General features: G+C 42.6%; 6 protein-coding genes, 1 long non-coding RNA gene and 9 other non-coding genes across 20 annotated transcripts; 4 read left to right on the forward strand and 12 right to left on the reverse strand.

Annotated features, from left to right (window-relative positions):
- Nucleotides 1–17989: 17989 nt before the first annotated feature.
- On the forward strand, nt 17990–60151 carry CEP295 (centrosomal protein 295). 2 transcript variants are annotated; one of them, XM_086481721.1, is made up of 28 exons: nt 17990–18097; nt 19243–19443; nt 20676–20800; nt 21671–21764; nt 26304–26417; nt 27818–27958; nt 29064–29247; nt 31061–31252; nt 32178–32402; nt 34391–34497; nt 36078–36287; nt 37058–37158; nt 37285–38371; nt 39362–39533; nt 39689–39841; nt 41391–41615; nt 48218–48324; nt 49814–49952; nt 51451–51684; nt 53032–53186; nt 53424–53586; nt 53893–54533; nt 55275–55448; nt 56511–56628; nt 57417–57620; nt 58173–58281; nt 58810–58909; nt 59786–60151. In XM_086481721.1, the coding sequence occupies exons 1-28, from the start codon at nt 17990–17992 to the stop codon at nt 59831–59833; spliced, it is 5631 nt and encodes a 1876-aa protein (XP_086337847.1). In that variant the 3' UTR covers nt 59834–60151. The 2 variants fall into 2 exon arrangements, with proteins under 2 accessions (XP_086337847.1, XP_086337848.1); XM_086481722.1 differs by lacking the exon at nt 41391–41615.
- Nucleotides 49479–49562, forward strand: LOC147416175 (small nucleolar RNA U2-19). The gene has a single exon (XR_015184256.1). It is a non-coding gene; the product is annotated as a small nucleolar RNA U2-19 (small nucleolar RNA).
- A 1623-nt stretch (nt 60152–61774) lies between the features above and the next one.
- On the reverse strand, nt 61775–61904 carry LOC147416176 (small nucleolar RNA SNORA25). Its single transcript, XR_015184253.1, has one exon. It is a non-coding gene; the product is annotated as a small nucleolar RNA SNORA25 (small nucleolar RNA).
- A 66-nt stretch (nt 61905–61970) lies between these two features.
- Nucleotides 61971–64738, reverse strand: LOC147416177 (uncharacterized). Its single transcript, XR_015184225.1, has 4 exons — nt 64686–64738; nt 63917–63973; nt 63146–63214; nt 61971–62019 (listed from the first exon to the last, which is right to left on the reverse strand). It is a non-coding gene; the product is annotated as an uncharacterized LOC147416177 (long non-coding RNA).
- Nucleotides 63299–63437, reverse strand: LOC147416178 (small nucleolar RNA SNORA8). Its single transcript, XR_015184251.1, has one exon. It is a non-coding gene; the product is annotated as a small nucleolar RNA SNORA8 (small nucleolar RNA).
- On the reverse strand, nt 64024–64155 carry LOC147416179 (small nucleolar RNA SNORA18). The gene has a single exon (XR_015184249.1). It is a non-coding gene; the product is annotated as a small nucleolar RNA SNORA18 (small nucleolar RNA).
- A 322-nt stretch (nt 64739–65060) lies between the features above and the next one.
- LOC147416180 (small nucleolar RNA Z40) lies at nt 65061–65133 on the reverse strand. The gene has a single exon (XR_015184246.1). It is a non-coding gene; the product is annotated as a small nucleolar RNA Z40 (small nucleolar RNA).
- Nucleotides 65134–65814: 681 nt separating this feature from the next.
- On the reverse strand, nt 65815–65946 carry LOC147416181 (small nucleolar RNA SNORA1). Its single transcript, XR_015184248.1, has one exon. It is a non-coding gene; the product is annotated as a small nucleolar RNA SNORA1 (small nucleolar RNA).
- Nucleotides 65947–66346: 400 nt separating this feature from the next.
- Nucleotides 66347–66485, reverse strand: LOC147416182 (small nucleolar RNA SNORA8). The gene has a single exon (XR_015184250.1). It is a non-coding gene; the product is annotated as a small nucleolar RNA SNORA8 (small nucleolar RNA).
- Nucleotides 66486–66834: 349 nt separating this feature from the next.
- LOC147416183 (small nucleolar RNA SNORA40) lies at nt 66835–66961 on the reverse strand. The gene has a single exon (XR_015184259.1). It is a non-coding gene; the product is annotated as a small nucleolar RNA SNORA40 (small nucleolar RNA).
- Nucleotides 66962–68164: 1203 nt separating this feature from the next.
- LOC147416184 (small nucleolar RNA SNORD5) lies at nt 68165–68236 on the reverse strand. The gene has a single exon (XR_015184257.1). It is a non-coding gene; the product is annotated as a small nucleolar RNA SNORD5 (small nucleolar RNA).
- A 1487-nt stretch (nt 68237–69723) lies between these two features.
- On the reverse strand, nt 69724–72991 carry TAF1D (TATA-box binding protein associated factor, RNA polymerase I subunit D). Its single transcript, XM_009958894.2, is given in 6 exon segments — nt 69724–69922; nt 69925–69970; nt 70226–70283; nt 71845–72020; nt 72292–72760; nt 72867–72991. Coding segments are annotated over 6 exon segments (978 nt in total). The 3' UTR covers nt 69724–69818.
- BKGD (beta-keto-L-gulonate decarboxylase) lies at nt 69929–86957 on the forward strand. Of its 3 annotated transcripts, none has more exons than XM_086481724.1 (10): nt 69929–70025; nt 76240–76331; nt 77771–77894; nt 79965–80063; nt 80993–81066; nt 81840–81941; nt 82929–83105; nt 83824–83973; nt 84527–84643; nt 86670–86957. In XM_086481724.1, the coding sequence occupies exons 3-10, from the start codon at nt 77837–77839 to the stop codon at nt 86841–86843; spliced, it is 951 nt and encodes a 316-aa protein (XP_086337850.1). In that variant the 5' UTR covers nt 69929–70025; nt 76240–76331; nt 77771–77836; the 3' UTR covers nt 86844–86957. The 3 variants fall into 3 exon arrangements, with proteins under 3 accessions (XP_086337850.1, XP_086337851.1, XP_086337849.1); XM_086481725.1 differs by lacking the exon at nt 69929–70025 and adding an exon at nt 75197–75235; XM_086481723.1 differs by lacking the exons at nt 69929–70025; nt 76240–76331; nt 77771–77894 and adding an exon at nt 80172–80258 and having other exon boundaries at nt 80039–80063.
- A 575-nt stretch (nt 86958–87532) lies between these two features.
- On the forward strand, nt 87533–99633 carry MED17 (mediator complex subunit 17). Its single transcript, XM_086481726.1, has 12 exons — nt 87533–87764; nt 88088–88254; nt 88610–88829; nt 90233–90369; nt 90470–90554; nt 91671–91823; nt 92658–92788; nt 93838–94022; nt 94584–94721; nt 95675–95792; nt 97099–97258; nt 99117–99633. Exons 1-12 carry the CDS (start codon nt 87533–87535, stop codon nt 99320–99322), a joined length of 1932 nt encoding a protein of 643 aa, XP_086337852.1. The 3' UTR covers nt 99323–99633.
- A 4549-nt stretch (nt 99634–104182) lies between these two features.
- On the reverse strand, nt 104183–109794 carry VSTM5 (V-set and transmembrane domain containing 5). 2 transcript variants are annotated; one of them, XM_086475972.1, is made up of 4 exons: nt 109457–109794; nt 106008–106337; nt 105776–105916; nt 104183–104226 (listed from the first exon to the last, which is right to left on the reverse strand). In XM_086475972.1, exons 1-4 carry the CDS (start codon nt 109554–109556, stop codon nt 104183–104185), a joined length of 615 nt encoding a protein of 204 aa, XP_086332098.1. In that variant the 5' UTR covers nt 109557–109794. The 2 variants fall into 2 exon arrangements, with proteins under 2 accessions (XP_086332098.1, XP_086332091.1); XM_086475965.1 differs by lacking the exon at nt 104183–104226 and adding an exon at nt 104710–104771 and having other exon boundaries at nt 109457–109541.
- A 21264-nt stretch (nt 109795–131058) lies between these two features.
- Nucleotides 131059–138890, reverse strand: LOC104354047 (high affinity choline transporter 1). The gene is made up of 8 exons (XM_009960834.2): nt 138713–138890; nt 137581–137694; nt 135862–136017; nt 135222–135370; nt 134565–134708; nt 133431–133584; nt 131985–132202; nt 131059–131538 (listed from the first exon to the last, which is right to left on the reverse strand). The coding sequence occupies exons 1-8, from the start codon at nt 138888–138890 to the stop codon at nt 131059–131061; spliced, it is 1593 nt and encodes a 530-aa protein (XP_009959136.1).
- Nucleotides 138891–139907: the final 1017 nt, after the last annotated feature.

A 139907-nucleotide genomic window follows, 5' to 3' on the forward strand; every position in this document is an offset into this window, starting at 1 on the left:
CTGTGTGGTGTCGGTGATATCACTGAGCTGATTCATGAAATTTGACCTCCTTAATTGGTGGTTTCTGATCCAGAAAGTGATTTTTCAGTCTGCAGATCTGGTATTATTTCATCTGGAATACTCCACATTTATTTACAGTTACCTTCTGACCTGATTTCAAGAAGGAATTTGACTTCTTAGGGTACTGCTCAGCCATTGTAAAGGGGACACTGGCCAGTGCATAAGGGCCACTCAGAGCAAGGAGATGAGTGAGTGGGACTTTAACCTGCTTTTGGGTAGGGCTAACACATGGAGCTTGGTACTGATCCTCTGTGTAGGACTGAATTTCAGCTCCAGTTCCCAGACTTGCAGTGAGTATATTATAACTGACAGCTAAGCATTTTTATAATGGATGCATTAGAAATAATTTAACTAGGGGACATGATAGTTGTATTTGTGTTTTCAAGTCATACTGCTTCAGAAATAACTGAAGCTGTTGCCACCACTTACTTGGGAATGAACACGTCTTGCAAAAAGATTTTCTATTTTTGCAGAAATAGTGTAGACCCCTAATTTCTGCAGCGCACTCTTGTCTAGAGAAGTCAGCAGACTCCCACTTTACTCCAGACCGCAAATGCTGACAGGTACCACCAGGAGTCTGGAATAACTCTAAGTGGAAAGTAAATTCTGGGTATTCATATGTAAATTGAAATAACTGATGTCCCATTGTGCTTTTCCATTCAAAAAAATGAGATTTTTTTTTTTAAAAAAAGAAACCCCCCAAACATAATGAAGTATTTGCATATAAAAAGGCTTTTAACTTATATTCTTTGCTCAGTGGCAATCTTTGGAAGCCCATTATTCTTTTCTGCTATTAAATTTACCCAGAAAAAACATTCACATTTCTGGGCAAGTAGAAGTTCATAAAAAATAATTTATTCTTGTTCATTTATTTCTGTAGGATGTAGACCTTTCTAGACACAGCAATGATTTCAAGACACAAGTGCGAGAACAATGTAAGATTCTGTGGTGGTGTGGGTTTTTTAAAATTACCCTAGCTAAAGGTTTATAGATGTTATTTCAGTAGAAAGTCTTATTATAACAGCAAAGGAAACGTGGATGTCTTCAGTTTCTAATCCTGAGCGTGCATAAACTATCTTTGCGACTAGATAACCATGAGCAAATAGCTTATTGTTTTGAGGACTAATGTTAGTCTTATTTCTACTGGTGTAAATCTGGAATAACTCCACAGAAGTTAATGGAGTTACAATGCTAATCCAATGTTGTTTCCTCATCTGTAAAAGAGGTTAACGACATTCTCCTCTCTCAGGGGATATGGCAAGGATATTTAATTAAAGTTGACTCTTCACTGTGTGAGATGCTAAAACACTGTCATTGTTAGTGCGGAATTTGTACTGCACAGGTGAAAGAAACAGTTAACACGCAAGGTACTCGTGCTTAACCCACACTGCTAGGGACACATCATAATATATTTGCTTTCATTAAAACATCTCAAACAATTCTCCCATTACTACTTTCATTAGGGAAGGAAAACTGGTCTATTCTATCAGGAAAGCAACCAGATGCATGTAAATTAATTAACACCAAAAGATTACTAAGTGTAAAATGTGCGTATGTCCTCCACTATGTTGCTTGTTTGTGTGCAGGTCAAAAGAAAGCATTGTAAGTTTAAATTAAGCAGCTTTGATCCAGCTACGTAATTGAGCGAGAAGAAAATACACACAAACAAAATAGTGGACAGATAAATAATTATTGCCAGAAGTGATCTGCGGGTTTCAGGCAATCCTTTTAACATTTTTCTGTCTCGTTATTTCTGTATATAAATGAGAAATGTCTTTGTAAGAAGTAGCAAGGACACCAGGCATGAAAGCCTTAGTGTATGTCTACCCAACGCAAAGAGGAACGTAACTGTTTAATTCTTAGTAACTCAGAACTAGCAATTTATGAAGCAATCATGGCCTGCGACACTGTCACAAAGCAAACAGAGGCAAGTAAAACTGCAATAACAATAATTTCCACTCCTGTTCTGAGGTTCATGATGGTAGTTCTCAACACATTTTTCAAAAATGGGTGTATTATTCTCATTCTGCACCTTTGGAAAGTGATCCCACTAGGATAAGTGCCCTGCCTAAACAAACCAGCCAGGGAATGGGGTGGGAGGAAGCCACGCAGCCGAGCGCAGGGAAGAGAAGGGTGGGAGTGGGGCTGCCATTTCCAGCAGCAGCCCTCCGACGGGCCTGCTCTCATCCCTGCCCTCGCAATTGGAAAGAGAACCTTGGCCTACCAGCTCCCATCACCTATCCACTGACATTAGATGAAAGGCAGAAGACAGAAGAGAACACATAGAATGGCATCACTTGTTAAAGAACCCTTCCTTGTGAAGGACTGCCTCAAGTGTTTGGATCTCCTTTTTTTTTTTTTTCTAAATACCACTTTTCTCAACTGTCTGTTAACACGGGCGTTTTGCACTGCGTCTTCAACTAACAACTTACCAGTCTGCTGTGTTATCCCCTCTGCTAGTGCTGCAGTGATGAGGACGCCGAACAAACTCCTTGCTCTGTGTTGATTTCCATACTCTAATCTTTCCAGGGGTTCAACTGTGATCTCTTGAACTAGGTCTGAGGTACACAGCTTTCCAGTGTGGACCAGCTCAGGTTTGTGTAGCTTGCAATGGCTAGCGAATTCAGACAGTAATGGTTAAAGCTTCCTTCTGTCCTAGCCTGCGTGAATGTGTCCAGTGACATAATTTTTCCAGAGAAAAACATTGTTAAAACAGTTCTGTATTAACCAAGAGTGTTTCTACACTGAACTCTTGAGCTGGCAGCATAGCTAGAGTAGCTTGGGCACCAGCTGCCAAGTCTTTACATGGGATTTCAAGCTGGCTTGTTCAGTTCATGCTGTGATAGCTACATTGCTGCTGGTTCCTCAGTCATCCAGCTACTTAGCCTGGGTATCTTAACATGATATAAGAATATGCTAGACTTACCTTTGTTGCCAAAACGTTTGCAAGAAAAACCAAAGATATTATAACAATTATTGAAAATTACACACTGGGAAAACATTTTATTTCCAAAATTAGGCTTTTGTATATTCACATGCTAAAAGGAAAAGAAGCAACAATATTTCCTAGAAAGTTTTAATTTAGGACAGAAATTAATCAAATAACTTTCTCTGTAGCCTCTATAAATTAGCAATAGCATTGGTTTGGCCAACTTGTCCTGAAAATGAGCTCATTAAATCTAATTGGACACACTGTATAGCAAAGGATCATATGATAAAACTATGAATTTTATGTCCAATTAGAAAAATACTCTGCAGTGTTCAGCACTGATTCCAGTGCTGGATGTCTGCCAAGATACATTTAACTAAAGCGTACATGTGGGTTAGATTAATACTTTTTGAGATAGAATCAGCCCTGACAACAGGGAAGTCATCTATTAGAGGCAATAACTCAAAGATCACAGCAAAATTGCTTGTTAAAAGAAATCATAAACTCAGGAAAACATCCATGTTTATTAAAATTTATTATTTCTGATTTAAATAGATTGCTTAGTAGAAGAGATGAGGATTTTCTGAAGGTCTTGACTTTGTCAATTGTAACTTGACAATAGTGAATCAAAATGAATGAACACATGCCTCACGAGTAGAAAATACGGCTCATATCCTCCCCTACAGTCAAAAGTAGAAGAAAAATGCACACTTAAATGATGCGAGGATGAGATCCAGTGCCTATTTATGCACTTCTTAGAGGCATCACAAAGTCTGGCCTCACCAGGGTGAATCAAAGAACTGAAATTATGCATGTAAGGTCCATATCCTCAAAGAAAAGAATCAGACACATCCCAGGGTAGCCCAGAATGCCACACAAGGGCTTGGTGGCCAGCCAGTATGAAATCCTGAGGATAACACGTGTCTGAGCACTTCTCTTTTCCTGGACTTTGGAGCTTCTGCCTGCTCAGGATATGCAGCAGAGAGCCTTCTGCCCCACTGTAGTGGCCTAACCGAGCATGGCTGGCTCCTTCTAGAGGAACAAGCCTAACCTGGGGTCTGAACTCCTTCATTAGCTTTGAATGTTCATTTCATGATTACTTAATGTAAAATGCATTGATAGTTCAGAGCACAGCAGAGAAAAATTCAATCTTTCCCCAGCTTCCAGGTCCTCTCACCATCTCTCCATGCCTCTAGATCCTGGCACTACCTGTCTGTTTTCTTTCCAGTGCCGTTACTGGATGCACAGCAGCCCAGTTGGCACTGGGAATGACCCAAAGAGACCTTCCTAGCCTGAGACAGGGCTGTTGCAGTCCAAGGATCAACAACAAATCTCCACTGCCCTGGGGAACTGCTTTGACCACTAAACAACAGAACTGAAGAAGCAACAGTAGTATCACTTTTAAATACAGTAATTTGGCTGTCATGCTTTATACTGAAAAAAATACAGTCCTTGTGTGATACATATATAAGTTTATAGCTTGCCTAGTCATTCCTGGCTGCATCACGGTGGACTTGTTTTCACAGAGTAGGCACCTACTTTCACAGAAAAGAGCAATAACCAGAAATTTGGTTTGAAGCATTGAGAGAGCTTCCAAGTCAAGTAGTAGAGAGACTAGCACAGAGGAAAGGGACCTGGGGGTCCTGGTGGACAGCAGGATGCCCATGAGCCAGCCATGTGCCCTCGTGGCCAAGAAGGCCAATGGCATCCTGGGGTGGATTAGAAGGGGGGTGGTCAGGAGGTCGAGAGAGGTTCTCCTCCCCCTCTCCTCTGCCCTGGTGAGACCCCATCTGGAATAGTGTGTGCAGTTCGGGGCCCCTCAGTTCCAGAAGCACAGGGAACCGCTGGAAAGAGTCCAGCGCAGAGATACAAAGGTGATGAAGGGGGTGGAACATCTCCCTTATGATGGAAGGCTGCGGGAGCTGGGTCTCTTTAGCTTGGAGAAGAGGAGACTGAGGGGTGACCTCATTAATGTTCATAAATATGGAAAGGGCGAGTGTCAGGAGGATGGAGCCAGGCTCTTCTCGGTGATGGCCAACGACAGGACAAGGGGCAACGGGTGCAAGCTGGAGCACAGGAGGTTCCACATTAACATAAGGAAAAACTTTTTCACTGTGAGGGTGACAGAGCCCTGGAACAGGCTGCCCAGAGAGGTTGTGGAGTCTCCTTCTCTGGAGGCATTCAAAACCCGCCTGGATGCGTTCCTGTGTGATCTACTCTAGGTGGTCCTGCTCTGGCAGGGGGGTTAGACTAGATGATCTTTCGAGGTCCTTTCCAACCCCTAACATTCTGTGATTCTGTGATTCTAAGGAACATAGGATTTTGAAGATTAATTTCTTAAGTTCTTCCCAACTCCTTGTCTCTAGGCACTGAAGCAATGTCCCTAGAACTCCTCATGGCTGCAAGGCATGCCATGTCCTAACAGCCCGGGATTTGTTTTGCACAGACACTCAGAGTGTTGGCTAAAAAGAGATAGCTTATTGAGATCTTGACACAGGGTAATGCTCACATAGTGAATGAGATCTCTCAAACAGGATGGTTGGTTGTTGTTGAGATGGCAATGGGAGTCACCATTGCAAGGGGTCCTTGCAATGGCATCTTAACTGGATCATGTGATCCAGCTTCTTAAACCACTGCTTTGCTCAATTCTTAGGTAATCTAACTGGCCTATGGTGCTACATGACCACTCCAGCATGTATATGATCCATACAGATTGTCTTACTTAAATTTAAACAAAACATCTCCTAACTGTTGTAAGTATGTACAAAGGTCCTACATGACTGGTTTTGCATATGTAGGAACAGTTTCTACTGCCTATGTCCAAATGTCTATGTAAAGTCTGGTCAACTCTGCAGCAAGAAACACAAGGGAGTCTCTCAACCAGATTCTCCACGCTGAATGTTAATCAACACACTTAAACATATGAATTGATATAGGGACAGCAGGAGCTGTCTGGGGAAATCTCTAGAATTGTCTGAAAGTCCTACCTGGAGACTTTCTGTGAAAGTCAGATTTTTAACTATGAAAGTGGCTGGAAGTCCGTTCAGTCGCCTTGCCTCAAGACAGTCCATTGTTTCAAATCAATCTAAATCACTGACGCAGGTGACCACTGGGGAGCTCCTAGACCACCTAGGGAATTCATGACTTAAGGGCTTTGGGTGTGCATGCAGGCACAGCCCCGATGATACCCAGCTATTGCACAGTGGCAACTAAAGGACAAACTTGAGTTTCATACTTACAACTTCCGCTCCATAACTCTTGCCATATTTTGTTAGCTCAGTGCCCAGTCCGTGTGGTCAGAAACTCTTCAGTATCCTCCAGTATGTTTCTCAAATGCCTTCCTTCTCTGGATCAGGAATTTTCAGAACAAAACCTTGTATTAAATCTTTAATAAGGGAACAGAGTATTTTAGAATGGAGATTAAAATACTATATCCAGTATGGAAGCTAGCGAACAAACAAGAAACTTATGTTTTCAGTAAATCTAGGTGTGTGTGCATCTCCCATCACTACAGTATCTGAATGAGTCATTGCCTTTATATATGATTTGTATTAACTTCATTTATGCTTGGGTAACTGAGGCTCTGTTTTTTCCAGTCCCAGACTGGTGTCTTCCACTAGCTCAGGCATTCTGTTCTTACTAGATTATTGTTTATTCTACTAATGTTGCTTTTATAGGTGAGAAAAGAGAAAAAGAAAATCAACAACATAAATATTGCCTAATTCTATCTCCTTCATACTTAAAACCACTTTTCATTTACATGGAATAAAATTTAACTTTCAGCAGAGGACTGAGCAACAGACCTAAGCACACTGACAAGCGCTGATAGGTCTTGTGTGCATAGAATTTAACCTTGGTCAATCTTTTTCATCCAAACAATATCACTGTCTGGCAGATTCGTGCCGAGCTGTTCTTTGCCACCTGCAGTGGAATGAGATGCCTGACCAGCCAACCCAGCCTGCGTGAGAGGAAGCTAACAGAAAATGTACAATACAGCTTTGTTTTTTTCCCAGTATGTGTTTACTCTGCAAGACAGAAAATCCATTTGTCAAATATTAATTGAATTCTCCAACATTTGGCATATTTGCATAACTATTATGAAATGGAGCATTATCTCCCTTGGTATTATACCCATTTCCCTTAGATGGTGTCTCTTTGATCCATTAATCATGTTTCCTGTATCCTCCCACAGAAACTTAATTGCTCACATCCTACAGAACCCACTCACAAAGAAAGAAATTAGCTCTATGTAAATCTAAGGTTATTACCTTGCCTCTATAAATGTAAAACAATTAAATTATCCTCTAAAAAGGACAGTGATAAAATTCCAGATGAGCCTTGATCACCCAAGAAAGCAATTTTATTGGGCCAGTGGGAAAAAAATGTTATTGCTTTACCAAGGACGTTACTGGGGCAAATGATACTGCTGTCCACATCTTTCTCCACTACCGCTGCTGTCCCCTTTACTGACTTCAGTATTACTTTAATGTCTGAAACAAAGGGCCAGATTCAATAAGCGCCTCTGGTTTTAGGCCTAGTGTAGGCTCATACTGGTGGGTACATCACCTGGGCATTACCGGGACCTTGAGGTATGATCTAAGGATGTGAGCACACCATTAGGGAACCGCTTAAAGTCAAAGGTACAGCTCTCACACCAGCTTACAGGGAATACTGAGAAAACGAATATATCTTGAGTTCCACCTTTCAGACCTGTAGGGATATGCTTTTCAGAAAATGTGTCTTTAGCCTCTACTAAATAGAGGAACCCACATTTTCAAAAAAAAAAAAAAAAAAAAAGCTGTGGAAAGCTTTTTTTTCCCCCCCCAACAGGAGCAGGTGGTAAGAATTGCATTGACTTAACAGCAGTTTGTGGAGGAAGTGGTAAAGATTCAAGGTTTTTTCATTCAAGTCAGAGTCAACTCCCACAGAGATGTTCTAACCACCAGGCATAGCTCGCTCTAGGAAGATGGGAATCATCTGCCTCTTCCTGTGAAGCCATGCCGCTGTGCAAAACGTAATTCACTATTAATTTGGCCATAGAGAGAGTGAGCGGATTACTCTAATCAGGCTGTTCAGAGAAAAACATGGAAAACAGGAGGCCTGGTCTCCAATTGCCTCTTCTCTCCAATCACAAAAGAAAATAGCATTGTGTTTTGTGCAGAACACTGTGCAGTCGTTGTGTTGCATGTACTTTGAGTACACTAGATGTTGACCTACATAATAAAATAATAACTCCTGAATCTTCTTCAGATTTAGATTCTGAGCTGTTCAGTCCTGTCAACATTAGAACAGCTTGAGCATGTAAAGGTCAGCAACTCTAGAAGCTCAGAGATCCTTAGGATTTAAAAAATGCTAACTTCTTCTAGACTTTAGTAGCTTAGCAAGGCTTTTCAGAATCAGGATTCTGGAACTTAGTTCCATTTATCAGATCAATCCCCAAAAGACTAAGCCAATATCACACGCATAAAAATCTATGGTCTGGCAGAAAACTGAAGCTCAGACTCCAGTTTACCAAACTAGCATCTAAATCATTCCACTTTTTCTTCTCTCAGACTTGACTCTAAATTTGCCTCTCCAATCACTAAAGTCCCTTTGTTCTTTCATCCCTCCTTGGATTCTACAATATTTAGCAAAATCATGACAGAAAATGTCTCCATGTCTGGGGAGAAATTGGTTTCCGTTAAAAAGAGTAAAAATGGAGCAATAAGAACCAGTATATTCCTGCTCCACTTTCAGTGCTTTCTTTTAAACATGGGTGTGTTCACTCTGCAGCTTTTTCCAAGTTCCTCCTCTTGGTGCAAATTCATTCTCCTTGTAAATTTTCCTTCACCATCCGCTCCTTTTGTAAGGTTCTCTTTGAAACATATTTCCTCCATAAAGTCTTTTAATGACTCCATCTATATAATCAGTTTCTTTCTACTAAGGAAAACATCAAAGCTAATTTGTGGTAGAAGTATAATCTGGTATATCACAGGTCTGTCTGATCACATAGTCTGTTTGATTTAGACTGTAAAGGTTTTGATCAAACCAGGATCCACTCTTTTACACTGTGAACATTTTGCTGGTATTTCATAAACAATATTAAGATATTATAGCAGATATCCAAAGATAATGACATGTACTTTCCTAAGAGGAGATCTTCACTCTGTGTGTCACTCACTGTAGAAGCTGTCAGAGAGATGTCAGAAGCCAGCAGTAAGGAAAGGGAGTACCTAGTACACATTTTTGATTGCTTTATGTATAAATGTCTATTAAGACATCAAAAGGGATACTGATTGAATCAGTCATTAAGTTGGCAGGACCTGCCCATTTACTTCTTCTTTATGATTTCAGAACCTTTAACGTCTTCTTTGACAATCTGTAGACTTAAGAATCATGGAACAGTTTCGTTTGGAAGAGACCTTCAAGATCATGGAGTCCAACCTTTGTCCTAACTCTGTCAACACCATGTCCCTGAGTACATCTACCTGTCTCTTAAACACCTCCAAGGATGGTGACTCCACCACCTCCCTGGGCAGGCTGTTCCAACGTCTGACAACCCTTTCAGTAAATTCTTCCTAATATCCACCCTGAACCTCCCCTGGTGCAGCTTAAGGCCATTTCCCCTTGTTCTATCACTCGTTGCTAGGGAGACCAGACCGACCCCTGCCTCGCTACAACCTCCTTTCAGGTAGTTGTAGAGAGCCATAAGGTCTCCCCTCAGCCTCCTCTTCTCCAGGCTAAACAGCCCCAGATCCCTCAGCCGTTCCTCATATGAGACATGCTCCAAATCCTTTACTAGCTTGGTAGCCCGCCTCTGTACCCTCTCCAGCACCTCAACGTCCTTCTTGTAGAGAGGGGCCCAAAACTGCACACAGGATTCAAGGTGTGGCCTCACCAGTACCAAGTACAGGCGAATGATCACCTCCCTGCTCCTGCTGACAACACTGTTCCTGATCCAGGCCAGGATGCCATTGGCCTTCTTGGCCACCTGAGCACACTGCTGGCTCACGTTCAGCTGGCTATCCATCAAGACCCCCAGGTCCCTCTCTGCCTGGCCGCTCTCCAGCCGCTCCTCCCCAGGCCTGTAGCGCGGCTGGGGGTTGTTGTGGCCGAAGTGCAGGACCCGACACTTGGCCTTATTGAAACTCATGGAACTGGCCTTGGCCTGGGGATCCAGCCTATCTAGATCCCTCTGCAGAGCTTCCCTACCCTCAAGCAGATCAGCACTTCCACCCACCTTGGTGTCATCTGCAAACTTACTAAGGGTGCACTCCATCCCCGTGTCCAAAGTATTGATAAAGATGTTAAACAGGAGTGGCCCCAGCACTGAGCCCTGGGGGAAAGAGTTAAAAAACTTAAAGCCTTCTTCAAGATGTTCTTACATTAATTTATTGCTTTACAGCACAGCATTTGGATGCACACCTGAGGGAAACTGAAGCTTGTGAAAATTCCAACACTTCCCATATACAATGTAGAAAATAAAAGCAATCAAAAGGAGGAGGCAAACAATACAATACAAGCCAATTTAGGTTGGAGAAAAAGTAATCATTTTAAAATTAGAAAAAAAAATCAGTTTTCTCCCAGTTTCATCTGTACTAATGTTGAAAATATGACACTTACTACTAATGTAGGAGTAAACTAAAAAAAGTGGTTTTAATCACATGAAGAGGTATTTTTCTACAAGGTGAAATTTTAAGCCATTTAAGAGATCTTGCTGGAGTAGAATCTGGTATTTAAATGAAATTCCAGAAAATCCAGCACCATTCTATTTTCTGCTTGAAACCACCTGCAGTAAAGCAAGTAATGTTCAGTATAGGTTCTGAAATGAAAATGAAAGTAGATATTACAAGAAGAAACACTGGAAGGTTGGCCAAGCAAGTCACAGTATAGCAGTTGAGGAAATCTGGCAAAGACGAGCTGTAAGCTTACCGGACTGAGCATAACTGGCTGGTTTGTGCACACGGTTACTATGCACGTTCTAACAACTGGAGAAAATCCTACGTATGGTTTCAATGTATCTTAGAAGGCTGAACACAGATTACAAGAATTTTAGTAAATGAATGCGCACACACCACATTTCTGTTATAGAATCCTGCATACGCCGGCATCACTAATTAAGTTCTGGGGATACGCAGCAGTGTAGCTACACAAGGCTCCTTTTTGCCTGTGAAAACCTGAATCCAGCTCAGTTCTGTTGGCTTTGAGATTTGGGATAGTTAATTTGTTTGAGTTTGAGAGCCCATTTTAAAGTGACCTTATGCAGCACCATGGTTCATGCATGATTAACAAGTTCTTAAGCACTTGGTGCTGCTCTTACCATCCCAAGGCTGGTCGTTTCCCAGAGACCCAAACCATTAAGCTGGGCTAAGGATGCCAAGTGAAGTCCCAGGGGCATTCATGACAGAGAACGGGCATTGCTTAAGGTTGCTGTTGGTTCCCTAACAAGAGCTTCTGGACCAATCTCAGAAGAAAGCATGCTTTTATTTTCCTGTAAGTCAACACCATTTATATCTAAAACCAGATCTGAATTTACAGCCATTCTTTGTCTTTCCATGACAATAATTTTGGGCTTCACATTGTATTTAATTTAATTACATGTAATTATCCTTTTACCAGGTACTTAGCTTTTCATGTTTCCTATTTTGCTTCTTTTTTTTTTTTTTTTAACTGTAGCATCTTTTTCATTAACAGAATCTGCACGCTGAATATTTATACAGGCACAGCTCTGGATACAGCTGCTTTGGTACAGGAAAGCGTAGCTTTGCAGCCTTCTGTTACATGACATGGACTATAATAACAAAAGCTACCCTTCCACATCTGTCAAGAAAATTTGTCTCCAAATCAGTCTCAGGCAGAGACTATTACAAGTTGTGCTTGCATGGGCTGACCATAGCAGATTAGTCACTCTCAAAAATACAGACTGGCCCTTTTTCCTTGTTAGGAAACTCCATCTATGTTCGAGAAGCTTACACGTTAAAAACGCACTTAATGCAAGCTATTTAACAAAGGCACTTTGCAGTTCTGAGACTGTACGAACTGGAGGATTACAAACCTTTGTAAAACCACATCCTGTTAGTTCCTGGCGGTCATGATAATTAGACATCCGGAGTCAGGTGCTGAAAGAGATAAAACAGCATGGCAGAAGTAATCACAGATCAAAACAAAGTGAGCCACAGGGAAACATTTAAGACCATATGATAAAGTGAGGAACACTGAATGCAGAGAAAGGCCAATTCAAACTGAGGGAAGTTCTCATTTCATTCTGATACTTCAGTAATCAGTAAGGAGGAGACAACAGAAAACTGCATTACTGCCTAATGAGGTGTTAGAAGACTCAGGGCAGGTTGGGGGGGGAGGTTAGTGTCTGAATATGACACTTTCTTTAAAGCTCTCCCTTCAGAGGTTTTCAAGGAGAATACTTAATTCTTGCAGGGTGCCAAGTCTCGCACAAGGGTGAGCTGTCAAGTGGTTGTACTGTTCCATTACTGGATCTCAGAAAACCTATAAAACCAGTGCTTCTCTGCTGAAGATGCAGAAAAGCCTGCAGGGTCATCCTTCCCTTGTGCGAGTGAGACACACGAGTGGCCAGTTAAGAATTTCTAATGAAGAAAGGAGCAAGTGCTCCTGCGCGGCAGTAGGAGATACAGGTTGCAGGTGCTGGTCAAGCAGACCAGACCTTGCCTATGAGACAGGGAATCTCTTCTCTCAGGGTTGAAGAAGGCAACTCCAGTCTCACTAATCTTGCATCCAGACGAAACAGTCGCACAGAGCACACCAAGGCAGCATGCCTGTGCCAAGTCTCTTGCAGCGGCTGTTGCAGTGTGCTGCCCCCAACATTTCCTGCAACTCCGCTCAGGTGATAACCACCAGTGGCGGCTGTAATGGATGGTCTGGTCATGATGGCTGCATCCAGCTCAGGGTGGGTTCAGGGGAGACAGATAACACAATAGCCAAGGGCTGTTGCAAATAACGTGCCCACCTGACCATGGCACTGGCCAAGGTCCAACTCAAGCCAAATTTGGAAGAAACTAACTTCTGTAGCCAGTATGCAAATATGACTATGAGTCAATCATCTTACTCCATAAATAGTGACTGCCCAGGGCCCATTGAGCTCTCCTGCATGGCAGTGGCCTGCACGCCACGATCTCCCCTTGAGGGGGGAGACCTCTCAAGGTTACTTCTTGAGAGTGAGAGATTCCTTATCGCATCAGATACTCAGTAAGTGAATTGGGAATAAGTGTGCTGAAACTTTGAAATCTTAGCTAAGTGATATAAAGGATTGATTGTCCTCATATATAATCCTTTAGACATAAACTGTGACCAAGTCTGGGACTAGGACTGGATCCAGCCACCCCTGGACTCCTCCCTGAGAAGGAGTTTAGAAAGCAAGGGGGTCCTTTCTGAACCTCATGACTCAACAGGAGGGTCTCCCTGGCAGTTTTGTCTGAGCTTATCCTCTATGCAGTAAACCAAGTGTACCTCACCGTTGGATCTTCTTAAACCACTGTCACGTTTATTATCAAACTTGGTTAAATTACTGTTTAATATCAATAAACTTACTGCTACTTCTCTCTTACAAGGGAAGTGCATCATTCCATCTATGACAGTGCTTCAGCCACTGATGGAATAAACATCCTCTGACAGAGAACTACAGACAGTCCCACTTTCAAAAGCCGTTTTCTGGGAGAACAGAAGGCCTACACTGTGATTTGAGCTCCTGACCACGCACTGCAGGCCACCTCAGCAGCAGACTTCAGTCATACAACCCCTCTTCAACTTCAAACACATGAAATAAAAATGATTTCTTTTAAATCTGTGTTTTCACGTAGCTTCACACTGCAAGACATTTTTAATGTACAGAAAGCATTCTGTTCTTGAAAAAAATTCAGATTTTCTCCCAGCTATCTTGGGAGTTTGTAGATAACTCCTCCAAGTGTCATTCTTTACCCCCAGGAGAAATGTTACCAGTAATTGAAGCACAGGGGAGTCGTCATCTCCAGATTTATATAGGCCTGGCTAGATGCACCAATACTGCTGCATGACTATTCACCTTTTGTAAAAGCAACACCACCTACTTCACAAGGGGAAAGAATTAACACAGGCCTGTAATACTGTAATTCAAACCGGTATAGTAGAAAGTAGGAAACATTACAGTATTGAAATGACTATTTGCTAAATTCCTGTTTTCCAGTATATTTATGTAAATTAAGTGGTAGCAGAAATAATTCTGCAATACATTGACTAGGAAACACCCTTGAAACAAAATTCTTACCCAGCACATGTAGGTTTCATAATATCCCTTTTTTCCAACAGTGTAATTGAGGAGCATGTATTTGACCTCTTTCACATTTTACAACTATAGGATTCTAAAATCTATAATCTCAATTACTCTCTTAATTGACCGTCTTCAATTTTTTTTACCTGTTGACCTGCAGGATAAAGCTATTTAGAAGAGATGTTATTGTGGAGAGCACTGCCATAATGAAAATACTGAAGGACAAAAAAAATCCAATAAGGAGACTGGAAAACACATTTGTAAGCACACTACTCACATTTAATTTATTCAATATGCATACTGTGAAACATCTGGGTGTCTTTAATGTACAATCAGGTATTAACTTGGTACCAGCTATTACAGTCAGCAGTTTGCAGCAAGTTACAAGCACTTGACAGGAAGCAAATTATCTCCCTAACTGATCCCATAGCACAGAAGCCTGTGAATAAGCAGGCAGTTTAGCAGTAAAATGCAAAAGTCAGGGAAGAAAGCACGTTCAGCTGCTATGTCACCTCTTTTTCCTAGGCTCATGTCTTTTGTTGTGCAATCCTGTATTTAAGTGTATTTCCTGTGCAGCCATGCATCCACATCCACTAAACCACTAAGTCTCACCAAGCAATCTCAGCGCTCCTCGTTTCAGTCCTGTAGGGCACAACATGGTGGGTTACCGTGACAGTTAGCTCCTAGCACAAAATTGGTTTTTGTTTTTTCCAGAAGAAGCTGCCTTAGAAAGTAATTATATATTGCCACTTACATTTCGGCATGGGACAACCAATTATCTCCTTTGTGCCTAATCGGTTATAAGTCACAAGCATTTCCTCCATTTTTGCAGCAGCAGCTCAGACCCTGCAAACATACTCAGTGCAAAGGATCAGTCTAGTCCAGCCTCTCTTGCTTCATCTGTATGTGCAGCAGAATTGTTTTGCTCAACATGAATAACAAGTTTTTGCTCATTTTTATGTTCCTCATAAATCAAGGGCATCGGATGACTCCACTTTCAAGTCCCAAATGCTGCAAGTCTCTCACATGTGATAAATGGTCCCTTTTAGAAAGAAAACTAAAACAGGAAGATGAAAGCAAAGAAGCAAACAAGTATTGCATCAGACTTACAAGGAGCAGCCATTAGTTAAAAAAAGAGATTTATAAAAGAAAGAGCAGCACAGAGCCACTCATTATAGAAGCGACTCAGCCAGCCGTAGGCAATCCCTGAGCACAGGCAGAGCAGCACTACCTACATGTCCGGGGTACCGTCATGGTCCCCAGGCACTGCTCCTACTCACACAGGACATCCCAAAAGGCTGTTGGACAAGAAAGGTACGCAGGGGCAGAACTAGTGAGGTAAAACCAGCAGTGCTGAGCTTTATCCTGCTCCCCCACCACCTCCAGGTCAGCCAAGGCTGCTCCCACACCCACCCGGGGGCTGCTCCCGGGGCGCCCTGAGGGAGCCGCAGCAGTGAGCCCCTGCAGGCAGGCACCGAGCTGCCTGACCGAGGAGGCAAAAAAACAGAACTAGTGCATAAATGACCCTTTCCAGTCAGCCCTCGGAAGGGAGCGGCGGGCGAACTGACAGAGAGGGAAACAGCAGGACAGCCACACGCGTGCTTCGCCCTCAGCGGCCATTTTATATTCGCCGCGTTCGGCCAGTCACGCCTTTCCTCCCTTCCCATTGGTCACCGCGAAGGCAGGGGCGGGGCCCAGGCATACTGGCAGGCGGGGAAGGGTGTCTCAGTGGCGCACGCGCCTTGCTGTGAGCCCTCAGCGCTGGGCGGTGTGGGGGCAAGGGGCGAGGGGAGCACAGCGCATGCGCAGACGGCGAGGCCCGCCGTGGCGCTTGGTTTCCCGCTGCGCCCGCAGCCATTGGCCGCTCGGGGTGAGCGTTGGAGGTGACGCGGCAGGAGGGGGCAGCCGTTGGCGGCGGGGACGGCGGCCGGGACGGCGGCCGGGAGGGCCCAGCTGGCGGCGGGAGAAGCGGCGGGCACAGCGGCGGGTACGGGTGGGCAGCCCCGCCGTGGGGTCGCTCCCTTCTTTCCTTTCCCTGTTCCCGCGCCTGGGGCTGGGTGAGGGCGAGCTTCTCTTCCCTTCCTCTTCCCTCCCTCTTCCCTCCGCGTTGTGCCCCCTCAGCGCGGGCTGGTCGGGCTGCAGAGGCCGCGGCCCCGGTGGCGGCTCCTCGTGGCTGATTGGGAGCGGCCCGAGTGGGCCCGGGGCCACCCGGGCAGGCCTCGCTGGCGGTGGGGCTTTCCCTGGGGGCCTGCGTGTGCTCCGTCCTCCTCAGTGTCCCCGAGGCAGCCGAGCCACCGCCTCAGGCGCTTGGCGTTAACCTTTTCGTTCTGCTGCTTCGCTTCCCGGCTCTGGAGAAGTGCTTGTCCCTGGCTGTGCTGGGCAGGGCGGTCCGAGGTGCTAACATTGCTTACAGGAAGCTCTGTAGTGGGGGGTTCCCGGGAAAGGCTGGCTTAGCTTTAGCTGTCGTGTATTGACTGACTGCTTTGTGCTGCAGCCGAGTCTGTGCAGACGCTCTTTGCTTTACTGTGGCGTTTGCGTGATCTGCTTTTGCTCTTCTCGTTGAAGTGTTAGATCTAGACTTTGTATAGTTTGGGTTGGTTTTTTTTTCTGGGGGAGGAGAAGGTCATTTGCTCCTTAATCCTGTATGTCGATAAACTTCTGGTTTTGTACCTCATCAGAGGAATAAGGGAACGCTAGCAAGAACCATGATATTCCGTCCATGTTTATCCTGTAATGAACTCGGGATTCATTGGCTTAATAACCCTGTACCAAAATTATCTTACGGATAATTATTTCGTTTTTACACCTCACCTGATTTCTTTAGAGTTTTGTTGGTTTTTTAATTTACAATAGTGAAATCTTTCCAGTGCTACATAGATTTTTTCACTAGTAATAAGATTTTGATTTTTACAACTAAACAGCGACTTTTGAAAATCTTTGTTGCTTTGTTCTGGGAGAGTATCTTCAGGGATATAAATAAATAAAGATGGGGGGCAGATTTGGACTAGGCTGCATATCAGGCTGAAAAAGTCTTTTTTTTTTTTTTTTTTTTTTTTCCTGTGCAGATGAAAATTCTAATTGTGAGAAAAACAGGAAGCAATCTGCAGAACCAGCAAATCCTGGTTCCACAGTAAAATCTAGAGGGAAACATCATTTGAAATGGCTGCTTAAGAAAACTTGAATAAAAAATTGTTAGTGAGCAATTTTAGCATTCTAGTGAAATGCTTGGTATGCATATGGTTGTCGGAGTTTCACAGTCTTCAAGGCAGAAAACCTTGGACCACAGTCAAAAATGTTAGCAAACTCTGTATCTTATAACTGTTATGAGAATATTTCACTACAAATCACCTCAGTGACCAGCTTGCTTTACTGTGTTGAGTGGTTTTCAGTAGGGTTTTTTTTTCTCGTCCCAGGAGTGGAGTGGTGTTTGCTCTTCACTTTGCAGATGTGCCTCTGGTCAACAGTGTAGAACGTGAACATAATGCGGTTGCACAGTGTGCTACATAGCATAATAGTTCAAAAGCAGCATGTTTTGTAACTGACAAAAATAATGCCAATGTTGTTGAATACAGTTGGAACAGTCGTGAAGAGTTGTAGAAGCTCACACTCCTAGATACCGTGATAGATTTGTAAGATTGTAGCAATATCTGTTTTTTATAGCTGGTTTACCTATGCACAATTTATGCACTAATTCTGTTTTTTGTGTTTTTCTCACAGAAGTTGATTATTCAGCGTTCCCAAAGATGACAAGGAAAGTTGCAAAAGCTGGGAAATTGAGGCTTAGCCCTAATGAAGAAACCATGCTTCTGAAAGAAGAATATGAAAGAAGAAGAAAGCTGAGGCTACAGCAAGTATGCCTGTGTTTTTTCACGTTGTGTTTCATTTAATTATGTAACAAATAAGCTAGGAAAATTAACTGAAAAAAATTATTTAATGTAAACTAAATTTAAAAGTCATAATATTGTATATTAGGTTTCTGGTTAGTTTCTGAATTATTTTACTTTTTGCATGTTTGTTTACTTCTGAGTGCCTATTTTGGTTGTGATACCTGCTCTGTTTGCTAGGCTCCCTTTGGCATCTGTTCCAGAATCTTTTCTTCCCTGCCAGCTTTCTGGTATCTACCCTTTTTATTTGGCCGTGGACATGCAGTTGTCTCTCTTCTGTGACATGTCACTTGTATAAGGATTCATACCTCTTAGTGTTCCAGGTGTGTTCACACCAATTGCGTGGAAGAAGACAGACAACTACTGCTAATCCAGAACGTCACAGCTTTCTGCTGGATGGACTGAATTGCTGCACTGTGTCATAGCTCTGAGTGCTTGAAGGACTTTAGAACGGCTGAGCAGAGTACCTTTGTGTTCTGCAGGACGTGTCTGCTGATCATCGCATTTTTCTTCCATTTCTGTTCTGCTGTCCTGCTGTTAGACCACAGTGCTGTTTCTCCATTTCTCTCTTTCCTGTCCTTCTGCTTTGTCCCACACAAACTGCTCAGGTCTTTCACATCTTCAAAAAATACAGATCTTGAAGACATTTACTATGTATTAATCTTTCACCTGTCTTGGGCTTTTTTTCTCTGTATGTTTTTCTCTTTTAAAGAGAATTTTACTGACAAAGGGGAAAACAAAAACTTAGTAAAGAGACTTTATCAGTATAGTCACTGATTTTCTTTAAACCATGTTGCATCGTAATAGAAGTCTTTAGTAAATTATTGTTTTGGAGGGAAAGATATTCCGAGCAGTTTTTGCATTTTGTTTATCAGTTTTATGTTGCTCTTTGGACTTTAACTGAAACATTTAACTAAGATTAAATCTATTCTTTAATATATTCATTTTGGAAAAAGGTAATAGCAACTTTAATGTATTTTCTGGACAGATTGTTAATGGAATAGCAGATGAGATGGAAAGCTGAAAGGAGGGTAGATTATGTTGTGTAAAGACTTGCTGCAAAAAATACTGTGCTTTAAGTTGCTGATAAAACATAAATGCTGTTTCTACAGGTTAGAGAGCAACAAAAGTATATAGCCTTGCAGATAAGACAGAAAGTAAAGCAGAGAAGAGAAGAACAACTACATCAGCTAGAGGAGGCACTGAGAGCTGAATGGCAGAAAGCACAGGATGAAAAGATGAAAGCCTTAGAAGAACTGTACTTATCAAGCTTAAAAGCGATTGGTGAGGGTCACCGACAAGCCAAGGAGAACGTAAGTGAAATGGTTCAATATTATTGTCAGAGAAATTCTTGATGTTCTGGAAATACCAAGATTTAGTTTTGTTTTTTTTTTTTTCATATTCTTGATCTTGCTGTCCTAATACCTAAATGACAGTTTTTTAAGAATGTAAACTTCTTAGAAATGTTTATGTACTTTTTTGCAGATAACTTGCTACAAGACCGGCGTTAAATGGTTTAGCTGGCCCATCTGCTAAGGCTTTTGCTGTGCAGACTCCTAAAGTTATTTTGTTCATGTTAGATTGTACACATATATGATAGCGTGCGTTTGTACTTGACTATTGCACATGGTGAATCGTTCTCAAATATGCCAGTAATATAGTAACTTCTTTTTCTCTACCATGTAACTATCTTTTGTATGGTTAGGAAAATACACTTAGCTTTTTTTTTTTTCTTCAGTGCTTAAGTGACATGGAAAGCCTTGGTAGGGGCCTCAGAGGCCTTTGCCTGGCGTGCAAACTGGTTTCTTAATTCTGTGCCTAAAAACTATTTTCACTTTCTTTAAAATCCTGTACCTTGTGTAGGCTCTCTTTGAGAGATTGAGGTTGTTGGGTAGAAATTTTCCATAGATTAGACTCTGAACCAGGTTTATAGAAATCAGCGGTGCCACAGATTTCTTGCGTGAATTTTGCAGGCCAGCTTACTTCCTGAATTGCTCAGGCTTTTTAACCCAAGTGGAATAGCATCATACTCTTCTATATCTCAGTGTCTCTAAATGAACTTCTTTGTAAAGTCCTTCCTGATGCTAGGATGGTGAGTTTGTGGACAACCGTGGTACCGATGCCATAGGAACACAGAACTAATCGTAAAGAAGTGTTTCTGTTGATGCACAATTGTTGTAATTAATGGCTAAAAGGTAGTAGTGCTTTCTCTGAACAGTTTAGTCAGCATTTGCTAAGATGTGTGCGCATATTTGTATTACCCTCTTTATCAAAGGGATGCAGAGAGAAGCTAAGGTTTCCACATCAGTATTTGGTTACAGTTGCTGAGGAATGTGGCAAATTTGCTGCTGTTAGTGGTAGAAAATAAGAGAATAAAGATGACAGAGAAAGAAAAGTTATTATTTAGAGTATTTTTACTCTTAATACTGTAGACAGTAATTTTGAGCTTGTGATTCTTACCAGCAGTACTTAATTTGAAATATCACACTGGTAGTATAAGAAGTGAGTAAAATCCTGTATTCAGTGCTTGCAATATTTTGTTAAGGAACCTGACCTAGAAGCTCTGGCAAAGCAAGCAGAGGAAAGGAAACAAAGAGCAGAGAAGAGACATAGGAAAGCCCTGAAAGAGCAGAAGTACCAAAAAGAAAAATTACTTCGCGAGCAAGCCCGGTATGCAATAGTTACCTAGTTTTATTAAGCATAGAATGTATTTTACAGTGTCACAAGGAGGTGAAAGGCAAAAATCTTGATGCTTCTTGCTCAGAGCTTTTTTCGCCTTGAAGTGTTATGGGTTGGAGAATTACTGCTCATGGACAAAGCTTGTGGATGTTGATAAAAACTGTGGGTTTAAAACCAAGAAAAAAATGTGAAGTGTGTGAGCTGGCCTTAGAGCCTCTCCGTGAGTGGGGGGCCTTTCATCTATGTCACCATGTTCAGTCTGGGTTGTTGGCTGACAGGTATTTGGTGACACATGAAATTAAGTGTTCTCGGACCAGTTCCTGATGGAGAGTTACCCACTTGAAAAAATGACCTGTTGCATTTGTCGTGGTCTTCCTTCCTAGTGTGTTTTGTTTTTTTAAGCAGGTTGGACCACACTTCAGCTGGCCCAAAAAATGAACTGTGTAGTCTTGGGGATAGTCATGCCTCAGTAGAGCTGAGAAGTATTGATTAAATACTTAGTTTTGTCCACGCTTGAGCAATTAAAATGTGTTGAAGTGATGCAGTGCTTTCTGAAAACTTAAGTGAAAAGCAGGGATTTTGCTTTGTTCTTTAAAAGCTTGTGTGTATTAAAGTTTTTGCATTACTTTAATAAATGAATTTTCCAGTGCTGCCATAAGCTCTGACTTTTCAGTGTGCTTGCCCATCCCTATCTCCCAAACATTCCATTCAGGTACATCTGAATCTGTTTACTTTTATGTTTACCTTTTATTTTGCATAGTGCTGTCATTGTTGCTTGAATAATTTACTTCTCTCTTCTCTTTTGTGTTTTGTTTTGGTTGGGGGGGGTGTTGTTTGTTTGGTTGTTTTTCCCCCCCCAAGACGAACAAATGCACGTAAACATGCTCTGGAAGTGGAAAGACAAAGAGCAGCCAAAGTTGCAAGCCTGCCACCTCCTCCACCACGTCCTCTTGAGGTATGTATCCATAATGCGACAGTGATCACAATTTCAGGGTACCATATAATGTAGTGATTTATTTATTGGTCTGACTCCTCACAACAGGATATCCAAAATTACTATTTACATGCTATAAGGAGAGTGATTCAGCAAAACCCAAGAAAATTAATGAATTATGTATTAGCAGCCTCCTTACTACTAAGCTTTGGTATTTGTTTATTTCTGATCTCTTGTTGTGTGTGGACTTTACTGCTTGTCATCCGAGATCTTATTTTTGTGGTTAATGTGTCTTTTAAACTTCATCATGATCTCATTATCATTTAATAGCCAAAGTGATATTGAGCTCTACAATGATCTTTCTCAGCACGTACACACCACCTCAGCCTTCTGTCACAATGATGCAGTAGTAGCAGTTTGTTTAGTTCTGTAATAAAGATAGTGCTGCCTTTTTAGCAGCATGATCTCCCCTCCAATTTCTTTGTTTCTTATAGGGAATACTAAATGTAGGGTAAGCTGTTTAACTTTGATAGGAAACCAGTACCTAAGGCTATTGGGGAGGAAAGTAGATAAAATCCATATTTTTAATTGTATGCTGTACCGTTTTTAGTGGTCAACTTCATGCTCTTTTGGTTTCAGAGAGATTCTGCATAGGTATAGAAGTTACTATAGGATTGCAGATTTGAACTGCAGGAGAAGAACATCATGTGCATTTTCACTTTGGAGTTAACTTGTAGGAAACTTTAATTTAATGGAACTTCATTAATGTGGAGTTTAAGTTGCCTTATGTGTTGCTGTGCCCCTTCAGACCATCAGGTTCAGGGATATTCAGACCACTGACAAGAAAAGAAAGGAATAAGGGTATACTAGTCCCTCTCTGAGCCAGTGAAGCTGTCAAAGCTTTTCACAGCTACATCCAGCACCTTATGTATAGGGTAGTGTGTTGGGTGATAGGGGTTTTGGTACTGATGTATCTGGAAAAACCGAGTAAGGTTTGACCCTCATGGGTTTCAGAATGCTTGGAAGGAGGAGTGCCTCTACTTTCATTTGTATCCCTTAGTACGTGCTTCTCTGTAGGTCTCCTCGCTGCTGCCCAAGGGTTTTCTTATTGTGGGAGCTGGATATGAGTGAGGGTTAAAGCAAGTGTTGTGAGGGAGTGGTAGAGTTTAGGGTTATTTCTGGTGAAGTATATGCAATGTTGGAATTCAGAACAGATGGAATAAGGTCCTGTACGGTACAGTTCAGCTAAGTTCAAACACTCTTTCATGCTGCTGTTCTCCTCTCTGTTGTTCCATGTGACGTGTTCCCAGGGTACCTGCTGTAGAGCTGATGAAGGCTGTATCAGTTAAAACTTCGAGTCTTTGTTTCCTGGTTTTCAGGTGCTTGTGTTGCTCAGTTTGGTGGTGTTGTAAAAGCATGAGACACTGCAGCGTTGCTTTCTAGTAACTTTTGCAGTTTAGGATGTATTTTATGTTATTTTCTATTAAAAAAAAATTTCTAATTGGTGACTGAAAATCAGCTGCAGTTAACATGTATTTGTAGATGATATAACAGCTAGAAAGACAGCACTATGTGATACTTTTCATCTAACAACCTCAATGCAGCTGTCTTTCCATGTCACAAATTTCCTTCTTATTCTTTAGTCTTTTTTGACCAGGACAAGCAAGAAGAATTAGTTCAGGTTTCCCCAGGTTCTGGTGCAATTGCATATGTGATTGTGTTGGACGACAGGTCTGGGTCAGTATACTGTTTCAGTATTGCAGAATCCTAACTACTTTTCCTGAAATTCTACAATTTAATGCATTTCCATCCATGAACAAATGTCCTTTACTCACCTTTTCAGCAAACATGATTTTAGCTGTTTTTAGCAGAGTTTGCAAACAGCTGGATCTTCTACAATATGAGGGTTTTGTTTCTTTTAAGAAGTTCACACTCTGATAGTGGCAAACTCAATCAACAGTTCTGCAGACATGTCGGATTTTTGTTGAGGAAAGAGGTAGCATTGCATTGTTTAAATATAGGACAGCATGTCAATTTGATCCTACATGGATCTTTACGTAAGACTATCTGACTTGGAGCATTTTTCCTAATTTTCATATCTGTATGGATTTTAGTCCTTTTGTCATAGGCCTGTGTTGCTGGGAGGGCACAGGGTGAAGAATAAAGTTGTTTACTTGGAAGAGTAATGGGGTACCATGTACTGCATGGGGTAAATACTAAGTAATTGAAAGATCAGAGGCGATTAGAGCCGTGGTTTATTCCTACTTCTGTATAGAGGGAGAAAACAAAAGACGTTAACTGTCAGTTTCAGAGGGGGGAAAATCTGGGACTTTGTCTTGCAAATGCATTACTCCAAAGGCACTGAATTTAAATTGCTTAACTTTACTTTAAATCCTGTGAATTACAGCAAATTACAAGGTCATCTGCATAAGCATGCTTGTTTTCTTGAATCAATTTACATAAAGAGCTTGTTAGACATAACTATAATCATAATCTGATACTCTGTTGCAATAACATTTGAATAAAATTTCATAAAATGGAGCTAGGGCGGTGTTGTTCATTGCAGGATTACTTAGAATATAAGAAACATTTTCTGAAGATACTCTTGTTATTGTTAGTTACAGAAGGAGTGTTTTTATTCTAGATATATTGTCATAGTCAAGTTCTCAGAAGGATGGCTTTTAGGAATTGAGGCCTTAGTGAGACCGACTGTTAAGTTACTTAATAGAAGTTAGACTGTAAACACCATTTTATTGACAAGTGTCACAGAGTTCTTGTGAACTTAATTTTTTTATGTGATCTATAAGATTTTTATGTAGTAGAAATACAACCCAAAAATGTTACTATACTCTTTGAGTATTCATAACATTTGCAGAGTTGGGTTTTGTGGGGGGTTTTTGTTTGTTTCATCATACACTGCTGATCCAGTTTTACCAGATTTTAGTACAGAATTATTTACTTTTGAGGGGGGAGGGGGGAGTTACAAACCTCATGATGGAAGTATGGACGGATTCTTAACTGCAATGGTTCCACTGTGAGGTGTAGTAATATTACAAGTATTATTGTTTTCAACGTAAATTACTTTTGACATTAATTGGAAAATTGCAACCTCCAACATAATTCTCACATCTTCACAGCTTTTGAATAAAATCCTGGTGATCTGATTGATTAAATGTAATTATTAATTACTGATTTGTTAGTTTCACTTTTTAAAAATAATTTAGAAGACTGAGGTTTAATTATACATTCTGAAAGTAGCCCAGTATAGGTCAAGCAGTCAGTGATCTGGCTAATGAAGTTTAGGTGTAGGACTTGTCTGTTTTCAGAGCTGTAATTAGTACCTGCAAGTGTTTTGGTCAATGTTGATCTGTTGCAATTACTATGGTTTATTGATTAAATTGAAACAGCGTCATGTGCAAACAGAAGGGAAATTCTTGATGGCGTGCTTTTATTTGTATGTTATTTTTCTTCCTACTCAAATAAAATGTATTTGCTTAAGGACCATGAAATAAGTTACTGAAGTTCTGTTAAGGCTAAAACTAGTCACATATCATAAGATTTTAATTTAAAGACTTCACTTTCTACAGTCTTTATAAAATAGCAAGAGATAATTGATATGTGAGACAAGGCACACAAAATTTCACTAAGATAGTGATAAGTTTAAGATATTCCTGTGACTTAATGCTGTTCTTTGTGTACGTGCATTTGTTTATGGTCCTGTTAGTTTTAAACTGCTCCCGCTATGAAACTTGCTGTTTTAGTTAACGTAGATAAGAATCCTTTCTTAGGAGAAAGTCTAGAGAAGAGGAAACAGAGGAAATCAGTGGAGAAGATGTTGAAAGTACGAAGGCAGGTTCTACGGAATTCAGAGTTACCTCACCTGGCTACCTCCCTGCTGAGAACATCAGGCTGAGCAAAAGAGGAGGGAGGGTCGCTCAGTGTTCCAACTCTTTCAGACAAGAGTTGAAATGTGGTAGTATACCCCAAACTTAAAAAAAACCAACCACCAAACCCAACAACTTTGTATTCTATGAATAGACACTTTTCAGTGAAGTTATGGAAACTGCTCTTTTCTCTGGTCATCTAATAAATTGAGCATAATGGTTCTGAGTTTCGTATAGAAAGTCTGTACTTGAGAAGTGTTATTTTGCTGTTAGGTATAATTATACTATGGATCTGTGATTGCCCTGCTTTAAGGGGAGTGTGACAGCTGTTCTAAGTGGGATTTGTATTAGTGCATTAAACTCAAGTGCTTTTAAATTAAGGTAATGCTTTTGAAACATGAAGGTAGAGCTTTCTGATGAACGTCAGTTTGTGTGGAGGAGTTTGCCTTAGGCTGTTAGATGCTGTCAGTTGTTAAGCCCTCTAGATCTGCCTTGTGCTGATGTGATTTATTAATTATTAAATGTATGTAAAGTTTTAAACAACAATATTTTCAGGAGAGAATTTTTGAGGGTGGCTTTCTTTTAATACCAATTTAAGTGTACAGATCACTTCTGTTTAGTTGCTTTGCTAGAGATACTGTTCTGTGATACAGCTGTGCTGTGCTTTTCTTCCTAGAATTTTGAAGTGAAAAAGACTCCTGCAGTGAAGCCCTATAGTGCTGACAGCTTTTCTGTTACACGTTATCATATTTCTGAGCCTTATGTGGACAGAGAAATGGATGGAGAGCAGGTGATTAACTCCAAGTGTTTGTGACATGTGCTTCCATGTATCTTTATATTGCATACAGTGTCTGAATATCAGCAATTCTGTTTTCTAGAACTTGTTTAAAAATACAAACTTGTGTAAAGCAGCCATTACACAACTTACTAATCAGAATCATAGATGGGGAAATTTGTAAGGCCTGTTATATGCTCAGTCAGTTGGGAAATCACATCTGACAGTCCTCTGTGAACTGATCTCTGTAAGGAGGTGAGTTCACAAGACTGGCATAATATTTGGGACACCCAAATCTTCTGCTTTGTGGCTTATGCCAAATTAATAGTTGCAGTTTCCCTGCTTCTTTCTCTTCCCCCTTTTTTTTTAGCTATGTATTCCCAGTCTTTACCTTGTACTTGTGTTCATCTGTTCATGCAGTCAAAGTTTCATCTTGCCAAAATGGCAGGAGTCTTAATTTGGGAAAAAGAACGATTAATAGATTTTTGCAAAATGGAGAAGTTTACTCAAGTTTGCAGTATACTCAGACAAAGGCCAAAGTCAGATCAGAAGAAGGGGAGGACCTGGAAAAGTGGGAGATGGAACAGAAGTTTGTCTCTTAGAGATGATTTTTGAATTGAGGTAATGCTATTGAAAAGTGAACCAAACAACAGTTTGGTTTATTGGTGGTGTGAGGCCACAATCTTAAGTTCCTGTTCTGGATCAGCCTCTTTTAGACCAGTGAAACACTCAATAAATTTGTTTTTGTGAATATTTTCTTCAGTGCATTCATGAAGTTCTAGGTTTCCTTAACATTGCAAGGACTAGGCCTAAACAGTAAGAGAAGATATTGTAGCTTGTCAGCTTTGTCATGGAAAATTCCAGAATGTTAATCTTTGTAACTTTGCTTATGTGACTTTTTTTTTTACTGAAGTGTTTTTGAATTGTCATTTGTTAGTAAGTTTTTTTTCTTACTTAAAAATAGCAGGTTGTTTCTGGTTTCCCAGATGAGAATGAAAATGCTTCTGGATTTCGGCCCCCCTTGCCTTGTTTAAAACAAAACCATGAGGATAGAAGCAGTCAATCTGTAATACTGACTGTTATTAATCATTTTACCTTATATTGTAGAAAAAATAACCACTCTGCTATAACAGATAAGTCATGCAAATGATTGTCCCTAGCACAGCTTGAAATGAGAACACTTTGACATTTGCATTTATGGAATATGTTAATACACGTGGGGTTTTTTTTTGAGGTAAAAAACTAGTTTGGTTCTGTTTGCAACTGAGAATTATAAACTTTCAAGGGTGTTAATATGGCATTGTATGTCTTTTTTAAAAGTGCTTTTTCTGCAGAATTATTCATTTATTTATTGTTACATATGCTTTAAACTACCACAAAGAACTTAATGGACTAAATTATTGATTGACTGCCAGCCAGATGCTCGGTTAGCTGCTGAAGAAGAAGTGAAACGTTTGGAGGAACTACACAGAGAGGCAGAGAGGGAGAGAAGAGAGCAGCTTGAAAAGGCGCGTCTCAGAGGAAGTCATGCCTTGAAGAAGGTCCATTTGGCTCAGGTAGGCAAAGTAGTTGTGCCTGGTTTTAAAGTCAAAATGACCAGTGTTAACTAAGTTGTAGGTAGGTGATTGGTAAACGAATTATAGTTACAGGAGGAAAACTGATGGACTACATGGAGTTTTCATAATGTGTTTAAAAACCATCAAACTTTGTTTGCTTATTTTGTCTGTCTGGAAGGAGGGAGAATGAAAGAACATCCTTTAATTTTTTGTTATCTGAATGTTTGACCAGCTGTTAACTGCTTGGTAATAATCAAGCTGAACATTTTTAAGAAGTGATGAGTTCTGCTTTTCCGCATCAGCTTTAGTTGGAGTTGATTATTCTGTGCTTCAGGGGAAAAAGATAGTTTATTATTAAGAAGGCAACAGGTTATTTTTATTTTTGGAAAACTTCAAAGTTTTTACTCAAACTGTTCTGTTAGTGTATAAATCTGGAAATACTGAAATTGTTTCCTTTAAGAAGTAAAAACTGAACTATTGAGAAAGGTCTTTGTACCTAGAGGTATGCTCTGAAATTTGTTTTGTTGTCTGTTACCTTCACAAGTATTTTTGGAGGTTAGAAATAGCCAATGCTTCCTGTTTTTTACTTGAGAGATGATTGACCCTGAATGAGTAACCTATCTAAAACGGAAAACTGTGGAAGTCCTTAAGTTAACAGGAAATACCCCAACCAAACTTCCTATAAGCCTTTTTAAAATAGCTTTCATATAGAATTGTAGTGTGCCAGGAGTATTTAGTTCATGCCTTAAAAAGTAGCAATTGTTGAAATACATACTAACAAAAGTAACTTGCCAAAGGAAGTACTTGTTTACCTTATAAAACAGAAGATTTCATTCTGTTGAAGAAAGTTGGCCTACAGGTGTGCAGTCTGATCCTTTATTTGACGTTAGATCCACCTAGAACTTCTACGTAGCATTGGTGACTGTTGTGTTTAACAGTCAGATACAGCCTTCTCCTGAGGAAGCACCTTCTCCCTAGAATAAGATTGACTTTAAGGATTAGACAAACTTCATGGTAACCAAATGGAAGTGTTTTATAGTCCTGACATACGGCTGTATGAATGTGAACACTAAATGTTTGTGGTATCCCTTCTTTATACTTGAAGGACAGGGAAAAGCTACTGAAAGAACTTGAGCAAATGCAGAATTTGGATCGGATGCGCAGAAGACAGGTTGTAGCGCAGATGCCACCTCAACTTTTTGTGCCTGCATACAAACGCCAGGAAATAAAAGAAGAATGGCAAAGGGAATTGGAGCTTGCCTTTGAAGATATGTACAGTGAAGACAGGAGTAAGTGACCTGTTGGGGGCTGCTGACTCTTGTAGCCCAGCAGAGGAGAAACTGGTGCAGCTGCCTGTTCCCAGGCCCACCGGTAGCGAGGCTGTGTGTGTATTCACAGCAGGCTCACGCATGAACAGGCTTTCAGTGCGCATGCACGCAGCTGGCCATGCAGGTCAGCGCAGAAAAGGCAGCGCTTGCGTTAGACACAAACAGCCTCATCTTGCTCACTGATGGTGGTGCCACTGGTCAGGATGAAGGCCTGTTAGTGGGATATACGTCTGTATACAGAGCATGGATCCCTCCAGCAGCTGATCTTAGACACTCAGTCTACTCAATAGTTGTCCCCTGAATCCCAGATCTCTACCCATCACGCTATGGATCCCCCAGAAACAGGTCTGAGACATCCAGTGTACCCAGTAATTCATCCTAGACCCTGTAGCCTTCCAGATACCTTGCACATCTGTGTGTGCACCAGTATGCTCAAGTATGCACTGTGGATCACTCGGTAAGTGGCTTCAGACACTCACTCTCCCCAGCAGCTGGCCCTCGATCCTTAGGCTCCCCAGTTGCTGGCTCCTGGGCATGCGAACCCCCAAGGCCTGTGGCTCCACCCCAGCTGTTGCTACACAGACCCAGCTGGGTATGTGAAGGTGTGCAGAGATATGCACATGCTATGGATCCCTGTGGGAACTGACCTTAAATACTTTGTCTATCCAGTAGCTGACCCTGGATCCTCTTGTCTCCAGTTGTCTCTGAGATGCACAGGCGTGTGCCAGCACGTTTCTTAGTTGAACTTAAGACCCCATGGTCTCCCCTGAAGCTGGCTTGGATGCTTGGATCTCCTGATCCCTCCACTATCCAACTCACAGATCCCCTGGCCTCTCCAGTATCCAGCCCAGTCTTATGGCCACTTGATACCTCGCTCCTAAGCCGCCTCTTGTTCTTGCTTGCTAGCCTGGCATGCAATTTGCTAGCCGCTGCATGCTGATACCCACCTAACATGCACTCATTCTGCTCTCTGCAGTTGGCAACACTCTGGACACAGGTGCCCCTGTGACTTTTGGTCCCCATTCCAGTTGCTCTCTATTTTGTATCTATACAAGATAGAGGGGTCCTCACCCGGAAAAACAGCTAGAAGTGGAATTTAGTGAGAGGACAGGACAGACTATCAGGCACAGTGCATGGCCAGACAAAGTGTACTGACTGACCCCTTTTATCGCCTTATTCTTATATTTTTCTTTACTCTTGTTCTTCCCCAGACTAACTTGATCTGTTCCTTTCCCTGCCTTTGGTTCCTTCCCTAAATAACTATAATAAGTGTAGAATCCCAAAATGATCTTCCTGTGTGTCCCCACACCCCTTGTAGGCAGTAACCCCCTCTGTCAGTAAGGTGATCGTGGGAGGACTCCTGTTGAATAGTCTTCCAGAATTTCACACCTGGATCATGTGCTCAGTCACTCTCCTGTGACCACCCTGTGAGCAGCCAGGCCAGGATGTGTCTCTTCTCTGATGAGGTTATTGAGATCCTCCTGCCTGTAATTGTTTCTGTATACTGCTTTTTGTATAAAGATGAGCCTTTTATCACATAAACTTTTTATGAGATATCATATTCTAGTGGAAAACCCTGTAGAATTTCTGAATTAATAGATCTAAACAATTCTGAATCCTCTATTTTGGAAAAAACATAGTTGGATTAAATCTGTTGTGAAAAAAGCTATTGATATTTGAACTTCTTTGGGATTTGTATGATGAGGGAAGTCTTGCAATGTTGTTTGCTTTTTATCCCAATTGGTCATTTTATATGGTTGTGTTCTTTATTTAGAAATGAAAGGAGACCTGGTTTTGCAGTTTGAGCCACAACCTTTGCCAGCCCCTTCTGACAGATCTCGAGATAATGATCTTGATATCTCCTTGGAGCAAGAATCTGCTTGTGACACTCAACCAGAAACTGCTTCTGATACTCAACAAGCATCGGGACAGATGATAGAAGAGGAAGTCCCCAGAGAATCAGAAAGTAAAGCTCTTAAAGTTTACATTTAACTTAAACTTTTTGGTTTTATAACAGAAGAGAATACGTTTAGTTTAATATATCAAATAAATTAACTTTAGTATTAACTAAAGTATCTAAAGTACTAAAATTCCTTAATGCCTGTGAAGTATTTCAGTATCAAGTGGTTTATGATGTTTATCTTGGATTATAATACTGTAATGATTATAAATTTAAAAGTTAAACTGACTTTTTTAATGTACTTCAGTTTATATGAATCCTGAGAATAATTTTTGTAAGAACTACACTGTTAGTCGCCATAATTATTCCTATATAATTAGTGTAAATTATGGGATGATGCTTCTATGTGAACTTAAGTATTTTTCATTTTGTATTTTGAAATATTTCAAAGTTAAAGCTTGACTTCATATGAGAGTCTACTTATTGTATGTCCTTTATGCTCAGGTTGGTCATTGAGTTGCTCCATATTGTCAGTAGGCTGCCCCAGGTGCATGTGTGTCTGTACTCTTTGTTTGTGGTGGGTACGGAATAATGTGACGTGAACTTCGCTGCTTGGCCAAGCATTTCTGCCCCATCTGTTTGCTTTCACACTCTGTTTTTTTGGTCTGTGATGCATTGTGTTGCCAGTGCTAACACAGAGGGGAGGGCGGGTGGGGGGACAGTACTGTTTATTTTTGCAACAGTACAGTCCAGGAATAGTCTGACTGTGAAACACTACAACTAGCTTAGCTCTCCTTTTATAGCATGCAGAGACAAATTACTGCTTCTGTCTTGCAGGTAAGAGAAAAATATTCTTAAGCTTTTAAAACTTTGTAATGTACCTGAGCTGTTTGTCCAACTGTGTAAGCAATTAAAAAAAAAAAGTTTTTTTGTTTTTCTTATGTGAAGATATGAATTACCCTAAACTCTTAACAGTGTGTATTCTTTATAGATCATGAAGAAGCAAAAACTCACCAACTTCAGTCAAAACTTGCCTTAAAGAAATTGCTGAACAAGATTAGAAGCCAGAGAGAGGAGTGGACATCAAAAAGTGAGAAAGAGATTCAAAGTGAAATTGAGACTATTGAATCAGGCACAATTGCTAGTGAAGAGAGACCATTATGTGATTTAGAACTTAACTATGAGCAACAGAAAAATACAGTACATGAAGCCAAAGGTACGTAACACATACTTCATAGAATCATAGAATCATTAGGTTGGAATAGACCTCTAAGCTCATCAAGTCCAACCGTTGACCTAATACCACAGTGCCTACTAAACCATGTCTACAAGTGCTACATCATGTTTTTGAACACCTCCAGGGATGGTGACTCAACCACTTCCCTGGGCAGCCTGTTGCAATGTTTGACTACTCTTTTGGTAAAGAATTATTTCCTAATATCCAATCTAAACCTCCCCTGGCGCAGCTTGAGGCCATTTCCTCTTGTCCTTCATTAGTTACTTGGGAGAAGAGCCTGACCCCCACCTCGCTACAACCTCCTTTCAGGTACTTGAAGAGAGCGATCAGGTCTCCCCTCAGCCTCCTCTTCTCCAGACTGAACAACCCCAGTTCCCTCAGCCGCTCCTCATCAGACCTGTTCTCCAGACCCTTCACCAGCTTCGTTGCCCTTCCCTGGACACGCTTCAGCACCTCAATGTCCTTCTTGTAGTGAGGGGCCCAAAACTGCACACAGGGTTCAAGGTGTGACCTCACCAGTGCCGAGTACAGGGGCACGATCCCTTCCCTGGTCCTGCTGGACATGCTGTTTCCGATACAGGCCAGGATACTGTTGGCCTTCTTGGCCACCTGGGTACACTGCTGGCTCACGTTCAGCCGGCTGTCGACCAGCACCCCCAGGTCCTTTTCTGCCGGGCAGCTTTCCAGCCACTCACCCCCAAGCCTGTAGCACTCCATGGGGTTGTTGTGACCCAAGTGCAGGACCCAGCACTTGGCGTCGTTGAACTGAAACAAATCAAAGTTTGTTTTGTAGGAGCAAAAAGACTTGTAAGGGTGAACTGTAACAAAACTGTTTAATGGATTTTCAGTGATGGTGTTTTGTCATGTTGCTGGAAAGTACAATTCTTTGTCTTTGCCCACAGTGCGTTGTGGGTTTGGTGAAACCACAAATAGGATGTCCAAAAATACCTTTGTATCTTTTGAATCTCTCCCAAATTTGTCATACTCGGTGTTGCCATGCTTTAATTGGTGTCTTCCTCCAGGAGTAGAATTCTCAGTGCAAAATTTGGCACTGAAGTTCTGTACCTATTGAACTGGTAAAGCCGGGAGCTTCAGAGATTCACAGCTAGAAATGCACGAGACAAGCATGAGCTGATGTGTCTGAACTCATGGTGGTTGTTTTCTGCTTCTAGGCGCCATTCTGAAAAGCCTCTTTGTAAAACTGGAATTTATAGCAATTAGGTCTTTCAGTTTGTTGGGTAGCCGAATCAATTCTGGGTCGACTTCCACTTTCTGCCCTTTGTGCTCTTTTGGATTACACTAGTGCTGAAGTTGGTGAACTTGTACACTGAGAGAGATTTCTGAAGTACTAAAGCGATCAAGTTGTGATGGGTTTGGTTGGGTTTGGTTTTTTGCTTTCATAGGGTGCTTGCTTTTTTTTTTTTTTTTAAAGGAGATTAGGTGATTTAGTTCAGTCGTGTACATGGATACACCAGCATAATGCCTGGGGGTTGAAGAGTGCAGCATGAGTGAAAACATGCCTCTGGGGAAAGTGTGCTGCTAGTTGAAGCTGATAGTACTGGATGAAGACTTGCTTTTTGTGCAGTAGCCAAATGTTAGATCATTTGCCCAGAGTGTGCCGGTTTTAAACCCTCATTGTTCCAAGAGGTTTATGTGTGGCTGCTTATTCCTCAGGATGATCTTGCTATTAGACTACCCAGTAATCTGGGTAGAAGCAATCTTCAGTGCCGTTGGAGCTGGGCCATTACAGTATATTCCAAGAAACACATGATAAAATGCCATTAAAGGCTTAAATAATACAAAAAACTGATTTTCCAGTTTATGATGGCAGGCAGAGTAGTGGGATGGAGATGGTAATCTTTTCAAGAGCAGCTTATGCATTTTGTTTAGAGAGGCTGGGAAACTGTAAAGCAAGATCCAAGGCTCTTTCTGACTGCAATTACAGTTAAATAACATGTATATTTTAGACTCTGTGAAAATGTTGGAAAGTACAGTTGCAGCTGAAAATTCAGTTCTAATTCATCATCAAGAACAAGCAGCTAAAATTAGAATGGAAGAGGAGAGAAGAAAGTGGGTAAGTGTGTGTACTTACTCCTATCTCGGTTATGGTGGAGAAAAAAAAAAAACCAACAAAAATAAAAACCCCAAAAAACGATTTACAGAAGATTTTAAAATGCTTTAGGCTATACAGCAGCTGTAGACCCTTTTAACATGCTTGTAACAAGTAAACTTTTACTGTAACATTTTCTATACTTAGTATCTATGGATTAACTTTTTTAAAAATGGCTAAGCTCTAGCTGGAATTTAGAATAGAGCAGAAAAACCCGGTTTCTTAAAATCTAACGAGTGCTATAGGGAAGGGATGCCACCCTACGATTAAATGAGAATCCCAATTGTAGATTAATACCTTGCTTTAGGGAGGATGTAGTCAACAATACCGAACTCTGAAAACTTTATTAACCCTGTGTGGTAACATAGGAAGGTCTATGGGATTGGGATTAGAGTGACAGGAAAAGCTTACAAACCTTGAATATTTTGTGGTGCTTTTTTTTGTTTTTTAAATTAACTAGGAAGCAAATGCAGAAAGTCTTTTGTGTCTGTGGGAATGCTACACTTATTACGTTTAGAAAATAATAACTTTATGACTTATTTCATTATATGTATTGTCTATATGTTTCATTCTATTTTCATTTTTGTTGTATCCTCAAAGACCTACCAGCTATTATGTGGTGGTTTATCAATTTTTAAAAAAAGGGAAGTTGAAATTCGAGTTTTAGTGCAGCCTTAAATTGTAAAGTTTAGAAATTCAGGAAACAAATTTGACAAAATAGTATTGTTTTAGTTAAAAAAAAAAAAAAGAAAAGAAAAAGAAAACAGCAGATCCTGTGTGAAAGTGTGGTTACTTTCTTTAATGTTCATTTTCTCCTGTTTTGCACCTGCCCAGGTGTATATATTGCTGTGTCCACATTAACTGTTCTCAGGTTTAGCTTTTTCTCGTGTTGCTCGTCCTGATGTCCCCATTCAGACTGTCTCATTCAAGGCAGTTGTCCACTTCATCTTTGCCAGTGCTTTGAAATTTTTCTTCACTTCCATTCTAAAAGTATATATGCTGTTACTACACGTGGATCGAAGTGATTTGTAGCTGATAGGTACATGGGAAGAGAATAAAAGTAAACAAACCACTTTATGGAGTGCTCTCAAAGTGGTTATATATAGCTATTTCAGAAGTTTTGTAAGGCTTGAATTAACATTTAAAGGTGTTGAACTCTTGATAAAAAGCTCTATAAAATGCAAAGTAGATTTCTGAGTTCAGCTTAAGAAAAGGACTTCTCTTGCAGTCTCTGGGAAATGATAATGTATCTTGAATGGTTAGATTCTGATTTTATCCGTTCCATTAATTTGAGAACAGATAATAGTGCAATAGTTAATGGATTTAGGGACTCCTACAAATATCTAGCCAGTAAAACAAAATTATTCTTGTAAACTTTGGAACTATTTTTAAAGGCCTCTTATGATTCAGAAATGCCTGTCACAGGCAATAAAATTTCTGCTGTAAGTTGGAACAAAGTTTTATGTGTGGTGGTGTGTGTGAGGGGTCTTTGATTTCTTGGTCATTCAGTTGTGGAGGTTAACCACCATTTTTTTTTTCAATAGAACGAGCAAATAGAGCAACAGAAACAGGAACAGCTGGCCCTGCTTAAACACATTGAAGAAGAGAGAGCACGTTTGGAGGCTGAATTTCTGAAGATCCAAACTCAAACCTGTTTGGAGGAGGCTAAGAAAAAAAAAGAGGAGGAAGAGCAAGGTCAGCTGGTACAAAGCCACAGTCCTTCTACAGATGAGCAGAACAAAGTGGAACATGAGGTGAAGAATTGTAGAAAACTGTGTGCAGCTTTTTGGTGATCCTTATTATAAAAATCAAGAGCACTTTGCCAATTTTAAATTATATCAATCAAGACAATAAATTTTTATTTCTTAGGCTATGAATCAGAAGTTCGTACATATAAAAGCTTACTTTTGTCTAATGTAGAAGCTTGTATTTCACATGACATACACTGGACTTTGAATGTTGGATTGTCTTTGCATAGTCCCAGGGACAGCATGTCTGTTAGTAAAATCTGATTAAAGTCGTGTAATGATGATGTGTGTGTACATATCATCTTTTCAAGAAGAAAAAAATATCTTGGGGAGGGGAAAAAGAAAAGGCTACTTAAAGGAGAGGAAATTATTGAGGATGTTGAAGGAAAGCAATCTTTTTTTCAAAATCTTTGAATCATTTGCACAACCTGTACTCTTCTGAGAATCTGATTGCCTTGAAAATGCAGCTCTGTTGGATCATTGCTCCCTGAGTTTGCTACTGGGTACATTTACCTCTTTGAGCTAAGCTGCTGTAAGCACCATTGACTTTGAAAGTGTATGCTTGACTTGGCAAGAGAGACTGTAGCTGTAGGCCATCTGTTCCAGAAACTGCTTTAGCTTCATTGCCTCAGGCTGAAATCTGACAGACTTCAAACGGTGGTGCAGAGCGGCTTCTGTAAACGTAGGGGAAAGAAGATACAGCTTAAGGTTGTTGCTTTAATAGGCTTCTGTGAGTTATTTATATGTGCACTTTAAAATTATTTTATTTTGATTAGACTGGAAATACTACTACTGTGTCAGAAACCAGGAGTCCTAGAGAAGACAGCCATTTACAGATGATTCGTAATTATCAACAACGCCTTCTACAGCAAAATAGGTAAATTCCTTTATGAAATGGAAGTCTGAGTTGCCTGTTTCAAAATAATTTGAATTGCTTTGATTATTGAAATTAATGTTTATCTCTGCACCACTCTGGAAAGATTCCTGTTTTCATTCTATTCAGGCTGCACAAACAGACCGTTGAAGAAGCTAAAAAGCATCTACAGGAGTATCAGAATAAACTGAAGCAAAGATACTTATCTGCTTCTGCAATACCTCTGAGCTCTGTGGAAACAAAATCAATTAATTTAAAGCCTGTCTCAGAACCACTTCTACAGAGGCAAGGGGTGCAACCAACACCATACCAATCATCTGAACAAGTTCACACACAAGAGTATGCGCAGTTGCTACCTGTGTTTTCAGGAGCATTGCCTATGTTGGAAAAACCGTCTTCACAGAAACGTGAAGAGCAAATGCGTAACGTTTGTCCTGGCAGAGCTGTGCAGTTTTTAGAAGCATCAAAATTGAAGCATGGAGAGTTTCTCTTGCCATGTGGCTGTCTTTCACAGGAACAAGTGGGAATGTTGGAAACCTCCAATCATCACATCAGAGAGCCATCTCAGTTCCAGTTACCGTCAGAATTGGTCATGAAAGATGTTGCTGCAGTCAGAATGCAACCAGAAGCATGTGTACAACACGTTAGGTTTGGTTTGGCTGCAGAAGATTCATCTGAGCCTTTGGAAACAGTGTACTTTAAAGAGTCATCTCAGAAGTTGCCTAACCATCAAACAGAGACAGAAGAAGCTGGAGAAGAACCTCCACTTAAGACACCCCTCTTGCCAGCAACAAAGGGACCTCCTATAGTTCAGGCAGCCTCAGCTGATTCTTTGGCATATCGGCAGGGATCTGCAGAGAGCACCATCAAAACAAGCCTTGAACAGCCGCTCAATCTTTCTGAACCCATGACTTTGTCTCATGAAGAACCTAAAGCCCAGGGTGTTAAGGAATTCTTGATATCAAAAACGGGAGACGCATCTTTGTTAAATTATTCTGGTATACAGAATTTAAGGGACAGGGTGTTGGCCTCATCGGAAAGCATCCAAGCTCAGCAGAAGTATTTGAAAGAATTGCAAGAGCAGCTAGATGCACAAAGAGAAGCTCTTCTTTTTAGACAGAAAATACAAGAACAACTACTTTTACAGAAGCAAGAGAAATTGAAGGAACAGATGCAGAGACAGCAAGAGGCTTTGAAAGAATTTCTGAACAAGCAGGTAAGCTTTGTAAATGCTTTTCATGGTGAGTCATCTCGTAGGTGATCAAACTTAAGAGTGAATGCTACCAATTAGCAAGTACCCCATGGATAGTTGTAGGTGATTTATCATAATGAAAGTTTTAATTAGGAGTTGTGATTTGTAATCAGTAGGTCTTTTCTACAAGCCCCAAGAGCGCCGTTTTGTTCAGCCTAACAGAAATAGTATGAACTTTTGTACTTGGTCTCTGAACAGTAACGCCTGTGGAAGTAGTTATGTTGTCTGAAGTATCTGCAGGTATAGTTTTCTTCAGCTCTAGAAATGCAGCTCTGTCTGTAAAACAGCTCTTGTATTAAAAATACTTAAGCAGCACCTCAAAGGAGATAGCATAACCATTTTGAATAGATTAATTTTTAAAGTTTATCTCTTTATGTGTACCTGTTGGGAAACTGGTTTGGCAGCTGCGCTCTTGACCTGTAATTTTTTTGCTTGTTTGTGGGTAACAGAAGAGAAATCCAAGTTTATTGAGTTTCTAAAGAAGCTCCTTTTGCTTAATTTGCTTAGGTTTTTTGTGGTGGGGTGTGTGTGTGTGTTTGTTTGTTTTAAAGAGAAGCCATAACTGTTGCCTGGAGTCCCTGTCTCTTGCTTTTGCAGTGTCCAAGCAGCTAAAATTCCTGAATTCAGGAGCTGAAAAACTAAAAGCAGCCTCTTCAGGAATTGTTGCTGTTAAAAATGCTGAGTATTCTGATCTAATACAACAAAGGCCTTGAAAATGTAAATGATTATCTTTTAGCACATTAGGTTTGTAGAGCTAAATAAAATACCTATACGTCCAAATGTTTTTGTAAACTAAGCAAGTCTTTCCAGTATCTTGCATCTTGAAGTATTTTTTCAGTCCTCAATATTGTCCTGCATGGAATATACACATGAGAAAATGCTGGTTTGGTAAATGAGTATAAATACAATCTTATATACAGTTGTTTTCCCCTCCCTCTCCTCCCACCTCCTAAGGTGAGACATACCTGTACAAATGAAGAAACGACAGAGGCACAAAAGCCTGACTGGAGTGATAGGACTGACTTTTTCCAAGTCTCAGTAAACTGCCAGCAAGAGAATTGCGGCAGGAATACATTTCAGAGAAGTGAAATGATTTCGCAGTGTATCGGTCCAGCTGAGCAAACTGGTAAGGCCATACAGTATTTTTCATTATAATTTTTCTCATTTTGCAGCTGAGATGGAGTTCTCTTCCATCTTCCCAAGTTAATTTGATATATACAGATACAGAGATAGATATATAGATATATATAAAATTGCGACATGCAAAACTTTGTTTTACAGAAGAATCTGAGAAAGTTCTATGTAGAGGACAGAAATGGACATCTTCCAAACCACCTGTGGCAAAAGTGAAATTAGGGCTTGATTTGGAGCAACATGAACTTAGTGTTATACCAGAGGTAGACACACCAAAGAGTTGCAACATTTCTTTTGCAGGTAAAATATATCTATATGGATATATAATATGTAATAAATGCTGCTGTAACTAAGAAATACAGATTGGAGGAAATTAATCTTTTCTGAAGAGTCTTTGAGGTGAATGGTTATAAAATAATAGCTTATATCGTTGCCCGTTTTTAAGGTATAATTTATATACTACTCACTAGCAAAGTGAGTCATAGTTGAGAAAAGCTTATCCTGTCTAGAAAAACATAATCAAAACAAAATTTCACCAAGAGAAGAAAATTCACTGTAATTCCATGACTTAAGTTCCCTGTTGATTTTTCTGTTGGGCAGGGTGTGTGTTAGCAGACAATCCTACGATAATTGTAAGGAGAACAATTGGAGTTGATGGATGGTATTTAAAGGTTTAGCTTTTGAGCATACCAAGAAAGTCAGTGAAATCTTTTAAATAAGGCATTAGTATCAAGTTTCTACAGAAATTTTTAGACCATCTTTATAGGTTTGTTTGGCTTTTTTCAATCACAGAACACTTTGTAAAAAAATTTTGGAGAGCAACTACACAGAGTAATTACCATTTTCTAAGTATGCTACAGTCTGCATGCAATGCTTTGTAATTCTCTGTAAGGAACATTAATTAACAGGTACAACAAACTAATGTTTTCTAAATATAAACTTTTTTTATCAAGTCTCTTCGTAGCTAAAATTCAATGTGTATTTTACAAAAGTTTTAATTTTGTGCCAGTGTTTTTTAAAAGGGCTAAGCAGAAGAATCTGAGTAATTATAGGCCTGTCAGGCTGGCATTCATCTTGAGCAAAACAATGAAAGAGCTGATATGGGACACTTTTTAATTAAAGAAAAATAATTAATGCTAGATGCAGAATAATACTTGTTGGACCAATTTGGTATCTTGATTAGACAACAAGTTTTGTTGGTGAAGGTTTTGATGGAAGAATATGTTTATATTCTCAAAAGCACTTGGCTTGGTGTTACACATCTTAATTAAAAAAAAAAGATACATACCAAAAAATTTTTCTGAAATATTATCCAGTGGAATTCTAGAGTAGGGAATACTCATTTGCTCTGTAATCCCATTATGTTCCACAGGTGATTTATTCCTATATTATCTGACCATTGGTCATGGTAGGTAGTAAAAGGTCGAGGGTTTTTTAATTGGATTGGGTGGCCAAAAAGGGCTGTTGTGTGGGGTGGGATGAGGAGAAAACTTTAAGCCAGAGCAGAGAAGTTCTATTGCATCTGGATTTGGAAAAATGACTGAAGGTTTTGGTGGATTTGCAATGTGGAAAAACTCGTTTGAATTTTTTTAGAAGAATTACTTTAGTTGAGTTAGGACTTGTTTTTTGAGAAGTCTATGACCTGTGCAGTCTTTCAACCTGTATAATCCATAGACTGTGTAATGCAAAGGTTTGTGCTGACCCGATATGGCTAACTTTAGTAAAATGGAGCAGTGTACAAATTAAGGGGGTTATTTCTGTAGAATTGAATGAGCATTTTAATGTTTTTCATGAAGTGCAAAACACTGCATTTCTATACCCAAACTGATTACAAAGGTTTTAAATTCAGATAAAACAGCTTCTGTTGGTGGAGAATCTTCCCCCATTTCAACTGCTGGGGAATTTGCATGTGTGAAACGTTACAGTCATGCTCTTTGGGAGGAAGGCAAGTTACCTTCGAGCATAACAGGCCGCAAGGAACAAATCTCTAATGGATGTCCAAGGCAAAGTAAACAGTCAAATAGATTGTTACAAGAGGTGCTCATGATGACTGCTGAAAATTCGTATGATTCAGGTGACAAAATCTTTTTCTTTCAAGTAATTATGTGAATACCATTCAGCACTGCTAATTTTACTGCTATTTATTTGTAGCGCGTGACTTGACTTGTTAAGGAACGTTCAGTGTTATTTTAAAAACTATTTAATTTTAAATGTAAAAAGGGCATTTCAATAAGCATGTGCCTCAGAATGACAGGTTTTTGTTTGGGGCTTTTTTGTGATCCATAACCATTCCAGTAACTAAAGTCCATGCTGCAGAAGACTTCATTGCTAGTCAACAGTTTATAGTCCAAGGTATGTGCTTTGTATCTGTACCTTGTAGAATTGTCTGTAAAGACTTCTTTTGTCCTGTCCTGTTGCCCTGCCCTTACCAGCAGAATCCCATGCATGCCTGGGGAGCAAACTGCTGTAGAAGCCTCAGGTGTGTCTTCCTCCTGAGAGAGGTGCCTTCTGCCTAGACTGGGGTGTTCAGGTTTGCAGCTTTACCAGGTGGGAACCTGGTTTGAGCAGACCAGTGGTGTGCCTGATGCAGTACCCAGTGATTCCTTGAACTGACACAAAGGAATTTAGTGTTTAAAAAGAACTCAGGAGTGTTAACGTGCTAATGTAGATGTCCACTGAAAGATCAGTGTGTATGATAAATTACTTAAAAATATAGTAGAGACAAAAAAAAAAGAAGGTTGGGTGTTATCCTTAGCTCAAAGAATCAGCTGTTATGACAGAAATAAAAACAGTGCAATAATGTAAGGATTACTTTAATTCTGATCTTTTCAGTTCATCTGTGAAGAGCTTTTATTAGAGATCACACTTTTGAGGATAGACTATGTCCGTATGTGACAAAGTTAGTCTGATTCCATAAATTAAACCAAGTTGTTTTTTGTTATGAAGTGGTTTGTGAATGTTCAAAAAAATTTTGTTACAAGCATGTTCTGGGTAGCTTGGCTGGCTTATAAAAGGGCAAAGGTGCCTAGGCTTAGGTAAACAAAGAAAGCGGGCTACCAAGAAGTTGTTCGAGAGATTGGACTAACAAGTGGATATCAAGGTGTTTAAATCAGACTGGTTTCCCTGCCTATACAAATTTAGCTTGTCTCTCCAGTCTTGGAATAATGTTAACTCAAAGGCTCCAGTACTTTCCATTACAATGCACTTGTGTCTCTTTGAATTTCCTGCGAGTTGAAACGCATTCTATCGTCGCTATAATTGAGAAATGCTATGCCGGACTTGCTGCTGTTGCAAATCTTCAGTGGTAAGAAAGACTTCTCTACACAAAGTTAGATAAGTGGAAATGTCCTTTATTAACGATGTGCACTGGGGACATGGGATCCTTCCCAAAGATGTCCGCCTGCCCATTGCAATCAACAAATATTTATATATTACATTCATACATATTCAGTCTATACAATGCATATTCATTATCATCCTCTCCACGATTGGTGGTTCTTTCCTCGCTTCTGATGTAAATTAGCGCGCAGCCTCTGTCAAAGTCTTCTGTTGTTCTCTTCTGAGTAGGTGGTATTATGTGGGTAGGTGGTCCGTGAGTTGGAGGTCTCGACCACTCCTTGAATTGACCATGTTTGGCCAAGGAACATGTCCTTGGCTCGCAGGCTCTTGGCTTGTACCTGTTTCGGTCATGATTCAAAGATCATACACAATGAGTACCGTAATAAATCCTGTCGTGCAGACATCTTGGACGACAACATATTGTCCTTGTTTCTAACCACTAACAGATTATTGGTTAATGAATGCCTTAGGTCTGGAATTTTACAGGAGTATGCTAGCAGCATTGGCAATACAGATTTTGTTTTATATTTGATCATTTATTCCATTTGAGACTTATTTTCCCAAAATAATCATTAGTGTCTCCTATTAATATTCAGTAATTAGAATTCTTGATATTTAAATCAAGATGGGAAAAGTAAGGGAATTTCCAAGCAGTATCCTAAAATCTTAAATCTGGTGTTTTCTGCAACACTGAGAACTGTTACAAAAAGTTTGCCGCACATTGACTAAAGGAATTGGAAGCTTATTGCGGGACGACAGCATCTCATGGTCTAGTACAGTTTTCAGTACCCATCTAAAATAAATATGTTACTAGAGCTGCAGAGGAGTTTTCAACAACTTTGCTACCTTATGTGTACATCTCTATGAGCAATACAGCTATGTAATATGTACCTCCTGGCTTTGCTAGAAATTTCACTGCCGCCCCAAATCTTAAGATAACTTTTCATCAAGTTAGTGTTTAGACATCCTTTTTAATTCAGTCGGGGTTTACTAGGAATTGAAGTTGTTTTGAGTAAATACATAATAAGCTCATTTTCTTTCAACTTCTTCCTTTAATTCTTAGAGTACTCTTTTTGAAATATTCCTATATGCAAACTTAAATTATCACTGAGGAATTTTGTCTTTGTTAACAATATTTGAATAAAAGGCTTGTATTTTTCTAAGTTGTAGAAGCATTGCTAGATCAGCCATTACCAAATTATTATGAAATATCTTGGTGTAGTGTCTTCTTATGTTAGTATTATATATGAACAGTGCAATGGTTTGTGTAAGAGGATTAGAAAACTTCATGTGAACATCTATATTTAAAAAAAAAAAGGCAAAGCTTTCTGTGATTATGTATTTAAGAGGATTGTCCTCTTGAGCTGTTCAACTACTGAAGCTGTCGCTGTCAGCAGTATCTTTGTAGTTTGGAGGCTGTGGAGCACTGTAGTACTTTTGGTAACTAGTGCAGTATCTTCAGCAAGAAAAGCTGCAGTCTGTGTTAAACTTTCTGAAGGGGAAATTTAAGGGGCATTTGAAGTTGTTACTTCTGATTGTAGCCTTGATTATTTTTTTATTTAACTGGGTTTTTAAAATTTTTTTTGCTACTTGATTCTAACTAGAACTTGTTGGCAGTTTTCCCATGTTTTCCAGATGTAATTGTATCTCTAAAGGTGAGAGCAAATGAGTGCTTTGCACATGTGATCTTTGACCTTATTCTTTGAGGTTATGTTCTTGGTAGTTTCTTCCTTCGATCGAATATGTAAAGCTTTACAACTTTAGAGTCGTACTGCTTTCGTGATGACAGAACCACTAGATGTGCACAAATCCCATTAATCCCTGCTCATGTGCTTTTTCCAAATAAAGCATTAAAGATAAAAAGATAAAAGTTATACAGGTTCTTAAAAAGATAAACTTGGTAGATCTGCTTGGGTACTTTATCAACAAAGATGAGTTTCCATTGATATGAGACTTGTCCTTGGGTGACAGGCTTTTGTATTTATTTCTATAATTAGCTGTATTTCTTTGCCGCAGTTATTACAAGAAGAGAAACAAGTTTAACCCTCTCAAATTTAGAGGCAGACATGTCTGAGTGTAAAACGGACTGCTTCTGATCAGGGGAGGATGGATGCCCGTGCTCACCACCGAGTGGTTACAAGTGCTACAGCAACTGATCCGCTGGTTGGCAGCCAGAGATGACACGTGACTGTTAAAGCGATGTTGCAGTAGGTGCCACCAGTGAGGCTAAGATTCGCGTTGTGCTCTCTTACCATGCCACAGATGTATGACAAGATGAGTTAGGAACTTTGGACACTTAATATTTATTCTTCTTAATTCAGTTAAAATGGCCTAATAGAATGCAAATTGTTAATACGGAATTGCAGAGTAACCCTGCAGATGAGGTGGGCAGATTGATGACATCAACCTAATTTCCTTAGGAAGTCAGCCTGAAAATAGTGACCAGATCTGATACGTACATCCCCTTCACTGTTCTCCTTCATTACATATCAACAGGCTTGTCTCTCTTTGTACATCTTCATCTTTAACAGTCCCCTGAAGCAGTGTTCCAGATGTCATTATCTTCGTGTATTGCTGCCCTATGCAGAGATGTCACTCCAAGCATGATTATTTTTTGTGTGGTCCAAGTTAACCGAAGATTTCAATTTATTTTTAGTAATCCCAAATATTGCTTCATAATTCATTAGGGTGACAGATTGTCTTATCCATCACCAATTTAGCAAACTAGCGTGGAGTACAATTTTTTTTTTGTATGTCTACATGGTTGGACTTGGACTAATCCCTGTTTTTATATTGTCTTAACTGAGTGGTTTGTTGTCAAGTCTTTTGTCTTTCAAATTGCACTCTAAAATAATTGCTGCTATTTTACTGCAATTTCTGTTAAAAAAAAAAAAGAAAAAAGCAAGCAGTCTGGATATTACAGACTAAATTTTTAAATACAAATTCTTTGTCACAGTGTGGTGGCCAGAAGGCTGGAACATGAAAGTCCCATGTTGATGTCAGAAAGCTGTGAGGAGCAAGAACCTTGCGCTATTATTTTGGAGGGAGGAGGGAAGAACAAAAAACTCCTTTATGAGTCACCAAATACGTTTTTATATATATTTTTTAAGGATATTAATGTAATAAAGTCATGAGATGTGAGCATGTTGTATTTTTAATTAAATAACTTAGTTTATAGCATGAAATTGCTACTGTTCATCCCTTGCATTAAAACCACAAGAACAATGCAGGTTATTACAGTACAGTAATGAAACATTTGTAGCATAGCTCTCCATAGAATTTATATACAAGAGGATATTAAATGCTTGAATCTCATCTCATATGTATCCTAAATTACTACCTGTCATGCTGATATCCTTTAGAAAATAAAATCATTTCTTTCAGAAAAATAGGTAATCGTGATGTAAAGGTATCGGGAAATGGAGAATTCTTTGGTAGCTTGTTCCAGCATTTAATTTTTTTGTCAAATTATAAAATAAATGGTCTGTTTCCAGTTTCTGAATGTCCACCAGCCATTTCTAGCCACTGCTTTTTGTATTACTTTGAGTTTAGAAATCTTTTGTACTGTGGGGTTGTTTTTCCTATGGAGCTGTTTAAATATCAAGAGATGATATAATTGCAGTTTTCATGCTGTTTCAAGGAATTTTTTTCAAAGCCTTGCTCGTTTTCTGGATCCTCTGTCGCTTATATTCTGCTCCAAAGAAGAGCAGACATCTGCAGTGTATATAGACTCAGTCACACTACTGCCACATCCAGCCAAGGAGCTTGTTGCCACCTTGTTCTACTCAAACCTTAAAAGTTTTCTTTCCTGTGAACCTGAAGGCCTTTGTCATGTACTTGTAGTAAAGGGATCAGAAACCAGTGTTCTGTGTTCTTAGATTTATAATTTTGTCTATATTGGGACAGTGTTGTTTGCAGACCCAGCTTTGCAGGAGGTTGAGGTAGTTTTTACCAGTGCAGTGCTACTGTGTTTCTTTACTGTTCTTCCACACTTTGTGTTATTTGCAGACTCTATTGCCGACAGCCTTGTTCAGTTACTGGTCAAAAAGTCATAAATGATCAGGATCATGCCTGCTAGAAGTTTCTGGAGAATTTGTGAGTGTGCAGGGAAAAGAAGCCACTTGAGAATTTATTTACCCTTTATTTTGAGAACATTCAGTTAGCATTTAATGTAATAACATAGTGAATGAATTAAATGGTTAACTTCTCTTTTAATCCAAATAAATATATTTTAGATATATTTCCTTTCATATCTTGTACTTTCTCTTGGAAGAGTACTGGATGATAGTGACTGTAGGAAACCTTGGATTTATTTTTATTTCCCCCTCCCTGAAATGAATTTCAATGTTTCACGCTTATGGAGACACAAGTATCACATCATAGAGATACTTCACTGCTGATGGCTCACAAAGGAAACTTCTCCCACTTTTTTTGTATAGTAGGAAAAATAGAACAACTGGACTCCACATCCAGTAAGAAATTGAGTTTCACTTTACACAAGGTACAAACTAGTGTTAGGATTCACAGTGTGTTACGAGATCTGCCTAAGTGTAGAGCCTTAAAAATGCTAGGGATTTAAAATGTCCGTGTCACTTGCAGCCCTTGTAGAATTGGGAGGAAACATAAGTACTTCACTTCTAATGTTTAATTTCAGTTTGATATTCAGCACTTCTTTCTTGAAAATTATTACTGGAAATAAGAATACTTATTTTAGAGTTGTTTGGCAATTAATTTACAGTCTTAGAATTGCCAGACTTTGAAGGTGCTTGTCATTGTAATTTTCTGGTGCTGCTACAGTACTACTTCTGCACAGATACTGATCTTATTTTTAAGTGTAAGAGCATTATGGGAAAGGTGATTCAGTTCTGTGGTAGTAGTCATGCTATAGTTAAGTAATTCAGCGCTTCGGATTTCTTTGATCTACTTAGAATGTCTATCTGTCTTTGTAATCATTGTAATGGTAGAGGGCAAAAGATGACTCCCACCCCGATTAAATGATTGTAGTAACGCTAGCAAAGCCATATTTCATTCTGGAAAGCCAAAGCAGGAATTTCTGGCTCTTCCTTCATGCTCTGCAGAGAGCAGTCACGATAGTTCGAAATTTTAGGAAGGCTGTTCAAGGAGAACCTCTGGTTGCCAATTAAATTGGTGGTACAGTGGAGCAGGAAGTATGTTGTAGGTGAGAAGAAAGTGGTAAGGATGGGTAAAATCGGTGCCCTACTAGTGGGACAGCAGCAGTAGGGCACTACTGCCATCTGGTGTTCCAAAAAAAATTGCTAACTATGAACTAGAAAGTTGCTTTCTATTCCTTATTGTTTCTACTGCATTTGTGTTCAGGCCAGTCCCAGGATTCTCAAGTGGTTCAAGATTCAGCAGTTCTTGCTACTGAAATTGGAGAGAGAGTTACAACGTGTTCTGGACCATCATTCAGACTTGATAATACGGTTAGTCATACAGTGTAACTTACTCTGTCTTTTCTGACGAAAACTTTGTCTCACGGTGGGGGGCTCAGACTGGGTGCAGTGCTCTGGATGCAGCAGTATAACAAGGTCCAAGGAAAGCGAGGCAGTCCCTGCCCTGGCTCTGTTCAAACAGCTGTTGTTCCTCTTGGCTGCCAGGGCACAGCGTGGGCTTATGCTCAGCTCTGCCTGAGAGACTCCTGGGCCTTTTTCACAGGGCTGCTCCCCAGGCAGGCTCCACCTCGGACTGGTGCTGGGCTTTGCGTTTGCTCCTGCTGAGCTTTGTCCTGTTCCTGTAGGGCCCTCATCACGAGGTCCTCCTAGATGTCAGCCCTGCCACTGAGTGTATCGGGTGGTCCTCCCCGCTTAGCGTTTCCTCTGTGACCTTGATAAAAGTATGGTGTCACCTCCTCTGGGTCATTGCCAAAGGTGTTGCCTGGGCAGGTCCTAGGACAGAGCCCTGTGGTATTCCGCTTGTTGCCCGCCTCTAGGTAGAGCGTAACCCTTTAATCGCTGTCCTCTGAGCCTGATCATCCAGCTAGTTTTTTACCCATCTGGCCGTCCATTCATCCAGGTTGTGATGTCCAAACTGGGATACAAGAATGTTGTGAGACACTGTCAAAAGCTGTGCCAAAATCAACACCAATTATATCCCCTGCTTTTTCCCTCACCCGTCGTTTTGTCAGGAGTTAAAAGCAGTATTTAAAAAAATGCTATGTGTAATGTGTATAGAAAATTACTCTTAAATGTACGTGTTTTATATGGGTACGTAAATATATTTATATAAGGTAGTATATAATGAAAAATGTAGGCGAAGGTGTCTTAGATTTTTGCTTTTATTTTCTTAATGCACGTTTTAATTCAGAGTTTCAGAAGAAAGGGTCACAGCTAATTCTTCAAAATTTGGAAGTACAAGAACCCTCATTCTCTGTTTTGTGACTTTGTAGGGCTTACCTCAAAATTAAGGAAGATAATATTTTAGGATATTTTGTGTATTTTTACTTTAATTTCATAGAATTAAATATTTATGTCAGCTTCCTGTATACAAAAGGCTCAGTATTGCAAGTACTTGTAAAGTTCCTGAGTTTTTCTATGTATTGTATATGTGTTCCTCTGAGATCTACAATTGTACTGAAGTGGGTCTGTGATGAGAAATAGCCAAATCTGACCACCAGAAGATAAAATAATCTTCCAGGTGTCATGATTTGTATGCAGTTCTGAGAGGCTTTATAAGTGAGTGTGTGTGTGTGTGTGTGTGGAGGGGAGGGGAGGGGAGGTGGCTGTTGGGGAGCGATGTGTCTGGGACATGGGGTGTGAATGTTTTGTACTGAGCAGTGATGAATCTGTACTTGCCTGACTGTGCGAAGCATGAAGGCTTCTACACTTGAACTGAGCTCAGAATAAAATGTGTGGTTTTAAAGCTTTAGTTACAGATACCCAAATACACGGTAATAGGGGTGTTGTTTCGTCCTAGGAAGCACTTTGTAAAGTCGTATCCACCAACTTGGGTTCAGAGGCTTTCATGCGAGGAATATCCTGTGATTTATCTTCAACAGTTTCCACTGGAAGCTTTTTGACTAGTGAAACGTTGGATGTAAGCCCTGTTGACACTGGTAAGCGTTTGGTTTTTGTTGTTGTTCACAAAGGAAAATTGTGTGTTCTCTTTGTTTTACAGCAGAATGGGTCTAACTTACTGAAAGAGGCTAATGTGGAACGTCACTTAGGAATGAATAATATGTCTAACAGTTGAGTGTGACTAGAGTTTTATTATGCGCTCATTTTTTTTTTTTTACTTTTATAATTAACCTTATAACACATCTGCTTTGGTAAAGGGTATTTTGAGTTTTATTAAGCAACTAACACTAGCAGTTTTGAAGTGGCAAAATTTTTTTAAAAAGCCTGATCCCCAAATGATATACTATAAAAATTTTCTGATCAATATGTATCATAGATCGTTACAGAGCTGTGATTGTTGTCTTGCTGTTAAAGAGAATTGTTCCAATATCTGCTTGTCACCATAGTAATTCTTAATAACTTATTTGTGAAAATGTCATTTGAATGCTGTATTGACTTTTAGTAGTTTTCTGGGAAATAGGTGTTCATATCCTTTTTTGCTTGCAGTCTACCTCTTGATCTTGTTAGCTTTTCATAAAAATAATTCATTTATAATAAATACATAGTTGTTCCTCTATACTGATATTATCACTTGTGAATTTGAAAGTGGTTAGATAGCGACCTGTGGATTTATTTACTTTAAGGCTTAATATTGTGTTGGCCTGGCACATATCTGATCTCGTAAACAACGATATGTGTATGTAAGTTATTCCACGTTTATAGAGACTACAGTTTTTACAGCCTGAGATTTCAGTGGCTCGTTTTAACTCTGATGTTCTAACCTGGTGTTATTTTGAGTAATAATCTCCATAACTCATGTGACAAATCTGTGTTTTATTGAGGGAAGAAAGCTAAAGCAAATTCTAAGATCATTTGTTTGTAGCTTTTCTTTTCTGTTGTTTTTTAGTTGAAGAAAAATACCAAAGGTTTTGGTTACTCTACATGAATAAATTTTTCAAGTCTAGCTGTGTTTTCACTGTACACTCGGTGCTTAATAATGACCTGTTCTGGTAGCTTTGAGCAGTTCTGTAAGTGTGTGGACAGAGGGGTTGGTGTGCTAACTAGGAACGCGATTTTTGTTTCCTCGATTCCCTCAGATTTCTTGTGTTGGTGTTGGACAATTTCTGTTTAAGCATGAATAAAACTACTGCCTGATGTCATAAAGATACTCAGGATCACGTTAAAGGATTCACACATTTATGTGCGATAGGAAGTAAAAATATGCTAGCTAGCATAAAACAACAGTTGGGGTTTTTTTTCTGATTTTGTTTCAGTATTTCATAAGTCTACATACTAGAAAAGTGCTAAGCTGTACTGACTACTACCTAATTAGATATTATCAACTTGAATTTGTGGGAGCATTGACAGGAGACAATTAAAGAAACAAATCCCCAGAGCTCTTGGTGAATGTTTCAGGATATTAAGGAGTGTCTCTTCAGATGACTTCAAGTGAGTGGTTTCTATGCAAAACTGTGAACATCTAGCTTACTATTTCAGGGTTGTCTTCTGATAGTACGGAAAACCAGATTTTGAGAGAAACAGCAAGCTGCCCTTGGAACTCCTCGCTGCCTTTTACCTTGCCACAGAGGCAAGAGAATTTGTCTGGAGCATCTGAAACTCAGTTGCCTGAAGGAAAGGTGTGCCTTTATAAAGGAAGCCAGATACAGCAGGTCTTGGGGAAATGTGCTGGAGACTTGAACTCTTACTCAGAGGACAATATGCGCTTCCAAGGTATTTGCCATTTTAAAGCATTTTTGTGCTGTGTTCTTATCGTACAGAATGAGGAGGGAGGAGTTTACTCAATGTTATGTGTTAGTCTATATTTATATTCAGCTGACACTTTAAAGTCAGTAAGGATTCTACATGCGAGAACTTTAACGTTCTTCATGCTTTGCTTTATGTACATGTCCACATAGTGTAGTGCAAAAAAAGACAGCCTGCTCAGGTATCTGTCTGATTGTAGTTAGTTCTGCGCAGCTTCCTGCTACTGTGGCTGGACTGTTTGTTATCTGTGCCAATTTTATCACTTGTTCACGCACAACTTTCCCTTCAAGAAGATAGAGACAATAATATATAGTATTTTATTATTCACGAACGGTCACATAGTTGATGCAACACTGATTAACAGCCTGGTGGGAGTTCTGTGCTCTCTAGAAAAATGAAACTATTCATGAAAATAAGAACATCTTTATTAGCTATCATGAAAATAATCCCAGTATTTTAATTTGAACCACTTCCTTCTGGGATGCTTGAAATCTACAATTATAAAATTACAGATTAATCTAGACTGGGAAGGACTTCTGATTATATGATCCAAATTCTCCTCCCTGCTCACAGCAGAGCCAGCTTAGACCAGGTTGCTTAAGGCCTTGTTCTGGCAAGTTCTGAGTGTCTCCAAGCAGAGATATCACACACCCCTGGGCAACATTTTAACAACTTCCTTCTTTTCTTCTCTTTTTTTTTTTAATTGTATCCAACCAGAATTTCCTGTGTTCCATCTTCTGTCCATTATCTCCTTTTCTTTCACTGAGCAATGCTGAAGAAGCCTGACTGCATCTTCTCTAGGCTGTCTTACAGTGTAGTAGACAGCAGAGATTTCTGTGCCCCTTCCCTCATGCCCCCAAGTCTTTTCTTAGTACTGAACCAACTTGGGTTTTTTGCTTCTCTCTGGACAGCAAGTGCTTCATCCTTCCTTTATCATCCTTGTGGCTCTTCATTGGACTTGCTCCACTGGGTCACTGTGTGTTTTGTACTGGGACGCCCATGCTACTTCTGGTGGAGTCTTGCAAGTGCTGAACAGAGAGTTTATGGACTTCAGCTTTGCATTAGAGAAAAAAAAATTGCATCAGAGTAGCACTTCCTTGCTGCTTTTTGTACCTGCATTGTATCAGAGTGACAGAATTGGACGTCGTAAAGATTTTTTTTTTCTTTACAAGCGAATATTTTACGTGCAGATTTCTGTAGGCTTTATTTACTGCATATAGAAGTACGGTGTGATATGTCTGTTGTTTTTATGAGGGGGGGGGTTGGTTTGGGGTTTTGTTTGTTTGTTTTTAAAATCTTTTTTTTTTTAAATAGCTCTAGCAGCTGAACTTGATTTTCCTGAAATGGAGAGACCTTTTCCGAACTTCCATTACCAGGTCTTTCAGCCTTTGGAACCAAGTCTTGACTCTGATACTTCATCATCCTGTTCTCAATACAGAATTCCACAAGACAGCAGAGAATTTAGCAAGGTACTACAGAAAAACTGATGGAGCGAAATACTTTGGCTTAAGATTTTTGTAAGATGTAAATCCCTATACTGTCTATTTAGAAGAAACACAATAATAGTTTTTGACATACTTAGAACTGGAAGTGTTTTTGCTGGTTGTAGCAAAAATGTGATCTAAAATACTGCCTTTAATTTTTTATCCTTCGTATTTCTGAGAAAATTAATCTTAAATTAAGATTATTATTTTTTCTGACACTAGACTTCAAAACTTTCAACAAAAAATCAAGACATGTCTACGTTTCTAGAAGTGGGAAACTCCAGTTTGAATGTCCAAAGCAGCAGTCTGCCTTCTAGCCTTGAAACAAAAGGGCCAAGCAACATTAGATCAGAAAAAGAGTCTATTAAAGAAAATGTTACTCCAGGTACGTACAGTATAGTCAGATAAATGCTTTCAACATCAACCTATTGCCAGTATGTGAATACCAGCCCTTAAGGTGGGTTTGCTGGTTTGAAACTGGGAACTCACTCCTCACTTACTCTATCAGCCTTACTTTGAAATGTCTTAAGTCTGCTGCTGCTCTCACACACTGTCTTCACCACCACCTTTCTTCCTATTTACTAGACTTCTCATTATACCTTACTGAAAAGTCTCATTGTGGAGGGACTTTTTAAAGTTGCAATGCTGTTGTGCTAGCTAGAATTTTGACTTTGGATAATTTTTGAAACAGGCTCTGAAGAATCTTTTCACCCACTGCAATTAGAATCTACCCTGAGCGATCACTGTCAGAGTGCTGACCGGCTAGTGGACCTTAACGCTATGTTACAGAGATCTTTTGAACAAACCCCTGGAACTAACAAATGGGGCGATGAGAACTGTATTTCATCTCCCAGAGAATACGAAGAACTGGCAAGAAAGACAGAATGTATTAATCTCCAGTGTTCAATGGAAGATCTGCGAAACAAAAGTCTGAATCCACTGGAAGAGCAAAAATTGTTTTGTCAGCTAAATACCACACCAGTCACAGTGGGCGAAACTTTCCCTCAAGGCTTATTAAAAGAGACTGTGTCTTCTGAAAAATTACCTGTGGAGGCATTTGATAAGGAGTATGTGAAGCTTCCTGAAAAATCATTTCATGTACATGAAGCAAATAAAGCTGTGGAGCTGGATTCTCACTGCGATACAAATGTGAAGGAGCCAGATGAAGGCTTTCCAGAAGGACAAAAATCTTTGAGGGTTGCCAGAGAAGCCAACTTGGAAGACTCAGGCATCTGTTCACAGGCTGTGGTACAACAGAATGGTTCTTTCCTGGAAAGACATGAAAAACATTCTACTTCTGTGCCCAGAAGCTCGTGTCTTATTCCAGTCTGGGTGAGTAAAACAGATTCCAAAAGCAGTAATTTGTGCAGGCTTTTCTGTTGTTGCACCAAGTTATTTTAGACCTTTAATACCTGAAAGCTTGGCAGATGTTGATTTTTAGGATTTGAATTCAAGACTTGCATGTTTCCTGGAATTCTGCCCTACTCCTTTCAGATCATAGCACTGAAATAATTAGCAGTAGCTAAAATGAGCTGGAGTTGCAATGACTGCGGAGGAACTATAGCATCTCTGTTGCATCTTCTTCTCTAGCATCAGTTGGTGCAGCGTATGCATCTGCGCTGCATGGCACGGTTAGTTAGCTGAACAGCCCCTAGCCCCCTTTAGAAACGTGAAGGAAGTAAATAATTTTAAGTATAAGCAAACTTAAGGAAATAGCTTTGATGTAGCTTTTTTTTTTTAAAAAAAAAGTCTGCCTTAGAATGAAGTAATGTAAACTTGAGGGGAGTGGATGAGAGGTGGAGTCTTTGTTGTCGTTTCGTTGCTTTGGGTTATTTGGGGGATTTTTAGCACTGTATAAAATACTTTGTATTGGACTGAACTTCCAGGGTTTCCATACATCAATACCCCAGGCAAAGTGCCCTTTCTGTATTTCATTTATTGCTTGGGGGCAGATTTTCTTTCTTCCACATGAATGAGCCTCCTCTTTCTGATAACAGCTGTTATAATTCCTGGAAGCACTGATTTTATTATTATTATTACTACTACTGATGTCCTGTGTAATTTATTTTCTAGGAGACTGAGTCAGGGCGTGGTATTATGGAAGAACCTGAACTCACTCTGATAAGCTCAAACGACATCAGTATTGCAGAATCAGACATTGAATGTACTAACCAAGAGAAAAATAAGGAGAATAAAATCAATAACCCAGCACGTGTGGATCAGTCTGAATTCAGTGTTTTTACTGAGGTGAGTCTTTGTTATCTGATGTAATTCTGATTTTAATTTGGTCTTAATCATAATAAGGAGAGGCCCCACTGTAGCAGTTAATCCACTGTGGCAAAACAGGAGAACGTTAGGGTTGTCTGAGCTTAGCAAGTGCTTGGATCATCTTGTTTTGATGTGACGTTTAAGGGACAGATATAACAACTTAAATTTGGGCTATTCCTTAATGTCACTACCTTGTCTTACCGGTGTAGGCAGAGTTTGGAAGGACTTCTGCTGCTGAAAAGCAGAACCATCTTGCTGGTGCCTGCAAAACTAAATTGTATCCTGTTAGTTGAAGAGTTGAATGAGAGGAGGGGGTGGGACAAAACAAAACCTACAAACTGAACAGGAAGAAAAGGAAAAATCCCCCTACCTAGTGGGTGGAGCTGCACTGGCCCACACAGCAGTGTGAGGTTTATGGAGAAAATATGATCAGCTCGTCATACTGCCATGCTTGACTTGCCTGAGGTATGCTTTCTGCTGTTTGCTTACAGGCAGCAAAGGCCATAAACTGTAGAGGGACTGGTTTGTAGTGAGAAAACAGGTTGGGTGCTCCAGCAGTAATGTAGAACCAAGTTCTGTGTGTCAGATGAACAGGTGAAATCATGCTTCAATTGCAGGAGGAATCTAGAGAAGATCCTAAAAGTGCTGAAGGATGGGTCTTTATAAAGTAATGGAGATGTGGGTGGGGTGGCTGAAGGCTGCGCTTCTGTGGGTGTTGCCTTCCAGCTGGGGATGGGGGAAGGAGACAGCAGTGAGGGTGATGGGGGAGAACTAGCGAGAACAGGAGGAAAGAAACGCATCTGTTGGTGTGAAATGATGCAGCCCTGTATTAAGGACAAGCAAATGAAATTTGTTGGGCAAAGGGTCTTTAATACATTGCTTTACAGTTTTAAAATGTTTTTAGAAAGTAGCTTTTTAATACTCGCTAAGGCAAAAGAGTATGTCTTGTCTTTGCATCAGGTCTATGGTACAGTACGACCACTTCACTCAAATTTGTGGTCTATTTTAAGCATTCCAAATCACTGATTCCTTTTGAAACAGGAGCAAGCATTTTTCCCACTAGTTCCAGATGCGGATTATTCAGTGTTGGTGAGGCCTGACAGTTCTTCCAAAGCCCAGAGCCCCAATGACAGTCACTTTCCATCACATCAAACTGCAGGTAATTCACATAACTTCAACGTACTGAAGTTGAGAAAGTCTTAACTTATAGCGTTAAAATCATCAATAACATACACCTCTCCTTGGGAAAAAATAGAGCTTTTTACTTAGGCAAGTGTGTCTTGCTCTTCAGGCTTGGTTTGTAGTGCATTTGACTCAGGTTTAATATGCGTCTTACTGGCAAGGAAGTATTGACTTGTCTCCTGCCATGCCAGCCTGCTTTTCATGAAATTCATGGTATCTACAATACACTTTTTTTACTCGGTAACTATTTAATTTTTAAGAATTCTGTGGTGGTTTGTGGTTTGTTGCCATATAGTTTATGCACCTTTGCTTGTGTTTTTTATTTCCTGTTAGTCCCCAAGCTCCATAGCCAAAAAATGTCTTTTTTTTTTCTGATGATAGTGTAGAACATCAGTAAAATATTGACATGTTTTTTTGTCCAAGATGAACAGCAGTAACATGAAAGACAGGAATTGACAGAACTTAACCGTGTTAGGGACTTCCTAGGTCTTTGATATGTTTTGAGGCATCAAGGTGCTTTTGATGCAGTATTTATGACAGAATTTGTTGTGGCAGACCTGCTTACAGTTATTGGATTCCGTAGGTCTGAACTGCTGCTGGTTTTGTGAAATTACTCCACATTCACATCGTCATTCTCCTGGTGTGATTCATAAAAGTAGAGCTCAGCATTTGAGGAGAAACACACTGAAATGCATGGCTTGCTAGAGGTGATACTGCTCGTTACTGAAAGTGAGAAATGTTCAGACTTTTCATGTTCTTTCACAGTGATGCTGCTGGAGTTTGCAGCTACACCTGGAAGTTTGCAAGAATCTTTTTTAAAAAGAAAGAAGAACTTCATCCAGAAATCTCTGAAAAGAGTAGAAGAAATAAAAAATAGAGAGAAAGAAAGTGAAAAGCCAGAAGCCAGACAGTTTCAAAGAGGAAAGTCTGAGAAGTTAGGCAGGCAAAAGGAGTCTTGCCTTATCTCTGGTAGGTTTATGTGGGGACAAGACATAGCATTAGGTACCCTTTTGGTTGCTGTTTTATATCAAAGAATAGATTTCACATTTGTTGCATCTTTGCTCTTGCAGACTGGGATGTTCTTTCATTTGGTTTCTCAGGGATGCAGGGAGCTTCCCCCCCCGCCACTGTCTGGCTGTCTCTGGTGCTGTAAAGGCCCTTGTGGGTCCTCTTTGTATTTTCACGCTCTGCCCACACATTTTCAGTCGTAAAGTCTCTCTGCAAGTAATAGTTGTTTATCAAAGAACAACCCTATTGAGCGAACTGATGCATCGAATGGCTGTTGGTGGGGAGCTGGGAGCCGGCTGCGGAGAAGCACGGCTGCTTCGAGTGCAGGGAGCTGCCTGATGAGTGAGACTGTGAAGATTCACTTTTAACACAAGATGTCATCTCCATCGTGTCCATTCTGCTAGCTGATTTCTTTTTTAAAACTGTTTGAAAACCTCTCATGCTCTCGAGTTAGCAGGACTAGAGATTTAAATTTATGTTTGTCTTTTTTTTTTTTCCTTTCTTTTTTTTTAGGAAAAAAAGGTGCAGTTGCCAATCAGTTGAAGAAAGTAGGAGAAGTGAAAGTGTCTTCTCCAGAGGACAGGAAGTCTGGAGAAATTGAAATGCACCAGCGTACTTCAAGGTATTGCAGGAACACAAGTGGGAGAAGTTTGGGTTAAAAAACAAAACGGGAGTAGCTCATCTGTGTCTCTTGAAAGCTACTGGTCAGAGCAGTCTGTGATCTTCCAGTTGGACCCAATGCTGCTTACCAGGAAACAGCTGGGAGAGAGGAGCCAAGTGTGTGTGATACAGGTACCTGTGGGGAATTCCCTTGGACAGCTGGCGGTAGGAAACAGGACGGGCAGCCTGCTCCTGTCCTGTGGAGGCAGCTGTGCCAGTCAGTGCATGGCACTAGACTGAATTTGAAGCAAAGTTCACAGCCACACTTGGGCACTTGGTAATGGTGACATGCAGCAAGTACAGCTCCTGAACGGGGTGTTGGTTTGATGCAGCTGAAGAGGAATTTGAAGATTAGTGGAAAGCTGAGTCAACATTTCCTTTCTTAATTTCTAAGCAGTTGAGACCTGTAAACCCTTAATCTTGTTAATTTATTCCAGCTTTGCCACTTTCATCTTGACGACACAATTTTTTTTTCCTACTGTTTTGACAGACTTTATAATCAACTTGCAGAAGTAAAAATGAGAAAGGAAGAAAAAACAAGGCAAGAAACTTACACTAAAAACAGAGAAAAGGCCAAAGAGTTTCAAAAGGTAATAGCCTGCTAAGATGTTGTCCTGCCTGGTCGGTTCTCATGATTTCACTGAGCTTCGAAGCAGACTAATTAAGACACAGTTCTGTGGTGTGAGTGCAATTGAAACAGACCATCAAACCAGCCTGGATTCTAATGCTGCTGGTGTATCCCACTTCAGAATTTCCTTGTCAACACTATGAGTTGAAATCTTCTCTAAAAAGCGTGTCTGTCTGCCTCAGGCTGAAGTTTTCTGGTGACTTGAGGTTGAGCAAAAAGGCCGTTGGGGACTCCAGCTGCTAGAAAGCCCACTTGGCAGAGGAGTGGCCGGGTTTGTCAGTCGTCCAAACTTGGCTGACTTGCCATAAGGCAGTTTGGGGTTTGGCTGCTTTGGCTACTCCAGGTGGCTTAAGATTCTGCCTAGGTGAGTGCCCCTGAACGTCAGGTTGCAAGAATCTTGTCTGGGTTTGCCCGCTGTTGCTCTGGAAGAGGGGGCTGAACCCAAGGGCTCTAGCTGTCAGTTCTCCCTGGCCCTGGCTGGGCCTTGGACAACGGGAAGGGAATGCTTGGTAATCCTGACAGGCTGGGGCTCCAGGCTCACCTCCTGTCTTTAGCACTGACCACCTCAGTGCTGTTGTGGTGGAATAAAGTGCTGCTGCTCTTGTATTGTTTTACAGATGCCATAATTAATAGATGGTTAAGAGACATGAGCACACCTTCGCCCTGACATCTGCAGGCTTTTTGGAGCAGTAGCAGTAACTGAACCCATTGCCCTGACTTACTGTCCGTTACCGATGCCCAGGTTACACTGTGTCCCAGTTGTGCCCACCTAACTACACTGGTTTTAGTACAGTCACTTTTAAGCTACAGAACTGTAGTCTCTTTGTTTTATTTGCAGAAAATGCTGGAAAAACTACGAGCCAAGAAGACTTGGAAAGCACCGTGATGGGCAGAAGACTTCAAGGAGCAAGGAACACTGCTGTCTGTACTGATACAATCCAAGAGACCACTGAGTAATGCAGGCTTCGTTAAGTTAATTGTGGAGACATTGAAACCCACAGCTTTAAGCTGTAGGAAAACTGTAAGTAAACAAACCTCATTTTTTACTGAGCAGATTAACCACTGCTTTAAAAGGGTTTGCCTCCTGACATTGTGAAAAGCCTTTCTTCACATGTGCTACAGGGACCTCACACTAACTTCTGTAATATGTGTATAAAACATTTTCAAATAAAGCTTCTTTTTAAGACTACTTGAATTCTCAGGATGCAAGGCATTTTATTCTGTCAAGATGAAATTATCTGATCTATGCACAGTGTGATGTAACATCAGGAAGTGGGGATTCCTGCAGTTAAAAGGTACAGCTTAAAGCATCTAAAGGGAGGAAGAGCATGAAACCCTTAACCTTACATTCCAACTGTAGTTTTTCTATCCAGAGTAATTACAGCATCAGGACAGATTCAAAACCCAGCTTTTGCTGGAACACTGAGTGTGGTCAGCAGCAGGGGGAATGTCAGGGCCATGTCATTAGATCTGGTCCTGTTTAAAATGCAGCAAAGTCTTAGAAAGCTTATTTTTTTGAGTAATTAACTACAGTTCAGGCTTGTTTTCACTGTTTTTTTTTGTTTATTCCATGGTGCAGTTAGATGGACTGAAGTAGTATGTTACTCTCCCCCCACCCCCAGTAAAGAGCCTAAGACAAACCCAGCTTGTCATTCTAGAGAGTTGAGTGAGGTGGAGGCTTTTTGCAATGCAAAGCTGAGGTATTGAAGGCATAATCTCCCTCATCTTCACCCCAGTGGCTCTGCAAGGGCTGTCCAGGCTCTTGTGCATGAAGATGCTTGTTCTCTTCCCTGGGGACCATAAAGAATGAGCCCACACTTTGCTACCAGCAAGCTGCAGGTGATCTTGGCCATGATTTATTCACACCCCCTGCCATTTGCTTACAGAACAGCAACAGGAAGACAAGGCTGCAGCTTTCAGACATCAGTTGTATTTAAATGCTGTGACATTCTGTACAGAATAAATGCCTCTCCTGAGCTTTAGTACAGTGGAGTTCAGCAACAGGGAAGTAAGAGAAAACAGCTGATAAAGCCTTTTCCAGTCAAATTACAACTCCATACACTCCACTTCAGTAGCCCTTCTGCAACACCAAGCAGGCACTTAGGATGGGCACTTGAGCTGAGGACATAATAGGCAAGTTACAAGTGGAAGGATAAGGGCAACAATTTAGTGAGCAACAACTGGTTTACAAACACATTGCACTAATTTACAAAGCAGTAACAGAAGTTAGAATGAATGTTTAATTCCAAATTCCTGCAATAAACACTCTAGGTAAAGTTCTTTCTCTGTTTGGAAGAGCAGTGCAGTTCTTAGCAGCATCATCACCAAGACCTGAGAGAGTAAAAACATCTCTTAGCACACTTTTTCAAAAGAAAAGCCACTTATCTTCCTCACACTTAGCATAACATGGCTTCCCCTGGTCTGAGGCAGTGTAGTTTCAGGATGTGGTGCAGGTATAAAAGTAGTAACACAGGGAACACCCTCCTTAAGTATTAAGGGGCAAAGCATGATTCCCAATGCCAGCTCCCCAAGTGGAAGTGCCCATCGCATTCCCACCCTCTACTTCCTCCCTCACCTGGCTACTCCAGAATTACCCCCCTCAAAGCCTTCCACCCAGCTCTAGGACTGTATCATATGGCCAAGGGAAAAGGGAGCAACAATTAAGTTACAGGACTGCTCGTGCCACAACTCTATCAACATGCTGTTCTCCAGCTTCACTTGCTGCAAAAGCCAACTGGTTTCAGAAGGAAACTGAGCAGCCTCAGCAGCCTCCTCCCTACATCTCAAAAACACTCTTATTCACTCCCGGAGGCCTTGCTCCCTAAGGTGTGTCTCCTCATAAATAGACCATAGCACACATCAAGTGTCCACGGCATCCTGCAGAGGATTTCTCTATGTGGTCACCGCGTTAAGAGCTGCTGGTTTTTCAGCCATGCAAACCCTCTTTGAAGTGACCTTGAATTTCTTTGTAGTACCAGTAGTTTTGCTGAGCACCCTTACCTTCAGCCTCACTTTGGTGGCACTCAGGTGTTTCTCAGCCCTCTGACATGCAGCAACAAGGTAGCAGACACTCTGCATGACAGACAGATTTGGTCAGCGTGAGTTCACAACATAAAGTTGGATGCAAACTGCACAGCACAGCCTTTTGTCACCCCTTTTTGTTCTGGTGTGCACAACCACACCAGCCTCTCAGCAGCAGCTCCTGGAGCCCAAGTTACAAAGGTTCTAACTAGAACTTTTCTCCCTGTGTAGCTCAAGTGCTGGAGGTGCCCCAGGCTACAGCCACACAGCTACAGCTCAGCAGGAGCTTGCTGTCATCGCAGCAGAAGAGAGCACTGTGTCTCTGACCTACGTAAGAGCTTTGTTCCCAGCAGACACACGGCCACATCACATGGCAATTCAAGAGTCTGATGGACTTGATTTATGGTCATGTCCACAACTCACCAGGAACAACATCCTAGCAGCCTTGGTAATGACCAGGTACTCTCCTCTCACTGCTGTTACCACCAACTCAAACCTGGGACTTCAATCAGCATTTGAGTTGTCCCTTCTTGTTAAGGAAGGACCAATGAATCCTGCCAAGAGGTAGCCAAGCTGTGTACACCAACAAGCCTAAGATCTGTTAAAAGCTCCAAGCACAGAAGGATTCCTCACAACCAGTAGCAGCCCAGTGCACAAAGCAGTACTACACATTGCTGCACAGCTGTGACAGCCATTTACAGCACTGACACACACAAGAATGACTCATAGATAGGCAACCAGCTCAGATCCTGCCAAAATCTGGGGTGATCACTGCCCAGAAATCTCTGCACCTGGGCAACAATTTCTACACTTTCCTAGAACAGTTCACAGAAGCTTCAATGTTGGTCCTAGAGACACACCATCACCAAGGTCCTAGAGACACACCATCACATTCCACATTAACATAAGGAAAAGCTTTTTCCCTGTGAGGGTGACAGAGCCCTGGAACAGGCTGCCCAGAGAGGTTGTGGAGTCTCCTTCTCTGGAGACTTTCAAAACCCGCCTGGACACGTTCCTGTGTGCTCTGCTCTAGGTGGCCCTGCTCTGGCAGGGGGGTTGGACTAGATGATCTTTCAAGGTCCCTTCCAACCCCTAACTTTCTGTGATACCAAGCTAACACACAGCTACTGTGAAGCTGCATGAAACCTTCTGAACTGAAAAGTAGCTCAGTGCTTACCTGGCAAACAGGTTATCATCTTCCACAGCTTATCCTTTTAACACAGCAAAGTTCACTTCATTTTGTGTCCTAAAATTAGACAAAAAAACAACCACCTGAAGATACTTGCCAGTATCTAGTCCTCATGCTGTAACATGAAAATAGAAATACAAAGACTGTATCAGCAAAAATACCAGGTTTAACGGACACAGCAGAACGAAAACCAACGATGCCGAACGCTGAACTGCTCTAGCACTGTTTTTTGAACATCCCATCAGGAGAATGCTGCTGGGTGCAGATACCACACAGTGCGATGGCTGCGGTAGTTCTTCATCCACCGCAGCTCATTTTACATCCAAGCTTTGTGTATGCACCAGTCAGTGCCTAGGGCTAAGCTGCACCAAGGCTCTTCATTTCACACAAGCTGCCATGCAACTAAGAGGGAAAAGAGAGCCCGTGGTGTCACCTAATAGGAACAGCAGCTTCAGAATTCTTAAAGAATTCTCTTACAAGAACAAAAATGCTGCATGTTAATGAAGTTACTTCAAGTTCAGACAGACACCGTAGTGCTGTCTCTTCTTACCAATAGCCACCCAAATAACAATAATCACTCCTTTGTGATCAAATGTGGAATAGGCTGCTTCAAGCCATCCAGAAAACTCAAACTGCAAGAAATAGTGTTAGAAATCCAGTACCTACACAAAAATCTGGCTGAAGACTAAGTTCAGCCCATGTGATTCAACATGTTAGTTACACCTGAAGTCCCAGAACACACCATCTTTTTGCTCTTACCAAGCTTTTCCACTGGAATCATCTTTTTCATTTGTATCAAAGGCATTAAGTCAGTACCTAAAGGAGAACATAATGCATTATTACAGTTCCCAGGATGCTACGTTAAGACTTGTCTTGCAGTTTTATCCCACAGAGCTAACAGGTAGTTCAATGGGTAAAGCAAAACCACAAGTTTATTCTGTGAGGCGTTTCCAACGACACGAACCTACAGAAGAGATCCTATCGGGATAGACCTCAACGTTTCCGGGACTGTAAATTAACACAATAGATAAAACCCAAGGAGACTGGAAAGGTATCTCTTCTAGATCCTACTAAGTGTCTTTTAAACTTGTTTCAAGACATCTGGGAGAAGTAGAATAAATGATATGCTAACATTTGGGGAAGATGAAGTAACTCCTTCACACTAGCAACAGTTTTAACATTAAAAGACAGTATTACCTGAAAAGCAAACAAAGGGCATTAACTACAAAATTGTACTCAAACAGAACTCTCCCTATAACCTTCCTGCTAAGTGTAACTTGTAGAAGCAAAACTATCAGTTTAAGCAGTTAAAGCTCCTCTTTGACAAAGTTGTATGAATGCTCTTTGGACAAATGAAAGTTAAAATAAATTCTTCACATAACAGACTGAATGCTACATTAAAACACAGTAGGATTGAAACAAGTCCCCGAAACCCTCCACAAATCAGTAAGCTCGATCTGATCGAGACTTCCAGCCACTGAAAGCCAGAGCCCTTCAACCATTAAGGAACCTCAGGTATCATACTAACCCTACTAGGGGCTTCAGACTTCTGCAAAATGGCATCCTGCATTTCTTACTTCCCGAAATGACACACCACCTGAAAAAGCAAGGCAAGGTCAGAAACTGGCACGTACGTGCATACCAACCAGCAGAACCTAGAGCAGTACTTAGTACTTCAGTGGCTCCTACCACCACAAGCCTTCCTGATAGCCTCTATTTGGATCATAGTTAAAGCTACTATAATGTCTGAATATTATCCTATTTCATGTGACAGCTCTTCTTAATTTCCCGTTTATTAAAAAAAAAGTCACACAGTCATGATTTTTGCCCACTGACACAAAACACTGCATGTTAAATACTCAGATGCCCAGACTGAAGTGACAGGGAAGGACACTCATAGTGGGTTTGTTCAGAAAGGCCATTCTCACTCACTCTCTTCAGAGCAGTTGAACATTTTGCCGATCATCACAACAATTTTCAAGCATTCTCAAGTCTGATGGAAGACAAGCTATTATGTTTTTCTGAAGCAGCACTGCACCTTCTCAGCAAGGAAAACCAGCAATATAACCAGCTCACCACATTAGAGACAGACAGCTGATTAAAAAACAATGTCACACTAACTTACCAAGATGCTAGTTCAGACTGGACTATCCTGTGGACTTCCTAAAAAGAAGTAAATCGTTGCATCTGAGTAACAGTTCCAAATTTCTTCAGTATTACTTTTATACTCAATATGAAGCAGGCAGACTGTAGTCCGGTCATGCTGTCTGAATGCTAATGCCAAACCAAAGCATTTCTCTTTAAATCGGAGCCATGGCCGAGTCCATCACACAACAAAAATCTATCTGCAATTTAAGAAATTGGAGGACTATAGCACAGAAGGTACGACTAAGGGAGGTACCCAATAGCCAGTTGGTACTGTGATGTAAAGAAAAATGGGTATGAGACACCATTTTACAACAGCTTACAAATACACCCTCATAAGCAATCTACAAGAACGCAGCACTGCCAGTACTTTCTTCCTCTACCTGCTAATTCTATTCCTTTAGTTGACAGGATGCAGAATTCAAAAAACAATGGACCAAGCTACAACTTATCTTTGTGTTTTGCAGTAGCTGCATTTTGAGCTATGCTTGCATAGCTGTCCCACGAAGTAAACCTGTTACAGGTCTCATTGTCACCACTGCAATTAACTTTACAGTGAGGAAAGCACAACCTGTTACTCTTCTAGCCACGTTTTTCAATTCAGACACACAGTGAGTTGTGTCTACTTGCTGAACAACGAGGCGTAACGATTAACTCTTCACAATGTCTGCAGAACAGATTCTGGTTTTGAAACCTGGACAGTTAACTTTAAAGGAAACATGTCACTAGCTGCCATCTGGTAACTGGATTTGTGTTTCAAAATAAAATATTCCTTATTTGTAAAAAGTCAACCAGAAAGCTAACACTTGAGCTTTCACAATCCTCATCCAACTACCTCCACCTAGGAAAACACAATTATTTCCTCAATACTTACCCTTAAGTAGAGGCCACCTTCCACTATGTCCAGACATCAGGAATGCCCCTTTAAGAAGAAATATTTTGGAACAAGGTGATTGATTTCACTATACTTCTATCCTGTAACAGTTCATCATCAGTTCTTCCATTTTGTATTTAACAAGCTTCCCAACAAGAAACTTTCAATCTACTTGTTTCAACAGGAATACCAAGTTTAACCAGCACATCTGCACGAAAACCAACGATGCCAGCTGCTGAAATACTGTAGCACTGCTTTTTGAACAGCCCATCAGGAAGACACTGCTGGGTGCAGATACCACACAGTGCACAAATTAGTCTGGTTACTTGCTGTGGAAATAGTACTTGTCTGGAGAAATCTAACAGTCTTGTGCTCAAGTTCAGAAGAAACACAAAGCTCACCTCTTTCGCTAACGTGTCCCACAGAAGCCCAGTGAAGTAGTAGATTTGTAAGTCAGAAAGCCAGCAAACAGCCGTAAGAATCGAAGCACTCCAAAAAAGGTACAACTGCTCACTGCTGCAGAGCTGGCGTGCTCATCTGCGAAGTCTAGAAAGAAACAGCTAGAACTGAACTACACACTTCTGCAAATGGGGAACATGAAATTCACGCCTTAGATCCATCAGTATTTGGATAAATTGCTGTTTCAATACCTGCAAACGTTGTCCCTTCATATAAGTAACACAACTAATATGTACATCAGCTGTGGGTTGCAAAAGAAGGGGTTTTTCTAAGCACTAGGTTCCAGGTTTTTGTCTACAGCAACAGACAAAAACTGAACACGTGCTGGAGCAGATGGAATGCGTCAGCTTTCATTTTTCCACTATTTTTGAAACAGCATTTGAAGCCATTTCTCAGTTTACTCTACACTTACCATTAATAAGTGTCACCTTCCACTACTATTTTCTGTATTTTTAGAGACACATACAGTTTGGACTAAGGTAACCACGGTGAGGAGTTCAGTATCAGATATGCCATTTTAAGAACAATTTACACTGGGTCAAACTGATATGTTACCTAGGCCAGTACCCTTACTAACAGCAATAGCCAGAGAAGATGCTCTGTTCCTATCATCTTACTTAAGTATGGTTCTGGTAAGGTTTCATTACTTGCCCAGCTTTAGCTCAGGGCTTCCCACATTGAAGAGGTTTTCCTGTTCAGTAATCCTGCGTGGAGTTTTCTTCCGTGGCATTTCCTAGACTGTCCTGAAGCCACGCAAACAAGGCAACATCCAACAGTAACAAGTTTCACAGCTTTAGCAATACATACGTGCAAGACCACCAGCTTTTCTGCTGACCCTCCTGTTCTTGCATTAAGATGAAATTTTACCACAGGGAAGCGCTCAGAAGCTGCGGCTGTATGAGACACCCCAGTACAGAAAGTGTGGGTGGGGCACCACCAGGAGACTACAGCAGCTCTCCAACATCCCCAGCAGAGAAGATCCCAGGTAGTGTCCAAACCAAATCAGGTAGATTAAGTTGCCCTGCAGCATTCAGTATCAGGTAAAAACAAAGTATTTCTATATATAACTTCTAACAGAAGCTGCATTTAATGTACAGATATTCAAGAACTCAAAGTTTTAGTTCTTACTGAAGCAGAGGCAACAGGCTCTAAGTTTGGTCAGACTGACAAAAGAGCTGTTCCACTGAACTCAATACCTTGGAAACTTCACAGAGAAAAGATGCACAGCTGTGAAACACTAACACACTCACTTGAACTATGGAATACTATTTTTTCCAAAACATTTTGTGAAGTAAAGCAAAAAAGCTACCCGAGGAAAACTAACTGAAAACCAAGTAACCCCTTACCTTGCACATCAAGAAAACCAAGTGGTATTTCATCTTCCAAAAGCAACATAAACTAGAAGGAAAAGAAAGCAAAGGAGTAAGAACTATCAGATATCAAATAACTAAAGATTCCTGAAGCCAGAAGCTAGGTTTCAGCAATCAACTGAACAGCTGTAATGAGCTTTTCACGTGTATTTATCCAGTTCTAATCAGAATTGAAATTTAGTTCATTTCTGAGTCACTCAGCAGTTGAACAGAAAAATTCATCACACGAACTGCAGAATGAGCAGGACCCCACACACCACCTCGCTATGCCTTACCGAGCAAGAACCCCACTCCAGCATCCAGGATGAGTCTTTCAAGCCTTAGAGTACTGATCAGGTAGATGCCTGAAAGAGTTACATTTAGCCATTAATTCTGTACCAGTGTTAAATGTAATCTTACTACTGAAGAGTAACTTTTACAGTCTTACTCCCTCCAAAGTAGCAACTGGGAAACCCCAAACTTCCTTTGCAAAGATCTGGGACCATAATTCAAGCACATAAGGAGTGCAACTTGACATGCTCTCATTATACTGAGCACGTACTGTAAATCGCCCTAGACTGTCAGCTGCACTTTGACGGAAGTTAAACCAGGATATTGAGTTTTGTTTTTTTTTTTTTTTTTCCAAACATCCCTGTTCGGCACAGACCGTTTCTACCTGCTGAACAGCTGTTTGTTTGTTGCTGACAGCAATTTGGTTAAGAGAATCTGAGTGAGGCGGATCACCCTTTGTTTTTTAAATCTTGTTGATTCACAAGTAAAGTTTTTAAACAATTTTTTATTTCCACTGCTACCAAGACAGCCTTGTCATCTAGGAGTTAGCTGCATTCAGACCATTTCTAAACGTTCACTAGTCGTGTTTCCAACTGCCTAAAATACCTCTGGGAAAGATATTTGCAATTCGGGCAGTGTTTTTTAAGTACTGTCATTATAAACGTTCATCTTCTGCTTAGTCATGTTTACATCAGATGCCATTCTGGACAGGAGGGGAAAAAGAATCTTTTAATCCCAGACTCACTATGCTGCTACAGTTGTTTTTAAGATAACTTGTAAATACAGATTACTGTATTGGATACAGGAGCAGAGAATGAGTTTTCTGAAAAGTTATTCCACATGGAACAAACCACCTCCCTCATACAAGCTGATTCTACCGTCATTTGAACGTGTTAACTGTATTTCACGATAGACTTATCCAAGTTGAGGAATGAATCACTTTTGCATTTTTACTGTTAGCACGAAGATTTGCATTAAGCTTCAATTCTGTCTTCAACCCTTACTCAGCTCTCGGAAGTATTTCAAAGCATAACCTGCATTTCCTTAAGATACAGAGAAACAATCCCTCAAGTACCACTCGCAAGTCAGCTATGGAAGAGAAAGGCATCCAAATCGCCCTTTGTAACTTGAGCGTATATGTGTGTGTATCCACAAATGCACACTGCTACACTGTACTGCTGCTATGTTACAATGTTTGGAACTTGTTTTCCTGTTTTTAATTACATAAATTGTGCGATCCATTGGTTAACAGAACACAAGCTGCACAAGTCTGCATTTCAAGCAAGATTATCAGCCACTGAATCGAGGATATGATGCACTTGACATGAGACAGCACAGAAGACATCTAAAAGCTTAGCAAAAACACAGATTATACTTGTTTTGCAACCACCAGACAAGCCCAATATACTCACCTTAAACCAAACCTGACTTGGTTGCTTGGCTGGCAGCTCAAGACTGACTTCAGGCCCACGTTTCAAACCAAGCAGGCCATGAAGAAGGTGTCTGAGAGTGACCACTGCCACCTCTTTTGTTAGTTCTCTGTTCACTGAAGGGAGCCTTGCAGAAGCCCAGAGTTCTGAGCAGCAGCATCATCTTCCTCCTCTACTTTGATCTACCTGATTTTGCACATTTCGTTCCTGGCTTTGATTTTTTCTTACTGGGAATTTTGCTGCTTATAATGAAAGAGCTGTTCTCCTACGGAAATGGAAGACAGAAGTATTCACAAGTCTAGTTTTGAGATACTTAAAAGGTAAGATTTTGGTAGAACTCCACAATTCCCATACATTCCAGCATTATTTCAAAGAGGAGACTGTGGGCTCTCCAACTTCCTTCTGCCTCAGTTAACTCTGGATCCAAGCTCAAGAATTAAGTACTCAAACATTATCTGCTAATTCTTTAACCTCAGAAGAGAAAGGTTAGAGTTTCTGAAGTTACGGAATATTTACTCACCACTACTCTGGCATCAAAGTCATCTTCATTACCAGAATTCAAGCTGTCATCATCATCACTGAAATACAAAAATTCAAATCAAGGTCTGTACTTTTATAGTAGCCCAAAACGTGTAAAAACTGTTTTCCTACCAGAAGCCCTGTTTTTTTCTTAACATGTATGGAAGTGCTACAGCTTGTAGGTGCAAGATAATACTACTTCTCCGTAAGGCTGTATGCAAATCAGTGTCTGACAGCAGAATTACACCCCAGCCAGCAGCACTGGCAGGACAGCAGCAGTGCTTCGCAGCGGAACAAACATTTAGCAGCAGACATCAACAGCAGTATTGAGGTATTTAGGATTACACCGGCCAACAGGCTAGAAAAACTAGCAAGTTAGAAAACAATCAGAATACAATCAAGAACATAAGAGGACAGGCCTCACTTAGCAAGAATATGCAGCTTTCTTCCTGGTATTACAACTGAGAACCATTATGTTCATACTGCAATGAAACACTAGTACGAAACTCAATTCCACCATCATCCACAGGTTTCTCTGAAGGTAGAAAGACTCCCGAGAAGGAGATGAAACCATTTTAGTACTAGGGTTTGAACAGGTGGCACAGGGAGGACTGTAAATCCTGTAAAGTCTTCTTGTACTCACTTCATGTAAAGAACTGAGTGTCTGGATGAACTGACTTGCACTTATTCTACAGAACTTTGTTTCTTCTGCTCTTTTGTACGAGAGCAAACTCACTGTGGTTACTTATTTTACAGGCTTACCCTGTACTTCAACTCCCATAAATCACTAAGTGATTACTAAAGTGAAGAGTAGCTGAAGGACAGCTTTATACCTTTACACTGTCTTTTAGGCTTTCTAGTTTTAAGGTGCTGAGTACATTTACAACAGTAAGTATTCTTGCTCACTTACTGAGCCCTTTATTGCATGTCAGTTAAGTGACCATAAAGACAGACCTAAGATGATACTTCAATGTTTAATAAAGTGAAAAAGGAAATTAAAAAATATCCTTTAGCTTTTGTCATAACATACTCCACTACTTTATTTGGGATAACTACAGAGAAACTAATTTCAGGAAACACCTTTTTTAAAAAAAAATTCTACCACGTCATTTTAATGAAACTGTACAAATCACCACTTGAAACAATGATCAGTCTTGGGATTCAACATGTCTCATTCTATGAGAAGTTCCAAGTCACAGGATTCCAGGTGGCTGAGCGTTTTGTTCCCCAATTAAACTTTGCTTTCATAAGCAGATATTCAGATTTAGATTGCACAATGCTGATAAAGGTTAAAAGGACAGGATAGGAACTGAACTCGATATACCCACAACTCTGTCACAAAATGACATGCTGCCACAAGCAACTGCACTACCTCCCAAATTCTTCCACTGCAAGTGGAGCAGAGGGTACCAGTCTGGCTGGGATGCAGTTAGCTTTCTTCACAGCAGCCTGAATGGTGCTGGTTTGCATTTGCCACTAAAGCAGTGTTGATGCTGTCCCCACACCAGCAGAGGGGCTGGGGGTGTCACACATCCACCTTTATACATACAAATTCATATTTTAGTGAAGAATAAAAAAAAGCAAGTTTTATACCACCTAAAAATATTAAGATGAACTTACTTCATCTCCTGAATAGGTGAAATGGGGCCTTCATCATCTAAATATTTGTGTTTCCGTACTGCCAGACATTCTCTTTCTAAGTCTTCACTCGCCTGAAGGGCTTTTAAAGCTTTTTTAAGATGTTCTTCATATTTAAGCACTTCAATGTACTGCAAATAGCCCTTTGCAGCTGCTTGCTAAAGAAAAAAATACAGCAGGTGAGATCTTAAAAATACCATTATTAAGGATTTCTATTACGAGCTGAACTGTAGTATTATATCCACACCCCTATTTTAGCTGTTTGTCTTAAAGGTATTGTACAGACAACATCAACTGTCCTGTTTAACAGAAGTAAAAACAGTTTCACTGTAGTACCTCAGGCAGAAGCACAACACAGCCAATTTAAATTCACTATTTTTAGACTAAATAAAAAAGTAATACATTTATCCCACAAAACAGAGGACCCACCTCATAGCCAAGAACCATCTTTAAGGGAATATGTTTCTTCCCATAATGTTCTTCAACAAAAGGAAATTGTAAACCTCTGTCTAGAAGCCTTCTCTTTTGCTCTTGAGGTGAGGCTGTCAGTGGTCGCCTCCCCATAGGCATCTGTCTGCTCTCATTGTTGTTATTCTTCTTCTTCTTCTTCTTCCTCCTCCAGACACATTTGTATTTTCGGTGTGCAGCAGCCTTAAACTTCTTTCCCCTGAAGTGATAGGCAAAAATGGCTTTCAAATTGAGTTTTGACTTCTGCTTCTTGGAAGTTTCTGGTGATTCCACTGTTTTTTGAGGGGACAGAGAAGAATCTGAAGAGCTTTCATTGTCAGGCACTCCTGCAACAGGTTCAGCTTGACTTGAAGACTGAGATCTTTTTTGCTTTGAAGGTGCAATGGAGCACTTAGACTGGTATTCACTGCCACAAGCAGCAGAGAGATCACTGAAGGGGAAGAAGAAAGTACTTACTTTCAAAAGAATGTATAATTTTATGATATACGACACAGGTTCTTCACATGAAAAATGCTCAACTAGAGATAAAAACTCACATGTCTGAATCACTGCTGTCCAGTAAAACCTCAGCTGAAGCAGCGGATGACTGACATATACCGTTAAGCCCATGTGAAGACTGCTCAGGAGCAGCATTCTTCTGTCTTGAACGTGCACACTTCATTCGTGTTATTTTTCACACACATGTACCTTATGTGGTTCTGTCTGCCGACTGCATGTTAGCTCTTGGGCATCAGGGCAATCAGAGCCAGAAGCCTGGGATCCAACTGTAATCAGTTGTGTTTCAGTTTTCCCTGGAAATCAATGCGAATACAAGAAATTAAATAAAATCCTATGTTAATCAGGTAACAAGCCCTCCACCACTCCACCTAATAGGGTAAACTTTCAGGAACCATCTTGAGCAAACTTCAAGATAGATTCTCCTATGAACCACGAGCAAATGCATTAATCTTCAGAGTAATGGTTAAGTTGCAGCCACTTACCTCAAATTATTCGTAACAACATTTAGGTCAGAAGGGATTTTTACAGCTCTTTTGGTTCAACTCCTGCTCAAAGCAAGGCTAACTTCAGGGTTGCATCAGACTGTTCAGAAACTTGCAGAGATGAGTTCTGAATGTCTTAACCCTCTCCCTACTAGGAGGGCATTTCCCCTTAAATAAGCACACATAGGTGTGGCCAACAGCTTCTTATACTTGTAAGGATAATTGCAGTTTTAAGTCCTACACAAATACATTGCTGTGGTTTACAACCTTTTTAAACTAATCTAAGGCAGCGTTGCCCTCAGAAGCAATGCCATCTTCCCCTCTGTTCTTTTCCCACCTACATGATTCCTAAAGCCTCCTGGCTCCAACAATCTACCGACCCTTTGTTCACTGGTTATCAATCAACAGCGAAACTAGCCCCACGAACAAAATGTTCCTTTTTAGTTGAATCTGCCAAACAACCAAATCCACCCCTTCTGCTGCCCAAGTCTATACAAAAGGGGCTGAAACACACAGCAGAAGAACTTGTCCTTCCTACCTAATAGCCTGGAGTTATTTTACCTGCTTTAGCCATTTGCTAGCCCTGTAGATCTGTATCTTTGCAATTTTACTGTGCTTTTTACAGTTTCACAATCCCATCATCATACCGATTAGTATTTCAAGTGTAGTTACAACTCAGCATCTGAAGATGCTATAGCAGAGCTCATCCAGTGTCCTTGGATAACCTGCTATTGTTTGGATAACGGTTTTACATTTCAGAGTACAGATTACTGCCCAGATTCATGAAGAAGGCTTCCCAAAACACGGGAAGACAAAGGTATACAGCAGCAAATTGAGAAATCTGAAAATAAAGAAGATGTATATAGACTAACAGTAACTTCATTCCAAAACTGCTTAAATGCAGGCTTCTTAGAAGTACACTAGACCTTAAACTCACCCTAATACCTTAAAATAGCAGCACAGGGGCCCAATCTGCCCTTTGCTGTGTGGAAAAGGGATTTTTGACAGCAACCTGCACCTATGCCCTGGGCGAACTGCGGGCACCCGGCTAACAGCGGTCCAGCCAAGGCCTGGCAAACCCAACGCCCAGAGCCGCCACAGCCCCACACCAGAGCAGCCCCACGCTCAGCAAGGGCGCCCTCAACCCCAGGGCCTGCGGCCGGTACTTACAGCCGGCAGCTGAGCAGCACCCACCGCCCCCACTGCAGCTCTGCCCTTCGCAGCTGGCACGCCACACGGACCCCGTAGGGAACAAAACCAACCAACTGGCTGATTATTCCACGCAAACCTCTCTCCTCCCAAAAGAGCCATCGATTACTTCGCCAACATCTACCTCAGCCTGAAAAGCGCTGGACACGCCGCTCGCCTCCCCGCCCCTCGCCGAGCTCGGCTGCCAGGAGGGCGCTGGGGCCGGCGCCATGGCGGACATTTTGTACGCGGGCACCCACTGAGGTACCACAGGTCGGGGACACCCCACCAGCCCCGCTCCCGAGGGGCCCCTAACCGACGGCCGCCGCACCACCCGCTCCCAAGGACAATCCCCGCTGGGGCAGGCCCGCCAGCCACGGCACGACTCGATACCGCCGCGGCTCCTCCCCCCGCACCCGGGTCCCTCGCTCCCGCCGCCCCAGCGCGGCGGATGGCGGCGGATGCCGAGCAGGGCCTCACCCCCAAAACTACTCACCTCGCTCAGCGCCGCCTCAAAGAGCGCGAAATGGCCGCCCCAGAGCTTAAATAGAGCCGGGCGCTCGCGAGAGGCGCGCGGGCCGACGGGAGGGAGGGAGGGGGGGCGGGGAGAGAGGCCGGCGGCGCGGGCCGCCATGTTGGGGGTGGCGGGGCGGGCGGGCGGGCGGTCCCCGGGGCCGGCCCCGGGCCGCAGCGGGGGCGGGTGGTGCCGCCTCCGCGCAGCCCGGGCGGCGGGGCAGGTACGTGCGGTCAGGCGCTAGCGGCGGCCGAGTGCGGGGCAGGGGACCGGCCGCCAGCGGTTTTGCCAGCTCGGGCGGCGCGGGACAGCTCCCGGCTGTCTCCCCCTTCGGCGGCTCCCCGTCTCGCCCGGGGGGTTCCGGGCTCCCCTTCAGGGCGCAGTTCCCGCGCTTCCCGCTCGCGGTGGGACTCCGAGGAGCTGCTCGTCGCATCGGTCGGCCTCTCGTTACCGCTGTCCTGCCTCCTTCCCTCTGCCGCGCAGGCTGCCCCGCGCTGGCGGCTCCAGCCTCGGTGCTCCCTCTGTCCTCTCGCAGCCGTGCCAAGTGCAGTGTGGGCTTCGGTGTTTCTTCGCTCCAGCGCTCTTTGCTGCCTTTGTCTGTCTGGATGCTCTCTGTAGGGGCCCCAGTCTCCTGGTTTTGCCTCGCCATGACCCTTCCCCAAATCCCAGCCGCTCGAGCAGGTGCCGCTTCTGTCCTGCAGCCTTTCCCTGCCACGTATGGGATCTCCTTACATTGCCCCGGTTGAGGAATACAGCCTCTGCCGATGCATCTGTAGATGTTTTGCTGCTCTTGATGTCATCGCTAAGTTTCTTTTCTCTCACTGACTGCTGTCTTCAGTTTTTTCTCTGATATTCCCCCCCATGCCCTCCCCTTGACTCATCTGTAGCCTGTCTATAACCTCTCCATTCTGGTTCCTACTCTCCAAACTAGTTTTAATTCAGGTTTTGATACTAGGCAAACACACCCCCCACCCCCCCATTATTATCATGGTTCCATTCTCCTGGCACTTGACTACTCTCTGTAATGTTTTCCTTCTGCTTCAAAAAGGTAGACTTTTAAAAGTCTTTTCAGATGTTTGTTCTCTCCATTCTTGTTGCACTATCCCAGATCTAATAATCTTATTGTCCCTTTAGCATTTGCGTTCTTTCTTTGAAAGTCTTTGGTAGTAATTCAATGTCACTCCATCCCTCTGTGATCGATCTTAATTGGCTGTTGTCTCTTTTCAGGTTCTCCCTCTCGCACGCCACACAGACTCCCCTGTGAATGCTCTCCTTGTGGTGGTGACTCACGGATCTACTTCTCTTTTGTGTCCTTCCTGGTAAGGACTACTGTCTAGTAATCAGATTGGGTTCATTATGGTCCATTGAGCTTTTCCCACAGTCTTTCCCTCTTTTCTTGATTGTGGGGAGCTGACTACTGTCCTTTAAACAGTAGGTGATGGTCTAGGTGTTCTATCTGAGCCTACTTACTTGCACTATGTCCAGGTCTTGCCTTTGCCTTTTGCACAACAGCAGTTCTAGCCTGTCTTCTCAGTCCGTTTCAGGACTCTTTCAACTAGTGTCTTGAGTGCTGGCACAGCCTCATTCTGGACATGGCAAAAGGGTCTTGAGGGGATGAGGATCTTCTAAAACAGTGCTGCCAAAGCCATCTTCTCACTTTCTTTCTCTGGCTAATTACTCCCTTTCTGGTGTTCTGTGAAAGTCTTGGGGTATGATTCACTCCATCTGACAGTAGGCTTCTACTTGAAGCACCAAATCCATCCTGTTGCTTTCTCCTCCATAGCCAGAGAAGAGAGGGAGTCACCTGTGGAGATGGATAAGACCAACTAAGATGAGAATTACTGTGCATGGGTAGCTGTCTTTCTCCCTTTCTCTACTGCTTGCTGCAGCAGTAATTTGGGGGGGCTGAACTTTGAGCTCAAAGACTTCAGTTAGGTGAAGTTTTTGGCTTTTTCCTCCAAGGCCTGAGGTCTGGATAAATGGGACCCATTTTCTTTTTCCGCTGTGTGCAGCAAGCGTGTGCCTAAGGAGTTAATGATTGTTGTGGCTGATTTATGGGTAGCATATAATCAGCTGTTTCTGCCCTGAGCAAGCGGTTTGCCCTAGTAGCTGACTTTGCTGTTGCAAGGCTGACTGAAACACAGTTCATTTGTAAAGGGGTTCTTAAACTGAGGTTCAAAAAAACCTCTTTGTTACAGGCTCTGTACCTGTACAGAACCTGGTACTGCAGAACTTGCTGCTGCTGTTTTCTGTTTTGCTGCTAGCCTGTTCCCCTCTGGAAGGGGAAGCACATGCCCAGAATCAGTTGGAGAGCATGTTACAGCTGAGGTTGAAAGTCCACCATAGCCAATGCTGAGAAAGTAAACATTAAGGTAGCGAAGACCCAAGGAGGCAGCTAATGTGTCAGTAAAGCCCAGTTTTCTTTCAAAAAACAAATTATGACTCCAAAGGACAGATAAATCTCCTGACCTGTGCCTTGAACTGGATTCAGCGTAGGATGTGTTTTGCCTACGCCCAGCTGTAAGCTTGAGGACTAGCATATGTGAGGCTCTGAGCCAGCCATAGAGCTGACAGGCACATCTTCCGAAGCGCATAAGAAAATCAAGAAAATTAGCATTAACGTCGAAGCTGTTATGCTTTCCTTTGATGGCACAACTACAATTCTACTGTTGTCTATATATTCTTGAGTGGAATTGAAAAATAAGTAACATATTGCAAACAGGCTGTTTTAATCGTTAACTGTTATCCTTGTTGACAGGTCAGTCACTCCTGCAGGGTGATATATTGTAACTTCTTACCTGAAGAAATCAGTACCAATTAGGAAATGGCCAAAGTTGAAAGGTTTGCTTTTCATGTTCCAAGTCTGGAGGAGCTTGCTGGGGGTAAGTCATGCAGTGTGTTACCTTTTACAAACTTATAATGTACTCTTCAAACTTATCTTAAAGCTCTTATCAAAACCTTTCTACAGCTGGTACATGCAGAAGTTCCTGCTCTTAGCACACTGAGATGTAAAGAAAAGCACTAGTTTCTATATGCTATTTCCTTAAGGCAAACAATGCCTCCTCCCCCAAACAAATGATATTTAAGCACGCAAACAGGTTCTCAAACCATTTAAAACTGTCTGCTGCATTTGCAGATTTGCACGTGGGTTGTGAAAGTTTGGCAATTGCAGAGCAAACTTATTTACACATACAGGATCGTCCGCCTTCTACACTCCAGTGTTTGTTTCTTCTTCAGGACTACTCAAAACACAGCTGACCAGATGCAGTATAGCATGCAGGTCCTCTTGCTTGAACCTAGTTGGCTCCTCTTTTGATGTTTGCCTTAGAACTGGGCTGCAGGAAACATTTAGTTTGTTTCTTTCCAAAGCCTGCACAAAATGTGCTCAGAATAACAGAGTGGTTCAGGTTGGAAGGGACCTCTGGAGGAGATTTGGTCCAACCCACCTGCTCATGAGCTTCCTTCCTTGCCCTAATAGAAAGGCATTAATTATTCCTTCTAGTAGTCTGTCTCCTGGAGCACATGTACTAAGGGGTATTCTTCTTTCAGAGAGGTCCTCAAGTTCAGTCTGCCACCCTCCCAAATCTGTGTCTGTGTGACGTTTCTATGCTTTGAGAAGTGTGGTCCCAGCAGCGGTTCTCAGGGCTTTTCTCACCCAGCAGCTGTCAGGCTGGGGCAATAGGCCAGGGCTGCTACAGACGTGTGGGCTCAGCAGATAACAGCCTGTACTTGCAGGAGAACAGCTTAAAACAGTCGCAGAAAAGATGGGCCATGAAGGAGAATTTTCCTTCCCGCCTACCTGCCGCCCCCTGCCCTCAACCCCCCATCTGTCCTGGAGACCTTCTGTAAGCTGTAAATTTGGTTTCTGTTAGCTCTTGAGTATAATTTGAGGAGTTCCCTTTCCTTGTTCTCTTCCACTTACCAGAAGGGTACTGAGATGTAGTTAGAAACCTGCCAAGTGCCTTCTGCTGACCCTTGTGGTCAACAGCTTGGTAAATCTGCTCCCGAGAAGTAAGGTACAGCTGACTGGAGGAAACAAAGGCACAGGAAAGTCTTCTGAGTAAATAAGGAACTGCTGGAATTTAGGTTGCTGACTGGATTTTTCCGTTCCTTAGTTTGAGACATCTGTCAGAGCAGACCCCAGGCATGAAAGAACTTGGACCTTTTAACACGGTATTTGAAGCAGTGTCTGTGAAGGCAATCCCACACTTAACTGAGGTTTGGAAGTTGTTTCCAAACAGTGCACTTGTCTAAGTCAGAATCCTCCCTGTTGTTTGAGTGACTTTGCAGGTTCTGAGCCTAAAAGCATTGATAGGAAGCAAACCCAAAAGTTTAGATTTGGGGCCGTTCACTATCATCAGCACCGTTCATTATCTGACAGTGGCGCTTTCCAGAACATTTCCGCTTGAACATAAACATTACAGGCAATATCCTGCGACAGCAGAAGTTTCCAGACAGCAGAAACAGCTTGAGATTATAATCAAGCAATTGCAAACAGTCTAGTTAGTATATTTAAAGAACTGATTGTCACTTCAGAACTGATTGTCACTTCAGCTAAACCTTTCTTCCTCCTTTGCTCTCGCGTGGTATTTGACCATGATCGTAATTGTCTGCTCTTGTGAAGCAAAACCACTGCTGAACGTGGTTTAAGTTTACCCATGTTACTTCACATTGTGCTGCTCCTAGTGCTGCTAGGAGCAGTCAGTTATTGTATTTCAATTAAAAGGTTTTTTCAAATTCTTAATTAACGTGGTAGCTAACAATTATCTGAACAAGCTTTTGCTCTCTGAAGCTCTGACTCAGGAAGCAAGTGCCTACAAACAGTAGCATTTAAATCAACTTTACTGTGTCTTGCTGAAATAAAGCCTAAACAGATATATTTGTTGTTGTTAGTGACTTGTCAAACTCTTGGTAATTTTTCATTGTCAATAACTTTGCCATTATTATTCTAGTTTTGCAGAAAGGGCTTAAAGAAAACTTTGCTGATGCTCAAGTCTCTGTTGTAGACTGTCCTGATCTGACTCAGGAACCCTTCAACTTTCCTGCTAAAGGTAACCTAGCATTCCTGTCTTCCACTAAGACATCTCCAGTTCTTTCTACCTGATCCTACTTGGTTTTGATCTTCTAAAGGTATTGGGAGAGCTTAAATTGTTTTTCAGGTAAAGAATGTGAGTGAGAGGAAAGCTACGTTTTATTTCTGGATTTGCTTCCTAGTTGATGTATGAACAAGGACAAGTCATTACCAAGTACTTGTCATGTTTTTTTTTCTTAACCAATGATTGCAGTACTCACTTATTTCATCAGCTTTATTTAATGTACTGAAAAGGTTTTGAAATTAAGTTTTATCTTCCAGATGGAGAAATGTTTTAGATCCATGTCAATCGCTATGTGAACCTAAGGAGCTGTGCTTCCATTAATTTTTAGATTGCTGCCATTCATGTTTGTTGGTGAAGTGAAATGGTCTTATTCTGAGTGGGATTCATCTTCTTTGACATTAGCTGTCTGGAAGACAGACATGTTGTCTGTGCTACTCATCTGAGTTCCCTCTGTCATCAATGTAGTGAAAGAAACGCCTCCAGAAGGTGACTCATCCCTTCCTAGAGTGCGTGTCCAAATAAGTGAGATGGGTTGTCCTGTCGCTTGGGCATCCAGCTTTGGTGACGTTTTGCAAGTGGAGTCCCAGTGGGGGTATCCACTGTGTGGTGAGGGCATCTCACTGGAGAAATGGATTGTAATATTCTTTTGTGCTTAGAAAACATTAATTTTACAACAGGTTGCCTAACATTAAATCCTACCATGTATCATTTTAGGGCTTGCTGTCCTTGGACTTCTTAATAATGCCACACCTTATCTGAGCATGCCAGGGAAATGGTGCTCTCAAAGCATTTTAGAAGTTTGAGGAACCAGTCCTTTGGTGGGTTAGACTGCATGCTTATTAGGAAAAAATATTTTGCCAAGCTAACGGGCTGTGTTCTTCCAGGAATCTGCGGAAAGCCTAGAATAGCAGATGTGGGAGGTGTTCCTTACCTCATACCTGTTGTACAGAAAGAAAAAGTGAGTTTTTCCTGTAGCCATGGGGTTTAATACATTTGTCAAAAGAAAAGCAGTATCTTGTTGAAATATAAACAGAGCTAAGGACTAACGGGTACTATAAGATTCCACTTGTGAAAGAGACTTACTTTTCAGTGTTTAATGAGATTGATTCTGACATCTGTTAGATATGGACTATGTCAGGAAATCTTACACATCATAGCAAAAAAAGCATGTGGTGGGTGATGGTTCATCTTCTCCTGTCCAAATACAAGATAATTTTGGAAACATCCCATCTGTGACAAGAGCCATGGAAGGAACTACTGAACAAGGGTCTTGTCTGCAGGTTCGTATATGGCTTGCTACATGCCTGTGGTTTCAAGTCACAGCCACGCTTCTTTGTAAATACTGGCTGTGTTTGCGTTTTCAGGCCAACACTGGATTCACATTACTGTCCTTTTCCAAGAATATTTTGCCTCTTGACACCTCACCCCGTCTGTCTCTATAGTATATTACCTTACTTTTTTTTTTTTTACACAAATATGAATTTCAATAAGAACGATAATTTAGTTTTGGGGTAACATACAGGCAGAAAACATACATCAGAAAACAGATGGACATGGACCAAAGCTGTTACTACCAAATGTTATGTTGTTCAGAAACTGCGTTCAATCTAATTATCCAAAATGCTAATGAGGGCATTGTGAATTAAATGCATTCAGAGGTTACAGTGAACAGAACGACAATTCCAAATCAGAGCACTACACCAAAATCGAAGGAGTGTTTCTCCTTTGCAGGTTTATGATCTAAATACAGTTGCAAAAGACATAGAGCTGCCTGGAGCTTTCATTCTTGGAGCTGGAGCTGCTTCATCTAAGATTCTTGGAGTAAATGCTGAGGTCGGTAAATAAGCGCGATGGTTCTTAATGAGTTCATGGAAGTATCATGATAGTAGAGCAGTATCATGATAGTAGAGCAGTATCATGCTGGCTATTTCCCATTTACAGCAGAACATTCAATAAACACCATTCATGTACATAACACATAACACAAAAGCACATAACACATTAGAAGGAATTCAGGTGAGGGCCATCCAATGAGGCACATCCTATTGAGGTAATAAAGATTAATTTTTAACTTATAATTCTCCAGGAAGCATGTGATTACTTTGAAGCACACAAGAAACATGATTTTTTTGAAACTGAATGACAAAAGACTTGACCAGAGGTTTTAATGATGTGATTTAGAAATTATTGTCAAAGTTTCTGGTAAATGCCTTTGAAATACTCCTGTCTTTTGCTCTCTTGGATGGCTTAGTTTTACCATTGTAAATTTTAAAGGTACCAGGTACAAAATGATGACCTGCAGGAGAGGCGGGAGACGAAACCTACTGCCTGTGGAGGCTTTGGTTAGTCAAGTTTCAAGCATAAACCTCTGGTCTTGCGGTCTCCTTTTGGTGCGTTTATTGGCAGATGAGATCCACTCAGCATTAAATTTGGGCCACTGTAATAGTGGTTGTTATTGTACACTGAGAAAGTATTACGTAGAATTCCAATACTTGCATGCAGGCCTGAGATCTCAATGGTTAGACTTATTTCATCTTTTTTTGTCTTTATTTTTTTAACACCAGCGTTCATCTTCATGTAACATTGAATTTAACTGTCCAGAAAAAATAAAACTGTTTTCTGGAGTTTTCAGTTACAATATTAGTGCATTTTTCTTACTAGTATGGGACCTCATCCTCAGAGAAAGAGCTGTGTGATGAAGGGGATTATTTCTTGGGATCATGGTCCAAAGCTTAAATTGCATTTGTGAGGTTCTGTTCATTTGACTGACTCTTACATGTTCTTACTGACTTACTTATTCCTACATGTTCTTTTTCTCAGCTTATCCCTATTGTTCAAACTAAGAGTGAAAAAAAGCCTGCTGTGAATGGGAGCTACATTGCTCAGATAAATCCTGCGGATAAAGGGTGCCTGCTCGAGAAGTACAGCAGTAAATACACTGACTGTGAGTTTGGGCTGTTGGCCAACCTTTATGCCAGCGAGGGCCAACCTGGTAAGGTATGTACTTGGGCAGAAGGTGACTTTGCTTGTACAGCTTTGTGGCTGAAGGGGAACTGGTATTTCGGTGTTCTCCTATCATTTTTCTCTGATAATAGTAAAGTAGTAATTCCATGAAAGAAAGATCCAAACGTAAGGGGAAGAATTGGTGGAGACAGAGAGGCATTTGAATTTTTGCGGGATAAGTATTAGTTTATTTCCATCGTAAATCGTCACCCAAATGCATTCCAAACTAGCAGTGATTTAAGGTAATAGTTGTACAATGTACTTGTGTAAGTCGGGTCTGGGCACGTGTCTGGTTTTTTTTTTGTAGAAGAGCTTCCCCCAACGCAGCTACCACAAAGAGGTGTTGGCAGAGCAGTTAAAAAACTGAGTTCTGCACGGAAACTGAGCAGTCTTCTCTGTTTCCAAGAGTTTCTTTATAAGCTGGAAGCCAGCTGGTGGACAGAAAGGCATTGGTTGAATCCTTGTCTCACTTACAAGTCGATGACTTGCTGCTCAGTGCCCTTCAGAGGCAAAGCTAGCATTGAGCACGAAGTCAGAAAAGAGACTTAGTGAGGTACTGGAGGGATGCACGTGGAGCAGCACTTGCAGGGAAACTCACAGTTTCAAAAATAATCTTGGGTTATAAGCTTGGGAGAATTTCAGAGCACTTTCACGGACCTTTACAGACTCTTGCAGCGGGAGACAGCAGCGACAAATTAGCTTTATTCTCCAGGTCATTGAAGTGAAAGCCAATGGAAGAACTGGGGAACTTAACTTTGTGTCTTGTCTGAGACAAGTTTTAGAGAAACACTATGGAGAAAAGCCAGTTGGGATGGGTGGTACATTTATCATCCAGAAGGGGAAAGCAAAGATTCATGTTATGGTAAGTTGTTCTCAGTTCCTCTTTCTTCATCCTTCTGAAAACAGAAGTATAAATGAGCGTGTAACCTTTGGCTTTGTTTTGCATATTTAAATGTAGGCATAAACTGTTGGGATAAGCAATGTCTTAAAGTAAGGAGCTGACATTACAGAACTAGTGGTGCTGTATTACTTCACCTTAATACCGTCATCTTTTGAAATCTGTGGGCAGCTAAAGAACTGTAGAACTATTGTAAAATGAATTGGAGTACATGAACTGAGATGATACTTAGAAGAAGCAATAGACTTTTTTTTTTTTTTTTAAATAACTGAGTTTCTAAAATGTACCAGGAGGAGAATCCTCACTTCAGTAGTTCTCCCACTACAGGTGCAATGGCAGAAGCAATATTCTGGTCACTTCTGTTTCTGTCATAAACACAGTAATGGGCGCTGGTGAGCTTCTTTTAGGCAAGAAGGAATGTGAACAGAATAGTGGGGAGGGGAAAAGTGAAGGAAAGTTGAAGTGTCTTGATACAAGTGTCTTCCTTTCACTTATAAAGCTTTTACTTTTTTTGTAGCCTCCAGAATTTTCTGTCTGTCCTCTGAATACCGATGAGGATGTGAATAACTGGCTCAAATTCTTTGAAATGAAGGCTCCACTGATTTGTCAACCAGTAATAGTTTCCAGAGATCCAGTGAGTCTTTGTCATTTCTGAGTGTAAACTGAGACTTGTAATGAATTTGTCTTGGATGTGCTTTTCCTTTTAAGAACAGGAGTTAGACTCTTAGTTAGAGGTGGTATAATAAAATAGAAGCTTCTCATTTCTGTCACTGATTTGAATGGAGGCTAGGTCAATCTGTTCTGAAACCTAGTGGCTGTTCATAGTGGGCTGAACTTAATGGTTCAGTTCCCGTTGCAAGTGTGTGAGTGTTTGCATCCCAGACCCAACAGCATAGTTTGCATTCAGCCGTGGCCACACCAGGAGAAATGTCAGGAGCACGGAAGCTTGTTCAGCCAAGTGTTCATGCAGTTCACTTTCGCAGGAGCTGTCTGCTAATGCTGTGTTGAAATATGCGAAGCGTGTGTCTCGGTGGCCAATGAAAATGGAAGTCTGCAATGCCTCATGCTGGAAAGTTAGCTAGAATCTTTCACAAGCACTAGTCAACAGCAAATGATGCAGGATAAAAAACAATCTGGTTTCAAAAGCCATTAAGATGTTCATCGTTAGGAAGGCTATTTATTTAAAAGTAACCAGGAGACCATGGATGAAAATGACTGTTTTATAAATAACAATGCAGTCATAAGTAATATAAACCCCATTTTTTCCAGAGTTAAATGGGACATGCTGTAGGCTTGAATATCTTCAAGCGTGTGACTTTATTGTGTCATTATGTGGCAGCCTTTGGCCTAAGGCTAAATTGTGTGCATCTTCCTGGAAGCAACCGATGAGTACTTTGAAAACAGCCATCAACAGCTGCTCCACTCAGAACCAATGCAGCTTGGGTAGTGGATGCAGCTGGGTTACTCCCATCTGTGTCCACTGCAAGCTCAACAGCACTCGGCTAAGCCTGTGGTTTTGGAAATGTTTGAGTGTCACTACAGAGACAGCAGCAGCAGCAGATGGCAAATGCCATAGCATTACTCAGCAGTATCCTCTTGCAGCCCAGAAAACCAACTGTATCCTGGGCTGCATCAAAAGAAGCCTGACCAGCAGGTCGAGGGAGGTGATTCTCCCTCTTGTGAGACACCCCTGGAGTGCTGCATCTAGCTCTGGGCCCCAAGAAGTATAAGGACCTGCTCGAGTGGGTCCAGAGGAGGGCCATGGAGATGATGAGGGGGCTGGAGCACCTCTCCTGTGAGGACAGGCTGAGAGAGTTGGGGTTGTTCAGCCTGGAGAAGAGAAGGCTCTGGGGAGACCTTATAGGGGCCTTCCAGTACTTAAAGGGGGACTATAAGAAAGATGGAGAGAAACTGTTTACCAGGGCCTATAGCGACAGGAGAAGGGGCAAGGGTTTTAAGCTGAAAGAGCGCAGGCTTAGATATGACATAAGCAAAAGCTTTTTTAGGCTGAGAACCTGGTCAGACACTGGCACAGGTTGCCCAGAGAAGCTGTGGCTGCCCCCTCCCTGGCAGTGCTCAAGGCCAGGCTGGATGGGGCTTGGAGCAACCTGGTCTGGTGGAAGGTGTCCCTGCCCATGGCAGGGGGGTTGGAACTAGATGGTCTTTAAGGTCCCTTCCGACCCAAACAATTCTATGATATGTAAAATTGGTGGGGGTGATGTCACTGTTACTATGCTAGTTATTTTATTTGCTATACTTCCCATTTTCATCTAAGCTGGCTCTCGGAATTGGAATAGAGATTGTCCCTTATCGCATGGGTCTGTGATATTCAGCGCAAAGGGGTTCTGATTTCCCATAGAGGTTCCTGCTTTATTTAACCCCAGTGGAAAGAAAGGGGGGGAAAAAAAGAAATCCCTGGAGGACTGACACCAAGTTGGGGGCTGTCAGGGTTTCTAAATTCTTTTCTCTTTGTCCTATGGTAAAGCCGTGTACAGCTCCTCTTCTTCTGTCTTATCACAAGATCTTGCAAGTTTTCACAACTTAATGGTTGGAGTGAGCTCTGAGATGTGTGGAAATATGTGGTATAAAGGAGAGACCACCCAGGACTTTTCACCGTGGTTCACATGAACGTGTGTTGATGGGCATTTCTCTGATGACAGGGCTTTGACCTGCGTGTGGAGCACACCCACTGCTTCAGCCACCATGGGGAAGGGGGGCACTACCACCAGGACACCAGCCCCGACAGCGTGCAGTACCTGGGGTACCTCCTGCCCGCCGAGCTGCTCTTCCGCATCGACAGGCCCCCGGAGACGCACCTCGTCGGGAGGGACTGAGACGGGGCTCTGCAAGGCGAGGCCATGTAATCCTTCCGAAATACAGACGCTGATTTTTCTAACGCTTTTAATTATGCACATTTATCTGTCAAGAATAAATATGAGAGCAGTAAACTGTCGACTTCTGAATTTTGTTGAAGGGAGGGGATGGGAGCATATGTGTAATTGAAACGGTTATGACTGAATTCAAACAGTATCATTGCAATATTATTGTGGGGTTTTTTGCTATTTGTTTGAGCTTTCTGCATCGTCGTAGCTGGCGATGGGGAACCAGAAGTGGATTTATGTGCAGAACGGGGAATTAAACCGGCTTCTGGTCAAAAATAACGCTGCAAAAGCAGCTCTGAGGAGGAAACCCGACCGGGGCTTGCCTGCGCCGTGAGAGGGAGCAGGAAAGCGGCCGTGCCAGGGCATGGCCCGGGGACACGGCTCGCAGCAGCGCGGCCCCGACCGCCCCCGCCTCGGCCCCGGCCGCCCCGGCCCCGGCCCCGGCCCCGCCCCGGCCGCCCCCGCCCCGGCCCCGGCCCCGGCCCCGGCCCCGGCCGCCCCCGCCCCCGCCCCTTCCCGAGCGTCCTCCGGAGGCGCCCGAGCCCGAGCCCGCCCAGCGCTGGCCCCGCCCCCGCCCGGCACCCGTAGCGGCGCGGGGGGCGCGCGCGCGCCGGGCAGCCGCGGTCGGAGGTCGCGCCAAGATGGCGGGCGTGCCGGCGGTGCGCATCAGCATCGAGTCGGCGTGCGAGAAGCAGGTGCAGGAGGTGGGGCTGGATGGCAGCGAGACCTACCTCCAGCCGCTCTCCATGTCCCAGAACCTGGCGCGCCTGGCGCAGCGCATCGACTTCAGCCAGGGCTCCGGCTCCGAGGAGGACGAGCCGGGTTCGGCGGGCCGCGCCTGGGCCGAGCCGGGCGAGGCGGAGGATGAGGAAGGTGAGGGGCGGCGGGCCCGCGGCTGGGCCCGGAGCCGGAGCTCTCGGCGGGCTGCGGCTGTCCCCGGCCTGCAGCCCCGCGGGCGCTTGGGCCTGGCTTGCCCTCCCTTCCCCCGCGGATCCGCTCCCGCGGTTGGCGGTGGGGCGGGGCGGGATATTCGTGACCGAGTCCCAGCAAACGGCAGCGGTGGAGTGGAAAAGGGTCGATCCGGATATCATGCTGTTCTGTTGTGTTGCACACCGCTGTGATTTCCCTGGGGTTTAGGAAGGAGCTTTGCACCATATCTTTTTACAATCCTTTGTTTTCCCTTATTTTGTTTTTAGGGCTGGTAAAGTTTCAGCCGTCCCTCTGGCCTTGGGATTCCGTGAGGAACAACCTAAGAAGCGCCTTGACTGAGATGTGTGTGTTGTACGATGTTCTCAGTATTGTCAAGGATAAAAAATTCATGACTCTAGACCCAGTTGTGCAGGATCCCCTTCCTCCAAAACAGGTATGTTGTACCTATCCGTGTAGGTTGTGTGGCTTGATACTAAACATTTTATTTCACTGGGTTTCTTTCACGCGTGACAGGTACAAGCCTTCGTAAAATGTTCATTGCATCCTGCGGGTACAGTGCTTTGTGGGCCGGGGAGATGAGAGAATGGGAGGCGAGGCTAATTTCAAAGGCCTCTTTGGTGAAGCTCTAAGTCAAAACGCTGCTTGTGGCTGTGTAATGCTGGCGTGAAAGTAATTCTAAATAAGTTACTGAACATCCAGCAAAAACAAGTTATAAGTCACTGTCAGTTTCCACTAATAGTAATTATTTGGGAGTTAAGGTGCAAGCAGCTTTTTCTCTTTGTTACTAGAACCCTCAGTTTCTACAGTTGATTTCCAAAAAGAAGTCATTAGCTGGAGCAGCTCAGATACTGTTGAAAGGTGCAGAAAGATTATCCAAATCCGTGGCAGAAAGCCAGGAAAACAAGCGACAAAGAGACTTCAACTCTGAATTGCTAAGACTGAGACAACACTGGAAGCTGAGAAAAGTGGGAGACAAAATTCTTGGCGATCTGAGCTACAGAAGTGCAGGTAAACAGTGGGGTCTTTTGTTTTGCTCAAGAATGGATACTTACACTTTATGATTATTTTTCTTAACAGGAAAAACAGCTGATATATCTCTAATGATAAATAATACAATTTAATAAGAGTTTATTGTAATTATGAGCCAGGATTATAAAAGCAGGAAACTTGTTTTATTAGCAGGAAGAATACTATGCCGTCCTCAACCTAGAAACTGATTTTAAAGGCTAACTGTAGGAATCTAGTAAAGATTGCTCTATGGGAGCAATGCTGTATTGACAATGTCATTGATCCATTGACAGGTAGACCTGGTAAATCTTTGGCTTTTATCTATGTTTGTGCTGTAAAACATTCAAAAAAAAATTGAGGAGTGTTGCATTTTCTTCTGAGCAAAGATTGTAGAGTCGTACAACATCACGAGTTGGAAGGGACTCATAAGGATCTTCACGTCTAACTGTGCTCCTCCAGGACTACTTACAACTAAACCACGTGACTAAAGAACGTTGTCGAAGAGAGATTTATTATATCGATTATTCCTGCGCTTGTGAGAAGCGACACTGAGAATGTGTCATGGGTTACAGTAAGAGAGGGTAACCAGCCCAGAGGTCTAGAGCCAGTTACGCAGTGAGAGCGCGAATAGAGAATCTCACGGAACTTAAGATGTGGATACAAAGCAGGTATCTGAACTGGTAACTGGTTATACTGGGCTCCTCTTGTCGTCAGTGAAGGAGGGGAAGGACAGATTTGGAGTTATTCATCTTGTGTTTGTGAAGAAGCTGTAGACGTAACCCAGGATATGTCTCTTTTTAGGTGATTTATCCTAAACTAAGTGAACCATGCCCTGGATGTAAGAGAAGGGATGCAGCTAGGACAGATGTGCACATCTGCTTTTATCAGTCCCACCTGAATGACTGCCTGAACGGCTGTTTTTTACAGACAGAACGTTGTCATAGTTTTCAGACTGCAAGCCAAACACCACCAGCATTCTTTAAATCAGTAAGGGTGTAGCACCTTAAGCTACTTGCTTGCAAAACTTGGGGCAGTTAACTTTTTTCTCTTGTTTTAACCAAATACCACCTTTTTTTTTTTTTTTTTTTTCTTTCTCCTTCCCTGCATCTACTGATAACATTTTGAAACACTGTTGGTTTTATCCATAATTATTAAATACTACTTGCTAACTTACTGTGAAATACTGCATATCACACACTGGAGGACTGAGATGCTGATGTGCTAAAATGAGCTTTCTAATTTACCTGCTTTTTCAAGAAATCATTAAGAAATTTGAATCAAGCACAACTATGGAGGTTTGGTGACTGAGAAATACATATTCTTCCAAAACAGAGGTTTGTGCTTCATGATTTGCAGAAGATGCTTTGTATATAGTGTGTACGTCTTTGTCCTTCCTTTCCTAGGCTCCCTTTTTCTCCATCATGGCACGTTTGAGGTGATAAAGAACACTGACATTGACCTGGATAAAAAGATACCTGAGGATTACTGTCCTTTGGATGTTCAAATTCCAAGTGATTTAGAGGGATCAGCCTATATCAAGGTTTGCCAGAGAAACTTCAATAATGCAGCGTGGGTTTTGTTTTGGTATTTGTGTGATTGCAACAAAGAACAAACATCAAGTCACGTTCTCTTTCACCTAGGTTTCTATTCAAAAACAAGCTCCAGACATTGGGGACCTTGGGACAGTCAATCTCTTTAAAAGACCAATGCCAAAATCAAAACCAGGTATAGCTACCTATATGTTGTGTTTTGAGCCTGTTCTCAAGAAATGGGTTTGGATGTGATGTTTATTTGTAATTTTTAGCATATAGCTTGAAAGAAGAGTGAACAAGAATATTCTTATTTAAACGGAAGTTTTTGGTTGAGGTGCTGCTTGGGAGCATGATGCTTTCAATGCATACTCCTTCAGGTTTTCATATGTATTTACTCAGTTTCCGAAACAAAATTCCAAGGATTGTATTTTAAGTATTTGTTAGTCATTAAGAGTTTGAGCACATAACCGAAAGTGAACCACGGTATTGTGTTTCAGCCAGTTACATCCCATTAGTTCAACTGAGCTGAATGACTGTTCACTCTTAACTTTGCCCAAAATTCACTGTTTTTTTCTGTGGCTCGTTTTCTCTGGATCTGAAACTGTGCTGGCAGCAGCATGTGTGTTAATTGCCAACAGCTCACCTGGCAGATAGTAGATTGATTCATTTGATGTGTGCCAGTATGTGGAGCTGTAAAACTTTGGGATTAAAAGTTCATCTTATACTCTTCAGGATTAAAAAGAACTGGTAGGATTTTATTTCACTGTGGTCTGTGACCCAGGTGCTTGAAGTGCTGTCTCGAACGTACACAGGATGTTGTACTGTGTAGATGTTTCGTACGGAATTCAGGGTACAGTATAGAGCTTGTGAGCGTACTCAGACCAGAATCTCCCACGAAGTTTGTACCTATAAATCCCGTGAAAGCATGTACATGAACTTAACATTTTTGGTGGCTCATTATAGAGTGAGTTTACTAAAGCTGGAAGTACCATTGAAAGAGAATTGCACCTCCAGAAGCAGAGGTTTGGAAGCAGCGTTCACCAAAGTCCTGGGAACGTAATAGGCAGTTCCCCAAGGGAGTTGCAGTTCACAATATACACATATGTAAAACCGAAGTAAAACACATCATTGTTATTTTGAAGTGCTTAACTGAGATAAAATTCTGAAAATACTTAATTTGGATAGAAGATATTGATTGCCTTATCTCGGTGGTTACTCATAGCTGCTGCTGCACAGTATCTGGTATCTGAACAAAAAGGTAGCTTCTCTTTACTCTTTCCTTCTGCAGATGTTGGTTTGTGTTTTTCAGGTTCTCCACACTGGCAGACAAAGTTGGAGACTGCACAGAATGTTCTTTTATGTAAAGAAATTTTTGCCCAGCTGTCACGAGAAGCTGTTCAAATTAAATCACAAATTCCTCACATTGTTGTGAAAAATCAGATAATCTCCCAGCCTTTCCCAGGTAGAAAACTTGTTCAGACGTCTTAACCTACAGTTATTTGCTTGAACATGAACTGAAATTCTGAGTGATGTGACCTTTTTTAACGCTCTATTCTTGGGGGAAAAAAAAAAGCAATCTTGTAGTTTTTTTAAAGATTTTTGAAAAACAGAATTTTCCAGAATTTGAATTTTTCTTTGCTAATTCTAGAAACATTCGACTAATGCACTTTAGTTTCAAATGTACTCAGATTTTATTGTGTGGATTTTGGATTGTTTTTCTTTGTGATCGTGTGCTTTGTCAGTGGCCCTCAAAGCTGTGGGCTGTATTGCTGTGTGCACGTTGCAGTTTGGAGCTGTGCCTGGATCGCATGCAGCTGAAATTTAAGACTTGACTGAATGGGTCTTCAGGAGGACGGAAGCTAATACTCTTCAGTGGGCATGAAGATGTCCCCAGAGTCGGCTGGGGAATCCTCTGTTCTTACAAGGGGTACACAACTGATTATATCACGTGAAGAATATGTTTCTGGATTGCTTAAAATTTATATGGTGGTAAATCGTTCCTTCTTTGGGGAAGGAATCCTGGGGACTCTTCTTCTTGTGTGGGATTCAGTCATAGAAACTGGTGTGAAATGCACCCGGTGAGTTAATAGTTGGTCTGTCAACGCTTTGTGAGTAGCAAGCTTTGGTTGCCTGTGGTGCTGTGCTCCCCGACATCACTCTTTGATTTTTCTCTGATACATCCACAGCAGATACTGGTTGTTAAACTACTGACTATAAAACATGACGAAAAGCAGCTCTCAGTAGCCTCCTTGAAACTTGTCATTGTCCAAATTTTTTTTCACTCTGCTTTGTACAGGTTTGCAGTTGTCGATTTCTCTGTGTCACTCTTCCAACGACAAAAAATCACAAAAGTCTGCTTCTGAAAAACAGAATCCAGAGGATCATCTCTATGTACTGGAACATAATTTGCATCAACTGATCAGAGAGGTAATGCATTTATGGTCAAGTACTGAAGAGCTTTTGGGCTCTAGTTTGTCTTCTGCGGTAGCGTGCAGCACTGTTGTAACAGCAGAGTGCCACTAGAGGCCAGTCCCTTTCTACCCTTTCTGAGCGACCTACCGCTCAGCTCCAGCGTGTGTGGGTGGCTGGGCAGTGCCCGTTGGTGCTTTCATGGAATGCTAGTTCCTCACTGAACCTCAGGCCCGGCTGCTCGCTTCAGAAAACCCGTGCAAGGTTTTTCCGTACAGCTCGTCAGTCTCCCCTTTTCCTTTGTGGCTGATTAGCGCTTGTCAAGTACTTTAAGTGAGCCTCTGTTCAGACCGTACTGACATGAAGAAAGAACTATCAATTACCATAATAACTTTGCGTCTTTTGAGGTCTCCTTCTCTGTTTCAGTGTGTTAGATTCTCGTATAGTCTAGCAGAAGGACATGGGGTAGAAGGTTAAGGTTGTGTCTGTTGAGGAGATTTTAGATGTCTAAGCGGTGGTGGAACCGTGTTCCAGGGAGTGTTCGTCTCCTTAGCGCGTGGCTCTGCAAGTCATGCCGTTGTGTGGAATAGTCCCGTGTTTTAAACACTGAACTAGGTTTCGTGAAGCTTTGGCTCAGTGCCCAGCTCTGCTGTGAATTTCCTTTCTTGACTTTGAACAGGTTGCTAAATCTTTTTATACCTCAATTTTATCTCTAAAATGCTTCCTTTATTTTTATTTGACCATTCTGTCTGCTCCAGAGATGTATACAAGACAGACTTACTAGTAGGAGCTAGTGCCATACTACGAAATTTTTTTTAGCCAGCACCTTTGTTTTAAAAATCACTTTCTATAAGGTTTGAAAGACCTGCACGAACAGGGGAGGCAAAGCATGAGTGTAAAGCTGGCTTTAAAGTGCTCTCAGGCTTATAAAGTAGAAGAGTTGCACCCTTTGAAAGTACATACGCTTACAAAACCCGATGTGAAGCGGCACACTGTGGTGTACATAATATTTCTTGCAGATACGTTATTTGATCACTTCCTTTTATAACATCTGTTGTTTGTTGCAGTGCCACAAGCAAACCCTGAGCTCAACAGTGATGCCACATCCAGCTAGTGCGCCTTTTGGCCATAAGAGAATGAGACTTGCAGGACCCCAGGCTTTTGATAAAAATGATATCAGTTCTTTACAGTCGAATGAAGGACTTCTGGAAAAGATAATAAAGCAGGCAAAACATATCTTTTTGAGACGCAGGTGGGTCACAAGCTATTCTTGTTGAAGTTACGATGAAATGTACCATTATGTAGAATGCAGTTATCTTTTTTCAGTGTTCTTAAAACCAGCTACTTCTTCCTTCACTGTTAAAATAGTCTTTATTTTTAAGTGCTAAGAACTGATAACATACTGTGAAACATGAGCAAACAACACTCAGCTAGTAAAAAACAAAAAGAAAAAAATCAGATTTTGTCAAGAACTGTGACAGTTATGACATAGGCTGCTGATAATTGTCCCTACTGTCCTTAAACTGCATAAATCTTTTTTAGTATTCCTTGCTGTGCAGTAGCTGATACTGAGTAATACGACTTTAATACTGCTGTGAATGTCCTGGGTAAACAATTAAGTAGCACCAGAATGGTGCTGGTGTAGAACTGTGATCCACAGGGTTCTGTTAAATTTGGCTTTTTTTTTTTTTTTTTTTTTTGTGTAGCACAAAAAGTACCAACCCCAAACTAATAACCTACTCATTTCCTTTAAGGAAGATAACAGTACAAACTGTCTGGATTATTGTGTGTGGAATATGTCTTTATTTCCTAGAACGGCTCGAACCATTGACAGTCTGGCTAGTCGTATTGAGGATCCTCAGATTCAGGCCCACTGGTCCAATATAAATGATGTTTATGAATCCAGTGTTAAAGTTCTAATAACTTCTCAAGGATATGAACAGATATGCAAGTAAGTATGAAAATTCTAGTTGTAGAAGCATGCAGCAATGTCAGAGTGTATTCAAGTTGTGTTTTATAGGTTAAGATTCCATTCAGGCAGACAAGTAGGAGCCCGTTATTTGTGTGTGACTGTTTTGCTGGGGGGGGCGGAAACAGCCACCCTAAGAAAACTCTTTACTCACTTTATACTTCAGTGAAGAGACTTTGTAAGTCATTAACTGGCACAGTTTCCTTTCAAAGAAGGAATTGGAGGTGAAAGTGGCCGTTTAAGGGGGGATTTACTTTGGATAGAGATACTTTTATTCAGCTATCTTTGTACATGCTGGATTCCAAACTTCCAGTCTGGTCAGGGAGAGCTAGTCAGTACTCAGTCCTGGCTTGGTTGCCTAGGTACAGAAATGTGGAACTTGTGTAATTCGTGCTATTAGTTATGCACAGTGTCATCGAAATAAGGGATGTCATGTTCTGGAAACGAAGGTCTGCATGCTGACCAGCAGTGAACGAGCTAAGGGGTTGACAGTGGATGACCCCGCTGTGTTTTCTACCCTCTCTGGCTGTGCCCGCAGAGTGGAGCAGGCTGTGGTCACTGGTGCAGTTTGCACTCTCCGTTCCAGAGCCCCTAGGCTGCCCACGGCCTGGCGGTAGCCTAGAACAGGCCCTGAATACACACCATTTTCCCCTGCACCGCTGGAAGGAAACTTGGGCACAGCAGCAGGCAGGGAGCTGTGAGGCACCTCGGGAGGTTCCTTGACCTGAACAAACACTGGACCAGATCTGGGGACGTGCCACAGAGTATGTCTCCTGCAGTATAGAGGGAGCTGTTGCGGAGTTTGGAGTTGCTGTCGTATTCCATAGGCTTGGCACCATCCTCATCTGATGAGTTCTTGTCAACGAGTGGGAGGGTTTCCTGTTTTCTTAAGTATTTTAATGCATTTTGAATAAATATGCATCTTATCTTCAAAGATCCATTCAACTACAGCTGAACATTGGAGTTGAACAGATCAGAGTTGTGCATAGAGATGGAAGAGTTATTACTTTGTCCCATCAAGAGCAAGAACTGCAGGATTTCCTTTTATCTCAGGTAGACTCATACATGTTATTCTTCCCTTTCTTGTAGTGTTTGGGAAACAGAAGTTGTTAGAAACTCACCTTTATCTATGTAGAAAATGTTAGAAAACTTCAAATAAAGAGAGTGAAAATAGGAAGGTGGATGGCTGAATTTTTCAGTATGTTTCTATAGTGACTTTAGCAACTTCTACTAAAATATAATGCCAGTTTTTACTAAGGTCAGTAGTAATAATAACTTTTCCCTCCCATTTAAAATACATTTCTTTATGCTACTCATTATGGGAGCACCAAGGTTTTTGCTTACTTCAGAACAAGTCAGTGTGAGTCACAGCAGACAATAAGGTATCCAATATATGAAACCTACTGTAACCAAGTCCTATCTAGAGCAGAGATCTTAATGAGCCCACAATTACTGTCATTACAACATTGTCTTGTTAGTGTTCACTTTGCATCAGCCATTACTAAATCAGCTGATACTTGAATTAACTGTGTTTTCTTAATTGCTTAGAGCAAGCTGCTGGTTTCATTCAGAAGTGACAGTCTTCCTACTCTGCATTATAAATAGTCAAAATACAGGTCTGTAACAGTGGTTGGCCTGTTGCAGTTACACGAAACTCCATGACAGTAAGCAAGTTGCAACAGATTCTGCTGAGGGTATCTCTTTTTGGTCAGTGTTTTCAGACTTGTTCACAGAGAACTGCTGAACAGTGCTAGATCCTTCCTTGTTACAAGTGTTAAGTCTTGATACAGAAAAACATTATTATTTAAACTTTTGAGCTGTTAAAGCTCAATGCTTGTACTTGAGCATTAATGGAGGTAATCACGCATCTCAGATCTCAACTTTTTTTTTCCGAGTTTGCTATGTTATTACTCTCACAGATTTTATATATTTTATAGCAGAGGTCTCATTTCCATTCAGAGAAAAAATTATTTCAAAGTCATGTTTGTATCACTTGAATTAGTTCTTGAGACCTAAATAAAGGTTTTTGTAAATGGAAAGCAATACCTAAATAAAATGCATAAGCCCATATACCTATGAAAAAATCATCTAACTGCATAGTGTGCTTAATCAGTGGTCTTCTCTGACTGCAAAGGAACCAGTCTAAATTCAAATAACAAGCAGCTCTACTAGCACTTACAGCATATATGTTAAAAAAAAAAAAAAAAGTTCCTGTGAAACTAGATAACTTACAAGACAAGGTCTTATTTTTATAAATAACTACACTACAGCAGAAGAACAAAAAGCTTGGTAAAACCAGTAAGCAATTATTTCTGTGGTGTGCAAATACTGAACAGAAGACAAACCTCTTATCTTTCAGATGTCACAGCACCAAGTACATGCAGTTCAGCAGCTTGCAAAAGTTATGGGATGGCACGTGCTGAGTTTCAGTAATCATGTTGGTCTGGGGCCAGTGGAGAGTATTGGCAATGCATCAGCAATAACTGTAGCATCACCAAATGGAGACTATGCTATTTCAGGTACTGTTTTCTTACTGCAAATGTGTGGAAAAACTTAAAATTCTTAAGCAAATTCTACAGGCTTCTGAGATGGTCTCTAGACCTGCAGAATAATGTCAATTTATAGCAAAATATTGTAGAAACAATCTCTTTTTGTGTATGGAATTGACACTTAAATAGAGTCAATGCTTTGCCCAGCCAGTTAATAGAAACCTGATCTAATTTACACAGGTTTGAAAATATTTCTTAGAATTAGCACAGAAAAAGCAGATTACAGAAACCATTAAGGTCCTGAGAGAAGGGAACAAGGCAAACAACAGGATCACAACTCTGGACTTAGAGAACAGAGTTTGGTCTCTTCAGGGATCCTCTTGGAAGAATCCTGTGGGATACCATCCTATGGGGTGGAGAGAAGAGGGGTCCAAGAGAGCTGGTTCATTGTTTATTTTGAAGGATCACCTCTTTCAAGCTCAAGAGTGGTCATTCCTATGTGCAGGAAGTTGTACAAAGGTGACAGAAGATCTGTGTGGATGAACAGGGAGCTCGTGACTAAACTCATGACATAGAGAGGAAGCTGCGAGAGATTATAAGCAGGATCAGTTGACCTGGGAGGAAGACAGAGAGACTGTCCAAGCATGCAGCGATGGGGATAGGAAAGCTAAAGCCCATCTGAAGTTGAATCTGGTGGGGATGTACAGGGCAAAAGAGTTTCAACAGGTATGTTAGCAGCAAAAGGATGAATAGTGAAAATGTGGGCCAGCTGTTAAATGGGGAGAGGAGCTGGTGGCACAGGTCACGGTATTCAGTGCCTTTTTTGCTTTGGTCTTAAGACTGGCCTTCAGGAATCCCAGGTCCCCGCAACGCATGGGGAATTTTGGAGCAAAGGCTTACCCTCAGTAGAGGATGATCAAGTTAGAGAATGTTTGAACAAACTAGACATACGGAAGTCCATGGGACCACGTGGGATATATCCACGAGTGCCGAACGTGCTGGCTGATGTCATCGTAAGGCCACTCTTGATCATCTTTGAAAGGTTGCAGTGATCAGCAAGGGCTCCTGAGGACTGGAAGAAGGCAGATACCATATCCTATATTCAAGAAGAAGAACTTCGGGAGCTACAGTCTGGTCAGCCTCATTGCAGTTACTGGGAAGATAAGACAAAATGACAGTCCCAGAAGCAGTTTCCAAACTTATTAAGAAGGTGATGGGGAATAGTCATCATGAATTTATGAAGGAGAAATTCTATTCAGTCAGTAGCATATAGTCATCTCTTTGTAGAAGGCTAGCTTGGTAGGTGAGGGGAAAGCTAAGTGTTATCTCCCTAACTGCTTATTTAAAAAAACTAACAACCACCACCCCCCAACGTCAAAACACGAAAACCCGTCCAAGGCACTAGAACACCACCGCCCCTCCACCAATATTGCAGAATTTTGTGATTAAAAGGAACAGCCACGCTGACTGACTTCATTCCTGTCCGTTTGAGATAAATTCATTAAGAACAGTATCTTTTTGATCACATGATTCCACAGAACGGTGGGGAATACATCCAAGGTAAGAATGAGCTCTTCCTGGCATCATTAGGGAAAACCAAATGCATTTGTAAGGTGTAAGTGTGGGTGTTCTGTCAGATGTTTATCTGGTTCGCTGTAGCTAAGAACATGCAGTGCTAAAGCAACAAAATCATAGAAAAGTGGGAGACAAGAGAGAAAATTCAAAGATAAAATTTTAGGGGGAAAAAAAAAGAAGTAGGATAATTTCTCTTGTTTGCTTTCAGCATGTTTGGAATTGAGGAGTAATGTATCGCATACACGAGAAGAATAGTTAATATGAGGAATTCCTGCACTGTAAAAATGCTCATAAAACTCTCTGTTCATCACAGTACGTAATGGTCCGGAAAGTGGCAGCAAAGTTATGGTTCAGTTTCCACGGAGTCAGTGCAAAGATCTCCCCAAAGGTGATGTTCTGCAAGACAACAAGTGGAATCATCTTCGTGGGCCATTCAAGGAAGTGCAGTGGAATAAAATGGAAGGGCGTAACTTTGTGTATAAGATGGAACTCCTCATGGCTGCCCTGACTCCGTGCTAATAATCCATCAGCCTCTCCGTGGGGGTTTGAATCATCGCTGTGCTGTGAACCATCACTGCCTGTGCCACAAAGGGAAATGGGACCTATGGGGCAATGCAAGAAAGCAAAACCAAATTTATTTCCTGTGTACAGATACGTCCGTTGTAGTGTTTGTAACAGAACTTTTTTCAATGACATGTAAGATACAACTTTTTGAAAAAGTTTCTGCCAGCTGTATCTTTGCAGATTGCTCTAGCTAGAGTAGTATAGCTGAGTAATTAATGTCTTTTTCTTTTGTAAAATTAAATTCAGTTGTCCTTGGCTACATGAAAGGTGTCTGCTCAGAGTCATTCCCTTTCTCCTCATGCCCCTACTTTTTCTCAATAGATCTTTGCAAGTATTTCCGAAAGATGGAGGTTACTAGATTTGCATTGTGCTAGCAATACGCCTTGGCTATCCTTGTGGAATCTAATGGGCTCGTTTGGTGAGAAGTGGGACAACAGAGGAGAAGCAGAGCTCCCTTGTCGAGAATTAAGGCTAAACAAAACTTAAGAATCAAGGAACAGCCTTCACTGTGTGACATTCTTGAGTTGGGAGTTTGTACATTGATGTGGCTTTTGGGTGGCCCATTTCTTTTTGAGAGATATATTTACTGGGTGATCTGTTTAAGTTGAGTGTTACAAAGTCACAGCTTGTGGCACACGTCTTTCTGATGGCTGTAGATGAGCCCATGTGGTGTCAGTTACTTTGCTTGTGTTTCCTGCCCTTGTTTTTTTGCAAGCATGTAGAGGAAAAGGTCTTACTCTGCTTGCAGATTTCTGACCATTTGAGTTTGGGTGACTTGCATAAGTTCATGTCTGCATAGAAACAGGTAATCCTCATGCAGGAGACCTTGGGTCTCCACACTTGTCATGGTTTTTTCTTTTTTTCTTTTTTTTTTTTTTTCTCTGTGCTGTCACTGATTATCATCCAGAGAAACAATAATACCCTCCTGAAGATCAGCTCCTGAGTTTTTTTTAAAAATAAAAAAAAGTCATGGTTTTCTCTTTTTTGCTTGTAATTGTGGCCGCCTTGAAGCTTCTAGTAATGTGTTGCACAAAGCTTTTCTTTTGTCCGATGATTAATCGCTAAAGGTCTTTTTGAAACCTGCCTGTACAAACTGGTTCAGGCTTAGGTCCATATGATGTGTTACGGGGGGGGTGTATATATGTGTGTGTGTATATATGAGAACTTCTTGCACATGGAACATGTTTGAGTTGAACATCATACTTGTATGGTGACAGTTGTTATTTTGCTGTATTCTTGAGCAATAAAGAATAGTTGTAGGAAATATGCATTAAGCAACTGCTTGTGGCAAGCTGCTGCTTGGTGTATACCCAAAGCAGCTATTGACTGACTTTGGTGTTTGCCAACATGTTGTTATTTCAGTTCCTTGAAGTACTTCCCTCTGTGCAACTGAACTAGGAGAGAGAAGGGGTTTTCCTTTCAGGTTCTGGTGAGTTGCCCAAGACAATTTAGGAAAATGAAAAAATACTAGTTGAAATTAGTGTCTTGATCTTGAAGGATGGGTGAATCTTACACAAAGCCTGTGATGCCAGGTCCTGTACTGCTTGGCCTGCAGACACTGTATAGTTACAGGCAGAGAGGGGCTTTGTTCCTTGGCGAACAGTTCAGCCAACAGCCTGATGCATCTGTTTCTGCGTCCGATGATATGAGGCTGTTTGGCACCACAACAAATCTCACACTAATAATTAGAAGATGAGGGTATGAAACTTAAATGTGTCTTTACGCTTCGCTGTTCTTAACCTAAATTGGGAGGTCTGCGTGTAGCAATAGCCACATTCAAGCTCTTCATCACCGAGTCAGCACTGTGGAGCTATAGTTGCAGGATTTGTCCCCTTCTGAAAAGAAACAAGGCATGCAGGAGGACTTCTCTTGTGTTGCAGAAGTGCAAGCACTGCACGTTAGCAGTGAAGACACTTGTCAGGACTTCCAGGCCTAGCCGAAAAAAAAAAAAATTATTAGGGAGCTGGAGAGTTTGTCTTACTGTTGAATAGACAGGGATTCCTAATTTTAATGAAAGCAGACTGATTTGGCTTCTAACAGAGGGACAGCCTTGGGATTCTTGGTAGTACATCTTTGAACATGAAATGAAGACGTGAGTGGATGGTTAAGACCTTTACAGTTGATTGCCAAAGTAATCTTGTGAGCTTGGACATCTCTTTAATTAAAAAGTTTAAATGCAAAATGCCTTAATCCCTTTGATCACTTGGAATGCTCTAAATTTGCTGCTCTTCTGCATGGAGTTTACAAGTGGTGGTTTAAGTATAGCTATTAGTTTCTGAACTTTCCCTTCAACAGCTTGCCATAAGACTTTAGATACTTCAGGCACCTCCAGTATAGCAAGAAACTGCTACAGACAGCTTAGCCTCCCGTTCTGTATATGAAATATTTTTGACATTAATAATGCATATTGACAAATACCAGTTTCAGAAAACGTGAATATTTTGTAAGTGCCCCTACCTACGTAGAGTAAGCATGTTAAATTCTTGGTAAAATTTGTTGGTGAGGAATTGTCTATAAGAAAAGCAGCACATAGGCTGACTGTACTATATGTCCTCACTGAATATTCTTTGAATCCCCGATCCCCGTTGTTCATGTCGGACATTGCTGCCTGAAGGCGAGGCTGGCACCCGTGCCGATAGCCAAGGATGGGTGCCCGAAGTTGCTGTACCTTTGGCCAAGCTGAGAGAGATGTGTAACGGCTGTGCTAGGTGGGAACTTCTTATGCTGTTACAGCGCATCTTAAATTGAATTCGAAGTGGCCGTTTCCTGCTCTTGTCTCAGCTTTCAAATATCGTAGTTTAAACGTGTAAGTGATCTCTACCGTTACAGCACTGCATTCCAATGGTCACTCACGTCTGTGTGCGCTGCCTGGCTTTTCCTTTGGCAATTACAGCGTTCAGGGCCATGTTAGCAGGGAATAACGGGGTTATGTGTAAGCTGCGCTTTTTGTACTCTCTAAGTCTGGCAGCGCACCTGCTGCACGCTCAGCTCAGCCTAATGAATAGCTTCACATTCCAGTTCTAAGATTTAGGGATTTAACAAAAATGGAATAGACAAACAGAAAAAAAATTAATCATGTTTTCCATTGTGCTATATGGATACTTTATAGAGTACTTGAAACAGACCCACAACTTCTTCTGTGTTGTCAAAGCTTAGTTCGCTCAGAGATACAGGAGACTGGTAATGTATACTTAAAGTGAAGAATTAGAGCAAACTGTTACTTTGTCAAGCTGTGCTGCAGCTGGGATTAATTTGGGTTTTTTTAATTTCTCACTTTTTTTTGACCTGTTCTAGATGCAGGAAGGAGGCAACAACTGAATCTGGTACCCGATTTTATGAGTACATAAATTTTGTACTTTGTACTACAAACGGCCAGTTCAATCTAGGGATGACTTTTTAAAGGTATTGTGTACAGGGTGCTTTGGAAAAAGCCTGTTGGCACCTACCTGCATTGTTATGCACTTGGTGAGAAATTCTGTTTGTCCAAATCTAACCCATAGTACCTCTGCCCCTGAGCCTCACAGACCCTGACCAGAGGGGCAGCTCTGTCGGCCTCTCCTGTAAAAGGGTTTTGCAATCAGGTGAGCTGAAGTGTAAGAGAGGCAGTAGCAGCAGCTGGGCTCAGAAAGCCAGGTGGCAATCTGCAGACACAGACTAGTCCGTGGTCTCTTACAATTTCAAAGTTTATTTCATGCTGCAAAATTATTCTCGTTACAAAAGCGAAACAGGATAATTTGGAGCTTGGTCAGTTTAGTGCTTTCTCACTCGCAAAAGCAAATGTTATCCCACCCAGCAGACCTGCAGGTGGAAAATGTAAGCGCGATAAGCAGATTCAAGAAAACATTGGTTAGATCACTTCGCGTTTTCTCACAACATAGGAAAGCAAAGGTGGCTTCTCAACAAGAGCAATTTCAGAACTGTATTTGTAAATAACTGAATTTCGAAGTAATGCTGTTCTAACTTTTCTTCACAGATAGACTGTGTCAGCGGGCCATTTGCAAAGGACTCGACATCTTTCCCAATGAAACTGTTTAGTATTTTGCCACCGCACTGGTGTGATGTGTCAGTATGTTACCTGACCCCTCTAATCACTATAACAGCGTCCTCTTCAGTGCCTGTGCATGGGTCCTTGTTTAACAACCTTCTCTAGTAATGTCATAAAATGTGTGTTAATATCCTGAGGCAGTGTAAACAATTGGAAATGTGAGTGGAGAAACTTTGACCAGCTCGGCATTTTGAAGTCAGTTTTGTCTCATGAAGAATTACACTTTGTCTTCAGAGCTTCGGGAAATTCCTTACGCCCAAAAGTAGCAGCATAGGTGCAATAAACGGGATTCAATCCTTGCAATTAATTTTTTAATGCAATACTGTAATTAGACATTAAATTTATTATGTTAAAGCATGCTAATGGCTGCTCTGCCTGTAATAGGAGACGTGCTGTAGCCAAAATACAAGTGTCCTTCAAGACCATGATAATTTCCTTTATGGGTTGATCTTAGAGGCTTGGTTTGTTAGTTGGTTGTTTTAAAAGAGTGGTAGAGGCTGTAGATTTTATTAATTAGCCACAAAAATGTGTTCATGCTCAGCATGAAAGCATACTCTTTTTTTACTTAGACCTTGGCTAGCAGAGCCGAAAACTTAACAGGTCGGAACAGCTGCATCAGACACTGCTGATTTAACATCTAATTGGTTTGCCAGTCAGGATATTTCTACAGTAGTGACAAACATTTTACCTTTTAGGTTTCTTCTTGCTTTCTTTGCCAATGCTTTCTCCTGAGGTAGAATTGTTATTTTTTGTTACGAGACAGTCCTTGGCTAACACTCAATGGTTTCCAATTCAATCTCTTCAGTGGCACTTGCTGCAAACAAAAGGATATTATTATTGATTGGCAAATGGATTGGAAGGCCAGTGTTCCAAAATTAATAATGCTGTGTTAACAGCCGAGACATTTTGAACTTTTTAATATTAGCTCAAGCTCACTCATCTATAATTAGCTTTTAAATACATCTTTTCAAAATACTTAACTGCGGAGTCCCTCACAATCTTCAAAGTGACACTGGTTTCTTCCAATACAAGACTAAAGGCACTATGAAAACTAAAGTCCATAGGGCCTGTCCTCATAGCTCTTTTCATGACTTCTGAAAGGAGGGCTCTTCTAAGGTGGAATTGGGGCAGAAGTTAGGTCCCTGCTTTGGATCGTGTTCTAGGAGATGACAGAGCAAGTGTCCAGAACTGTGGTTTTCCTGAACTCTGCCAAATAACTCCATTACATTCAGCTCTGTAAGAAAATTGGCTTTAACTGGAGGAAGAAGAGGCTTTTATCCAACAAAAGCCTGTATATTCAGTAGCTACAGGAGCTTGTGGGTGGCGTATGCACTGTGAAAACAGCAGCAGCCCTTAGAGCTATAGGTGAATGGCAAAAAGGAAGAGACGGCTTGAGCCAAGTTCATCTCTTCTCGTAACACATTTTGCAGAGTTGACACAAAGTCTGGACCATGAGGCTTAGAATTCTTGAGTATCTGTGTTGGTCTAATAGAATACTCATACTCAGGCTGCTTGTTCTAATGTCACAGCTTAAGCAGCGCTTATTAGAGAAGAAATACAGACCTTTCACCCACAGGGCATGAAACCACTACTGGATCTGCACTTACAAAGAAGGGAGGTAAACGCCTGAAATGTTTTGAAGTGGTAAAAGAAACCTCCTGTTCCAAGAATGTGCCCGGAGCTTGAGCCCGGGCCCATCGCGTGACACCTTGTCTTGCTGCCTAGGCCGAATATCCCTGGCTGTGGCTTGGAAACTTCTTCTCTAATGTGTGAATGCTGCCTTCAGTGCAGCCCTTGTGTTCCCTTGATCTGCTTTTCATGACTGGTGTCTTTGGCGCGTGTTAGGACTCTGGTTCTGATATTAGTCATTGTTCGTTGGAGTCCGCAACTGGATGAAACGTGAGGACAGATGACAGGGGGTTGAGAGGAGAGGGAGGGGTGCAGTCCTCCATGAAGTGAGGTGGAGGCCACTCCCAAGGGCCATTTGAGTATTTTCCCTTAGGAAATACTCTTCTGATGCAGACTCTGAGAGCGTTGTTGATGCTCTTGACTCTGTCTCCTGCCCTCTGATGGGGGGGGGTTATTGCAGCTCTGGCCTTTTCTCCCTGTTTTGCAGTTAGCGATATTGGGAAGTGTTTTGTGATTTGTAAGGTAGACGTTGGGTGGATTGTTCTGCAACTAGATGTCTATTACTTAGTTGCCTCAACTAGTAACGAGTTGAACAGGATAACTGAACTGAGGCCTTCCAGTCTTGTTTCTCAGTGTCCCTGCTTAGCACCTTTTTGCTCAAATTACAAGTGAATTTTGGGCTCAAAATTCAGACCTGAAAACCCTATACCTTGACTGCATTCTTAGAGAGATACCTGTTAGTTTGTGTGTCGTCTTCTTCTGAAATAGATGGAGAGATTTATTACACAGCCACATGAAGCAGATCAGAATGGCAGATACTGCAGCAAGAAATGCAAAGAGAACTGCTACAAAATGTAAATCTTCATAGATAATCTCTGCAGGGAGGACAGAAAAAAAATTATAAAATTGATTACGAGCGGATTAATGTCTAAACACAAGGTAAAGCCAAGAACTCCTAGTTTGTACCATAAACGTTGACTATGATGGTGCCGTAGGTGTTGGTTCCATACTCCTCTGTTACAGTGATAAAGTAGTAGCCGGCATCTCTCATGCCCACATTCAGAAGCTGTATAGAGCCATTTTCAAAAGTAGTCACTCTGTCCTTGTAGACTGTGGATATGTTGACATAATTCCCACTTTTCCACTCAACAATCTTGGTGGTGCCCCAGCTTGACACATGCTTCCACTCAATGGTGGCGACACCTCTGCAAGAGTATTCAACTGAGAGGAGGATGTTTTGTGCCACTGTTGCATTGATGTTGGGTTGTGGGACAACTAACGATACTCCTCCGGGAGCTGAAAGACAAAGGAGGGTGATGAGTGTGGAGGTGATGCTGCACCAACCGTCCAGGGCAGGATGGGACCTCTGAGGTATGATTCATCCTACCCATCTCAGCGGTCTGTTTTAAGGGAGGATGGATTATGCTTCGCGGTTTCTCTTTCATAAAAGGAACATACATACTTAAAGACTAAATACACATTTTTGATTGGTAATAGTCAGGAGAAACATTTCCACCATACAGGACAAGTTATTGCATGTGTTTCAGTGTTTTGATACCTAAGAGGAGAGTTTGGAAGAGTCTTCTAGGATAAGAGAGCATAATATCTTCTGAAAACTGAGCAGTGCTTTTGTGTTCATCAGTAACTGGCTTTCCTTTAAAATCCTGCATTTAAATGGAGAGTTTAATTGCCGTGGCCAAGGTAACCTATTATATTAATTAATTACCATCCCCCAAAAGCAAGAACTGTACAGGCTTAAGTATGTGAAGACTTGGCATTTGGCTGCGTTTTCAGGGTGCATAATCAATGTTTGAGACAACAGCTTCGTCAAGGCAGCCAGTTATACACCAGTGCAGATAAACGGCAAGCAAAGGTGCACAGTTTCAAGTGAAGTCAGGGACTTCGTGTTCTGATGATTTCCAGGCAAAAATGCACCTGAAAGAATACTTAATTCTCAGCTAGTTCCCTCTTACGTGATTACGGAGCTGGTCATTACACTGTGAAAGTGAATTGATCATTTAGTTTAATGTGTAACAGCAATAATTTTTGCTTGCATGTGGGGATTTCTGCATGAAGATTTGGATGAACACCAAACATCTGAGTTTCAATTGGCATACATTTTTTTAAATTTAATAATTAGTGGCATGTTTGAGACACTTGGCTAGAGACTGGAATCCTGTTATCTACCCGCAAAAATCAAACCAGACAAAAGGCAGATAAAGCACAAAGTAAGCCTCACCACTGAATGCCTTTTCCTGGTTTGGCTTGGAACAGCTCACCCGCCCTTCTCTCGTGCTGTCGGAACAGCCTGACTGCAAGAGCAGAACTGAAAAAATAATGCTGAGCTGCAAATGTTGGTAACCCAGTGGGGAGGGAGGACAAGACCCTCAGCTATGCTGAAGGAGCACAAAGCAGGACCCCGGGGATGCTTCTAGGGGTTCTGCAGAGTCTTCAGGAAAAAGAATGGTTTAAAAAGGCAAAGAAAAAAAATATCCAAGGGAAAGAAATTCTTTTTTAAAATCTTACCAAAAAATAAGAACACCCCCCCCCCATGGCCAAAACCCCAGAGCAACCACAAATGGGGAGAGATGGGTAAGTGGATTACAAGCTGACTTTGCTCTATTTGGGATCCCTGGCAGAATTCAGAAACTCTGCTGCTCAAGGTAAGGCTGGGAAGCTCGAAGAGCCAGTTTGATTCCTGGGTCCTCGCCTAATGGGACCAGCACAGCAGAAAGCCCCAGCCAGTCAGTATTTTTTTAACTAGATAGGATCTAGGCTTTTTCCAAGATAACACTCCTGGGGTTCTCCCTTCATGGGCATCTTGTCATGCTTGTGCTGCCCTGTCCCCTTGCAGGGACACCAAGCTTTCTGGGCAGCCCAGCGTATCCTCAGTGAAGCTGTGTCCTGCCGTTCAGCCCATGTGCAGGAGAGGCGAACCAGAGCTCTGAAAAAGGCGTTTGTGCCAGCTAGAGAAACAGAACAGACGGGAACCTCTGGTAAATCACTGCGAATTGTTCTAATTGTTTTCTGCTCTGTGTGTTTATTTAAAGGTCTTTTGCACCATTTCTAACCAGACAGGAGCTGAGTGTCTCACCATAGTGACCCTTTTATGTTTTGATAAAGGCATGGCTTTGTTTTGAATATGAGACTGCAAGGTAAATGTAAAAAAAAAAAAAAAAAAAATCCTTCCATTAAATTATTTGCAAACATGTTCTGATCCTATCTAGCACACAAAGCCAAAAAAGGCAACGCAGTATCTAACCATTCAAAAATATTTTTAATACGCCGTCCACCTCGATCACCTGAACTGGTCTAATCCAAACAGAGCTGCATCAGCCTTGAGAGCAAACATCGCACCCACCTCCAGCGCCTTGCGCAAGGCCACTGCGCTCTGCTGGCTGCAAAACCAGACCCTTCACGCCCAGTAAAACATGCACCGACGAGACGAGGGTACCAGCATGCGGTGACTTTGTCCCTGCCCATGGCAGGGGGGTTGGAACTAGATGATCTTTAAGGTCCCTTCCAACCCAAACCATTCTGTGAGTTTACGAGTTTGCTGTCCCTGGCACGCTGCTGCGCTCCAAAGCGTTCACCTGGCCGAGAGTCAAAGCTGGAAGCGCGGCTCCCTGTACCACCCCTGGCCGTAGCAACGCGGCGGGGCCGGCAGCGTGCTGGGGAGCGGGCCGGAACGGGCTGGCGGCGAGGAGCCTCCACGCAGGAGCTCTAAAATGGGGGGGACAGCTCTAAAATGGAGCTCTCAAACTCTGGGGACAGTTCCTCCACCTTTCAGGGTCCTGCTTCTGCATCACCTTGATGATGAAGGTGTGGTGTGTCCAAAGCAAACCCGCCGGCGGCACTGCCCACCCCGGTGCCGGGCGCTGGGGCTGGCTGCAGCCTCCTCTAGCCCTCGCCTGGAGAGGACCGGCCGCCTCCCTGCCTGCTGCCCCGTCCCCACTCGCCCCCCGTGGGTTGAAATCCACCGCCCCTCCTCGCCGCCGCGCTCCCGAGCCCTTTCGGGCCGCTCAACCGGGATTTCTTTCCTCCTCCTTCCTTCCCCCCCCCGGTGCTGGGAAGGCAGAGGGGACGGGCGGCCGCTCGGGCTGCAGCCCCCGGCTGGCACCGCTCAGCCCCACGCCTCCCCCAGGAGGGGCCGAGCCTTCCCAGGCCGTTTCCAGCCTGCGGGGGCAGCGATGCCTGCCCGAGCCCCGCTGTGTCCGTCGCCGTCCCCTCCGCGACAGCGATCCGGGCGCTCCCGGTCAGGGCCGGGGTGCGAAGCGGCCTCGCCCCCGGCCGGCAGCCCAGCCCTGCCGGAGCCCGCGGAGGGGGAGCCGGGGGCAGCGCGGCCAGGAGGAGGGGGAGGAGGAGGAGGAGGAAAGGGCCGGAGGAGGAAGCGGAGGGGAGAAAGGGTCACTTACTCTGCAGAGCCCACCCGGCAGCCAGGCAGAGGGTGACGGTCCCCACGACGACGCCCCGTCCGCGGCAGCTCTGGAGCGGTCTCATCAGAGAGAAGCCCATGCCCCAGGGGTTGCATTGAAGCGGCCGGACCGGCCAGAGCGGCCCGACCCCGGGGGCTGCCCGCCCCAGGCCGCTTCCTCGCTCCTCTCCCTCCTCTTCCTCCCCTGCCTTCCGCGGCGCCGCTCGCAGCTGCCCCCCGGCGCCCGCCGCACCGGCCCCGGGGCTCTCCCACGCCTCACACCCCGCGATCCTCCGATACGGACTGAAGACGCAATTGGCTGCGGAAGGGAAAGCGCTGCCCGGCCGCCTGCCATCGCCCCGGCCAGGAAATGAGCGCTAATGGGCGGCCGGCGGGGCCGCTGCCCGGTGGGGGAGCCAGCCGTGCCCGCCGCATCCCCGCCCGGAGCGCAGGGACCGAGCCCCGCGTCGGGACCCTCGGCCGAGGTGCCTTTTTTTTTTGGGGGGGGGTGGGTGATGGCTAAAGAAACACGCATCTACAAGGGCAATTTCCCTTCTCGGGGGGTGTGGGGGGTCAAAAGAACTTTATTACCCTGAGGAGTCTGGTGATGCCGCGGGTGAGATGGCGGGGTTGGGCAGCAGCACCTCGGTGTCCCCAGGGAGTCACCTCAGATGACCATGCTGGAAAATGAGCCCAGTTCCCATCCCACTGTACCCAGCACAAAGACTGGGTGCTCCTCTCTCCCTTCCACTGTCTTACAGAGGACGTCCATAGAAATGTTTGTCCGTTCAGAAAGCATGGGACGGTGTGAGCTAGGGGAAAACAGGATTAGGAAACATGCAAGTGCCCCAATCCAGAAAATTCACGCTTGCTCAGGGGCAGATGCTGCCAGAGGCCACAAGAACCCCCCAGGAGAGCCCGGGGTGGCCCTTTTGCAGATCTTGCATCCCCCTCTTCCTTGTGTTTCCCTCTTTTCAAGTTTTCTTTAGGAGGTTGTAGATAAAAAAGAGACATCTCAACCTGCTGGTCAGCACAGGCTTCTCAGGGTGGGTGGGAGGGAAAGGCAATTACCCAAGCGAGAAGTAACAGCCAGGGTCTGCCAAGAGCCCTCTGCTCTGGAGAGCCACGTCTCCCACTGCACTGTATGAACTGGTTTCCCTACATACTGCTTGTGTGAGGATGGCAAGTGAGCCTCACGGGGGCTGGGTGGCCAAAGCCCAGCCCTGGGCAGGCATCAGAGCAGAAGCGGGGCTGGGCTTGCCTGGGGCTCAGCTCCAGGGCACCTGCTCCCACTGGGGCTTTCCAACAACGGTGACACTGTCGTGTGCAGCCAGGTGAAAGCCTCCATGTGACATTAGGGTGTCCTACTTGCACACCCCAGCGGGGACTTTCTAGGACTTAGGTCAGGCCTTGGCAAGAGAGGTTACAGTCTGTGTGGACTCCAAGGTCCACCTTTTATTCAGGGTGCAATAAAACCTCCAGCTTCCCTGACACGGGGTGCATCTCTTGAAGCTTCGGCAATGGGAGTCAGGTGGAGGGACAGGGGAAGGAGATGTCAGTGAAGACATACTGCCTGAATATTGCATCTCACATAGGTTTTGCAGCCTGCCATGATGCTGGAGGTGCCTGAAAGCACGGTTGTACTTCATCTGCAAAGGCAGCCTTCAGAGTGCCTCCCCTCTACCCCTTCTGTCTGAGCTGCTCCTGGGCTTCGCCAAATCCCCTCATCTGCATCGGGCCAACACCACATCTGGGTGTCCTGGCTGAAAATAAGATCCCCAGAGGCAAAATTTCTTCCTGACTCCATTTCTTCATGGCAGTTTTATTCCTCAAAGCATTAAAGAAGATCTCATGCTAAGGTAAATTTATGCCATTTTCCTTTTTAATTTCTTTAAACCTTTATTTAAATTATTTTTGAGCTCTTGACCCAGTGACCTCTTTTGGCAGAACAACATACGAGGCATAAGCTCATATAAAATGGATTGAACTTTAAGTAATTTAAAATGTATCACACTGATTGCATCGATTTAATGTACTCTATTGGAAAGACAGATGTTAGTCATGAAATTGAAATCCAGGTCTGGAGTTCTTCCCAAACGTTGGCAGTTTTGGCTTTGCAGTATAGGTCAAATATTCTGTCCAGGGATGAGAAACAAGTGTTTGTTTTCAGCATCAATAACTAACAGCAAAGAGCTATCAGATTCCTTCTTTTAAAGAGAAAAATATAAAATCTCTAGAGGTGTTTTTTTAATATAAACTGCACCTCAAGAAATACAGTGACACATATGACAAAATGCCCGGTATTAAGAAAACATTTAATAAACCCTTTTTATCTGAAGGCCAGCTGGTTCCTCTGCCTGAGAGCCCGTTGCAAGCAGCAGTTTCTCTCCCTTCTCTACAAGGGAGGAGGTTTCTCTTAAGCAGAAATGCGTCGGAGTATGAAATGGCAGCAATGGGTGAGCGCTTTGGGCAGGGTGGGAGCCCGCTGGCAGGGCAGTGGAGCAGTGAAAAGCAAGGGGGATTTTCAGGGCAGGCTCCCCCCCAGCAGCCCACAGAGGAGCATGGCTGTGGTGAGCTGCACCAGAGGGGCTGGTGTTGGGGACCACAGGGTGCAGCTCCATCAACAGGTGACTGCAGAGCAAATCGTTTGACTTCAAGGAGTACTGGTGATAGCTGTATTATTGATTAGCAGCCCGTCTAGCCAAATTTAACTTTGATGCTTGTCCCGTCTGAGTTGCCCAGCATCTGCCTGCCTCACAGCACCCCAATTGCAATGGGGGATGAGCTTCAAGATTTCTCCTGCTGGTGGGATGGGGTTTGAAGAGGATGCTGTGGATGTGCTGGTGGTGGGTCCTGGGCTTCGGCGCTTGGGCATTGGTGCAAAGCTTCAGCAGTGAAGCTGTTTCTGCCGAGTGGGAGCAAAGGGGTGCGCCTGCAGTGATGCTGACTTGGTAGCTAACTTTATGGGAAAGCCAGATTGGAGCGTTAATCCTGAGATTGCTTACCTTGGCATATTCGTGATGTGTTTTCCTAACAAAGCTTCTGATCGAAATCCTGTCCAGCCACATTCATACTAATGACCTGCTGCTCTGAGTTACAGATGTTTCATCTGTTAATGGTTCTCTTCTGGTTTTATTTTTGTCTGCTTGTCAAACAGCAGTTCTAGAAAACACAAATGTATCAAGCAATATAGCATAGGCTGTAAGAAATCCGTGTTTCCTTGTTTAATTACAAAGTGCCCTTAAACTAGCAGGCTCTGGAAATGGTTTACAGGCTTCGTAAGAGGTTCAATTCACCATCCATACACTGTTATAGACATCTGCAGACTTTTATTACCACATGCTTAGTATTTAAAGTTTCCTTTCCCTTTCCCTTTGCTCATTTCCATTATTTTAAGGGGTTTTTTTCTCTTCCTTCTCTTTGCCGTCTGAGAGTCTCTCAAGTTTGTCTGGAAGGCCTGATTTCTCTTTCTGGTGTCATTAATAATGGAACAAAACCACATTAACAACTGCAACAACAGCCAGATAGGAGCCAGAAAGCTCCTTTTGCTCTCTAATAGGCTGCATGAGTACTCTGAAATGCTTTATATGGAGAGTTCGCTTTTTTTTTTTTTCCTTGCCCTTTTTCTTTGATGTCTTTTTGGACTCAACAAAATGCTTGACCTTGTCTTTTGCTGAAGAAAAGATAAAATACACCAAAGTAAAAAATTCGCAGAACTTCCACACCTGCAATAACACTTGAGAGGTAATTTCATCCTGTGGGAAACCATGGCAGAAAATTTAGCAAAGAAATGTTAACAGGGACTGCAGAGCATTGCATGTGCAGGGTCAGAGGGCTGTGGAGGCTCCTCACCGCTGCCTTGAGATGCTTTTGGTCAATGCAGTGAGCTGGCAGAGAGCAGGAGAGAGCTGCAGGCTTCTGAACCGGCAACAGAAATGTACACCAGACACAGGTACAGAAGAAAAATAGGTAACATCCTGGTGGACCTTCCTCTTTCACATGAAATTGTGGTCCAGGCTTACCTGATTCTGGTGTTCTGGAAGTGCGAAGAAGGTTCGTTGGGAGGTCTCAGTGTGTAAAAGCATTCCTTCCACCCATACAAGATGAAAAAAAGTATTTTTCAGCATCTAAAGTAGGACCTGGCCAGATCTGCACTTTGTTTGTCAGTGATTTCTTTTTGCCTTTTATTTTTTTGGCAGAGACACAGTACTAAAAGCGCTTCTCTTACCCCGATTCAATCAATGGCTGTAAGAGGAGAGACCACGGCAGTCCTGGTCTGTCAGCATTCCTCTCCTTTTTAAGCTATCTCTAGACTGCCTGAGTCTCCTTGTGGTTTTGGTCTTTAGTTTTGGGGGTTAGGAAAATAGAGGAAAAAATGAAATGAAGTGACACTCAACCTTGAAATGCACAGAAATGTTTATCTGAGGATGCACAGATGCTTAATGGAAGGGAGGCATTTGGAAACAGCTTTCATCGAATGTGAGGTACTCAAGGCCACCTTTGAGTGGCGATAGTCGGGTGATTGCATTTGCCCACGAGGCACTGTTCAGTGTCAGGAATGAAATGGGCTTTTGCTATGTGGCATTAAATGTAACCGCCATGATGTTACATCCTCCTTCTGTATTTACAGAGAGTGCCATACCCCCCATTTTCTTTCAATGGGAAACCAAAGCATGAAGTTGATTTTTTTTCTAGGAAGTTTATGGCAAAACAGAGAAAAAAAAATCCTTGCTTTCTTGAGGCTTTGAGGTGGCCTTTATCCCTTACAGATAGTGTGGCAAGAGCACAGGGCACAGCCAGCACGGGGACAGTGGCTGCAGGCTTGCACTATGGCAGCAGGACATGTTATACGACCACCACAATTTGTTGGGCTCTTGGTTAGCATTTTTTTCTCTCTCTGTCTTCCTTCCTCCTTCTTGTCTGGTTCATCATGCTCAACGCACCTGTCTGCAGATGATGCCTAAGACATGGGGGCATTGATTATCAACACTAGTTGCAATTCTTGTGCCACAAGCAATGCCCAGAAAAGCAGCTTGACCCAGAGAAGCAGCTATGGCACCAACCAGGGTAGGTGTGACAGCCATGAAAACATACTCAAATCCTGCAAAATTAGAAGTAAACCTTGTAGGAGCTGGCTACAAAGACTTTCTGGTATGGCTGTGCCATCAAGATCTTCCCAGAGACCGAAGGAAGGCAATGGCAGCACCCATGCCTCACTTTTACTACAACTACTGGGTTGGGATTTCCAGCCCGGCACAGTTTGTGCGTGTCTCTGGGGACCTTGGAGATGCTGTGTCTGGTGACATAGGCAGTCTGGCTCTCCCCGAAAGCTGTGTATGTGTCATGCAAAGGCTTGTTTCTCAGATTTTATAGTCCAGCTCTGTAAATCAAAGAGGTTTAAAGAATCTCAGGCATCACCCAGTAGGTAAATCTATTATCAAAAACCTGTTTTGGTTCATCTAAAGCTGCTCAAGAATTTGAATCCTGTTTGCTGAATATTTTCAGGATTCTTTTCCCAGGCTATAGTCAGAAGGCCTATAAGAAGGGTATACGGTCTTTCTCCTCGTGCCTCATATTCAACAGCTCAGGGGTAGAAGCTCTCACGCAAGAAATGGGAGACTCAGGTCAAATGTGGACACTTCTGGGGAGGTGGGATGGAGGAGAATAGTTGAATCCTCATTTCTTTTACCCTGAAATGTTAACCCCACAGCACAAAGTAGGCTTTCATTTCAGAAAACAAAGGCAAAGTAATAGAATCATAGAATGCTTTGGGTTGGAAGGAACCTTTAAAGATCATCTAGTCCAACCCCCCTACAGCGAGCAGGGACATCTTTAGCTACATCAGGTTGCTCAGAGCCTCGTCCAACCTGACCTGGAATGTTTCCAGGGATGGGGCATCTACCACCTCTCTGGGCAGCCTGTGCCAGTGTTCCACCACCCTCATTGTAAAAAATTTCTTCCTTATATCCAGTCTGAATATACTCTCTTTCAGTTTAAAACTATTACCCCTTGTCCTATTACAACAGGCTCTGCTAGCAAGTCCTTCCCCATCTTTCTCATAAGCCCCCTTTAAGTACTGGAAGACCTCTATAAGGTCCCCCCAGAGCCTTCTCTTCTCCAGGGTGAACAACCCCAACTCTCTCAGCCTGTCCTCACAGGAGAAGTGTTCCATCCCTCTGATCATCTTTGTGTCCCCCCTCTGGACCTGCTCCAACAGGTCTATGTCTTTTTTGTGCTGAGGGTCCCAAAACTGGACGCAGTACTGCCCCAGTAGAGGACAGAATCACCTCGCTCGACCTGCTGGCCACGCTTCTGTTGATTCAGCCCAGGACACAATTGGCCTTCTGGGCTGCAAGTGCACATTGATGGCTCATGTCCGGCTTTTCTCTCACCAGTACCCCCAATCCCTTCATCCTCTAGCCTGTATCGATTCTGGGGTTTGCCTCAACCCAGGTGCAGGACCTTGCACTTGGTCTTGTTGAACCTCATGAGGTTCACATGTACCCACTTCTCAAGCTTGTCCAGGTCTCTCTGGATGGCATCCTGTCCCTCAGGCATGTTGACCACACCATGTAGCTTGGTGTTGTCTGCAAACTTGCTGAGGGTGCACTCGATCCCACGATGTCATTGATGAAGATATTAAACAGCACTGGTCCCAGCACGGACCCCTGAGGGACGCCATTTGTCACTGATCTCAGTCTGGACATCGAGCTATTGACTACTACCCTCTGGATGTGACCATCCTACCAATTCCTCACCCACCAAACACCCCATCAAATCTATATCTCTGCAATTTAGAGAGAAGGATGTTGTGGGGGACCGTGTCAGAGGCCTTACAGAAGTGCAGACAGATGACATCCATAGCTCTTCCCTTGTCCATTGATGTAGTCACTGCATCATAGAAGGCCAGTAGGTTGGTCAGGCAGGACTTGCCCTTGGTGGAGCCATGATGGCTGTCCCAAATCACCTTCCTGTCCTCCATCTCCCTTAGCACAGCTTCTAGGAGGATCTGTTCCATGATCTTCCTGGGCACAGAGGTGAGATTGGCAGGTTGGTAGTTCCCAGGGTCCTCCTTTCTACCCTTTTTAAAAATGGGTCCAAAGTTTCCCTTTTTCCAGTTGCCCAGGACTTCACCTGACTGCCATGACTTTTCAACTGTCATGGAGAGTGGCTTGGCAACTACATCAGCCAGTTCCCTCAGGACTCTGGGATGCATCTTGTCAGGTCCCATAGACTTATGTATGTTCAAGTTCCTAAGGTGGTCATGAACCTGATCTTCTCTTACAGTGGGAGGGACTTTGCTCCTCCAATCCCCATCTTGCAGCCCATCCACTCGAGAGGTGTGGGAAGAGAGGTTAGCAGTGAAGACTGAGGCAAAAAGTTGTTGAGTCCCTCAGCTTTCTCCTTGTCCGTTGTTACCAGCTTGCCAGTCTTTCTCATCACGGGGGTATCCTTTCTTTAACCACCCTTTTCTGGTTGACATAGAAGCCCTTCTTATTACTCTTTGCATCCCTTGCCAAGTCCAGCTCCAGCTGCACCTTGGCCTTCCTGACCCCATCCCTACACAGCCAGGCAGTGTCCCTGTACTCTTCCCAGGATGCCTGTCCATGCTTCCACTGCCTGTGCATTTCCTTCTTGCCCTTTAGTTTGCTCAGCAGGTCTCATCTCAGCCATGCCGGTCTCTTGTCTTGCTTTCCCAATTCCTTACACCCGGGGATCAAGAGCTCTTATGCTCTATGGGAAGCGTCCTTAAAAATCTGCCAGCTCTGTTCTGCTCCCTTGTTCCCGAGGGCAGTTTCCCAGGGGGTCCTGTTGACTAACTCCTTGAAGAGCTGGAAGTTTGCTTTTCTAAAATTCAGGGTCCTGACTTTACTCTTTGCCTGACCCATATCCCTCAGGACAGTGAACTCCACCAGCGTGTGATCACTGCAGCCCAGGCTGCCTCCAACCTTGACGTCACCGATTAGCTCACTTGTGGTGGTAACTAACAGGTCCAGTATAGTGTCCCCTCTGATAGGGCTGTCTATTACCTGGCTTAAGAAGTTATCCTCCATGCACTTGAGGAGTCTCCTGGATTGCCTACAGCTTGCCATGCTACTTTTCCAGCAGATGTTGGGGTGGTTGAAGTCCCCCATCAGGATGAGAGCCTGTGAACATGAAGCCTCCTGTAGCTGGAGTAAGGCTTCGTCCATAGGCTCCCCTTTGGGAGGGCAATGCCTCCCCTCCTCCTTTCCTCGCTTGTCCCTTCTGAACAGCCTGTGGCCATCGATAGCTGCACTTCAGTCATAGGATTCATCCCACCAAGTTTCAGTAATGGCAACCAGGTTGTAACGTTCTAGCAGCATGGTGGCTTCCAGCTCCTCCTGTTTGTTGCCCATGCTCCATGCATTGGTGTAGAGGCACTTCAGCTGGGCTGCTGGCCGTGTTTCCTTCATAGAGGAATACCCCTTAATTCCTTTGGGCTCTTTCACTGGTGTTTCCCTGTTAGATCCTATTACCTCAGGAGCCCCTGGCTCATCTCCATAAGACTTTAAGCGTGCTGCAGTGTACCCAGCATGTCTTAGAGCGACAGGCTGAGGGCCCTCACAAGCACCCCGTCCCTCTAACAATGGTGTGTCGTCCCACAGCTTATCACGCACAAACCTGATATTATCCCCCACCCCCTTCAAGACCAGTTTAAAGCTGTGTGAGTGAGCACCGCTAACTTGTGAACAAAGACCCTCTTTCCCCTTTTGAGAAAAGTGAATCCCATCTAATGCCAGCAGGCCTGGTGCTGTGTAGGCCATCCCATTATTGAAAAACCCAAAACTGTTATGGTGACACCAGTCATGGATCCACGTATTAATAGACTGGGTCAGTCTGTTTCTTCCAATGTCACTACCTGCAACTGGAAGGAGAAAGGAAAAAATAACCTGTGCTCCAGATTCCCTTAGCAATCATCCCAAGGCCCTCAAGTCTCATTTGATTGCCTTTGGACTATGCATTTGCCGAAATAATAGTGCACTTCTGATTAAATAAAAGTATTTATGTTCCAGTTTGGCCAGGACACGAGAAGGTCAGTCGTTCATACAACTCTTCACCTCACACCAATGTCTGAAGTTATGGTCTGTAGTCTAGAAAAGTGCTCAGTTAATGTTACACCATACGAAGAAAATAAAAGGAGCTTTTATCACATGTAAGAATCATCTGACCATTTTCCAAGGTACTCTAGTTCTACTTTGCTGACCCATGGTACTTCTTGCTATTGATCATTAGTAGTGTGAATATTTTCAGTTGTAGAATTCAGCCACATCTCTATCCACTGCATGCAGAATGAAAAGTCTCAAAAAGGGGCAAATACGAAAGGGACTTCCCTTTCCTCCCTGTGAGGTTCAATTCTATCCTCTCTATTACCAGAATAGCACAAGCTTTCGTCATCTCAAACCTTGGGATGCCCCAGGTGCTTAAGCCTGTTTCCCACCTCCAATTTAGTCACTGTCCTAAGATGCAGGAGTAGTGAGTGATATGTATAGATTGGGTGAGAATTGAATAGAATTAAGCATGAGTAATAATTAAGCATGATTAAGCTGGTCTAGTTGAAACGGACCATTTAAGTGTCTACACTTTTGTCTCAACAGTTCTTTTTATGTGGGTCATCTGAGCACCTCTCCATTTCGTTTGGCGTAAATTTGGTACAAAGCATTTACTTTGACCTGCCCTGTCAGCACAGCCGTGTCCTCACGTGGTCTAACTGAGCTGCTGAAACCAGAACCTTCTTTTTCCACCAGGCTTGCTATCTGTTTGCAGAAGGGCTGAGCAGGGACTGCCCATTGGGTCTCTCCAGAGAGCCAGGCTTAATGCTTCTTGCTCTGGGCAACCTCGCTGTCCATATTGGCTCCCATGTGTGGACACGATGCCTGCGGGGCAGCTGGGAATATGCAGCATGGAAGGAAATTGAGTCAAGCCCATCCAGCCCTGCAGAATGACTACTGAAGCATGTCAGGCATGTTGCTTTTCAAATAATGGCTGTGATTGAGCAATGCTGGTGTAATTATGGTGTCTCCTGCGGAAGCAAGTATGGGTAACTCAGGGCAGTCACAGCTCAGACCCTTACACATGCACCGTGGGTGGTTTCCTCCTGGAGCACCAAAGATGCCACAATGTCAGTTACAGCCTTGGCTCCACTCCCCACCTCAGCCTGTGTGTGGGGAGGACTTAGGAACTGCTCCAAACATATCGGAGATGGAAACTTCGTCTATTTTTTGCCTCTGATTTGCAGGAGTGGGGTGTGGGTAGGTGGCTGGTGGAGGAGGTCATGCAGCACGGTCACTAACAGCAGAAGACCTCCCAACAACCTTGACAGGGGCACCTGGTGCATGGTGGCCTGGAACAAGCTACGGGTGCCTTGCCAGGGCCCAAAGGCCACTGGCCACTTAGGGAGGTGTGGATCAGACTGGTAAGTGGCAGGCAATGGTGCTTGGTGGCAGTTTGCATCTCCTGGTGAGGACACTTGTGGTGATACCGGGAGGTCCACATTCAAGGCTCTGGGAAAGGTGTGCTTTCAAAGGGAAGCACTGGTTTGTGTTACTTGGAGCTGCGCTTAGGTGGTGCTAGAGAGTAAATATTTAAAACCTCGTTGCAATTTGGGTGTCTGGATGAATAGTTTGTTGACATTTGTCCCTAAAACACCTTGTGAAGAATGGTGATCGAGTGGACTCAACACTGCCCAATAAGACACATCTCACAGGACATGCCAGGGCTGCAATGTTTAAGGAAAAGGAATCTTAAATTGTCTTAGCATTTTAGTACTTTCTCAAAACTTGATTTGAAGAACAGGACACCCTCCAGTTTTATTCAATGACAAAATCCTTGCCTGACATTCCCACCAATGGGATATTTAGAATGATACAGTCCAAATAAAAGTTCACAGACCAAACAGTGGCTTATGCATTCTCTCACCTACAAGAGCACAGCTGGGGGAGTGGTGAGCACAGCCACTCTCTTATCTCTCTTGCTGGTGCTATTTCTTCCAGCTTCCCAAGAAACCTTTCTTGCCGTGCAAATCAGGACTGGCATTGGGGTTTGCATTGCCCTGCAAGCCGTGTGGGGGAGAGGAGAACTGGGTAAGTTGGTGTTCATCTTTGGCAGAGCACAGCGAGGCATCTTCTGTATTGAATCTGCCTGAAGGAATCTGGAGCCTGAGTGAGTTTTAGTGTCACACACACCTGTGGAAGGTAAGCATCCTTTCCCCCTTGGACATTTTATAGCCCTGGTGCACATAGCGTTTAGCTAAGGGCTCTCAGACATGGCCCTTGCTTTACAAAAAATGTGTAGGACCTAGAATTTGGTCTTTCATAGCAACAGGGCCAGTATATGACGATGTTGGACTCCACAGTGGAAGTACAGCTAGAAATTCCAGGCTTTATATCCAACTAGCCAGTTTTAAGTTTTGCTGTTGGTTTTAACAGTAGTGTGCCAATCTGACAAACGTTATCTCCACTGCAGAGTTAAAGGCAGGGTCTAACGTGGCCAGACCTGTGATCCGTATTGCAAGCTATAGCCCCTTGCCTTTTCTACACCCTTCCCCAGCTGTGTGGTCTTGCCACCATGTGAGGTTCGTGTTGAGGTACACAGGAGGTGTACAACAGCATGTGTAGCTCATCAGCACAGAGTCTTGTCCAAAGTCTCAAGATTTCCTGGAGCTTCATGTCTGCGTGCTGACCCTCACATGCAGAGAGACCACTGCAAGACCATGACCTCAGTTTGTGTAGTGTTTACTAGATTTAAATCGTCATCATGAAGCGAATGGGAGTACATGATGCACATGGAATTAAAAGAAGTGGTCCTAAAGACAGCAAGCAGGGGCAGTTCATCTAGCACTCTTGAAAGATTTGCCCAGCCTTTGTTTACTTCAAAGAGCATTTAATTTTTTCTGTAGGTTTTACTTTTCAACGAATTTAGTGTTTTCTGCAAATTTAAGTTTAACTGTATATTTCTGTATCCCAGATTTCTGTTTCAAATGCCTAAACAATTCTCTGAACCTGGAAGGGCTTTGGAAAGGTGGTGTTTTAGTGACTTGGTGTAGAAACATCCATACAGCAACTGGGGAAAAAAGTTTAATATTCAGTCTGTATTTATCTCTGATCCTCATTAAATGCGTGATGTTTGACTCCCACTTTTGGGAAAACCTCTTGTAAGCCTGTCAATGACATGTGTTTTAATTAGGTGACCTGAAGGAGCCCCAGGGCAGAGATTGCAGGTTTGTTTTCAACCTCATTTCCACTTTTTTCACAGTCTTATTTCCAGATTGATGTGTGCAAAGGTGACTTGCCTCCTAATGAGGGGGTTATATATTGAAAGCAGCTTCAGCGAGGTTGGTCTTAGATCTACTTTGATGGCGTTAAGCAGTAATCTTTCATAGACTGCATGCAAGTTAGCATGAATTCATGCTAAGGTGGCATTAATTTCCTTGAATTATGTCAGGACACCACATCTACATGGCCTTCGGTGACTGCAGAACAGTTAAAAGTCATCTTTTCATTTATGCTTTGCTGTTCAGGTGTCCACCAGTTCTCATAGACATTAAAGACTTCATTTTCAGGGTGGCGTGTTATTCTCAGTTGCCTGAGAACCTGAGAGGGCACGGTTAATACAGCCTGGCTACATTCTCACTACAGACCCAACTGCTTTCCCTCTCCCTTCTCCTCAAGTCCAGAGCAGTGGTGTGAAATCCTGTCCCTAACCAGTCACATCCATCCAATGCGAAGCTGCACATCAGTGGTGCATGAAATAACTAATTTCTGGAACCCAAATGTCTCTGGTTTATGTCCAGTGTATAACTTCCTGTCCATAAAGTGCTTCTTACGCTTACAGATAGTGGCCAAGTAGTGAGGGCAAGAAATTAAAAAAAAAATTTAAAAAGCCCTTTCAGTACCTAAATGGGCTCCTTTATCTCGGTTTCACTACACAGTGAAATGGTGGCAACTGCATAGTTGTTAATATTCAAGGTCCAGTGTGTGTGATATCTAGCTGAGAATACCAGTACTTGGGAAAGCATATCCTGAAAGTTGCCCTTTACCAGCCATAAACTTTCCACTCCTACATCACAGATCTGCTTTAATTAATGATGATATGGTACAGTGGGGTAAATTTATGCCACATAGTCCTTTTTCTGATCTCAAAGGTAGGTTTGGGTGAAGGTGGATGTTACTAGTTGCTGAGCTTCTGCCCATTGTTCAGTATCTTATTGCCACTTTAAACATCCTCCAGGAGGGGATATTTCCCCATAGGAGAAAATATGGGATGGGGCTCTGAGTAATGTGATTTAGCTACAGATGTCCCTGCTCACTGCAGGGGCATTGGGCTAGATGACCTCTAAAGGTCCCTTCCAACCCAAACTATTCTAGAGCTGTGATTCTATGAATACTCTCACTTTGAGAACCATATGCTATCCTGTGCTGTGCTCCTCAGTCCCATTTCTTGTTTCTCTTCTTTCCTGTGGCTCTTCTGCTCTTCCCTCTTGTTTCCTTGCCTGTACCAACAAAAACTTTCAAACTGGCAGGGTTCCCTACCTGTTCCTTCCCAATTCCACCTAATATGATAATCACCAATTAGATAGTTCATCTTTGCAATGAATTATCCTAGTTGGGTTTGAAAACTTAGTATGATCAAGGGATGTACAGGGGAATTAATCTCTGCTAGGCATTGTTTCAAGCTGTCCTGATCAGTTCTGTTGCATATCTATCCTTGGACTGTGCTCATCACAGTGTGATCTGAGCCCTGGCCAGAGCAGTAGTATGTGATGTTCAACACGACATTGCACAGTTCACCAAAATTGTAAAAATTGTGTAAAAGTTGAAAGTTTTTCAGTTTGCTTTAGTCCTAGAGTGTAATATTTCTCTCCAATCCTGTAACTATGTCAAGGTCTGTTATTTCTGAATTGAGAGCATAGCTGAACTCAGAGAGAAAATAAGTCCCTTGTTTGTATTAAAGAAAACCCTGTCATGCCCTTGCTGCAATACAATGCAAGTGTCACAGCTTGCAGTTGCATAGCAAGAGTTCCAGAATTGTAAATATGCTTCATTTTTAAATTCTGCTTTCTTCTTCTTTAATAATCGCACTCTCTTTCCTTGTCTTTGCACAGACAACCTGGGGTCCAGTATACAGACAGTCAGCTGATACAGGACCCAGTTTAGATTTAGAAATCCAAAGCACACTAGGGTCTTGACTTCTCCATTGTTGTAGCTCAAGGGTAACAAGCAGGCCTCTGAGCATTTGTCAGCATTAAACTAGAAGTGGTAGTGGTTACCTGAATAGTACCCGATTGCCCATCTCCAGCAGGGCTGGGAGAAGTAAGGAGCAGAAGACATCACTGGGGTTTGCCAGTCTGAACTCTGGACTGGACTTCACATACCCTAGGGCTTCCCTGAATGAATTCCTCCTTAAAACAGAGGATAACTTTCAGAAAAGCTTCCAGTTTCACTATAGCATTTTCAGTGATGAAAAATCCACCTCAATACTTGGGAAATTGTTCTAACATTTAATGGACCTTATATTTAAAAAGTTGAGCCTTGTTTGTAGTCTGAATTTGTCTAGTTTTAATATCCAGATATTGGATATTGTCATAAGCCCTGACTGTGAAAGAAAAGAGACGTTATCAAAGTAGCAGGAACATGCTCTGGGTATTATTCTTCTCATCTGAATTTCAACGTTACTGCACATAGCATCACTTGGGGCTTCCTTTCAGGGCAACACAGCCAGTAGCTGGTTTGAGAGTGTGATTCACCTAATCTGTCTATAGACATCTGCATTAGATTGTCCATTAGCCCATACTGAAGTGCATCTCATTTGACCAGCTGAGCACACACTATGGACTGCTCCTCATTGCCTACCCAGTCACTGATAAGTGCAGTTCAATAGCATGATGCCAAGAATCAACCTCATTAGAGATCCAGATACCGGATGATAATTTTCTACTTGTAATTACATTTCAGGACCTGTCAGTTAGCCAGTTGTTAATCCACCTAAGATACATGGCATTGATTTTGTATTGTTCTTGTTTCTTAATCAAATTTCTGCTGATACCATCTTGGATGCTCCACAGGAGATGAAGTCTAAAAAATGTCAGGGAAACCCAAGACAATGGAAGCCTCAGGGTATTTCAGTGGATCCTTCCAGCCCAGGTGACAGTAGACTGCTGCCCAGATGCTGGCGATTGCTGCTTTAAGTCTGTCTACTGCAAATATTTTATCCCCTCAGTTCAATTCCAGGTCCCAGGCCACTGACTGTCCACTTTGCATGAATGTTAATGCATTCTCTGGGGCTTTTTTGGAGTGAACCAACTGATTTCATCAAAACCAAAACTGAGGTGCTGTTTTGGAGACAGTTCATTCCAGAGCACTCCAGAGGACTGAGACTGGACTAGATTTGGCTCTTCCAGCTTCTGCAGTGTTCCACTTCTATTCCAGCAGGCTTTGCACCCCTCCAGTCTGGTTGCATTCCCTCTACCACCTGGCCTAAGGGCCCAGGACTCCTTCATCATGCAGAGGCATTTAGTCTTGTAGACATAACCTTTGAGTTCACTGGGTCCTCTCCCTGTCCCATGGAGTGACCCAGCACAAGCAGTGTCCAAGAGGCTCATCATCTCCTTTGAAGCAGCTGACCAAACTCCAGTGCAGTCACTCTTTTTATCTGGAAGCTCTTTTGCTCATTTTTAGAATCTTTCTGCTCATTGTCGTGCATAAACCAGCAGACTTGAAGAGTCCTTATCACACCCATGTTCACATAAATGATCCAGACCTTTCTGGCCTTTTTGTTCCAGCTTTTTTAAGTTTTTGTGAACAATTGCATGCAGTCAGCTAAACTGGACTTTTGTTATGGTGGACAATTTGGGGTCCAGACCACTGTAAGGCAATAAAAAAGCCATTGTTTTATGATAACTTGAAAATGAAAACTTTCTAGGAATCAACTGGTTGTTATTACCAATGACTAAGGTGAGAAGGTGTTTAGCCTCCAGATCGTGCCACGAGACTGTCATCGTATTCTTCCAGAGTCACAAAATCTCACAATGGCTGAGGTGGGAAGGGACCTCTGGAAACTGTTTAGTCCAACCTCCTACTCAGAGCAGGGTCAGTGAAAGGAGGTTGCTCAGACCTGTGTCCAGTTGGCTTTGTATATCTCCAAGGATGGAGACTGCACAACCTCTCTGGGTGACCTGTTCCTCTGCCTGACTTTTTTTTCATACTTAAGAGTGAAAAAGACTTTTCTTATGGATTATCCTGTGTTTCAGTTTGTGGCCATTGCCTCTTATCCTTTCACTGGGCACCACTGAGAAGTGTTTGGCTCTGTCTTCACCCCAACTCCTTCAGGTATTTAAAGACATTGATAAGATCCACCTGAGCCTTCTCTTCTCCAGGCTGAACAGCCCCAGCTCTCTCAGCCTCTTTTTGTATGACAGATGTTCCAAACCCTTAATCATCTTCGTAGTCCTTCACTGGACTGTCTTTCACCAGGGCTAAGCAGAAGGGAAGGGTCACCTCCCTCAACCTACTGGCAATACTCTGACTGATGCAGATCAGGAGGCTGTTGGTGTGTTTTTCTCACAAGGACACATTTCTGACTCGGCCCCGAGCCTGTCCTGATGTCTGGGCTTGTTCCTCCCCAGGTGCAGGACTTTGCACTTCACTTTGCTGAACTTCACGATGTTCCTGTCAACCCATTTCTCCAGCCTGTCCAGGTTCCTGTGGATGGCAGCACATCCACCTACTGAATCAGCTGCTCCTCCTCGTTTTATCTGCAAACTCACTGAGTGTGCACTATGCCCCAACACTGAGGCCACCGATGAAGATGCTCAACAGTAGTGGCCCCAGCATAAAACCCTGGGGTACACCACTAGTGACTGGCTCCCAGCTGGACCTTGTGCTGTGGATCACAGCCCTCTGAGCCTGGCAGTTCAGCCACTTTTCAGTCCACCTCACTGTCTGCTTGTCTAACCTGTACTTTATCAGCTTGCCCATGAGGATTTTGTTAGAGGCAGTGGTTACAAAAGTCTTGCTAAAGTAAAGATAAATAACCTCCACTGGACCAGTGTTGTGAATTAAACTGACCAGGAAAACTTCCCTCCAGCTGTGAATGGAAGTTCTTATCTCATGCAAAATGAGTGGTCACCTTCTATCACAAAGCATTCTTCCAAAGATCTCAAAATCCTTCTTGGAGTCAATTAAAATGCTGACCCTCTTTAAGGGACTGGGAAAGTAAAGCACGAGTGAGCCAAGTGAATTGCCTAAGGCAGATTTGCAAAGTCTAACTTGTGCAGCAACACCTCCAGGATCAGATAAGATATCTGGTGGAGGGAAACTGAGGAGGGGAGGAGGAAAATGGACACTTCTGCCAGGGCAGATCCTATATTACTTCAAAAGACCTGCCAAAAGATTTTTAAAAAGCCCATAAAACAACCATTTGGCCATTTGACCGAAGAACGGAAGAAAAATACTATCTGTTCTTGAGGTTATTTAATGTTGAAGACAGCCATTTCCCAGCAGACTTAAGGAAAACTTCAGCTATACATAATTTGGGATGTTCATACTTTTCGTGTCTGATAATGGAAACCTTACTCCAATTCACATTATTCTCCTTCTTTTGATTATTCCAGGCAGCCCAAATTCCAGTCGCAATGATGATCCTGGCCCCTGCCTGGGGGGCAGAGAAAGTCGTGCAGCAGCATTCCCATCCCTGGGGATGATGGATTGCCTTGAAGTTTTAAGGATCCACAAAGCAAGTTGGATTTTTTTTTTTTGAATTTACAAATGTCCTGCTGTAGGGGATTAATGCCTTTCAATTCTTCCCTTGTTGTAGGAGCACAAAAGTCAGTGATGGTCTAGAGCAGGAAAAGTTATTAGAAGACCAAAAAGCTGTGCTAGTTGAGCTGGTGTGCTCTCCAGCAGAGGTTGTAGTAAAGTCTGAAAAATGCAAGGGAAGATTGGTGTATGGCGTGTGAGGTAAAGCCAGAGAGCATGGCATTTACATGGAAACAATGAGAGGATCATCTTGGCCCCACGCAGCTCATAGCTCATGCGGAAGTATCTCCCTGACAGCGTTAGAAACATCTGGCAAATCTGCAAGTGTTTCTTTGCTTTCCTGCTGGACTCCAGCTGTTATTCCAGTGAGGACATGTTTAGGAAATCCTAAAAATGAGCATAAGTGAAAAGGGGAAGACGTGCAGATTTCCCTTCGGAAGTGTTATGTTCCTGTTTTTCTCATCTGTATAGACCAGACATCCAAAGATGCTGTGTGAGGATCTGACGAGATGCTGAGAATTCAAGCAAACGAAATGCTTCCCAAATTGCAGGTCTTATTTTTGTTGTTGTTGAGTTGTTTTTTTTTTTTTTTTTCATTAGATGTGATATCTAGGGTAATATTAACCTGAAAAATGTCAGAAAGAGGTAACAGCTGTCTGGACCAAGAAAAGCTAACAAAAGCTGGAACAATACAGAGTCATTGGCATGGATGCATCCAAGGGGCAAAGGCAGTAAATCCACAAGTGGAGAGGTAAACTGGGGCCCTTCAGTGCCTGAGTTTTTTATAAAGAGGGGGCAAGGAAAAGAAAGGAATACTGAACTGGAGGCAGTAACCTGTGAGAGGAATGATTTCATGGGAGCTGGGTCATTATCCCCCATGCTGGCAACACCTCAAGGACTTTGGGTGTGCTGAACTGGAACAACCAGGCATTTTGTCATTAAGTATAGGCTAGAATTGCTTTTATATTTATTTTACTTGCAGCTAATTGCTTTCAAAACTTTGTCTGACCTTGATGAATGTTTTCTTTTTAAGCTTGCTGGGGGTGTTCTGAGGAGGGAGTCATATAAGGATGGAAAATGGTAAACATTCAGGAGAGTTACAGTAATTGTGTCTGCCATTTTTGTCTCTTCACACAAAGCAGAGCGTGTTTTAGCGGTATGAAATTCAGAGAAGCTTTGTAAGGGCAAAGTGTCTCTGCTGAGTACGCCAGATACCCCTTACAGTGCTGACTTTCCTATTTGAAGTTGCTGGGAGTTTTCTGTGGTGACGCCAAGTGGTGACATGATGGTGGTGGTGATGCTCTTCAGCAAGGTCAACGCTGTCCCAGGAAGCTGTAGATCTATTGCGTGCCAGGCCAAACACGTGAGCATGGAATGGCTTTAATGTCAAACTTTGGGACTCTGGAGGGGAACAGCAGGAGTAGCAGGGCACAGTGGCGTAGAGAAAAGGTATCTCCAGATGTAGTCATTTGCCCTTCAGAGCGCTGGGTGGGATGGTCAGTGAGTGGGATGCTGACCTTGACACGAGGACATTGGAGTTTCACTCTCATCTGGGCCATGCAGCGTGTCTGTGCCCTTGTGCAAGTGCAGTATGTCAGCTTTGATCTGCTCCACACAGAGGACTGTACAGGTCCCCAGACCAGGTCACCCCTAAATCTTGCAGGGAAGTATGCTTGAATCAGCATACAGCGACTGTGATTTAAGAGCAAGAGCCTAGTTATGCTGGCGCTACGGTAATGAGAGCTTTGGTGTGTCTCCCTTAGCTAAGCACGACCTCACATGCTCCCACTCAAATCACTGGGGTGTGAAAGACTTCAGTGGGTGACTGCCTAGGGCCATAGTTAATGGTAACACTTTTAATTTTCAAAACAGTTTTTTTCACTTTTCTAGACGCGTGATATAATTAATATTTCATGACAATCTCTAGAGATACAGGAAAGAATTTCTGGTTTTGGTTTAACAAAGCGTATCAACAGGACGGCAGTGCATGGGAAGTTAAGTGTGCCCAGGTGTCTACTAACACTGAGGCAAAGCATAAAGTTGTGTGGTGTTTTTCTGATGAGGAGCAGAATCTGCACCTTGCTGAGGATGGATATTTTAAAGGAGATGGATGCTCCCCATGAAGAGCAGAGTCACCAAAGCCATATCTAGAGCTTAAGCTTGACAGTCCTCCTTCCAAGCCGCTGCACTTGCCTTGGTACAGTTCAGAGTGACTTGTGGCTCCTCACTGAGCTTGCTGCAGCCATGCCTGGTGGCACCAGCAGAGTTTCTCACCTTGTGCATGCCCAGCGGTGTGTTCAGCGTGTGCTGGATGCAATTCACCGAGCAGCATATTGTTTTCACCCTCAGAAGCTCAGTTGGCTGTCAAGGTTGCTCTGCTGTGGGGTATTTTGGCTATGTCAGTAAACATCTTCCCTCCAACAGTGCCAGGTGTTTCCACACACAGCAGCCCCCACAAACCTCTTTGCAAAGGTTTTGTGGTGAGGGGCTGCCCAGAGCATAGTTTCTGCTGGCTGCTGTGGATGGATTGTGACTGACCCCTGGTGAGTCACTGCACAGCTGCTGAGGGAAGTATAAAATTACAGCCATCCATGAGCCATCACTGCAGGATCCTTCCGAATCCTTACTTCAGCTCCCATCTTAACGTCCCATCCCGCTGTGGGATAGTCTTAGCCTATCAGACTTCTGGCTGGAGGCCAAACTCACGAGTTAGCTGGGTTGCTTTTCTTCTGACCCATTGAGAATTTATGCAAACAAGGTATCAGGGGCTTCTCTGTACAGACCTGGTGGCTTGAATCTTTTGGGATCTTGCCTTCAGGATTTCATGTCCCTGCAGGCAGGTTCAGGATCAGTTTCCAGCACCGACCCCTGAATTCTCACACACCAATTTGTGTATGTGTCCCACACCATCCCACCACTGTGCTTGGGTAACACCTTCACAGGAGTGATTTAACCAGGTGTTTTAGTGAAGACTCATCCAAGAGTCTCTCTGGCACCTGCATTTTTCCAGCTGGTTGAGTTTTTGTAAATAGTGGCTATGTAAAACTTTCTTATCCATTAATTAAGGGCTGTTGCTTCATCTTGCTCATCTGCTTTTGCCCTACCAGGTCATATGAGAGGGGATGTTCTCTCCTCAGCCATGTGGCAGCAGACTGCTTGTGTGGCCTGAGATTGCGTCTGGGGGGAGGCATATGCAAAAGTTTTTGTGGTATCAAGGAAAGCTTTGTAAAGCATACAAAGAATGGTGCAGAACTGATATTACTGCTGGACTGTTGTGGTGGTTGCACTGCATTCTGTAATCTGTGTTTTTATAGGTTTGATGTGCTCCCCAGGGATGATTAAGCTAAAACTCTAGCTGTTTTAATGGGAACAGGTTTGCTAACCTTTTTTTTTTTTTTTTTTTTTAATCAAGAAACCCCAATCTATTAAACATTAATTTGCCTCCTTTGTGGTGAGAAAAGTATGTGATTTCAGAATGCCATAAATGTTGGAGCATGACTTGTAGCCTTGCTTTCGGGTGGGGTAGCAAGGGCACCCCAAAGCAAACACTGCTGGGGCCCAAGGTGCCCCATGGTCACCACCACAAGATCGTGCTCCATCACCACGCGCCTTTAATCACTGCAGAAATCGAGCTCACACATTCTCCTTGGATGAACAGCGTGCGTCTTTATTACTCTGCAAGGACTTTAAATAATTCATTACTGGAGAAAGCAAAGGGAAGAGCAATGCTGTTTGTGCCATACTCTAATTGCTGAATGCGCCGTGACCTTTCATATGAGGTCCCACATTTAATCACGATTTTTTCTAGTGCAACTATTGGTGAACCTAGCTATTTCTCAACCTGCTGCAGGGGGATGAGGATGCTGGTTCCCCCCATGATATTGCAAACATCCCACCTGCGGGGAAGGAGGTTTCTCTGAAACAAAACCGCAGCCAGGTACGAAACAGCAACAATCGTCCCCAAAGTGAGAAGCACAGTGAATGTTTTAAAGGGGAAGAGCTGAATGTAGGTCCCATTCACCAGGGTGCAGGCTGGGTAGCAGATGATGGGGGGGATGCTCAGGGCAGGCTCCCCTGCCAGCAGCCTCAGGAGGAGCCCAACCAAGAAGCCAGCAGCTGAACCATAGGTGTTGGTGCTGGGGGCGAAGAGAGCACAGCAGAGCTGGGGGAAGAGCAGGGCATACACCAGCTCCCCGCTGAGGAACCAGAGGTCATAGACAGAGCTGGAGCAAAAAGCCAGACCAGCAGCCCCAGCCCCAAACACCAGCATGGAGGTCCTCATGGCCCATAAGACCTCCATCTCTGTAGCCTGCAAAAAAGAGATTGTAACATTACAGACATGACGTTTACTGGGGGGGTGACCAGCACTGCCCTGCCCTGGGCTGGTTCTCAAGCCCGCAGTGCCTTCAGGCAGTGCTTGCCACCAGCAGCTGCTCAAGGCAGGCACCCCTGGAGATGGAGCTGCCCTCTCTAATTTTAAGGGTCGTGATTTTTACGTTGTTTCCATTAATGTCCTAGTCCAAATTTTATACCAGTCATTTTACAAGGAGTAAAGCTCACCAACATGGTTATTTGTATCCCTACCAAGGATATGAACACTCCTGACCTATGTTGAAGCTCTGGCTCCAGAAGTCAGTTCAGCAGCTGAAGGAGAGACACCTCTAATTGCAGACCACACAGACTGGATTTGAAATGATCTTGAAACCATTGAAATCTTTCCTGACACCAAAACTATTTAATCCTGTAACCAAGTACCTTTTTCCTCAGGATTTTCCTGTAGATATTGTGAGCAAACATGGAGCCGGCAGAGAGAAGAGCTGAATCTGCAGAAGACATTGCAGCAGCAGCGATAGCTCCCAAGCCAGCGATGGAGATGTATGCTGGGCAGAGATAGTGTAAAACAAGTGGCAGTACCATTGCTGATTCCCCTCTCTCGAGTGGACTCGGAAGACCATAGCTTGTCTGGTTCCAGTCTTGAAATCAGAACAAGGAAAAGTCATAACAAATCTTTCATTGACAATTCTGCTGTCTTTGAAGCTGCCTTTCCACAGAGACTGGTCACAGCAGGGTTAAGGACTGAAACCCACTCTGTATTTTAGGACTTGGATTAATTTTTTGGATTCTCTTGATCTCCTGTGATTCCCCTTAGTATGCTGCAGCTGTCACTAAATCAAAGATTTTCCTTCTCTGCAGTAGCATCTGTAGAAATAGTTGTGCTTCATGTGTTTCCAAAACTGGGACAGTTAAAGATCAGCCTTCTAGACCCTACTCTTGAAGCGAAGGGAGTTTTGCTCTGATGCCCCCAGTGACAGATGAATTAATGAGTTCAACTGATTTGGAGACCTTATCGCTCTCTACAACTACCTGAAAGGAGGTTGTAGCGAGGTGGGGGTCGGTCTCTTCTCGCTAGTAACAAGCGATAGAACAAGGGGAAATGGCCTTAAGCTGCACCAGGGGAGGTTCAGGCTGGATATTAGGAAGAATTTGTTTACTGAAAGGGTTGTCAGGCATTGGAACAGCCTGCCCAGGGAGGTGGTGGAGTCACTATCCCTGGAGGTGTTTAAAAGACAGGTAGATGTTGTACTTAGGGACATGGTTTAGTGGTGTTGACAGAGCTAGGACAAAGGTTGGACTCGATGATCTTGAAGGTCTCTTCCAACCAAAACTGTTCTATGATTCTAATATTTCTTTAAACATTCGGTAATCTGTCTGCTCTTTAACCTTGCTCACAGCCAACACAGGCCTGATCCTCTGGGCAGGGGCTATGAGTTTACAGGACTGAACTTCTTGATTACTTCAAGCAGGTTTTCTTCAGAACCTTATTAACAATCTGTGGTAATATTGCTGGGTCTTACATGCAGAAGGCAAGTATAATATTTCTTGGAAAATAGGATTATACATAGTTTTGTAGGATCTGCCTTCAGCTTTCCTCAACACAAAGTCCATGAAAAGCCTTTTCGTTGTAATTAAGTACCTTTAAACAGGTCTTGGGGCTGTTTAAATGTCTGTAGGTAGTTGTGCACTGAACCTGGGAAGGCTCCACATTTCTGGTACAGACCACTTAGTTTGGTGGCCGAGGCTACGCTTTTGGGTACACAGGACTAGGTAATTTAAAGTCTAAATCAGGACTTCTTTGGATCCCATTTTCATCACCCTTGACAAGAACATGTTCATTATTCAGAAACAAACAATTATTTTTACCTGTTGATGCTGCAACTGCACCAATGAGTACAGAGGGGATGGCCATTGAGAAGCACCCAAATCCGGAGAGGTAGGAGATGAGCCTCGCCTGTCCTGGTGACGCAGTGGAGAGCACCCTTTGGAAGTAAGTTTGCCACGGGATGCTTCCAAGCACCTGAAATGTTCAGAAGTTACCAGTGGTACCCACCAGGCTGCTGGCTGCTGTAGGGCATCATCCATCCATTCAGATGGACAATAATCTTTAATGTTATGAAATTCTCATTTTAAATGCATAAACGTTGCCCAGCTTTAACTGGATGATATTTCTGGTGGTTGAGGGTGTCCTTTTCCTTTGTGTTCGTTGTGATGGATGTGAAATTTTGATCAAAACAGGTTAATCGTTTGGCAGACTAAGAAAGCTGAAAAATAAGTTGCTTGGCATGGTGAAAGAGGCACAGAGGAAAGAAAACTGAAGCTTTTCAGGAATGCAACTTTTGTTGCATCCCGAACTTGGCTAGAGTATAATCTAAAATTAAAAATAAAATGACCGTTTTCACTTCCTTAGCGGACAAATTTCATCAGATACAATCTGCAGATTCTGTCCTCACCACACAAGCTCAAGCTTCTCTGTGTCCCTATTAGCAGCCTAGCAGGAGCATAACAACCTCCTGTAGTCTTGGCTATATTGGGAGCTCAAAATTTGAATTGTGCAGTGTAGCTAAAGGCACCATGCTTGCTGATGACCTGCAGTTGTGTCATTTTAATTTTTTTTTTCAAATAGAGGATTTTTACGTAATTATGTTAAAAGCACACTATTGAGGCTGCAAGACAAACCTCTCAAAAGGTAGGAAATGCCTTATTTAGGTGCCAGGACTGGAACTAGTTGCCTGGATGATATTACTCAAGAGGTATATTCTTTCACATGGGTAAAGGATGGAGTGTTTCTACTGCTTCTTTCCTTGCTACAACTGAGCCTGGGATCTCCCCAGTCCATTCAATGTGCTGCAGAGTGGCTGAGAGAAGGTTTTACAGATCATCCTGCCCCAGCCAACTGTGCAACACAGGTTTCCTGGCTGGAAGAACCCACAAGTTTTCCAGCAGAAAGTTCCTGCATAATCCCTTCTCCCAACAGCCTGTCCAAGAAATACTCCATACCAGGTAGAAGAAATCATCCAGCCACCTTCCAAGATACTGTTTTTCTATCTTCCCAATCCAAGGGTCTTGGTAAGATTGATGAGTTGCAGTGTAATAAATACTTTCTGTTGCAGAGTTCACCAGAGCAAAGGGGATACAGACCCACTAGGATAGAAACAGAGATAGTTAACAATTTCCCCAGGGTCCTTGTTCTTGGAGAATCTATTCAGATATTGAAATTATCTGGTAGAGGTAGACCACAAAGTTACATAAGATTAAACTCAGACTAAGAGTCTTCCTTTCTCCCCCTTCCTTACTCTAAATCTACATGTTTCTGGTTCACGGCATTGTCAAGAACACGGGTCTGTAATTCAGGTCAATTGGTGCCTTCAGTAGACAGATCTCTGTCCTTTCCAGCCAAGATTGTTCTGGACAGATTTTGCAGACCTTACTTCTAAGCAGCCTCATTCACCCAGCAAGGCCAACAGCTTGTGTGAGCACTGTCTGAAATGCATAAGGACCGTAAGGAGTTTCAGGAGACCTGTTCTCCTGAAGACGAACTGTAGGGCAAGGGCCAGTATTGGTGGAATTATTTTTGTTCCGAGACACACTGAAAAGAAAAGCAGGATTTTTTCCCTTAGTTAGGAACCTGGTAACAAAGAAATGCACAGGACTTGCCAGGCTGAGGGTAATGAAAACCAGCTGGATGACATCTGTGTATGCAACAGAGTAGAGGCCTCCCAGTAGAGTGTAGAGTATGACAGTGCATGCTGAGATGATGATAGCCAAAGAGCCTCCAATATCCAAGATGACCCTCATTGTTGCTCCTGCAGACAAGGACAGCGGTCAAGTATTTCAAGACAGATTTCATAGGTGCAGAAAACGGAATAAATAAGGATATGTTATTCTCTTGATGCCAGCACACCACACTGTATGAGAAACACACCGTCTACAAAGAGCGGGCAGAATGAGGACTCAGAAGAGCCCATGTTCTCTTTCTGCTCTTGCTGCAACCTTGCTGCATGGTCTTTGCCAAATCACTTTGCCTTTTTGCATCTGCTGTCCCACAGGCAAAAAGAAGCTACTAAATCATATTGCCAGACCTCTCTATTATAATATCATGAATATATACTACTGTCATTTGGTTTAAACCTGAAAACATATTTTCCAGAAATGAAAAGTGCTTGTGTTCCTCTCACAAAAGGAAACATGAAACACAACTTGCACAGCTTAGTCCAACAATTCCTGAATGTGTATTATACTCTGATAGTTGTGCCACATGAACTTTAACAAATATAAGAGCAAAGTAAGTATTTACCCAGGGATGCCAGGATAGCTGCAAACCAGAACACCTCTCCTAGCAGTGGTGGAACGAAGAGTAAGCTTCCCATCATGTTCCCATAAGTTTCTTGAAGGGGATCCATCACTGTCACGTAATTCTTGGATCTCATTGGATTTACGAAGAAGAAACCACCTATCAGAAGTGATGACATTTTGGTAGATTTTTGCGTGTATTATATTCCAAGAAAAAAAAAGTAAGAATACTATGGTATTTGGATATCAGACCTGTATGAGTCTGGAATTTGTACATAACGGACCCTAGAGAACGATGCAGCCAACCAGACACCAGGGCCTCAATTCATTTGTCTAAATACAGGGTTTCATCCATCTGAGAGGTCCCAGGTTACAAAGGACATCTGCTTATAGCTGCCAGATACGACCCACCCTTTTTGGCAGACCTGCATCTTTCCAGAGTGGCCACTGAAGGCCAGGTAGGACCCCCTAGGGCACCCCAAATGGCATAAGATACCTGTGTGACTGTAATAGGAACTTAGCTCAGAGGACACCCACATATAGTCTCCTCTCCATCTCCAATGACCTACCAACCTGAGACACAAAGTTTTCTGAAATGCTTCCTGTGGAAGATGTCAGTAGGCAGAGAGAGGCATAGAAGACTCATATTTGGCTAAAAAAGAGACAAACTTTTGTCCTTGAACATGTGATGCAACATGTTGATATATGTTCCTTTTCTGGTTACATTTCCATTTCTGTGGCTTCATTGTCTCTTCCCAGAACTATATTGTTTTAATCTGCGCATTGAGCTGAGTCCCACCCGCCTTCATCTAAATATTAGACTTCAGACGTACAGCCATCTCATTAAAACCAAAGAATACGTATTGTGCCTAACCCTGAAGCCAAGAGGACTGCTTGTCTGGGCACTACTGACCTGAGTAAAGATTGCAGGATCAGACCTGCACTCCTCAATTTCATTAGTAAGAATTACTCACATAAATGCTGGCAGTATATTTCCAAGCCTGATTCATATTCACGTCAGTTGGACTCTTTTCTCTGACTTGAGAATAAAGGTTATTGTTCTTTTAGAAATCTCTGTGCAAGGTCTGCACAGGTTTCCTTGCTTTAATCATCCCATGTCCCTTAGAGAGTTATGGTATAACTCAGTGTGGACTGGAAGAGACTTTGGTCTTGGCAAGACAGCTGAACCTCAGCATGAGTCCAATAATTCTTGGAGTTAGAAATGGCAACTTAGATATAGGACACTGCCAACTTAGCTTAGTTTTAACAAAATAGTGACCAGCTGTAAAGTGGGATACGCTGGATGCACTACAAATTCATCCTGAGATGATACTACTCAGAAGAATACATTTTAGTGAAATAATCAAGATAGTATTATTTCATCACTCAGAAACCTTGAAGAAAAAATTAAAATGATACCAATACTCTCAATGGTCTGTGAATAAGAGATCATGATAAAAAAGCAATATGCTTCTAAAGTTCTCAGATAAGATTTTTGTCCTATAGATTGCTCCAAGCAGGCAAAACTCTACGCTAGCTCCAGGTTACCCCAATTTCTTATACTTCGGTTTAGAGGATAGCATTACAAACGTTTATTCTGGACCTATGGGAGACTGAAGCAACAAAATTGCCTTTAAAATGTACTCTATACTCTGTTACACATTTTAATATACTCATATGATTTTTTGAAAGCTTATGTGTCCTGATTATATGAATTATTTACCAATAACAAGGGACAAGGCAAATCCCACAGGTGCCTGGACCCACAATAGTCCTTTGGAAGGCAGGTAGACAATTTCAGCTGTGCCATTGATATATGCTCCTCCAACCCAGGTGGCTGTAAACATGGAAGATGGAAAGGTAAGAACTGTGATACATATTCTCAAGTAGTCTTGTAGAACACTTTGAGAGCTTATAAAACTTTTTCTCATACATTTAATTATACTTCTATTTTCTTTGCAGAGTTTTCTCCCATAGTGAGATGTGCTGCTGAGCACAGGTAACAGTATTAGAATCCCACCCTCAATAATTTCCCAGGTTCAGGAATGAACATCTGTGTGTGCAAGGAAAAGATCAATGTTTAAACATTTAGAGGCAATTCGAGTTTTTAATTTAATTTTTATCAGTGGAAGAATTTTGCTTGAGCAAACAGAATTGCTTTTTTATTCTGCCATGATTGATAGACCATCCTTCATCAGCGTCACTTAAACAGTCTAAGAAAATAGACATTAGCAAAATGCAAGCAGACACTTCAGTCAGAATACAAACCTACAACACAGGCTTAAGTGTCTCAGCCAGGCAAATACCACTTAGGGAAGCTTTCACAAAAACGGGTCAGGGAAGCAGAATTCAGATGATGCCAGGCAGCAAGCAGAGAAAAGGGAAGTGGAGGGCAGCAGTCAGGGGGGAAATATTTTCTCTTTAGGTGAGAGCCTGATGCTCACCATGAGTAGCAATTTATTCCATGCAGAACTGGATTGTTCCAGGAGTAAAATTCTTCTGTTATGCTGGATAACAGAAACCGGTTCAAGATTAAGACCACAGTCCTCCATAATGAAAAGTGTCATATTCTTCAGTCACTCTTAAATTAAACTCTTTAACTCTTAACTAAACTCCTAAATTAATCTCTTTAATTTAAAAGAATCTACATAAACATTAGGTTCTGCTCAGTGTGAAGAGGTTTGGAAGAATTCATCCCAAAATGATTCATGAAACCATACTCCTTTAAAGCCACATTTAGGTAAAATCTGCCCTGACATTAAAGCAGATCACTTGCTTTGAAAGAACAGTCCCCCAGATCTCTGTAATGCATGTATTTTAAGAAGAATTTTTAAAAGCCCTTTAAGAAAACTTACCTGTTGCAGTAAACAATCCAATGACAATATTTATATTCCTGCCTCCAACTATGGCCATTTCAGTCGGGTTTCTGTTCTGCTGGTCCTTTTTGCTTTTCCAAGAAGCCCAAATTCCAGTAGCTAAAGTTAATATAAAAAACGCACTCAAAGACACTAAGCCTGGTATATTTAGAGCCATTTTCTGTTCCTTAATTTAGATGATAGAGAGGAATAATGACTTGATGATAATATTCTTTGATTAAATCCACAATCAGAAAAAGGTAGGAAAAAAATCGGAAAAAATAGTTCTGCCTTGTAAAGAAACTACTAAGTATTCATTTGTTGTACTTCGCAAGGAAAGATGCGGTATGAAACAGAGCCATAAAGCCAAAAGTCTTCAGAACTGGATGCAGAGTCTCTGTCTTTGGAGGACAAATGGCAATTCTTCTGTCTTCCCCTTTCTTCAGAAGATAGCCAATCTTATTTTTCTGGGCAGCAGAGAATAAGAGGGTAGGAATAAGTGTTGCTAAGAGCAATGGAGCACTGATGTGAGGGGTAATACTAGCTTGGCTTAAAGGAGGGGAAATGTTATATTTTGCCTGATATGCAATGGTATGAAAATAATCTGTATTTCTCTAGGTTGTAGGCACAAGGCTAACGCAGAAGATAGGGCTAAGAATTTGTGTGTTTAAAGTTGACTGAACTAAACCCACAATAATCATCAAAATAAACCTAGGAAACAGTAAAAGAAGATTTACCACCGACCAATTGAAGGAGCTGCATGCTGGTATTCAGAGAAGTGCATTATCATTTCACTGCTGGAAACAGGCAGGAGAGCAAGGGGTTGCTAGAATGCAATAAAACTACAGGAAAGATACAGACTTTTTAAAACTACTTTGTGAAGATCTCTTTAAAGAGACATAATTCTGAGAAAACCTCATATATATGTTAAAGAGTTAAGTTGGTTACATTTAAAATAGAGTTGCCATACCAACATCTTTTTAGTTGCCCTGTGAATCTTTCTCATCTGCCCAGGTACAACTCTTCATAACCAACTATGTAAAAACTGCCCTATTTAGGGCAGTTGTTTGTCTTTCCTGGATACTTGCATTCATCTGTGGAGCTGGTAGTGCCTTTCCACATGGAAATCACAGATTTCTTCATCACAGAAGAACTCTGAGCAGGAGTTTGAAAGCTCAGATCTTTGGGAAGGTTT

This window comes from Leptosomus discolor, chromosome 1 (assembly GCF_034619465.1).
Source record: "Leptosomus discolor isolate bLepDis1 chromosome 1, bLepDis1.hap2, whole genome shotgun sequence".
Classification (NCBI taxonomy): Eukaryota; Metazoa; Chordata; class Aves; order Leptosomiformes; family Leptosomidae; genus Leptosomus; species Leptosomus discolor.

What these genes read in the sequence shown, in the direction of transcription:
- CEP295 (XM_086481721.1), top strand. Translation starts at nt 17,990, where the DNA reads ATGACAAGGAAAGTTGCAAAAGCTGGGAAATTGAGGCTTAGCCCTAAT. An exon ending in AAGAATTTCTGAACAAGCAG is followed by an intron (nt 38,372 to 39,361) that starts GTAAGCTTTGTA and finishes CCACCTCCTAAG; the next exon opens with GTGAGACATACCTGTACAAA. An exon ending in GGACAATATGCGCTTCCAAG is followed by an intron (nt 51,685 to 53,031) that starts GTATTTGCCATT and finishes TTTTTTAAATAG; the next exon opens with CTCTAGCAGCTGAACTTGAT.
- MED17 (XM_086481726.1), top strand. Translation starts at nt 87,533, where the DNA reads ATGGCGGGCGTGCCGGCGGTGCGCATCAGCATCGAGTCGGCGTGCGAG. An exon ending in AATCTCCCAGCCTTTCCCAG is followed by an intron (nt 91,824 to 92,657) that starts GTAGAAAACTTG and finishes TGCTTTGTACAG; the next exon opens with GTTTGCAGTTGTCGATTTCT. An exon ending in AGGATTTCCTTTTATCTCAG is followed by an intron (nt 95,793 to 97,098) that starts GTAGACTCATAC and finishes CTTATCTTTCAG; the next exon opens with ATGTCACAGCACCAAGTACA.
- VSTM5 (XM_086475965.1), bottom strand. Translation starts at nt 109,541, where the DNA reads ATGAGACCGCTCCAGAGCTGCCGCGGACGGGGCGTCGTCGTGGGGACC. An exon ending in TGCCGGGTGGGCTCTGCAGA is followed by an intron (nt 106,338 to 109,456) that starts GTAAGTGACCCT and finishes TTTGTCTTTCAG; the next exon opens with CTCCCGGAGGAGTATCGTTA. An exon ending in GACGACACACAAACTAACAG is followed by an intron (nt 104,772 to 105,775) that starts GTATCTCTCTAA and finishes ATTCACCTATAG; the next exon opens with CTCTAAGGGCTGCTGCTGTT.
- BKGD (XM_086481724.1), top strand. Translation starts at nt 77,837, where the DNA reads ATGGCCAAAGTTGAAAGGTTTGCTTTTCATGTTCCAAGTCTGGAGGAG. An exon ending in CTGTTGTACAGAAAGAAAAA is followed by an intron (nt 81,067 to 81,839) that starts GTGAGTTTTTCC and finishes TCTCCTTTGCAG; the next exon opens with GTTTATGATCTAAATACAGT. An exon ending in TAATAGTTTCCAGAGATCCA is followed by an intron (nt 84,644 to 86,669) that starts GTGAGTCTTTGT and finishes CTCTGATGACAG; the next exon opens with GGCTTTGACCTGCGTGTGGA.
- LOC104354047 (XM_009960834.2), bottom strand. Translation starts at nt 138,890, where the DNA reads ATGGCTCTAAATATACCAGGCTTAGTGTCTTTGAGTGCGTTTTTTATA. An exon ending in TGCCTTGTCCCTTGTTATTG is followed by an intron (nt 136,018 to 137,580) that starts GTAAATAATTCA and finishes CACTTCTGATAG; the next exon opens with GTGGTTTCTTCTTCGTAAAT. An exon ending in AGCTATCCTGGCATCCCTGG is followed by an intron (nt 135,371 to 135,861) that starts GTAAATACTTAC and finishes CCTTGTCTGCAG; the next exon opens with GAGCAACAATGAGGGTCATC.